This window comes from Indicator indicator, chromosome Z (genome assembly GCF_027791375.1).
Source record: "Indicator indicator isolate 239-I01 chromosome Z, UM_Iind_1.1, whole genome shotgun sequence".
Classification (NCBI taxonomy): domain Eukaryota; kingdom Metazoa; phylum Chordata; class Aves; order Piciformes; family Indicatoridae; genus Indicator; species Indicator indicator.
This window is the reverse complement of record NC_072053.1, coordinates 70,694,422-70,838,600: the sequence shown is the minus strand read 5'-3', so window position 1 is coordinate 70,838,600 and position 144,179 is coordinate 70,694,422. Positions and strand designations below refer to the sequence as shown.

General features: G+C 39.6%; 2 protein-coding genes across 2 annotated transcripts in view; both read left to right on the top strand.

The window, feature by feature from the left end:
* LOC128979805 (zinc finger protein 474) overlaps positions 1–520 on the top strand; it is a 13,884-nt gene extending 13,364 nt beyond the window's left edge. The window contains exon 3 of the mRNA XM_054398187.1: positions 369–520. Coding sequence (XP_054254162.1) covers positions 369–520 — 152 coding nt within the window. The remainder of the gene's footprint in view (positions 1–368) is intronic.
* Positions 521–73,016: 72,496 nt separating this feature from the next.
* On the top strand, positions 73,017–132,060 carry SNCAIP (synuclein alpha interacting protein). The gene is made up of 11 exons (XM_054397728.1): positions 73,017–73,073; positions 83,781–83,853; positions 96,963–97,825; positions 99,487–99,666; positions 103,349–103,462; positions 109,159–109,284; positions 113,210–113,379; positions 123,600–123,692; positions 126,154–127,216; positions 128,945–129,015; positions 131,947–132,060. The coding sequence occupies exons 1-11, from the start codon at positions 73,017–73,019 to the stop codon at positions 132,029–132,031; spliced, it is 2,895 nt and encodes a 964-aa protein (XP_054253703.1). The 3' UTR covers positions 132,032–132,060.
* The last annotated feature ends 12,119 nt before the right edge of the window (positions 132,061–144,179 follow it).

The following is a 144,179-nucleotide window of genomic DNA, read 5'->3' as shown; positions in this document are numbered from 1 at the left end:
TAAACAGAACTTGAAGTAAAGCCAAAAAGTTAAATTTGCTGATAATAGTATGCATGCAAAGATGTTAATAATTAGCAGAGAATGCACATCATAACACACAGCATGATGTTTTCTCTGTACTTTCATACAATACAAAATGATTCAGTTTGAAGTTAATTTAATTCAACGCTTGGGACAAAAAGCAGAGTCTTTTTTTATATTTTCTTTACTCTTTTGAATCTTGTCTTTCTTTTTCATTTGCAAAAGCAATATGGTTTGGTTAAACTGAAAGGCTCAGTCAACAGGTATTTCCTGAAAATATTTTCCATAAAGAGTTGAATGTGGGTCTCCAGAATGAAAGCTGATACTTTCTTTTTTTAATTTTCCAGCCAAAGGTTTCTATGATCTTGATACTTTAAATGAGGCTGCCTGGACCAGCGCCCAGAACCAGCTAGTTCCATGTGATATTTGTGGGCGTACTTTTCTTCCAGACAGACTGGTCGTCCACCAGCGGTCCTGTAAACCGAAACCTGCAAAGTGAAGTGGATGTAACACACATACATATGCACTCATGCATGCTCTCTCACACACACACGTGTTTGTGCACATGAATACACACAATTATGCTCCCATATGTTTCAGCCAAACATTGAGAGAATTAAAATCCAGCTGGAGAACCAAGGGCATCGAAACTGTAGTGTGTCATCAGATCATGTGATGCAAAAGCCACCAGAGTAAAGTCAGTAGTTGTTTCTGTAGTATAAGGTCAAATATGGTGATCTTTTAGCCAGCAATAGCAAAAATGCCTCATTTCTTCTGTTCAGATAGTGTCATCTTTGAACCATAATTAGAGGGGGATGGTATAAGGATATTTGAAAGTAATGTTAACAGTCATTCTCCTTCTCACGATCCTGTGCTTTGTTGAGTACAGGAAAACCCAAGTAAAGAATCCTCCCAGGTTAATTTCTGAATTACTGTGCTGATTTCATTTCCGTTGGTTTAATGTGGGACATTCATCAGCCCCACTCCTTTGAGAGCCTTTCAGATTTATCTATCTGTACGTTTGCAAGAAGTTTGGCCTTCTGCATACATTTTCTATTTTCCATGCTGTTGCATGAAGTGGGGGTAAATTTAGTAAGAGAAGAAGGCCCTTGCATTCTAGGCAAAGTTCTCAGAGATTAGAGAGGATAGAAGTGGCCGGACTTCTCTCTTAACAGGGATGTCAGCTCGGGTGGCTTGCTATAGGTCTGACATCAGATGCACTAACAACCCACTTTGCAGTAGGTTCGGTTGCATTTCAGCAGTCAGATGCACCAGTAACACAATTTGTTTACACTTGCAACATATATATATATATTCTTTACAATTGCTGGCAATAGGAGATTAGCTGCAGAAAGCACTGTACAGCTTTAAGAAGATGCAATTGAAATTACATAATTACCCAGGACAAAATACACTTGGTAGCCCCAAAATCACGGCTTACCAAAAGGGCACTCCTTCTGGGGAGAGCAAGGAAGACAAAGCCCATCAATGTGTCCCCAAGGCTTTGTTATCAAATTCTCATCCGCACCTTGGGTTCCAAAGGGGCTACTACTTATATTTCAGTTTTCTGTTGTGTAAAGTGCAGGGGTGGGACTGTAGCCATATCACTAAGTCAGCTATTCGAGTGCGTGAACATCACTTGATCGCCTTTCAGGCTTGATGTCTTCTGCCAGGAAAAAAACAACTTCTGCCAGTAAAAGTTGATGGAAGTGGGAATAGTTAACTGCTGTGATAAGCAAGACAAGAGAAATGCCAACATTCTTCAACCAACATTCCTGTTTTGATCCCATCATAAAACACGGACAGCTGAGCCTTCACCTAGTTGCAGTGTGGCTGTTTGTTTGCGCATCTGGTGCCGTACATGTACTCATGGGAAATTATGCTGATATTCATGCACCCAACCACTGTCTTTGAAGGGAATTGAACCTATGGCAAAACTGGGCTATTAATGTGTCTAGTGTCAGACCTATAGCAAGCCAGTCCAATTGGTGTCCCTATTAAGAGATAAATCCAGATACCTCTACCCCCACAATCTCTGAAGACTTCAGCTAGAAAACAAGAGGATTCATCTATTACTAAATTTACAGCCACTTCACGTAAAACATGGCATGGTTTGTTTGTTTGTTTTTTTTTCTTTCTTTTCTTCAGTGAAGGACAGTAAGAGATAAGCCATAGTTAGTAGTGGTCTTTCACTGCAGAGATGCCCAAGAGAGTATTCCACAGGGATCCATCTTGTGGTTGTGGTGAGTTGAAAATTGCCCCCAACATTAAATTGCTAGCCCAGCCCAGCTGGAAGCAAATGAAGTTATATTTACAAGCAAAACTACAATCTACAATAAAATGCAAGGAATATATACAAAATAGACAATATTTTTATATATTTACAGGTATTTACAATTTATAAACAGCACAAGAACCCCCCCTGGACAACCAGGAGAGCTCCTAATAGCTTCTCATTCTCTGTTCCCCTCCTTTATCCCCTGGACATAAAGGGAAAAGAGAAAGAGCAGAGAATGGTTTTGTTAGTACTTAGCCAAAATATCTATGAGACTGGGAAAGATGGTAGAATGTCAGGAGTTCCTATGTCTTCAAGGACATTTGGCTACATGTTCTGTGCTCAGTGAATACCTTCACCTGCTGTTTCAGAAACTGAAGCTTCAGGCAACATTTAGGAAGTTAGAGTTTCAGTGAAGAGTAACTCATTGAACCATTGTGCAAGCAAAGCCAGAGTGATTTATTTGAAAGTTTTATTTCCCCTCTATTCAAGAATTGTACTACTAGTGTAATGACCTACAGCTGAACTTGACTAATCAGAAAAACTAAATATTTCCTTTGAGTTTGTTGGTTTGGGGCTCTTTCTTGTGTGTCCTCGTCTATTTTTAGTGAGAGACTATTCACTGATTCTCCACTCAAATCTAAAACCATAGAGCACTCCAGTTTACACTGTACTTGACTGATGCAAGTAAAAGAGTAAAGGAATCTAGCTATGGAGTGGAAGCAGAGACTAGCTGTTTTTAGAAACCACCCCAAAAAGTGGTTCTTTTTCTTGGAGCATTTCTTGCTTAAGAATGATCCTGACCATGTGGTTTATCCTCAGTTCGATAAACTGATCACGCAAAAAATGTTGTCAGAAGAAGCACATCTTTGTCATGAACTTGGTGAAAGAAAATTCCCCCACTGTTTTTCTGTCAAGCCAAAACAAGCACGTTGTGTCAAATGACTGTAACAGCATACCACTCTGCCCTCTGTGCCAAACATAACCATAACAGAGTGTCAGTATGGGCAAGAAAGGTAGGTATTACACAAGAAAGCAGTGGGGAAGGTGTTTGAAGGTGCTGTTTTGAAAAATGATATTATGTTACATGGGAGAATCAGAGCCAAAACACATCAGTGAATAGGTTAAACACATGAGGGAAGTAATACTCACTTTAACAACGTACAGCAGAGAGCACTTTTTATTATTATTTTACCTACTCTGAAATGTTTTATTAAGTTTTCAGCTAGGTTATTCAAAAGATATGACAAAATCCAAGTTGTAAACCAGCAATATAGGCTCCCTGATATCACAAAAGAAACTGTACCTCATGCATTTTCACCTTCAGGCTTAAGACGTAGAGCTGGCTGTTACAAATTGTGTGACCAATTCGACTTTTCTCAGAGCATTCACACTTACAAATCAGATGAAGGGGATGTCCTCATGTGCACTGCAATGAACTAGAGGTGCTAGTAGCTTTTCCAAGCTATCAACTTCTACTATTTGTGGTGTAAGGGAAACAAGAAGTAATATCATTGTTCTGTTACTAGAGGAACTCTCCTGGCTCCAGCCCTTGAGCACAATTAATTCAGACTGAGTGAGGTATCAACATTCTTTGGTGAAAATAATTTCCAGAATAATCAATGGGAGGTTGTGGATGACCCTTCCCTCAAGGTGTTCAAGGCCAGGTTGAATGGGGCCTTGAGCAATCTGGTCCAGTGGGAGGTGTCCCTACCCATGGCAGGGGGGTTGTAATTAGATGATCTTTAAGGTCCCTTCCAACCTAAACCATTGTATAAATCTATGACACCTCAGTAGCTCTTTCATCTTCAGAAGGAAAACTGTGTTGTCTGAAGATATCTTCGGCAGTCAAATGTTCAGTTTCTACAGTGCAAAGCTACCTAAAGCCTGCAGCTCTGTCCCTGTTAGTGCCTCCAATGTAAGGAGAGTCAGTGGTAGTGCTGGACAGGTACCATTCCTGCTCTTCTTGGCTGGGAGAAGGCATGTGGGCTGAGGAAAGAAGAACAGGGCACTGGTTTGTGAATGCTAGAATGGCTTCTAGAAGCTGTTGGCAGGCAACATACACTGCAAGACTCTAGAGACTGTTGCAGAGTGCTGGCCTACTGATGAGCAGTTTGGTAATTGAAGGATTATGGATATCATGCAATGTCACCTTTGTGTGCCCTCATCCTCTTTTTGGACCCCTCTTCCTTTTGTCAGACACTAAGCTGCATCTACCCTCCTGGGTCTTCAAGATTCATTACTAAGTCACTTCAAGAGTGGAAATACATTTTAAAGAAACTAAGCAGCCATTGCAGAGTCACTGGAGCCTTTGCCATTAAAAATCTAGCCCTGCCTTTTGTTGGGATTCCGATGACTCAGAGTCCTGATGATAGATCTGCGAGAAATTTCACCCAAATTAGGAGCTGCCTCTGCTTCTAGGTGATTGCTGCTGAGCTCTGAATTTAACCTGGGATATATGAAATGGTGGGAGTTACCACTTACAGATGTGAGCCAGCATTGGGCTGGGAGGGCTGATGGTGAGACCAGAGCATGCAGGAACTCAGCAGGAGGTAACAGCCTTCAGAACGATCTCAGAGGTTGTAACATCTCCATCCCTCCACAGCATAGAGGGTACAATGATTTTCAAAATATGTAGAAATGGAAAAATCGCTGATAAGTGAGTGCATATTGTGTCATTCTAAACACTGACAATCTACGTATTACTCTGTCATTAGTTTTTCTTTCAAGCTCACCAGCCTGGTGTTAGTTTCTGCCAATGGTGATGGTGAGTTCCACCACAATATTTGTTCACTGGTACAAATACTGATAGTGCCTTCACGTTTTGTGCTCAGCAGGGTTAAAATGAGATCTTACATGAATTTTTCATATTGCTTGAGGTTTATAATTCTGACATTTTTGCAGAAGAGGAAAAGGAAATGAGAAATAGAGCTACTCTTCTTCCTTTGTTTCCATACTTTTGTTATTTGTAACTTAACCTTATCTCATCCACTTGGCACAATGCATTTAAAGAGCTGGAAAACATTTTTCAGTACTCCACAATCAGTTTGCCACAGAAGTACTGATAGCAGTTATTAAACCTATTCCTGCACAGAATATACAGAAAGTCAGAGCATGGATTGACCTGTGAAGCTGAATCACATAAAACAAGTGAGTATCCACTTTCAGACCATAAAGTCCCTGACTGATGGTTTATTTCATCCAGTTAAACCTACCAGTTCTAGTTAAAAAATCAGACATTTCAGAAAATCAAACCTGAAGACCATAATCAAACTAGATGAGTTTAACTGCAGACTTAAAAAACTAGACATTAACGAATGATCCCGTAAATGCAGATAAATATTATATGTAAAGTGATACAGTTTAGCAAGTTTATAATCATAGTCACACAATTGCAAGATTCAAAACATCCCATATCTTTAAGGGCAGTATCAAAAAAATGTTTAGCAAGACTCAACAAAGCAGTTTCCTGGACCCTTTTTCTTAGATTACACTTTATACAGATTTGTGCATTTTCTCTGCACAGCGTAGACCTGGAAAATATATACCACTGCATAGAAATTGTTTTCAGCACTTCCTCCTGACCACTGATAATTTGTATGCTTAAGCTTTAGTTCAGAATTTGTAAACATAAAAACTGATTTCTGTACTGACTGAAGCCAAGTCCTACGCTAGCACATGGGCACAGGATGGAGCCAGAAAAACTACGGATCATATGTTGACACATATATGCCTTAATCAAATTAGTTCCTGGCAGTTTTTATGAAGGCACACAATTATTCATGGCCTATATTTGTTTAACAACAGAATTTCATAATTGAGAATTAGGTTTGTTTTTATTACACAGTTCAGGGAGCTGGTCCATGCAGAAGGAATTCTAGGGAGGCTTTTATCTGAATTAGTATTTTCTTTGGGGCTCCTGTCTGCTGAGGTGGTTAGCTTTGCTTCATTGACAATGGAACAGGATTTCCTGATTCTGTATTTCTGAACTATGTCAACCAAAGTGGATTTAAATGAGTTTGCTGTGTTTGGAGATGGGCCACATGTCAGGTCATGCAAAGGCAGCGTTCAACAGGGCCATGAGGTCCATGAGGAAACAAAACCTACAGGCCTGGAAAACCATACAAGAAGTTGCCTGAAGGGACTGTCTACATATTTGTATGTAGCTCACTTGATCCTCAGTTAATATCGTAACTGATATACACAGAGTATATATAGAGAGAATATATAGAATAGATATTTGGCAGTTTAAGCCTTTGCAGATTGGGATAAGGAGGTCTTCAGACCAACACTGAGAGAGAGCTCTGGACACAAAACTTTTAAATATAGTCTCTAATGGAAGATAAGCTGCCAGTTTGGTCAGAAAGAGGAGACTTATTTCAAAACAAGTAAGTGCTATGCCTTCCTTGCTTTCTCTGGCACCTTAAGGGGAGAAACATTAACCCAGATTGGCCTGAAGGACTTGTAAATCTACATGGTTAGGAAACTAGCTCTTTCATATGTCATATGTCCAATTCAAAACAAGTTATGCTTACTACTCTCTATTTATACCAGGTTTAAAAGCTGGAAAAATGTAACAATAAGAGGCACTGCCTGATGCAGCTTGTGATAAAAACAGATTTCCAAGGCCCTTTCTCCAAGTCTACTCCCTCTTTGTACAAGCGCTGGGTTTGTTAGCGTCTGGGAGACAAACAGGAGCAAGATCAGAGCACAGACCATGGCACCAGACCTTGCTTAGTCATGCATTCATTGGGCAATGGGTAGTTTTATAAAACAGAAATCCATGGCCCCCATGCAGGCTGGACTCAAATGAGTACAAGAAATGTTGTAAAACACACACTTATAACCTTTTTTTTTGGGTTGTCCTCCTGCATTCTCTTCTCAACCATTCAGCATTTTTTGATGCATTTGGACAGGTGTTCTCCACATACTTCTCAGGGATGTTACACTTCTCAGCATATCACAATGAGGTTGCAAAATATGTGCAGCATGGAAGAAGCAGGATTTGGAAGCATGGATCATACTGCATCACCCATGTTACAAATTGGTAAGCTGGATACACTCAAATAATATACTATATTACACATGAAGGGCTTTTAATCCCTAATATGTATTTTTTACATTATATCACCGGGAAGATAAGATCTTAAAAGAACACAAAATTTGATAAACATAGTTGTGGCTGTGAGAGTAAGGAGGCTTAATCTGTTCAGTTTATTGAAGGGAAGACAGAGTGTTTGATCTGTTACACATTCCATACTCCAGTTTTGAATTTTTAAAACACAAACCAGGTTCAAGGGTGGAAGTGAGTACTTACAATCACACAATTCCAGTTCTGTGTACTTAACCTTGACATGCTTGTGATCCTACACGTTTTACAAACTCATTTCATGGTAGCATAAATACTCATGGATTAAATACCAAATTCCTCATTCGTGTGGCACTAAAAAGACCCAGCACACTTTCCAGAATATCTTATTTAGCAAAACTTATACTTCTGAAAACACAGAGGACACCTAAGCCATCTTAACTCAGTTCTTTTGAAACAGCCAATGGAAAGTATCTTCATGTCCTATAGTGTTTTCCACTGTAGGGTGTCTGTGTCACTGATCCAAATCATAGAATAGTTTGGATTGGAAGGGACTTTAAAGATCACCTAGTTTCATCCCCTTCTACCACGGGTGGGAAGACCAAGGTTGCTCAAGGCCGCATCCATCATTGCTTTGAATGCTTCTAGGATTGGAGCCTCCACAGCTTCTTTGGGCAACCTGTCCCAGCACCTCAACATCCTCATGGTGAAGAATTTCTTCTTAATGTCTAATCTAAATCTAGCTTCTTTCAGTTTTCAAGCCGTTGCCCCTTGTTATTACCCCTGAATGCTGGAAAGACTAGCCTCAGCCAGTTGGTAAAAATGTGACTATGGTACAAAGTGGTCTGGGCAGGCAATTCCTTTGTGAGGAAGAAAAGAAGCCTTTCTTCTTCACCTGTGAGTCAGAGGATATAGGTGTTTACATACCTCAAGTGATCCAGCTATGTTTAGACAGAGAACTGTGCAAATGCTGGAGTTAGCTGCTGGCTTGTGCAAAGGTTTGTCACATGTTAGGATCTACAGACTTGATAATGACTGACAAGTATAATGTTAAGCAGCATAGAATGAAGAATGAACAGAGCTCCTATCCATTAGAGTTCAAAGCAAGGCTTTATATTTTATGGATGTCTTGAGGTTTCTTATTAGAACTAAGAAAATAGGTTTTGAGTTTTATCAGTGTTGTGGTCGAGAGGATGAATATTTATTAATTACTCTCACAACAATAAATAGTAAAAAATATGCCAAATGGGTATTAATAAAAATAGTAACCTTTATTATTGAAATATGCCAAAACTTGTTAAAAGGATCATTGTACAGTTGGAAGATATATTTATAATGGAATTATGCAGTCTTAGGGCAAATATAAACTATTCTATGCAAATTAGGAGGCAACAACTTGGAAAGAGAAAGTCGCCAAGAGCAGATAGCGCTTGATTACAGCGGGGGGAGGCTCGGTAAGCAGCTTTAAACCCAAAGGGCAGTGAATTAGTTACTCACAGCTGGGTTTACGCATACAAGGATGCTGCTGCTGGTGCTGCTGTGTTCGCTTTGGGATGCTCTTGTAGAGATGCAGCACGGCAGATTGCTGGTAAGAAAGGTTTACTGCGTGGTCCCAGGCTGGTCTGGCTTCAGCGGATGGCAGGCAGTTAACGATGCTCTTTGCGACGGGCGCTTGCTTGGTCCCTGGGTAAACTGAGGCACAGCATGGTTCTAGTGGCAAGGGGAAGCAGGCTTGGCTTGTGGCTTCTAGGCTTGTGGCTTCTCCAGCTTGCATGTGTATAGCTTGTGGCTTTATCCCAGGCTCTGGACCGGGCACTCGAGGTAGGGCAGGGCAACTTGAGGTGACAAGGCTTGAAGCAAGGCAAGGCTTCAGCAGGCTTGAGCAAGGCAAGGCAAGGCAAGGGTGACTACCGAGTCACTTGTATATATACAAATTGCCAGAGATCGATTGGTCCAATGGGGCACTGAAGTTAATGTGTAGTTGTCCAATGGAAAAGGTGTTCTGCCAGGCTATAACCATAAAAGGCAGAAGCAAGGACCTTGTATCTGGAGGAACAGTGGTCAGCTTACGTGCTCTCACCCCAGATAAACATCTTGTTTACCAGACAGGCAGGAGTCCTGTCCCCTGTTCTTTTTCCTGCGTTATCTGAAGCTAATGTTTTACATAACACAGCCTTCATTCTGTTTTCTTGGCTTCTTGAGAGTTTCCTTATTCCAGTTTATGGTCTATATCAACCACCATTTTAATCCTTCAGTTGTTTTCATGTCCAAAACCTGATTACAATACCTCTCTTCACAAATGGTTGTTTTGCTGTTGACCTAGTTGACTCACTTATAGGACATCATTCATGTATTCTTTTCAAATTTAATTTTTATAATGCATTTGCATTCATTTGAGCAAAATACAATTTTGCTCCATGATGCAATTACAGGGATACAGCTAAACAGTCTAAAATGACCATATGAAATAGCTATTCCTTAGCATCCAAAAGCCGTGGTCCCAAGCCAGTAAAATGAAGCAGCCCTTACAGAATCATTTAGAGATGTTTTGCACTGACAAAATCAGCATGAAGGTAGTTAAACCTTTGCTGCCCTCATTAGTGAAAATTATCATGAAAACCTAGGTTTGCTGGCATTGGAAGTGGCAGTTTCCAACGCAATAAAGATGTTTGTCATGAACAAAACATGGAGCAGGAAAAGGATGGCAGTTTTTAAGAGCAGAGTTCCAGTACATACCCACTGCTTTTCCACACTGTGGTTTCCCAGATGTTTCTGATCAGTTCTGCTTAGGCCAATGAGGAGGTTTAGGACTTTCCAAGAAGAAAATGTGTAACTGGAGTTGATGAACAGCACGGCTATGCTATAGTCTGCAGCATTGCCTTCACATATTCAGTTAATGTCTACTTGGTGAAAGCAGTCTAATAATGACAGTCCAAATAGACTAATATATTTTTGTTTGCAGCCAGATTTTGCAGCATGTGTGATATTCCCTGCTATTGAGGTAAAGTGGTGAACAGCACCAGCCTGAATTTAAAAAATACCCCAGGTATTTCTACTCATGTTGCATTTCTCAGTGTGTGTCACCTTAAATGCAGGAACAATGGCAAGCTAGAATCTTTTGAAGAATGCAAAAAATATACCTGAAACCTTCCGCCCCCCCCCCCCAAATTTTATGTTTTCCTAGAAAAACACAAATATTTGCAAATACTCTAACCTGAGTGGAATCACAAATTCACAGAATGTTAGGGGTTGGAAGGGACCTCCAGAAATGTCCAAACCCCCTGACAAAAGCAGGATCACCTAGGGTAGTCTGCACAGGAATGAATCCAGGTGGGTTTTGAAAGTCTCCAGAGAAGGAGACTCCACAACCTCTCTGGGCAGCCTGTTCCAGTGCTCACTCACCCTCACGGTAAACAAGTTTCTCCTCATGTTGAGGTGAAACCTTCTGTGTTCAAGTTTGTATCCATTGTTCCTTGTCTTATTAGTGTGCATCGCTGAAAAGAGATTGACCCCATCCACTTGACACCCACCCCTCAGATATTTATACACATTGATCATGTCCCCTCTCAGGAACCAAGCAGTCACACAAATGAAAGCTGAACATTTTTAGGGTTGAATCTTTTGATAGTTTTAGGAAATCATTTGTACCTATTCAATAGCATAATGGTGAAGGAAGCAAATCAGTTCAGGACAAAAACAGAGGACGGAACCTTTTCTACCACTTTGGAGTTTGAGTTTCAAAAATATCTTTTCCCATTTTTTTCCTTTATCCAAATAATTTTCAGATTCAGAAGATTACTCAAATATGTTATCTTCTTAGATTTAATTTCACTTGCTTTCTAAAAGATATTTTGTGAAAGGAGGAAGGCTGGTATTATGGAAAGGGTAGCACTTTTAATAACAAAGTTGCAAATGCAGCAGTTTCCTACTCTACCCACTCCCATGATTTCTCTACATGTAAAAGGCAAAATGTACTAGAAAAACATTTCTTTGCTACAAATATGCCACATTGTCTACATCAAGCTGGCATCATCTTGTAGATGACCTGCATTGCATAAAGCGATACTAAACAAAATCTGCATCAATACATTTTATTACAGTTTGAAGCTGATATAGTGTCACAGTAGCACACACAGCACTCTATAATATTTGTATGACCACACAAATGACTAAAATATTCAGTACAGCAGAGGTGTCAATTATTCTAGAAGAAAAAGATTTGAGTACTGGTTACTCTGTCTTCATAGAGTAGCACTGCAGCAAGAACTCTATTCAGTACCTCAAATATATTTTGTCTTTTCTTGTAAACAAGTACTTTCATATTTGGTAAGCACTGCCAAATGGATTTACTTGCACTTTTGACAAAAAAAAACCCCAAACAAACAAACAAAGAAAACCCCACCAATTTGAAAAATTATTAAGTTTTGTGAAGAGGAGTTGATGTTTGGGGATTAGTCCAAGTATAAAATAGCAAGAAGTGGTCTGTTGGAGTCATTAACACTGATGATTTGGGGTTTTTGGTTCTGTGACTCCATCCATTTAAGTGATTGAGCACTCTATCTGCAAGAAGCATTTGGAAAACAAGGACAGTTGTGAAAGGCCTTGTTGATCTGCCTTGTTTGCCTGTGAAACGAGAAAGCCCAGCAGGTGGCAATCTAAGCACTTCTCGTAATTTGAAATCATTAAACACATGTCCAACGACATTACTATGATTTAGCCATTTATAGCTTTAACTTGCATGGAAAACAAGCCTCAAAATTGAAGGTAATTTTATTCACTAAATAATGCAAATTCCGTGTGTGAAAGTCTGTCATTCTTTCCATTTCTGGATCTTTTTTGGATCTTTGGGATTTACCAAGTACTATTAAATTCATCTCGGGTTGAACAGTTGCTAAGAACAAATTACATGCAAAAACACATCTCAGATATTTTTGTTATTTCTGTAAGTTAACACAGTGATCTTGGATCAGAGATTTCTCCTGAACTACTCTTCTAAGTGAGTTTTATGTATGAGTCATATGAAATAAATATCCTCATCTGGTTAAGGCTTCAAAAGCCTATCTTCAATTAATCAGCTTCCTTCAGAGGTTCAGTATGACTTCAAGGTCAAGTCTCTTGATACCTGATTGCCAGTTACTTTTGTACATGAATGTATAGTGTCTAGAGATGAGTGCAAATACTTGAGATTGAAGTAGAACATTTTTTTTAAACAGACTCAAACAGGGAGTTCATGGGGAAAAAAGGCATATGTGGGTTACAAAGGATACATTCAAAGAAGGCATAGTTTCTAGCTATAAACTGTCTTTGTAAAGTGACCTGAATATCTGTATATGCTTAGAGAAATATGTCAGGAAAGTGAGCTTAGTGGACAAAAGGTTTTCTTCCAGGCTTCTGGGTACTGGAGTAACTGGAGAGTCCCTTAGGGTGAAATTATGAGCCAAAAGTGCTGGAGAGCCTCTGGGAACTCTGCAAGGACTGCTGAGAGATCTGACAGTCTCTAATAACTGTAATATTTTGCACTCCCATTGCACCTTCCATTCAGAGCTCTCCAAGAACTTTAAAGCCAGTCATTAGTTAAGGCTTACAGTCTTTGCCAAGTGAGGCTCATTAACACCATTTTAAAGTTGGGGAATGGACTGCTGGAGTGCAATCCTACAAATCAGTCCTGTTTTCCTCTGTTCACCCTGACCTCCAATAAACTGACCTCAACTAAGCTGTGTGCTGGAACTTGGGGTTTGTCAGAAGCCTGATCTTTGTAACTTCAGCAATCAATCTAGAAATTAAAATTCATATTTAATATTACAAGACCAGTTCTGGATAGGTCAGATGCACATAGACGGATCATTCTGTGCAAAATCTTGGTAATTATATGTAAATTTCAGGAGAAACAAGTCTTTGCAAATGTGGTCCCAAACAGGAATTACAGAGAACAGCACTGTTTGCTTCTGCTCACAATGATACATTTGCTTGAGAAATTTGTTGAGTAACCTGCTTAATGACAGGTCCTTTATTTTTCACTTACTCTCATGTTACACCTGCTACTAACACTCATGTCATGCATCTCCAAGCATTCCTCTTGAGTCCCAGATCCCCCTACATCTGTAGAAGGAATCCTTCAATAATTTTCCAACCCACTATGTGCCAGGGAAGCCACAAGCTATCCTCATGCTATATGAGAGCAATTTAGGGGATGCTATAAATACCTACATCTGACACATTGCACAGTAATTAAAATTTGGCCCTTAGCTTTTTGGTACACCACTCATCTCTAATTATGGGGATTTTTTTTTTTTCTTTCCTGTTTTGCTCTTCCTTTTAAAAAAGGAGAACAGATAAAAAGAAATGAAAAATGTGCCATCTCAGGCCCAGGCCCAGTCTAGTCACACATGGGATCCAGAGAAGATCACTACCTGACTTCTGGCCAAGTTTTAGAATTATGAGGTCTTCCCAGAGGCAGTATCAAGAACCTGAGCAAGTCACTTCTGCAGCCTATGGCAAGAGCTGAGATCCTGTCAGTGAGAGAGAGGAAGACCGTTGTTTTTCTAAGCCAGACTGTCTGACAGCCTCTCATGGGAAAAGACCACAGTCTAACAAGCCAAATTCTTCTGCCAGAACTGCATCATGGTGCTACTTGTGATCTGTGACTCCTCTGGCCTTGGGGCCTGGCCTTCAGACACAGCCCCAAGTGGAAGAAAGCCCAAAACACTGTCCCACCATCACCATCTGCGTTTGATGAAAACAACTCAGAGGCAGGGCCACCCAGTAGGAGTTGAGCATAGGCACCTCCCCTTCCTCAGCTATCCAATATTACTTGGACCCTCATCTACCAGGCAGAATCCCCACTTTGGTGAGAATGCCGCTTGGAAAACATGGGTTTCAATATGGGGAAAGGGGAGGTAGGAGAAGAGCACATTTGAGGGTGCTGGGAGGAGCATGGGAACTGTCAACAGCTTCCAACACTTTCCCACATTACTCCTCCCTGCTGTGTACCACCCACAGGCTGCTCAGAGGAGCTTGCTGGCTTAGTGGCAGTTTCCCATGCCCAGAATTGCCACCACCACATTGCCATTTGGCTCTCCCAAGCCCCAGAGCAGTAATGACAATTTCCATTTTATGCAGGTCCCCCTAAAAGTCCTTACAAGGCATCCAGGGCCTGTCACAGACCTGGCACCAATCCCCCACACAGAGACTGCACGGTGAGCAGTTGCAAGGAATTGGATGAACCAGATTTGATGGAATTGGATGAGCCAGATTTGACTTACTGAGTTTTGAAATATATAGCGGGATCAAAAAGTCTATCATTTAGTTTTCTTGAGAGGGGGAAATCCAAAGTCACACTCATTGGAGTAGTGTCACAGGGCTCAAATTTCTCAGTGTTTGACCTGCATTTCTTTAAAAACCTGGGTGTCCATTGGAAAAAAAACAAAAAACAACAAATCAACAAACATACCAGTAATGCAGGCAAGGAGGTGAGCCTTTTGAATTCTAGCATGTATAGATTTTATCTTCTCACTACATTTTTTGAGTCTTTTCTGTTCCATCTCTTCTTTCCTCCCTCCTATTTTCATTTATTGTCTATCTATACGACCATGTCTATGTTAGTTGCAGAAGACATACTTTAACCCTTGCCAAATCTTGATGGGGACAGCTTCATTGTGTATGCTCTACCACAGTCAGATTTTTTTTTAATAAGAAACTGAGAATATTGTATTTGAAAAAGGAAAGATAATATATTTTAAAAAAATACTGAAGCCTGAACCTTGGTCTTGTTTGTGTCAGAGAATTATTTTTTATTTCTGTGTATGTAACTACGATCGGGCTTTGGCTGGAGCCACATATTCTGTCAAAGGCAGAAGACCACAGTCACCTGTGGGATAATGGTCAATTATAACCATCAGGCTACCTTTCCTGTGCAGGTGGTGCGATGTCATATCATGTGTTTATTCTCCCTTCCTATATGACTTACTAGATCTGCAAACTTTCCAGCCTGTATGAGCTGCACTGTGATGAGGAATAAATTAATGGCCAAAATCTGTGATGAGCCAGAGAGTTCAAGTCCAGACTGGACTGTTGTAAGAGCTGGGTCTGGGAAGGAAGCTTTGATTATCATCTTACAGCTCACCTAATTAATATGGAACAGAAATGGATTGGGGGAAAATGCTTGGCACCTGCAAAGATTTGCATGTCCTTAGCACCAATTTAGTTATGGCCCAGTGTGAGTATTCACAAGTTTAAAACGAAATTGGAGTATTCCCCACACATGCACTCAGGATTACAGAGAACAGCAGGAATAGCGTTTACAGTATCCTCCTGACCCTGACTTCACCTCATCCTTTTTCAGTACATAAACTACTGTAAATATCAGATCTGACATACTGCATTTTAATGCAAGTCAGTATAAATTGCATATGGTCCATTTAAAGAAATACCTTCTCTTTTAGCAACTGGATGGAATCAAAGATTATCATATTTCCACTGTAGGCACTTAATACTTGCCTCTATAAGTTCTCAGTTACTACTGGAAACAAATCACATCTTGTGCAATAATGCCAAAGAGAAGAAAACGTTTACATTGTTCTGAAGTATAGAGGTGGTTCATTTTTATCATGGCAATGCAATTTATACCTGCAGAAAACCCTGATATGAGCATTATTTTAAATGGTAGCGAGAGATATATTTAAAGTTTAAAAGGTGCTCAGACATACATTTAAAGTTAAAAGGCAGTCTTCTAGTCTCTGCCCCATTTCCTCACTGAAGACAGGAATGGAGGATACAGTTCTTCTGACATGTTAGAGGACAGGTAGCACCAATGCAGGTCTGTTTCAAAGCAGACTCTGCTTCAAAGAATATAGACTCAAGCCTTTGAAAAAGTTGAACACATACAATGAAAATCCCTGAACCTGGCTTTGGAGAAGGAAAGCATACTAGATACTAGATTAGCATCAGGCTAGTAGTAACTGCTAGATACTGGATTAGTGGTAATTCCCAACAGTCCCCCTGTATTCCCTTCTTCTCCAGCGTCTCAAGACGCCAGGAAGAGTAGATGCAGCTGTTTGAGACAGATGTGTGTTAACCAGCTTCACTTTTGTGACCTGTCACCAGTTTTCAGTGGAGAGAATGGTCAGCCTCTGTCTCTACGCTGTAGCCTCCTCTAGGAGGCTTACTTACATTTTTCTTACTCACAGGATGTCCAAAGAACTAATACCCTCCTCAATCTAATTCTTCAGTCTTGCCAGTATGTTGGTTTCAGTTGGGTGTTTCTCTCACCATATACATTAGCCAGGTTCTGTCTCCAAGTCAGACACTTTCCATATGATCTTGTGAAGAACCAGCACTGGATGGGAGCAGTCAGCTCAAATTTCTTACTTGGAGACAAAATAAATGGCTAGAAAATTCAAATTTTATTGCAACATCAATCAATCAATCAAACAAACAAAAAGCCCTAATAAATATTTTAAAATAAAATGTATCTCCTTCCTCCACAATAATGTTGACTATATGTGACCTAAAAAATATGTTTGAGAACAAAACCTACCCTCTAATGTGGAAATGAATACTTCTGACTCCATCATAAGAATTCCCAAAGGAAGAATATTTCCACAATTATAAAGGGCAATATCAGGGTTTTACAAGTTATAACCAGTTATATATTTTGCAACGGATCAACGGAAGAGATCAGAAATTAAGAATACTGAATTGCCAGCTAGCTTTTACCAAATACTTGCCTTTTATCTTTTCCCATATCACAAGCTCTGAATTCCAGTCTTGTATCTATGAATCATTCTAGAAATACTAGTGCTTAACAACATGCAAGTACTATGCATCAGTGATGCAGATCAGTGTAGTATATTGAAAACTCAATGAGAAATACTTTTGAATACACAAAATTATTATTTTATGTTCTTTACCTCATGCTTAAGAGATATTTTTTCTTTACAGTCATAAAAAAATTTGCTTAAATATATATATTTTTATTAATCAGTCTTTACTAACAGCTAATAAATATCCAAATAGAAAGTCATCCAACTTCCAGACTTAACAGGTATACCCCTGTAGTCAAGACAGTTGACAACAGTAGTGTGTCTTGGTGTGTTTGTGTAGGTGTGTCTGTCAGGCAAAGAAGGGGAAGAACCAGAAGTTACTTGAGAAATTAACTAAGGGGATGAAGTACATATACCAGGTTTTTGTTCTATTTTCTCCAAGGCTGTTTGTTGTACAGCTAGCTTACTACATTTTCATAAAGTACGAAATGTGCTCACAATTATGGGTGCAGCACAAATGTGTCCTTTAAAAGCTGATATACTGTACCAGGAAATGCCACAAAATCCAATTTTATCATAAACAAGCACTGGGTGAAACTGCCAAGTTGCAAGGTATCAGTAGCCAAAAGATTATAATTCCCTAGTGGATTAATTTTACAATACCAACTCTATTTTATTCTAGCTGTGTTGGAATATGAACTATATGCCATTTCTGGGAAGGGATCCTGTAGTTTGAAAACAAGGATGAAAACTCCATGGCAAACAAAGGACTGTTTGCAGCAACTGATTTTTGGTTGTTTTGAGTACTCCAGGAGGATCTGATATCAGCTCCTTGTGCCATGCAACTTTACATAAATGTAGTGTTTTAGCTTCCAAGTGAGATACTGCTACTTAGCCTTCCTTGTGTTGTTATTTCACTGTCTCAGGCATGTTAATGAGGGGATTGCAGAAGTTCAGTTTACAGTGTTGCTGCTGTTAGTCACAAAGCATAATAAACTGCTTTCTAGTGCCACTGAAGTGACCTTTTCCATTCCTTAGGGCCTTGAATTTTATCTTTGTATCTATTGTGCCTTTGTGTAAATCAGACTTTGTAACAAAAGAAAACAAAACCCCAGAAACCCTAAAGCAAAAATCCTGACTGTAGAGACCAACAAAACCCCTACCATTAATCTTGCTGCAGCCAAAATTTTCTGGGGCATTTACCTGACCTAGTTTTTGAGTTGTTTTGTACTGCATTAGTTGATTATTCTGTGAATATTAAAATAATATTGTGTGTTTCTAGAAGGGAAGTAGCCATCATCATTTTGTTCTGTGGCACAGAATTGCAAAACAATCTTGGCTTATTACACAAAAGAAACTAAGATGTATTCACAGTAAATGCTTAAGTGAAGCAACTCTTCAGATCTGTGAAACAATACTCATAATCTGGGTATTTTTGAACACTCAAGTTCTCTCTTTTCCCTGTACATCCAGATTTCTTGCATATCATTTCAGTCTTTTTTAAAAATTCCCTAATTATTTTACCTCTAAAATACAATTTTTTTAGCTTGATGTATGGTTTGATGTAAAATGTTTTTGCCTAAGTGAATGCTTTGTTCCTTTAAGGCACAATTTCAAATCCTTCCAGCATTAATTCTCCTCTTCTTTCCATATATCAGAATTTAATACCCTTTTCTCTGTTAGAAGATAATGACTTATATTCATTATTCTCTGGCATTTTATGTAAGAGATTTTTCAGTACCTTTGATCAATCTTCCTTTCTTCTCTTTATTGCCTAACATATTTCGTGTGCATTAGTTTTCTGTCCTTCATGGCAGAGGAATAAAACAACTTGTGATGCTGCACAGCTATAATCCCTAAAGTGCTTTGTAATAAAACACAAACAAAAGGGTCACTACTATCTGAACTAAATGTAAGATACTAGTCTGTATTCAAATCAGTTTATGGCACAGTAAGAAGCTTTAAAAAAGAGAACATCTTTTAAAGGCAAAAGAAGAAAAAGGATGCTGAAAGCTTGTATCATCATTCTCCCAATGCATCACTGCCCTGTGTGATTCATGTCAGCCTGTAAAACACAGCACAAATCTCGTCTTTTTTATTTGGCTTTCTTATATTCCTAATTTACCAGTGCATATAAGAATTGCATTCATTAATGTCTTGGAAAAGGATAAGACTTGTTTTCCTTTTATTCTCATACAGTATTTATGCTGTCTTGGAATGTTTATCCAAAACACAGTTGTTTTCAAAGGATAATGACACTTGGTCCTTCCTTCAGTGAAGGGGGCAAACCAAACAGGATGACTTTTCAAGGAAGCAGCATGAACAAAAATGAAAATATAAACATTCTGTGGAAAGTACCTGGCTTCTGCTTTGCTTTTGCTAAGGTAATTGTATGGCATATGGTATCAATAAACTGTTTATTTCAACCCAGAGGTTTGGGGTTGTTATGTTACTTTCCCTCCCATCTGTGTGTGGGATGGGGGTGGTGGGGCTGTGTTAACCCAGGACACACTGTTCAGTTATCCTGACTAAATATGCCTTTCTTCTGATCTAAATTTATGCCCAATCAGACCTCAGTTCTGAAGTGCTCTGTCTGTGTTCAGACAGCAATTCACTAGCATTAGCACAGCAGAAGTCGTAGCATCCTTTTTCTCCATGTGCAATATTGTGTGCCTACATTAGTCCGCATTTATGCTATATGAACAAAGAGTTTTGTAACTGTGACTAATGTTGGCATTTTGCAAACTTTCAATAATAATTATACAGAAAATAATTCACAAAAATAAATTGGTTGTCCCATACACATTTGGAAACCATTTCCAAGACTGCTAGAAAAGAATTTACATTATTGTCATGACCCTCATTTGAGCCACAAGGCATATGCAGTGAGTGGCGTATGCATCCTTGAGTGGCAGAGGCATTTGGTGTGAACAGAATCAGGCTTACTGTTTAGTTTAAGATGGCAAAATTGGACACTAAAACCTGTCATTCAGATTCTCTCTGATCTGATATAAAACAACGCTAAAGCTGCGGTATCTTATGACAGAAGCTCAACCTATAGTAGTTCAGAATGATAGTCAAGACTTGATACCACTGTAGACGGAAAGGGTCTAAAATAGATGAAGAAAAAAAAAAGGAGTTTTCTTGGGGAAAAAATCATACTAGCTGTTTAATATTTTAGGATGTGTTTTGTGGTTAAAAAAAAAAAAAAAAGCCCAACCAAACCAAACCAAAACCCACGTTTGTCAGAAGCAACGGATTTCCATTTTGGAGCACTTCTTAAAAATAACAGGAAAAGGTAAAACCGGCTGGGCTGGCTGTGAGCATCCTTTTTTTCACAGCAGCTCAATTATTAGAAAATGGACCAAGACATGGCAGCCCATGGGGTCTTGGCAGGAGGTTCACATCGTCTGCTTTTGAGGATGGAAACAAAAAATTCCCTTTAGTGTATTCCAGCCACCCTGCAATATAATATGTGGAAAGCTAAAAAAGACTTTTCGAACAGAGATATTTTAAAGTCTTCCGGTTAATATAGAGCATAAAACAGTTGTTGGAAGACAGAAGTTCTTCCTCCCAAGTGAATGTCAAAGGCATTCATCAATGAAATGTCCTCCTTTGGGAAGGAAGAGTTTCATACAATGTGAATGGTCACTCTTAAGAGGAGAGGAACTCTCTCATTTGGCTAACCCTTTCTGAGCTGGGCCCAAATTAAAATCTATTTGCTACCTGAATAGTGTCAAGCTGAGCTTGTCAATCATCTCAGGAGGAGCTACATCATATTTGAGGAAAAATGATGGTACCACTCATTCTGTGCCACACAGTTTAAATTGTGACATGGCAACTACAGACCAAATTTCCAAAATTTGGCCTATTAGCCAAATCAGCAGCCAGGCTGCCTGTGCTTTCAGGACACTAGAAACGCACAATGAACCTTGGAAATGGGGAGTGAACAAAGGATAGAAAGGTACTTTTTTTTGTTTTTCCTTCTGATTCTGCATGACTTCAAAGGTAACATGATTTTTCTTTTTCATTAATGTATTACTAAACATGCAGTGCACAGATATAGTAGATGTTTAAAATGTCAGAATCAATATTTTCCTTCCTTTTCTGCTTTCAGGGCTTCAGTAGTTCCCTAACATGAGAGCCAGAACAGCTTAGTGTTTCTTTCTTTCAACACAAAAGAAACTAATGAAGGTCTTGAGTAAGTGCTGACCGCCAGCCGGCAGAGCCCAAAGCTTATGCCCACAGGCAGGGGGTAGTCCAGCTGAGAGGCTAACTCAGACCAGGAATATATGGCAAAGGAGCAGCCAGGGTGTCAGACACAGCTGCACTGAGGATCCTGAGCCTTCATCAAGCTGGTGGGCAGAATAAGCACTTTCCACCCTTCCCTTCCCACCAGTAACAGCAGCATCTGGCAGAGAAACACAGAATAAGTCCTCCTTGTGGCCTCCCATATCTGGTTTTGAGAGGCAAGTGTGTTCAGGGCAAAGCAAAATCTCAGTGTATCAGCAGGAAGTTGTTCCTGTTGTTGCGTGCTTCTCATACCACACGTGTCCTCTTCTCCTGACCTCATCCCTTCTACTTTGATCTATCTCTATATTGGCCATGCAGTTGGATTTCTGGTCATGCTGTATCAGAGACAGTAAAAAACACGGCAGCTAATAATAATACAATAATGTAGTGAATAACCAAAAAGGAAGTAAAAACTGGTTCAGCTTCCCCTGATACAACCAAACACTGTACATATTCATATGCAATGACTGGCATTAAAAGTATGTCAGTCGGGGTGTAACTTTTTATAGTGTATATACTGAAATACCTGGGCAGACCACAGTGAATCAAAGATGTGGGTTTGCCTTTTTAGGTTTAAAAGAGACAATTAGGTTTAATCAATACATTTTTCCTTACTTTTGAACATAGCATCTGCATACCATGCATTCGCCTCATACAACTTCCAAAGTCCAAAAGGATAGGTCATATCTCTAGCAAGTAAAGCCTCTGCTATTGATGTAGTATCTTTCCTGCAGCTTCCTTGGGTCCTACACATTTGTAGTGCTTTTAGCAGTGAGTGCCTTTTATGAGACATTGCCTCTGATATTATTTTCAGACTCTCCGGACATGATATCATGAGAGCACTGTCAGTGTGGTGCTGTGATATAGTATGTTACAGAAATTTTCCATAATGTAGTTGAAACCGTCACAAAAAATAGCTTAGTATGGCTGATATGTGAGCACACACACTTGTGTGCTGGGGGAGTTGTTTAAAGTACTGAAATGCATCACTTCATAGTAAGAACTAAAGGACTTAGTCTGCATTTCTTTTTTTGTTGCCAATGGCAGCTACTTTTATCCAAAGAGATTAAAATATGCTTTTAAGTACTTGCAAACCCTGGAATGTGTGGTTTACAACAGCATTAAGAACTGACCTATAATTACAAATAGGCATGGCACTAGTAATTTATTTGGTAAGCTTCTGGAATGCTGACCATTTCATTCCTTCTTATGGATTGAATTTAAGTCATACAAAAGCAGGCAAAGCAGAAGTTCATTATTTTCTCCCATCTCCCTTTCCCCAGGAATTCAAACAAAGTGTGTTATATCTGGATGCAGTCTGGATCTGGAGAACGTGCCCTATGAAGAGAGGCAGAGAGACCTGGGGCTTTTTAGTAAGGAGAAGAGTGAGAGGAGATTTAATAAAAGTTTATAAATATCTGAGGGCTGGGTGTCAAGAGGGAGGGGACAGGATCTTCTCAGTTGCACCCTGTGATAGGACGAGGATATATATGGACATAAACTACATCACCTCAACATGAGGGAGAACTTCTTCACTATGGGGGTCATAGAGCACTGGAACAGGCTCCCCAGAGAGGTTGTGGAGTATCCTTCTCTAGAAACTTTCAAGACCCATCTGGATGCATTCCTATGTGACCTGTGCTAGATTCTATGGTCCTGCTCTGGCAGGGGGGTTGGACTCGATGACCTTCGGGGGTCCTTTCCAATCCCTAACATCCTGTGATCCTGTGATTTTCTTCCCTTCAGAATCTACGGTACCAAAGCATCCCTGGCTTGGTGTAATCCAAGCTAAGGCTCATCAAATTGATACTTTTACCATCAGATGTTGTCCACTTTTTATAACAGTGGTGTCTGCAGATAAAGGAAAAGGTCAACAGGGTGGTAAATTAAAACCAAACCAAACCAAAACCAACCAACCAACCAAACAAACAAAAAAACCAAACATAAATTGGGAAGAGCTTATAGACACCACCTTGATGTACAAGTCCTCTTGGTGAAAAATCTTACCACCTTTGCAAGCATCAGAAAAGCCCAGACATTGAATACTTTCCCTGTGCCACGTGAAAAGACTTAAAGAGACATTAGCAGGCAGAGAATGGAGGCCTTTGTCGTTACAGTTCATTTGATGTACTTTATCAGCTACTCATGTGAGACTGAATTATACCCATCGCATATGACCAGAGGACTAGCCCTCAAAATAAGGCTTAGAGTAAAACTAGAAATTCTGCATTATGTGAGTAAACTGGTAAGTGATTTTGTTGCTATTGTTGTGAGAGCTGCAAGCTGTCTCATATAAGATTTTAAAGTAACCATTTTTTCAGTAGTATATTGAACAATAAGAAGTGAAATTCACTTGGACTTCTTTTAAATTGAGGATCATGCAAAACCCATGAAGATTTGTTGCAACAAAAGCAACTTGTAATTTTTCATTGCTGTACAAACTATATCCTCATATTTAATCAAGCCGTGTAAAGAAAAGGAGTGAGAGGGGCTGGAAAATTGTGCTTTCTTCAAAGAACTTAGAAAATGTTACTTTCATTGCATTCTTTGACCTATTTACTTCAGCAATGACATGTTCAGAACTGGAATCCCTGAGATTAAGTATAATGGCAATGACAAAATTAAAATGACAAGGCAACCCTGTGTGAAGGAAGTATAATCTGAGAATTTAAGCTTCAAACCTTACATCAGAATTCTTAACATAAACCCTAAATAATGAAATATTATCTCAGGATTGCCATTTTGGAAAGAGCTGTGTACTAGCTCGATCTGTTGCTAATATGATTCTTTACCATTTTCTTCATCATGGTCCTCACAGTTCACGAAATGACAACTGAAAATCTGACTCCGAAATATTTTTTCCACTAAGTGTGAGAATTCTTCTTCGCCAAATATTACAACAAGAAAAATGGCAAAAAAATTGCATGATCTGTTTTAATTAGTATTTACTATAAGGTTAAAGTGTCATGTTGCGGTATGCTAAAAGTAGTAGCTGGAAAGGGAAAATGCTCATAATGCTTATTAGAAAGGAAGCTAGAAGTATCTCTTCTTATGCAGGTGCAAATCTCACTGTCTATGTCTCAAGCTATGTTATAGTTTAAATATTACATGATAAAGTTTTCTAGAGAATTCCAGAATATAGGAGGCTGGACAATCCTAGAGGGGTTGGGCAAGACACTATGAAAACCATGTTTATCCCATCCTATTTGCCTACAAATGCAATATATTTGGAGTTATACTGTGTCCTTGCTCTCCCCTGTTTTCCTGCTATCCTCCCTTCTGAACTATGCCTTTACTTCTCTCACATGCCCACCTTTGTTTGGGTTATCAGTAGCGTAGGTAAGGCAATGTGGCCTTCAGGATGTGGTGTACAAGGGGGGTCTGGGCTATTGTGTACAGGGGGGGTGAGTTATTGTCAAATTGCATATATTTGTATATAAATTTGTATATGTTTATTACCTTTTCTATTTAGCTTACTTTTGCAAATTACAATTTTATTTAATTTCCAAATTCTGAACAAGTGTGGTTATTTACCCTTTTAGGGCAAATTCCAAACTCTGTGTATTGTAAAACCACCTCAAGCTAGACAGTAGAGTATGTTCCAATCTGGAAGTGATTTTAGTAGTGGTAGTCAAGTCCTGTAACTACTTCAGGAGATAGTGGTTTTAGTGATTGTGGACTTTCTGTCTCTCTCAGATGAAAGTTAGAAAGATGTTTTTGATTCTAGTAACCACAACATCTGCAGGTATACAGTATATCTGCAGAAAAGGCAAAGGAAATGCATGATGTGTTCTTTCTGGTACTCTCTTACCTCTGATTTGTCCCATTTAAATGCTCTATCCTCCTCTGTGAATATAAAAGAACAGACTTCTTGTGTTGTGTAACTCAAACACCAGACTGAGACTGTCAAATGCTCACAGCTGTCTGTACAGACAATTCACAAGTAAGCTGTTGGCTGTAGCATCTTCTTCCAAATCATTTTACATTAGTTACTGCCTGAAGGATAGGCATATTCACATAGGGTTTTTAATGGGAAATTCACACCAACAAAAAAGAGATGAATTTGATGCTTATTTGTTATAAATAAATAATGGAGACTGTCCAGCAACAGCAGAGGAAAGACAAACTTCATCATCTTTTCTTCATGGATACAAACGAGGTAGCATCACAATCATTACATTTGGAGCTGTAAATGTGGAATTAACAGGAGACATTGAAGTTAAAAGAAAATATGTTGTCAAAGATTTCTAGAAGCAAAGAGCTTTAGCTTCTGAAATACAGAAGAGCCTTCCTTGTTCTAGCTACAGGCATGAAGAAAAGCCGAGTGATAGCAGCAGAGAATAAACCTCCATGGCCCAAGCTAGATTTATTCCACATTCCAAAGGGTACTACACCAGCATCAATGGGGATATTTTTATATCCTTATTGTTTAGCCCTGGTCTGAGTTCTTCTAAAATGTTTATTATTTGATAGCTTTTCCTTTATTTCACTGCCCATTTTGCCTGTGGCCTGCTTACTTTGGCTTGTTAGCCCTTTAGTCCTTTCTACCATCTTATGAACAGAGATCCCTTCTTCTCTAGTCCATAGTAACCAGTTTGTGACTGCATATTCCATTTGAATCAAATTTCATGGAGAATACAGTGAAAGATATAATGAGTGACTTTTTGGATAATGTTACTGAATAGTTAATACTTTCAGAAAAGGTGCTCACAAAGGACAGGTGAATTTTCCGTCGCTGTGTTTCTGTTTTGCAAATGTGTATCAGTGTACTGGGGGTTTACAGTAGACTAGAAATTATGTAAATCCTGATGTGCTTACAACACCTTGATATACTCAGGGATATCAGTGTTTCAGGAAGGGAGCAGAGGGAGGAGGCAGTCATGTTTCTTTTGCCACTTCTCATCACCTCCAATAACAGTACATGCAATGAGCCCAAACATTAGGGCCTTCAAATATTTAAACTTATCATAGAGCACAAGAATGTTAAGTTTCTTCTTATTATGTACAAGTAAAATTCACTGTTGCAAAAATAAAATACTGGCTTGACATCCTAGTTTGTTTTTGTTTTGTTTTTTTTTACTGCAAAATTCTCCTCTTTTTAAAAAACTGAATTTTACTTGGATGCTCAAATATGAGCTAACAGATGTAACTCCTGCCCTACTTTTCAGACTGTGCTAGTCTCCTTGAGTGAAAATCTTATATGATAAACTTTTCATGAATTGGACTTCCAGGATTATAACTGAGAAAAACACTGACTTATAAAGGTGCTCTTTCAAGCATAAGGAGAAAGGTTTATCCAGCTTGATCCCATTACAGACTCTGTTAGCATAGCTTATACTATTACCATGGCAGTGCTCTCTAATAATTCTGTAACCAAAAATCTGTCAGCATTTCTTCAACACTTCTCTCTTTGAACAATACCCATGTATTCTTCTATCTGTCTTGAACTTCATAAAGATACATGCTTTAAACAATTTTCTTCGGCTAAATAAGGCACATACATACTTCTAACTGTGTTTGTGCAAGACTGTAGGCTGTATTATGTATACTAAAAATGCACAATAACATCTAAAGGATGTGATCAACAAATACAGTGATTACGAACTTATCCTGGGTTTTAAGAATGACAGCTTGGTGCAATAAATATCTATTTCCATCAACTATCTGCATTTTTGTCTTAACACATAATGTTCCTCCCCCCCCAGCATATTTAAAAAAAAAGAAAGACATGAGATCCTAGGCTTATTTCACCCTGAAATAAAGCACGGCTTTTAAAACTGTCCTCCTTGAAGAACTGAGAGATCTGATATTCAGGATTCATTTGCAATCTAATCCCATTCCTATAAACCTGAATTTATGTTAAACAGTGAAAATAGTTTAATTTCAGAAGTATAAAATTACCTCAAATAAAAGATATCCTGTTTTAGCAGTTGTTTCACATCCTGAATCTCTCAAAAATATCTGAACTTTATGGGTCTGCCTCACACGATATGCAAAAGAGGAAGCACAGGTTAAGGAGAAAATCTATTAACTTCTGCAATGTGGAAACATGACATCTTTCAAGTAAAATCCTGACCCCTGCCTTTTTTTGTCTTTTCTTTTTTTTTTTTTTGGGGGTAGAGACAGGATTGTGCTCTGCTTGGGAGCTTGCAACACTTTGACAACCCACTTTGATCCTTGTACATCTTTAAAATAAAAGAGAACCACGCACAGAAAGGTTGCTTTAACTTAGTTGACCTACTTCTCTTCAGCCTGGATTCAGTGGTGAGCAATTTACTCGAAACAGCTGTATCAAAACACCAAAGCAAACAACAAGTAACAACATAAAATTAATAGTTGGGAGTCCTTGAGAGGTTGAATTGGTCCATACAATATTGAAGATGGTGCAATGCTACTATATGTTTCATCCACACACACCCCCCCCACAACAAAAAGACTTCCATTACATTGAAGCATCAAAATATTCAGAAACAATTAATTAACAATTAATCCCACTGTAACATGCTCCTCAAACACTCTGGGCATCCCTAGCATATTCAACTTAAGCCACTTTGCACTCAGAATGAAGTAGAGATTCAGCTCTAAGTGGCATGCATATTTTTTCATTATCTGCCATAGTGTTCTGATGCTGACCACGAGAAAAAAACACAGGACAGATACAGAGTGAAAGTACAGAAATGCAGGTTTTCACAACTGATATATCAAAATGTAATTTCCCCCTACCCCAGGGAAATTAGATTTGGCAAATACATTTTCATTTCATTTGGACCTGTACAATTATAGACATGATTTTTTTATTAGATGTGGTTATTTTATTTGTTTGCTTTTTCTTGACAACACTCTTGTTGAGAGTCTTTTCTTGTAGTTTATCTCTGGTTAGAGTTACATATGGAAGAATGACATGAACTGAAACAAAGAGAAGCAAATAGAGCAAACAGAACGGATGTGTTAAGGACATTGGATCTAAAAGAGCAGCTGCCTGAGAGAACATTTGGCAAGGGAAGAATAATGCCAGAGATACGCATCTCAGTGCTGGGTCAGGTTTACTTCATACTCAGATGCATGAAATGTTTTAGTATTTCCTTTAAGTCAATAAGGCATTGAAAAGCCATCTAGCAGTCCAGGGACCTGTACTATTTCACATTTTCTAAGGTCAGAAAGATATTTAATAATGAGCTGATAATGGCAATGGCATTGCATTTTCATGTAAAAAGATCAAAAGAATACATGGAATATCACAGAAGCACAGAACCTTGAGAGATCATCTAGTCCAGCCCCTCTGCCAGAGCAGGATCACCTATACCAGATCACACAGGAATGCATCCAGGCAGGTTTTGAGTATCTCCAGAGAAGGAGACTCCACAACCCCCCTGGGCAGCCTGTTCCAGTGTTCTGTCAACCTCACAGTGAAAAAAAAATTTCCTCACATTTCCATGGGACTTCCTATGCCTCAACTTCTTCCCATTGCCCCTTGTCCTGTCATTGAGCATCAATGAGAAGAGCCTGACTCCAATCCCTTGACACTTGCCATTTATGTATTTATAAACATGAATGAGGTCACCCCTTAGTCTCCTCTTCTCCAAGCTAAAGAGCCCCAGCTCCCTCAGTCTCTCCTTGTAAGGAAAATGTTCCACTCCCTTAATCATTTTTGTGGCTCTGCGCCGGACTCTCTCAAGTAGTTCCTTGTTCTTCTTAAACTGAGGGGCCCAGAACTGGACACAATATTCCAGATATGGCCTCACTAGGGCAGAGTAGAGGCGGGGGGAGAACCTCTCTCGGCCTACTAACCGCACCCCTTTTAATACACCCCAGATTGTCATTGGTCTTTTTGGTCACAAGAGCACATTGCTGGCTCCTGGTCATCCTTCCATCCACTAGGACCCCCAGGTCCTTTTCCTCTGTCTAATAAATGTCAGTTGGGCACCTATGTCAGCACCACTCTGTTCTCTCCAACAAAAGAACAATACAGTTTATAATTACTCCATATGGTCTGACATTCCTGAAGGTATTTCTCCTTCAGTTAAGAGTGCTCTGAGCTATTTTCTCTCTGGACCTGCTGACTATACTTCCAACATTTTTAGATTCTACAATTAAATTCTCATCCCCTCACATCAGACCCAGTATAATCCCTCTCCCAAACGTTTCCTGTTTTTCTCTACTCATTGTTTTTTCCTTTTCTGCTTTCAGAATTCTCTCCATTTTTATGTTCCAGACTATGTCTGGAAAAAAATTGTGAAGTCTTGACAGGTGCTCAGACAGCAAATTCCCCTGCATTCCCTAAGTGGGATGGCTCCAGAGGGAGAGATGGAGGGTTCTGGCACCAATGAATATCAGATCATAATTACTTCTGCTTAGTCTATTTTAACCTTGAAATTCACAAATATTTCTTAGCTGATTCACAGCTATCTCCATGATGTCCAACACCTAGGTTAGGTCTGGTTCTAAATTTGGCCTCTTCATGCTTCACTATTACTAGATATTCAAAAGTCAATGGCTGGCAAAAGTACCTTGCTTTTTGTGCCTGGCCAGGAGACAGCCTGTTTTGGCAGACGATGATTTTGCTAGGATGACCAATGAACTTGTGAGCCTCCAGGCTTCATTATTGGAGTGTATCATATTTGGCCTAGCATAATTTCCCACAGTGTGAAAGATGTGACAGCCTACCAATGTGCAAATTCTGGTAGTACAGATACAGCATCCGATCCAGTAGGTTTCTGGGTTAAACTCCAAATTCTTAATGTTGAATTCTCTGAGGCATTCAATCTGGACTTGGCAATCACATAAAGAGTTGTGGGAGAAGGAGGGCTGGATAGCTTGATCCTCATGTTGGTCCAGTGCCAGATCCTGAACAGTTTAAAGCGACCAAAAGGCATTTCTAAACTACACCAGCTGCTAGCAGCTCCAGAGGAACCATCTGCCAGGTTAGCACATCCCAGTGCAATCATGCCTTGATTATACAGCTTTCAGTTCTTGCACTGGGAGGACAAACTCTCTGTAAGAAGCTATATGTTAACATAAGGCTTCCATGGAAATTAGGAAATTCTGTTCTGGCAGCTGACAAATTTCAAGCCACTTTCTAATCTTCTTGTATGACAAAGAGACTAGAAGGAGAGAACATATAATTTCACATCTTCACTTTCCAAGCTCTCAACAGGCTAAATATTCTGGAGTTGTCCTCATTGTGCAGGCACACCAAAACAACATCAAATATCCAGAACAATGGAATTGTCACTAAAAGCAGAGGCTGGTGCTTCCATGTTGGCCCCTAAGAGGGGAACAAGCTGTCAAGAGAGATTAAAAAAATATCTGTTTTCTTCTGGATTAAAAAAAAAAAAAAAAAAAAAGAGGAACCTATTCCTTTGCCAGTACAAATAACAATAACATCTCAAGGGAAAAGACACAAAAGAAATAGGAGGGAAAAAAGGAAATGTGTGGAGAAAACAGAAAAATAACTCTAGTATAGTACACAATTCTAAGAGAACAAAAAGAAAACAGGAATACAGCATAAGATGTGTTATCATTGGCTACTGTTATGATCTTTATTGACATGTTGGAAGATAAAAAATGACAGATCAGAGCTGGAATCTCCACAGATGTAAATCAGCATCATTCTTTCTTGACCAAAAAAAGCTATGACAATTGAGAGCAGATGTTATGTGGCTATATTGTTTTTGAGAGGTTTGTCTTGTTTTGTTTTGTTTTATTTTTGTAAATCCTAGTGATGATCATGGGATGGGGGATGGATAGACAATGTGAGCTGTGAATCCCAAGAGACATGTCTGCTGCTTTGAGTTTTCAAAGTATTTTGAATTTATAATTAAATGCTATTTGAACAGCTAACAAAGTTTTCTTTGGCAGAAACCCTATTTGGTATCAGAACAACTAAATTATGACTTCAAATGCTAATTACCAAATTATGTTATTGCTGTTTCATGATTGCATGTTTGAATGTTGGGAGAGGGAAAATTTAAATTCTTTACCACTGACCATGTCAGGATAACTGCTGTTCTGAGTTCAGAGGGAGGGAGTTTAGACTTCAGTTCTGCTATTGCTTTGAAAATACACTTTCTTCTTTGTGGAGAACATGTTGTTTCTTAATTAGGCTTTGGTCTATTTTGCCCACAGTCCTTATCTGCTTGTTAAGGATACTTACAAAGAGTACCACAATCCAATATGCCTTTATAGTGGTGATTCTTTTACAAATTATTTATTGTGGGCAAATACGTTTTACTTAATAGCAATAGCAGAGTCGTAAGGGGGGGAAAAGGTGCATAAATTGTTTCTTCTTTAGCTCACAATACTTTAAATACCTATGTGCCAGACATTAGAGATGGCAAACAGATAGTTACAACAGTGAAAGAAAACAACAGTGAAATACAACATAGCAGAGCCAAAGGAAAATGCTGTTTGAAAGGGCATTTGCAGCAGTTTTCAACTGTCTCTGTACAAGTGTAAGAAGCACAGACTTCTCCTATATGGCCACCAAGCAATCAGGTTAAGTAGCTTGAAAAGTTACAAAACTATTTACTTCAGCCACTTGGAATGTATAATACTGTGTGACAATCTTTAATGTTAAATGTTAATGACCTGAAGGGTCAAACCCCAAGACATGCCCTACCCATGGGTTAAGCACCTATGAATGTGCAAACCTGGACACTTCTTGGGGTCCAGATGGCCCAGGCAAATATGTAGCACATGTAATTAACTTTGTAACACACCTGTGAACTGTGTGTGCCCATGGCCATGTTTGGATATGCCCCATATTATAGGTTCAGTTATCAGGTTTCTCTGTTATCAAAGGGCATTCATTGTTTTGGGACTGTATTTAAACCATTCAAGAAGGTAGGCAATTTGCCTTTTCTCACACAGAAAGCAACAAGAGCCAAATGCTGCCGGAGTTGCAGCTGAAGAGCCCATCCTAACTCTAACAACAAACTACACTTGGGCCTTGCACCTGGACCAAGGCAGAAAGCAGAAAAGCTCCAAGAGAACTGAATCCCAGAAGAGCTACAGCCCAGCAATGGAGCACGCAAGAGAGAGAGGCCCTCTTAGCCCTCTCTGAGGCATGGGAAAGCTCCAGACCATGAACTGGGTACGAGAGAAGAGAGGCACCCTAGCCCTCTCCGAGCCAAGAGCTGCTTGAATTATAGTCACAGCATCTGGGAAGATATCGCACAGAGAAGCTGCAGCTAATCTGCTACAGAATCCCCCTACAGAATCTGTGAGAAACCACAGATTGCAGCATCTTTATTTCCAATTTGAACTGCTGTATTGGAAATTCTTAATCTGTTCTTAAATCGTTAAACTGCCTTCCTATGTGAAATGTATGACTCACAACCAAATAACAGAACTTGTATATAAGTTATGGCAGTGTTTGAAGATACCACTGCCCAAAACATTAAATACGAATATAATTACAGTTAATTATGGCAAACGAAGGCATGACTCTCCTGTACTTTTATCTGTTTGAATTACTATTCCAGAGCTTATACATAGAAGTTCAGGCAGGGAGATTGTTTTAGTAAGTCTAAATAACATGGATTTGCTAAATAAAAATTAAATATTTTTTTTCTTAATGTGAACTCTAATATTCAGCAGCATCCTGACGACCACTGAGGAGGTAAAACACCTCAACAAAAAGGAGATGCCCTCTTCTGTGATGCTACAGGTGAACAGAACAAAGCAGCACCCTTTAGGTGGCTATAGATTCCTGTCAGCACTCATCCACATAATGCCAGTAATCAACTTCTATGCAGCTGCCACCTTGGTCTGCTATAATCCATTTCAATATACTGAAACTCTATTATTGTTTTTACCCATAGTGCCTTTGAACTTAACAGGAATATTTTGAGAGGTTGTTTAAGAAGGCATCACAATGACAGTGGTCTGTAGCTGTGGAGCACGGCCACTGTTAACACTTATTTTTCTGAGAAGTGAAGCAGACCACTTCATACTCTTATTTGTTGAGCTAACCCAAGAGATGAATCTTGTCTTTCAACTGCTTCACAGAGAATTAAAAGGGATAAAGCTTTGCTGTTTACTTCCAGGGACTGCTGGTTTGTTTTTTCTGATGGTTTTGGTTGTTTCAGTTTGTTGGTTGTTTGTTTGTGGTTGATTGGTTTTTGCTTTTTTTTTTTCCCCAGGGATAGTTCTAGCTGTCAGTGTGATACGTTTCTTTATATAAATAGATATAGAAAGATATGTGTGCATCTGTATGCATCTGTGTCCATCTGTGTACTGGTTTTAGGGCTATGCCTTTAAATTTTTCACAGATCTTGTGCAGAAAGTAGTGTTCATCTATGTGTAGGTTTTGTGTAGGTTTTGTGTGAGCTCCAACAGGACAAGAAAACAGAAAACAGCCACCTCTCTAGCTGCTTAGAAACTCCTCATCTTGCCTCTGTGATCCCCAGGTTGTCTTCTGTAACCAAGAGTTATAAAGAAGTCTTAATCTCATCAGGGAAGCACCAGGCCCCAATATAGGCATTGGTCAACATCCAAAGCTGAAGCTTTTCCACCCTAACTTTTAAACAATAAATAGTCCTCTTTCCTCATGTAGAGATTTATTATGGAGTAGTCTAGAAATCTTACTTTGTCTTCCTTTTAGACCTTTATTACACAGTCAGCTGGTTTCCAGAGATTTCTCCAGACTGGGTGGGTTTGGGGATTTTTGGGTGGTTTTTTGTTTGTTTGTTTTGTCTTGTTGTTGTTGTGATTCTTTTTAAAAATATCATTATTTTAACAATTTCTGAAAGATTATTTGAAATGCCTTGCTTTAATTTAATTTAGGAGATGGAGCTTTCTGCCAAGAAATTGACAGTAAGTATGGATTTAAAGTTTCTCAGAATAACGTTGTTTACAGAAGTATCTTCAAAACTGTTGAATTACTGTTGATGTATCAGTTATAGCTGTAATTTTTTTCAACAATTCAGAGTTGCTCTGATTAGAATTCACTTCTAGCTTTTACAGTAAGTTTATGGTGGTTTATGGTGGTACAGACTTTGCTTAATGCTCAAGCAAAACATAATATTTGGTCTTAATCTAATTTAACATGTTGCACAGTCAGGATTTCCTCTAATGACTCATTCATACCCCTACTGAATTGAAAAGGATATGTGTAAATTGATGTTGAACTTAAATTCCAAGACTTCTGAGTTCTTATCTTTAAATTGGCACCATATGATATCTTTATATTCTAATCATATTTAAAAAAAAAAAAAAGTCTTCCTTTTGCTCCTTGTTTTTCTTGTCTAATGAGGTCATATAAAAGAATACAGGTCACATATACAGGATAGGACAAAAGTGGACTGCAGCCTGTATGTATAAAATAGTAGCCAAGAGATCCCACAAGGAAGCAACAATGTTGTAAACTCATAAAGAAACCAGTGCCTTTCAACTACATTTTGGGATCTGCTTCTGGGCATGCTCTTGTCTTTTGATGAGTACAAGCACACTTGCCCCTTAGCAAGAGAACACTCCCTTAGCAAATGATTCACCTTTAGCACAGGCAGGAGAAGGAGTTACACCAGGGCAGTTATACAGCAAAGGAAGTCATCTTCTACTTCACAGTCCATCTTGCCCTGTGGCAACTTGTTGATGTGCGTATATTCAAAGGTGCCAAGATTAATATTCAGAATGAAAATCTTTGATATCAAATACTCACAAATCTAAAGTTGTGGACATGTATTATTGTCATACCTCAGGGAATTCAAACAAACCCTTTATAATCTGTTCAATAAGCTTTTAAAAGAAGGCTTGAAATATACTGGAAATACGTGGATGGTAAAAAAAATCGTGAGAATGGAAGGCTTCTTGTTTAAAACAGGCAAAGACAAAACTAAAACAAAACAACAGCAACAACAAAAAATCAGCTGAATGGGAAGCTGGATAATTTAACACTCATGCTAATAGTCTATTACAACAATATTGTTAGAAGTGCAGTGATCAGGATTAGATCACTTTCTGAAAAACATGCTCTAGTTCAACCAGGAATTACCGGGCTCTGTGCCAGAAGCTAGAGTACCTGATTATGGTAATCAGCCCCGACCTTTTGATCCAGTAAGGCCATGTACTAGTTTTCCAATCACACGTACTGTGTTTCAGTCTTCTGCACAGTTGTGCTGAATGTGTGAGCAGCGCCTTGGATGTCACATTGTGAAATTCTCTGTGTGATTCACACACCAGAATAGATAAATCAATAAACATTTAATAAAGCCTGAGACTACTCTACCCTTGTGCTAGTTGTCAAATAAACGGTCTGTTAAGTTTATCAAAAATACCTGCACAATGCCAGAAACAAAATTGTACACACTGAAAGATGTTTTCAAACTAATTATATAAGTTTTCTTTCCTCTTCTTATCTCTTATTATGGATGAGGATCTGATCTGCATTCTTTACAAGGCAACCCTCTCGCTTTCTGAAATCTATTGACAGCAGATTGCTCCACTGTGGGCTGATCATTCAGGTTCAGACATTACTAACACTGAAAAACAAAACAGAGAAAAACAAAAAACACAATTCATTTCTATTGCTCTCCCAGTTATGTGGTCTCATGGTTTCTTCAGTGGTAGCAATTTCATGGTGGTACAATTATTTGTCAGCATGTGCGGTATTGTCTGTCACGAGTGACACTGTAAACAGTGCCAGTGTTTCTATGAGCCTGTACAATGCTATTGTTCTCTCACTTTAAAAGAACTGTGCCTACACCTGTATCTGCTATATTGTTACATGCTTTTCAAAATGAACATGTTTTTCCAAACTAATACATTTGATATAGTGTAAGATCAACTGATGGTGAAGAAAACAGAATTAGATGCAAGTTAGATGTAAATTAGAAGTCCCACTTACATCCACTCAAAATCTAAAGGTGAAGAACAGCACATCTGTTTTGGTCTCATTCTTTTGAAATGAGTACATAGATTATGCTGCCCTATAAAAGTGGTAGCTACTCTTGATGGTCCTCAAAACTAAATGGGATTTCTTTTTTTTTCAAAGAGAACATCTAAGCATCCCGATGACTGCTTTGAATGACCCTGAGTCATCATAGGTCATCATATGACTGAATTCAAGCTTGCTGTATGCTATTTCAGGAGATAAACTTACTCTGTAATTACCAGATTTTGCTTTATGTGATACTGTTGGTGATGTTCCTTGTAGGAGATATCACACATCAGCAGCCCTAGGCCACCATTTGGAATTCCACAGGCTGCCTTCATATATATTTTCATAACCCTTTATTGTTACTGTTTAAGTTACCTGTACAGCAGAACACTGATTCCCAACCTTGCTGTTCTGAAAAAAATGGTGACATACTGTATCTTACTGGACTCATACCTTCCAGCCCCCTGCAACCTCCTTTCTGTTCCTGACCATCTTTTCCATCACAGGACTGCTGCACATTTTTCAGGAACAAGTATAGAGGCACCAGAGTTGATCCTGCTAGAAAACTCCTGCAGGACATACCTCCATGGGTATTGGGCCTAAACTAAAATGTGGTCATGTCTTGGTCATGAGCAGTATTATCAAGCACCACACCTCTCAGTCTGTCATCAGATCATTTATTGGAGTTTCAAAAGTAAGAGAGGGTCTTTTTTCATTTTCATTTACATCAATGTTTGTGATCACTGGTGGATGATGTGATTGATGCTGTCTGCCATAGGCCTTTGATGAGGGACCATGAAATTTAATTTTGCAAATGCTGCAAGCCCACAGAAGATCTGTCTTTTCCCGTGTGCATCCAACCATATTCTTTGAGCTTTATCAATCAGGAATACTGAGGTTCAACAAACCATTGAATGATCCTGGGAAAATGTACCAGAAAATCAAGGAACAATGTATTTTTGAACCTCTTTACTCCACTGAGAATAGGATTACCAATGGAAAGTTGTTTCTATTTTAGCAAAATTTCGTATCTGCATGCATGTTAAGAAGAAAGATAGGGTTATGAGAAGTTATTTTGGACAAAAAAATAATGATGGTGCCATGTAACTGGCAGTGAAAAATAATCCTGAAATTCTTACAAGAACTGGAGTTGTATATCATAATTTGGACTTTGTACAGCCATATAGCCTAATCAGCACTTCTTATTCAAACAGTATTTTCAGCAGTGAGTTCAGAAGTAGATATACAAACAGGGCTCTCAGCTGTAACTGAGATACTTTCATATAAAATACATGCAAAGACACTTGGCAAGTTTTTATCTTAGAATCTGCATTTGCATATGGGTAATATTTATAGCCTCTAGATTAAACCAAGATTTTGTCGGTTTTGTTTTTTATCAATGCTGTTCTTCAAACAGGCCATACTCCTACACGACATAGTGTTCTGGAGCTGACCTGCATTCCTTTCAAACCATTTAATCACACACAGCTGACCAACATTCCTGTACAAAACCACCTAATCAAATGCATTACAATACCCCAAATGATTACTTAATCCCCATATATGTACAAGTGTGAAACATGCAGTGTTCAAACATGCCCTGTCATAAAAGCCAATGATACAAAACCAAAAGACGTTTCCAAAGTAAACCTTCCCCCCATCATACTCAATCAGCAGAGGCATTTTTTAAGGTGGCCAAGGTAGTATTGCATCATAGTCAGCCTTGCACACGAAGATTAGAATTCATTGTCATTCATATTCAAGTTTATTTTCTGTACATCTTAAAAAATGCAAATTAAGAATAAAATACCTCAGCTTCTGGGCAAGTATGTCAAATGAGCAAAATACTTGAAAATGCATGATGCTACAGCATCTAAACAGCCAAGGAAAGTATCATTGAGGACTGTATTTCCTTTCATCTCCAAGTATTGGACTTCAGATGAAAAGCTTCTCAAAACTGTTGCTATCTGATGACTATCTCAGAATCATAGAATTGTCAAGGTTGGAAGGGACCTCAAAGATAATCCAGTTCCGACCCCCCTGCCATGGGCAGGGACACTTTCCACTAGATCAGGTTGCCCAGAGCCCCATGCAGCCTGGCCTTAAAAACTTCCAGGAACGGGGCTTCTACCACCTACCTGAGCAACTTGTTCCAGTGTCTCACCATCCTCATGGTGAAGAATTTTTTCCTAACAGCCAATTTGAATCTATCTCTTTCTATTTTTTTCCCATTCCCCCTAGTCCTATCACTACCTGATATCTTAAAAAGTCCCTCACCTGCTTTCTTGTAGGCCCCCTTCAGATACTGGAAGGCCACAATAAGGTCTCCTCAGAGCCTTCTCTTCTTCAGACTGAACAACCCCAACTCTTTCAGTCTGTCTTCATAGGAGAGGTGCTCCAGCCCTCTGATCATGCTCGTGGCCCTTCTCTAGACACACACCAGCACATCCGTATCTTTCCTGTAACAGAGGCTCCAGAACTGGACACAGTTCTCCAAGTGCGGTCTCATCAGAGTGGAATAGAGGGAGAAAATCACCTCTCTTGACCTGGTGGCTATGCTTCTCTTGCTGCAGCCCAGGATGTGATTTGCTTTCTGGGCTGCAAGTGCATATCGGTGGCTCATGTTGAGCTTCTTATCCACCAGCACCAAGTCCTTTTCTTCATGGCTGCTCTCAAGCCAGTCACTGCCGAGCCTATATTGGTGCTTGGGATTCCCCCGAACCAGATGCAGGACCTTGCATTTGGTCTTGTCAAACTTCATGAGGTTGGCTTGTGCCCACCTCTCCAGCCTGTCAAGGCCCGTCTGGATGGCATCCCTTCCCTCCAGCATGTCTGCTGCACCACACAGCTTGGTGTCATCAGCAAATTTATTTGTTTAAATGTCCGGTAGCCACACTGCGATTAACACTTTCCCTAGAAATCCCTGTCAGAAGGGCAGAGACCCACTGAGCTGGACACTGATTTTTTTCCCTGTTTCTAGAGCAGTACTTGTCCAGAGCAGTGCTACAGCTGGCTGATACAGGCACGCTAACAACACTGCTGACTCTGCTCTGTTCTCCAAAATGCCGAAGTAGCATAAATTCACTTTTAAATTACCGACATGCATCTTTTGCGCTTTTGCAGTGTTTGCTCATTAGAGGAAATTAAACATACCAAGTTCTCTGTTTGAAACGTGACAGCACACAAATGCGGGGCGGTGGGGAAAAGACTGAGAGGGGTATAAAAGGGATTCATTTAGGAGACAGGACGCTTGGACTTGATGATCTCAGTGATCTTTTCCAACCCTGAATGTTTCTATGAAAAGAGTTTCTCCCCAAGGCAGGTAAGACCCGCTCATTGACGAGATGCTGTCGGAGATGTCGCAGGGCGGGAGCGGCCACCCCTCGCCGGCCAGAGCCCTGCCAACCCGGCTATCGCTGGGGGGTGGCCATGCCGTTGCCGTCGTCGTCCGCCGCCCCCTCCCAGCCGGCAACGGCAGCCCTGAGCACCTCCGCGTACGGACCTCTCCGCCCCCCAGCCCCAACCGCCGCCGGTCACGTGGCAGCGCCCCCCGCGCCCCAAGACCGCGGAGGCATTGTGACGCAGCACGCATCCTCCCCTCCTCCTCCTTCTCCTCTGCCACTGCCGCCGCCGCGGCGGGGAGAGCGCAGGCAACGCGCCGCCAGAGCCGCCCCCCTCCTCCCGGTGGAAGGGCAAGGGCAGAAGGCGGGGCAGCGGGAGCCGGGCCACTGCCGGAGCTCTGCCTGTACCGGTGGGGAGTGGCGTGGAGGCGGGGGGGGGCGGCAGTTGAGAGGCGGCACCTGGGTGCTTTCCTTCTCCCCCTGTCCCTCCCGCCCCCCGTCTCCATCACCCGGCGGCTGCCGTGAAACCGAGCGGAGGGGTGAGGTGAGGCGGGAGTGGGGGCTTTGTTGCCGCCGACAACGCTGTCCATTGGGGCGGTGGGAGGTGTGGGGCACGGAGCCGGGCCCGAGGTACCTCTGCAGGGGACCATGGCGGGTACGGTTAGCGCTGGAGGAGCCCAGGCCGTCCCCGGAGGGTGTGGGGGGCGCGGAGGTGGGGTGCCCGTGCGGTGGGAGAGGCGGACAGGGGGCGGGAGCGGGGCTCGGGGGTGGCGAGCCTCGGCCCCTGCCAGCCTGCGTCAGGGAAGTGCTTTCCGCATGAAATCAGGGCTGAAGGCGGTAGGGTTTATTTGGGCTGAGCACATCCGTCATGTCAGTTCTGCGAAGTGCCTCACCGGACCCCTTGCAGCGCGGTGAAACCCGCTGATAGCCGAGGGCGACGCAAATCTGCTCCGCTCGGAGCCGTGCGTCCCTGGCGGGAACGCAGCCCTCAGCACCCGCCTGTCTCACCGCGCATCCCGAGAACTGGAAGTAAATCAAGTAGGAGTTGCATGTTTGTAATTGTGGAGAAGCAATGTCTGGTAGAAAAACTGTGCCTTGGCTTGAACTTGGGTCAGTCCGAGATCGTGTTTTTGCAACACCAGCGATCAGACCTTATTCATACCCGTATCAGTGTTTTCATGCGAGAAAATGGAATTTTTATTGAGAACTCGGGGATCATGTCCTGATAGTGCTGGATACAAACCAACTCCTGAACACCCTCAGTCTTCATTGTCAGCGTTATCACCTCGTGGCACTTTGGTTGGCTTAAAGCCACAGTTCTTAGATGTTAATCAGGCACTTCTTAAAGGACGTTCCCTCCCCAAAACTCACCAACAAACTACTAGCGGCCATGGTTCCATAGGAAATCTTGGAAGCATAGCCTTGTTGTGCACCTCAGTGATCCAGCCACAAAGGTAACTGAAAAAGTTTTAAGCTATTCAGAAATAAATCACTTGATTGTTGGATGCTTTTGTGATATTTAAGTGGCTGAAGGAAGGGATACAGTCGTAGCGTGGGAAAATCAAAATTACTTTGTATCTTGTACATATCACTGATCCTGCATCCCAGAATTATGTTGAATGACATGCATGTAGTTAAGCCTTGTGCAGCGTCCTGTAGCAGACTTTCAGTGTCCTACCCATACTGAATTTAGTAGGTGTACTTACTGCACATACTCCCAACAAGCAATAAATAATACTACCCGTTGCTTTACTACCACCCATAAACATGAGTTTTCTCACCCTCTGTAACTAGCTCATGGGCTAACTGGTGAACATGATAAGCTACTTCATTCTGCTAAGCCTGCAAATATGCCTGGTCTCATACAGGAGCCGTATTTTGATGATTTTGCACCCAAGCTGGAAACCTGATTTTGAGAGCAGGCTTGAAAGGTTGTTCCAGAAGGAGTTCAAACACATTGAGAATTTAACCTGTTTGGTGGTCACAAAGAAACTTGTGTCATCACTATAGTGACAATTCCAAAATGGTATAGTAACTTTTCTATTAGGTGTTCCTTCAATTAACACAGAAGCATAATGCCCATGCCTAGTGTGAAATGCTTCCTTTGTAAAGTGTGGTATATTTCATTTTCTGCATGTTTTGATGTGTCAAAGACTGACTTAGACAAACTGACTGTTCCACTTCTCTCGGTCTCTAATGGTATCTTAAACCATCAGTTCAGTCATTTTTCAGATCTTTGTGATTTGTGGTCTGTGTCATTGGCTCAGTGTGCTGCACAATACAAGTGTGCTTTGTGGCTCGTTGAAAAATGGGTAAAATAGATTATCAGGGGAAGGGGCCAACAAAAAGTTCCAAATCTCAGGAGCCTGCAAGAGACCAGCCTGTTAAAAAACTCCTTGTTTGAGCAAGTGGTCCAGCGTGGGCTACTCAAAATACGTTAAGTGGCATTTTGGCATAAAGAGATGGGCAGTCTTTCAAATAAGAAAGTCCAACAGAAGATAGCAAGTCGTATTAGATAGAAACTGCCTCTCCTAATGTGTGTGGGGGTTTTTGGTTGTTTTTTTTTTTTCTCCTCTAATGACAGAAATGTGGTAAGTATGACATGATGTCTTTGGGGCGAGAGTTTGAGTTTACAGAAGCAGCATGTAAAAGGCAGACTGGTTGGACAAGGTGGTTGAGTAGTACCTTTGGAGATGCAGTCTCTCCCCTGAGTACTGTGAATAAGTGATAGGTCACTTTGCATTCTCTAGAGGTAGAAGTCTTTTTCCAACACATACCTGAGGTGGGACACCACCTGCACTGATACAACTCTCCTAGCACAGTCCTATTCCAGAATGTCTCAGTCCCTGGTTGTCTCTACACCCACAGCAGCTCCATCCTGCTTGGACACTTTCCTCATTGGAACTGGGAAGGGGAAAGCGTAACAGCTCCGCTGTGAGTGCTTTAGTTTGTGACCTCTGAAATGGAAACATGGATAGTGCTGCCTCCACACTGTGGTGAGATGCCAGCCAGAGAGGGGAACAAGCAGCCAGAGGCAGCCTGGTGCAGGGGACCCACCTGTCACAGATAGCTGTGCAAGTCATACTGCCAGTCATACAGGGCTGCTGGCACTTGTTGTTGTAGCATTGAATGGAAGTATATATGCATGGACTAGTGATGCTATACCTTACAAGCACAAAGACCAGTAGGTTCCAGGAGCCTTTGTGGGGTGTAGTGTGTAATCCTTCACTTGGTTTTGTAAACATTTCAGCTGGTTGGGTGGGATGTGCAGCAGTCTGTCTGATTAGCTGCATGAAGCTCCAGAAGCAACCCATGAGTTGCAAGCATGATTATATGAGCAAGAAGGAAAAGAGAAGGGAACAACTATTTTTTTAATTTTGGTTTTATTAGAGTAAACCTACATCTCTTTCAAGTTACAGATGCCATAAGGAGAGTACTCTCATCGTTCCTTATACACCCCTGTTAATGCTAGGTAAAATAAAGTTCATGTTTTTCAGGTGAAAGTCTTTGTATATTGCTCTGAAAATACAGTGGTTTTTTACAGTCATAATGCATATATTCATTGTCAAGATGAAAAATACATTTAAAAAAATTTGAGAAGTACTGGAGTTTGGAAGGGCAAGTAGCTGTTCAACTATTATCAGAAAAGGATCGTAACTAAACTAGAGGAAGTAATGCTTAGGTAATTGGCAAGTTGACTTGCAGGAGCATTGTGTCTGTGGTCTCTTACTGGCAGATGTCTGTTTCTCAAAGGAGGCAGAGAAGTACAGGTTTAGGTGGAGCAGGTGCATAGTAAACATAAGGGATTATCTCTTTAAATGCAAATGTGGTTGAAGGATAGATTTATGTGCACAATGGAGCCATTGGAAACAAGAAAATAGAACATATGTGTCAGATACCTTATTGATTTAAGCTCCCAAGAGAGTTTCTAACAGGGAAAAAGATAATTATTGTGGTAGAAATACCACTGTCTGCTTACTCATATAAGGTGGAACTATAATTTCACCTTTGTCTTAGAAGTTAAAAGTGATCAGAAATCTGAAGATCTTAGAAGTATCAAAGAGGAATACAATTCAGCTGTCATAGTTTGACAGAGCAGTGCTTCATTAGGTGTATTTTCTTGTATAGTAAAGAGAATTTACAAAAGCTTATTTTCAATATGTGCTTAGGTTGCACTCTAGTAAACAAAGAATTATCGAGTAACACTTGAAAATGTATTTTTTCTGGTTAAAGCTGGCATTAGGTTGGTAAGGTTTGCTGTAAGCATTTCCTTTTCAGTTCCACTTCCCCCCCAGTTCTTGTTTACTGTCAAACTGCTGGCATTATTTTTCTTTGTTTATACTGAAGAAAAAGGCATTGTCTCACTTGTCTTGTAAACTCGGTACAGTGTATTACGTGACCTCTCCTTGTGCATAAATCTTCCGCCCTTTACCCCCATCTGTTTCATTGTTACTATATCAATCTGGAACTTGAAAATTAAATTCTAATCAGGAACTTAACACTTCCCTTCAACTCCACCATTTTAACAAGCTTGTTTACATCTGTGAGTGAAGATCAGGCTGTGCTGCATAGCTTTCTCACATGTGCATGGCAAGGGTATGTACATGGTTATGATTTGAAGCTATATAACTCTGATGGTTATTCATCCATGTAGGATTTGCAGAATCTGGCCATACTGACTGGCATTTTTTCTTAAGGAATAGGAAATAACCTTTAACTGTCCAGACTAACAATATATAACTTTTGGCATGTTTATATGTGCATGTACACATCTCATGTTCCTTTTTACTAAAATACAACTGTAAATATTATGCCTTTTGTATGTTGTGCTGTCAGTTCCAGTTGAGTCACAGTAGTGAATTCATGAAGAGCCCAAAAATTGCTTTTGAATTGGCTCAAGATTTTAAATATTGAAGTTGTCAGCATGGTGAAAGATTTATTTGAATATTTGTAAATGCTGTGTTCAAGATGTTTTTTAATAACCAAAAAAGCCTCAAATGAAATAAAGCAAAATAAAACTGGGAAACATAGTGAACACAGAAGCACAAGAATGCTAGCAAGGTAAATGTATCATGTTACGTTCCCTGAGCCCTTCTATTGTGCTCAGTCTACGTATATTCATTTCTCCTATTTTACATTCAAGATGTTTAAGGTATGTTTCTCAGTTATGTTGACATACTATAGTTTTGCAAATTCATGTGTTGATTATTGGATAAAGCACAATATTTGTGCTTGTTGCTAGGACAGAAACTTATCTTGAGTTACAGAATGGAATCACCAGGAAATTTAACTATACTTAGATCATTAATTATTTGCTTTTCATTAACCTAAACCAGATTTTAAATTAGAGATAAAGGATTTTATGCTGGCTCAGTATAAGCACCTTTGAATAAGCACTGTAATCTTGAACTCCGCCTGTACTTTTCACTTTATATCTGCAGAATCGTTTCCTGGACCTCTTGACTAACACTGTTCATATTTCAGTTAACGGGCATCCATGTCGTAGATGTGAATGGAATGAGGTCGTGTACCCATGGAACAAGCAATGGTTTAGAAGGAAGATTCAGCTTTTCTCTGTCCTTGGAATATGAGAAATTCTGCGTCTTGATATGATACATAATTAAAACAATTTCATAGCTTAATTTTCAGGAGGCTGAGTTTGTTTGTATTCCTCTATATACATCTTTGTGTTATTTATTTGTGATAGTTTTAGGCTGTGCCTTTAACATTTTTCACAGATCTTGAGCAGAAAGTAGTAAAAATGTAAAAAAATCACTATTGGGTGTAAAAAGGAAAATAATTATTATTCTAAACAATTCCATTGGAGGGATACTTTCAATAAAATTTGGTTCCCAAACTCATTTTTTCCTCTCTTGCTTCTTTGCTGGGGACATACTAACTGGGTTTGCTGGCCTTGGCACTGCATCACTTTTTATTTTGGCTAAGTCCAATATATCTCTGCTTTTCTCTTGTCCCTTGTGTACAGCGGCAGGCAGGGAGAGAGAAGCTGTTACATTTTCCCTGGTCTTTGGCCAGGGGGCTCCTGTGCTGTTAGTTAATTGTAAATACCTGTAAATGCTGTATATTTGTACATACTCATTGCATTTCTTTGTAGATTGTAGTTTGGCTTGTAAATACAGCTTTCATTTGCTTCCAAACTGAGCTGGTCTGGCAAAGTTAATGTTGGGGGGGAATTTCACAAGTCTAATAATGATAACAGTAGTTACTGTTACGATTGAACAGGCCAGATCCTCAAAAATACACTGTCAAAACAACTATTTGTAAGTTAAAAAAACAAATTTGTGATAGACTGTTACAGAGCACATGGTGCAGTTTCCAAAATTAATGGCTGGAGGTTTTGGATTTAGTTTAGTATGTTGCTGTTAATGATTGTGATAGTGTACCATCTATCTTTGATAAATGGTGATGATACTGCTTTTTAGTGATAAGTTGATTTTAGATTCAGGAATCATCTATGTACAATACAACATTTCTTGGAACACAGGTTTGCAAACACCAGTACCTGAGAGGTTGATATAAAGTCATTACTTGCTGTTCAGCTTTATGAATCTGCTACTGGTATAAATTACACAAATTTAGCAATTACCTCAGCTGCTTGGTAGCACTTTCAAAAGCATTGATGTCAGTCTAATGGGTAGGTTTTTCACACCATGCTTGGCAACTTTAGTTGTCTTTCTCAGAGCAGTTAAACTCTCACCCACCTCATTAGAGTTGTCCGTGAGGATCATAGATGAAGCACATTGAAAAAGAAGGTAATGAAAATACTGTTTCTGCTTGTTACTGTGCTGCTCCCTATGTGAAGGAGTTGACCACTGCCTCTCTACACTTCTTAGTAAAGTGCTTCATGATTCAGATCTGAGATTAAATAGCTGGAAAACACTTCCTGATTACCTGAGGTTTAGCTGTGACTTGAGTGCTGAGATGGGCAGGTCTGGAAACTAAATGGAGCACGACTGCACACTTTCCACAGAGTCAGGCAGCAGCATAAGATTTTTGTCCCTGCACTCAGCAATTTCTGTATTTCTCTAGCTCACTTCTTCCCATGGTAAACTAGCCTGTGTGTAATCCCTGCTGCTGTGATCCAATTCCTACCAGAACTTCAACTGTCTGAGTCAACACCAGCTTGTTTCTCTTTATACTGTCCTCATAAGGCAGCTAAGCGTGTTGAAGAATTGCATTCCTTCTTAACTTGTCTTCTGGTTGTGATTTAGCAAAATGCACACAAAATCTCCCTGGAGTGAATCACTTGTTACACAGTCAGTTTAAAAGCATGCATAAATCCCTTTGGTCACTTGCTGGATAAATGATAGTAAGCCATCCTTGAGAGGAGGTAATGTCGGTAGCACTTTGTAGCTTGTAGAGGCTGTAGCATTGCAGCTGTGTAGTAAATCACTGTTTGAAGGATGGAGGTCCTGAATTTGAATTAACTTTGTCCCCTCCTGCGTTGCTGCAGTAGTGGATGGTGGCATTGTTAGAGTTTGATGTTCTTCTGAAATAACTAGCTTTGAATCTGTGGATACTAATGTACCTGCTTAGATTTGGGCTTCATTATCCAGTGTTAGTACTTTATGAAGAGCAATGAGTGCCATTTACATGGAACATGCTTGCTTCCGGCTGCCTGTAGAGTGTAACAGTGTCTCTTTGTTAGACAGTAAAGGTGAGTTAATATACCTGAAGGATGAGGTTAATCTGGTTTGACTCTCTGAATCCCCACAGGAAAGGCCAACCAGCACACCTTACGGTGTGCTCCAGGAGTACAAGGGAAGCATGTTGTGTAGGGAATACAATTTAACAAAATGGACTCTGTCTCTGGCATGTGTTCCCTATCAGGTCCCGTATGCTTTACAGTATGTTCCCAGGCTTTGCTTTATACAAGTGCAGGTTTTAGATTAACGTATCTACAGTAGCACTATTTCTGGATGTGTCTCCACTGCAGTTAAGTAGTGTGACTACAGGACATGCAGACAGAATTGTACAAGCTTTGATCTATATGTGATGTGGAGATATGGCAGCCTGGACTAAAGAGGGAGCTATGTTAAGCCACACTGAATTATTTTTTCATGTGTCTTTACTGCTATTTTAAACTGTGCAATCTAGATAAGTTCTGCTGTGGATCCTCCTACACACGCTGACGTAAATTCATGACTTCATGCCCACTGCTTCCCTACGATGTTGTCAGCGAATGCATCTGGGTGTGTGAATCTTATTCTTTGTACTAAGACTGGGTCTGGATGATCATTTCATTATTTAATTCCCCTCTATAAGGAATTATAAAATGTGTAACAGAGTGTAGGAGAGGATTCTGGCAATTTTCCCCTCCAGAAATTAATTGGATTAGTCCAAGCTTGATTGTTAAAGTCAGCCTTAAAGAACCTCCAGATCCAGGCCACACATTTTTGCAAGTGTTAAAATCCAGAGGATTGACCAGGTTCATGGAGCAGTGTTTAAAAGTTAACATTTAAAAATATTTATGAAAGCATTGAATATAGATTACTGTTATGTGAAAAACTACTGTGAAATTGTATGGAAAATATCAGAAATGATAGTGAAGTACAACAGCAGTTATTAAAAGGAATTGAATGTAGTTTTAAGAGAAGTAATATGTATGGGTTTTGAATATTTCAAGGAAGAGCCCTGCTCTGATAAGAGTTTCTTGGTTTGGGTTTTTAGTTTTGGTGTCAGTGTTTGGGTTTTTCATTTTCTTTCAGTTTGTGTTGTTGGCTTGTTTGTTTTCCAGTTCTTTTTGTGTGTTTTGATTTTTGTCTATTTTGTTGGTTTGTTTGTTTGAAATAGATACTGGAGATATTAAAAAGTCACCTGGATGCAGTCCTGGGCAACGGGTTCTAGTTTGGGCATTGGACCATCGAACTTTGTGAAGAAAAATTAGACAGTCTTAAAACCATCGCACCTCCAGAGGTCTCTACAGAGATAGAAAAGGCATCATTATAGTTAATACCGACCATGCAATACTGACTACCCTATGTCTCTGCCTCTGTGATGGTGGCCTTGTATGATGCTGAATGTGAAACTCAAGTTGTTATACAGCAGGTAATCACAAAAGCTGTATGATTTTTCATTTAGGTTGCCTACAATGAGCCCTTAGGTGGCTGATACATAGAAAAAGGGATCTGCAGTGAGAGCTGTCTCTGGCTTCTAGCAGTTGTCGGTATGGACAGATACGTGGTTACTTCCATGTGCTGTTTCTGATTGTGACCTTTCTGCTGTGTTATTCTGTGGCTTTCCATTAGACCCTTTGTCTCTGTTTCCAGTTTCTGGGTGGGGATAATTATGCTTGCACATCTTGTAATGGACATTGTAAATGAATTATTGAATGTTCCTAAAACACTTGAACAATACTGCTGAGCATCCTTGGAAAAGCAGTAAAGATATAAAGGTCTTCCATTTGCTGTAGGGCTTAGGCTAAGATAAGTAAGGTTTAGACTAGCTAAATACTAGTAGAAATGGAAATAGCCACCACATATTTCCAAGTAGCTTTAGTTGTACCCTGCATGAGGTAGAAATTACTTTGTAAAACATAAAAGTGTGATCTATCAGTTAGACTTTGTATCAAAATCAGTCCTAGCAAGTGAATGGTCCCTTGTATAATTTTTGTAACACTGTGATTTTTCTGATGTGCTGAGGTTTATTTCATAAGGGACCTTAAAGATCATCTAGTTCCAAGCCCCCTGCCATGATCATGCCATGCCATATTCATACCCCTGTGCCATGTTTTGATGGGGATTACATTAACAAGACAGGAATTATAAAAATACAGTTATCATTATTTTCCCGAAAACTCTGCTCCAAAACTATGTACAAAAATAGTTAAATTTTACTTACAGGTTCTATTCAGTCATGAATTCTACAACGATGCTTATGGGCAACTTTAGTACAATTTAGAGAATTCAGAAAACATAAAAGGCTAAGCCACAAGATAGCTTTACCCCACTTATAAAGTCAGAGGCAAGCCAGGACCCTAGGGAATCAGTTTTTACTCAAATGGACAGAGTAGGAATTTGGAGATGGTCCCTGGGTCTCTCCTTTGTGGCAGCCTCCAGAACTGCAAGTTTATAATCCAATTTGTAGGTCATGCAGCATAATTCCAAAGGAAAAAGTGACCTGTGAAAGTTAAAGTGTCCTTAGACACAGCTCCCACAAGGCAAATCTCGTGGAGCAGTGCTGTCTGAGCAGTGCAAGAGAAGCTGCACTGCTGGTGTGTTTTCAGCGAATAGCCGCAGTTTATGGCAGAGGGTCGCTCCAGCATGGGCAGGGAGTGGGACCCCAGGGTAGACAGGTATGGGGTGATGCCAGATCCGGGTGATACTGTATAATGTCGCTGCAAATCTAGTGAGTCCCAGCACGAATCCCAGGAAACTGAGTCCAGAGTGAGTCCGAGACTGCTTTATGGTCACTCTATTTAAGATTTCACTAGACAATATGTCCACTGCCAATACATACTGGGTATGAAGAACCCAGCCAATCGCAGTTCCAGATCCAGGCGTGGGTGAATACGCATGCGAACACACACGAGAGACTACAGCTGCTGGCAGGAAGAAAGGTGCCTTTTTTACCTTTCCCAGCTCAAGCCCCCAGGGGGAGGGGAAGGCAATTTCACACCTTGTCTTCCCCTATTCAAGCCTCCACAGATGGAGGTGGGGGAAGAAGGGGTTTGGAGCACCCTGCAACAAATTTCTCAAAGCCCTAGTCAACCTGGCCTTGAAGACTTCCAGGGAGGAGGCATCCACAACTTTTCAGGTCATCCTAGTGCCTCACCACTCAGTGAATAATTTCTTATATCTAATTTAAATATACCTTCTTTAAAATCATTACCCCTTGTCCTATCATTACACTCCTTGATAAAGAGCCCCTCTTTGTCTTTCTTTTTAAGTACTGGGAGGCTGCTATAAGGTCTCTCGAGAGCTTTCTGCACTCCAGGCTGAATCACCCTCTCTCAGCTTGTCCTCACAGGGGAGGTACTCCAGCCCCCTGATTGTCCTCATGGCTAGTCCATGTCTTTCTTATGTGGAGCACCCCAGAGCTGAATTCAGTACTCCAGGTGAAGTCTCACAAGAGCAGAGTAGAGGGTTGTGAGTGCACATTGCTGGCTCATACTCGAATTTTCATCCAGCAGCACTCCCAAGTACTTCTCATAGCTGTTCTCAATCCACTCATTATCTGTGTTTGGAATTGCCCTTACCCATGTTCAGAACCTTGCATTTGGCCTTGTTGAACTTCATGAGGTTTGCATAGGCCCACCTCTGAGGTCTGTCAAGATCCCTCTGGATGGCATTCTTTCTCTCCAGCCTCGTGCGGTTGGCAAACTTGATGAGGGTGCACTCAATGCCACTGTCTGTGTTTCTGACAAAGCTGTTGAACAGCACCAGCCTGAATAGTGGCTCCTGAGGAATGGCATTCATCACTGATCTCCACTTCAGCACGGAGCTGTGGACTGCTTGTTCCTTATCCAATGAGTCATCCATCCTTCAAATCCATGTCTTCCCATTTTAGAGACAAGGATGCCATACAGGACAGTGTCAAATGCTTTTCATAGTCCAGGTAGATTCCTTTAATGTAGTTTCATAAATGTAATCTGGTTTTTATAAAGTGTTTAAGGAATCTCTGACAGAAGACACTGAAAAATTACTGCTTAAAATACCACTACTACTGTAGCTGGCCTTTCTGCCATCATCTCATCCTGCACTTTTGTTAGAGCTCTAATATCTGTACAATTGAGAGCTAATATTGGGTCATATATGCTGCCCATATTATTTCAAACAAGTGGTATTGGATAGCTAGTAGGACAGCAGTGTGTAGCTGCAGAAGTGCAGTTGCAGGGTATTTCTGACTTCTGAAATGGAAAAGTAATGACACTTTCTGAAGACAACGTTCAGAATTCACAAACATAGATCTCTCTCAAGAATGACTGAACTGTTCTTTGCTGAATTTTACAGTTCCCACTAAACTTTAACTGAAATAAAACAGTCTTGTTTCACAGTGATTAAATATACAGTAGTTGACACTGTTTGAGTTCTAAGAATTTTTGCGAACAACGTCATAGGCTATGTCTTGGGAATTTGATAGGAAAAATTGTCAGTTCTTTGTCCTTTTAATTTTTTTAAAATAAAGATATTCAAATAGTGGTCAAGTGGCATTATGAGAAGAGTTAATATTTACAGTAAAATTAAGTGCTTTTTAATAGTTATTTGGGGTTGTTTTGTTTTAAAAGTAAATACCTATAATCACAGAATCACAGTACCACCTGGCCTGGAGGAGGGCCATGAAGATGATCAGGGGGCTGTCTTCTCCTCTGAAGACAGGCTGGGAGAGCTGGAGAAGAGCAGGTTCCAGAAAGGTCTTACAGCAGCATTTCAGTATCTGAAGGGGACTTAAGGGAAGCCTGGGGAGGGACTGTTTAGAAGTGTTTGTAGTGACAGGACAAGGGGCAGTGGTTTTAAACTAGACCAGGGTAGAGTTAGGTTAGACATTAAGAGGAAGTTCTTTACAATGAGGGTGGTGAAATACTGGAACACCCAGAGAGGTGGTGGAGGCCCTATCCACTCAAGGTCAAACTTGATAGAGCCCTAAGCAACCTTATCTAGTTAAAGATGTCCCTGCTCAATGCCGGAGGGTTGGACAAGATGACCTTCAAGGGTCACTTCCAACCTGATGTATTCTGTGGTTCTATGATTCTGTGTTCTATGTGACGTGCCCTGCCTAAGACTGACTCATGTAACAAATGGTAGGATGATGCTGGTTATCTCCTGGTGCCCTAGATCATGCCTGTTAGTAAAACCCACTTTGCATCAATGGGAAGATTCACTTTGAAGTTTGGAGTATTATGGTTTGTTAGAGTTTAGCGGTTTAATGTCCTAGTGAATTTCAGTGTGCATTTGCCCTCAGTCTTCTCTTTTCCAGACTGGAAGGACCCAGTTCTTTCAGTCCTTCCTCATGAGGGAGATGACCATCTTCAGTATGGTTTTTATGGAGGATGGTAAAGATTTTTGGGAAGGCTGGTATCTGAAGATGAATGTGGACTGAAAGGGCCTCTGTAAAATCTGGTAATAGTGGATAAGGAGAGCTTTGGTGGGAAGTTTTGGAATGCGGTAGTAGCTTACAGATCCTTTCTGGCACCTGCAGAGGAAATGATTTACTACCTCTGTTAACAGATACTCTGCTTGGTAAATCCAGAGAATGCTTTTCTGTCAGCTGCTACAAAGGAAATGCTGTGCTGACACATTTTACATAAAAATGTTTGGATTTTGAAGAACTAAAGGTGTTACTTCAACAGCTGGATGATTAAGTGGATTGATTTCAGGCATTGGAATGGATGTCCAGGGAGGTGGTGGTGTCACCATCCTTGGAGGTATTTAAAAGATGTGTGGATGTGGTGTTGAGTGATTTGGTTTAGTGGTACTAGCTTAGCAGTAGTCATGAGATTCTGAGCTCTAGGTGAACGGTTGGACTTGATCTCAAAGTTCTCTTCCAAAGTCAACAGTTCAATGGTTCTATGATTCTGTTATATATAAAAGTTAAAAAAAAAGAGGGGGAAAGGAAGGATGCACATGGAGGACAGACAAGGAAAATGGTTTGGCCCTTGTTGCAGAAAAAAGAAGCCTACATGTGAGCAGGGAAGTATGTAGATTTCACACAAATGGTGGATGCATTTGACATACTATGACCCTTCCAGGGAATGTTACTTACATAGGAGTTTTGCCTTGAATTTATAACTAAAGCTTACATGAAGCAAAAGGTCATCATGGGACTAAATGCAGGATATTTTGGCAGGCAACTGTAAATGAGACAAGTTCTAAGTTTCTTACTTCACATACAGCACTTGGATGTTACAAACTTAAGAGAGCACCGTTTGGCATTAGTTCTTTCCCAGGATATGTCTTAAAGTATTTGAACAGATCACTATTGGACAAGAAGGTGTTGAAATTGTAGCAGATGATTATTAGATTTGGGTTGAGGAATTTGAATGAGAAAATGAAAGATGCAGGGAGGTGTTTGAACAGAACCTTTTTTTTATCCTAAAGATAACAGTAAAAAGCCCCAAACCCCAACATGACCAAACAGATGCTTTCAAGTGTTCAAAATATATTGAGCAAAGCTATCTCAGGTTACTGGGTTTATTGAAGCAACAGTTACAAACGACATGTGTTCTCCAATGAAGAAAGCAGCTTAGGAAGATTTATAGGGTTAATATACTGATTAAATTAATTCCACATTTTTCTACAATCAGTGCCACTGTAGAAGATGAGGTGAATGAGGCTGTTGCATTAAGGAGGCAACCAGAGTCAGAATTTGAACACTGTTACAAAACTGCGGTGCCAGATACCATGATTTAAATGAACTGGCTGTAGTGAAAGCAAAAACTTAATGATCACTGCTTCAGTGGTGCTTACCCCAGTGCTGCTGCTGTTCATTCAATGGAAAAAAGGAGAGACCTCAGTTTTTGATTTTAAATGAGAGTGCAATGAGTCACAGCTGCTTTATTAAAGACGTTGACACAGAATTCCCCACCTCCTCCCAAACCAACACATGGGCTGGAAAGGCTGAGCTCTGCTATGCTTGATTTCATCCTAACATTAAGTGCTGGAGCCTACGTTAGCAGTGGTAGTTGCCATAAACTCTTTGCTGTTCTGTCTTTGTGGCCAAGTATCTGGTTCCTTGTGGATGCTGTTACTGGGGTGTATTATTCTTGGATTTTAACACAAGAACTAGGCTACCAAAAGAAGGCATCTTTTTTATATCTGTAGTTCATGAACTTGCAGCAGCCCTCCAGATGTTGAATATTCTTTGGCTTTGCCAAAAGACTGCAGAGGTCATGAACACTTTTCAAATTGTACCTGGAATAAACTGTGGTTAAAGCAAAATGTCACGCATATTTGTATGTATCACTTTCTTCTCAAGCTGGTTGGGAATCATATGTAACCATTAATTTCCCGAATGTTATGTTTAGTTCTCATAAAAATGTGTGCCTCTGAAGTCTTGCTGAAGTAAACACAAGGACAGTGCGTACGCTTACACACTCTTCCTCATGCAGTGTTTCTTTACTTTGATAAAGTTTTACGTTACTGTGGAGTGGTTTTAGGTGACACATGGGCTTTATATTTTCAGCAACTGTTCAGGATGTAATGGTGAAATTTTTATTTTACTTTGTGTTTTCCATACGGAATGTGTCTTGCCTAATGACTTATGGTACATTATGAGACTTGGCAGGGAATGTGGAAATGGAAAAGAAGACGTCGTTAGTATTGAAATAGTTAATTCCTCCTTATTTGACCATTTTACCGAATAGCTGCACAAGGCCGTGCTCCTTCTTTGCCTACATTAGAAGTATTCTGATTGTGTCAAGTAATTTAGGAGTCCTGTTGGCTGATGTCCCAATTGTCACTTGGTAGGTGCCTCTTGAATTAATGAAAAGGAATAAGCACTGACTTTAGAGTGCACTGCATTTCAGTCCCCAGTATTCTTTGAAATAATGAAGTGAACTACAAATAATCTTGACATGAAATAGCACAACATTTTATGTCTCTCTTTCAATGTTCCAAGCAACCATGACTTGATCCATGTAAGTCTTTGGTTCAAGTCTCACATCTAAAGTTTAATGGAGGATTTACAGAAATGTTGAACAGCTCTAGTACTTGTACATGATTGATGCAGTGTTCTATATATATTTTACAGTTCTGCATTGTAAATTATTTGGTGTTTTAGTATTAAAAACAGATGACAACCTATAGCTTTAGGATTATGCATGCATAAAAGATGGATATATAGCCATACATACTCTTTGTGTTTGTGATTGTTGAATCTCTAGATTATATTAAAATGTATTATTCATTTCTGCCAACAATCAAGAGTCACTGGAAAATAATGGGAGCAATCATTTGAAAAATGCACATTTGCAATTTGCTTGTATTCATCTCAAAGTTCAGACTGCAGATGTGTAGCCATTCATTTTACTGTTCTCACTGATGCATGTAAGCCTCTTAAGGATTCACATTTATGAACTTCCTGCATTGCCATTGGTATTTAAAGTAGAATGGATAGGTAACATGAAATAAAACTTATTTCCACCATAGAATTTACTGATACAAAGGTATTATAGAAAAAAAAAATCAACACTCAATCTGATTTTCTTAGTCTTAAATTCAATTTACACTGGACTTTTCCTAGTAATTGCAAATATTGTATGTGTGTTTTCTCCATGGAGTAGAAGTAACTTGTTTTCCTAAAATTTTACAGGAATTAGAGAAAAAAAATATTAGTATCTTTTATACTTGCTTTCTTAAACAATCTTTTCTGGTCAGATATCACATTTCTGAAATGACTGAAGAACAAAATTGTTAATTCCTGATATTTCTGCTCAATCATAATTTGCCATGGAAAGTTATATCATACACAATCTCCTGATCTGTATGAGAATGTATTATTTTAACCTGGGTTTGATCTTAGCATTAAATTACCAATACTCAAAACAAATGTATTTGAAGATTTCTTTGGGTAGCTCTGCTTAAGAAAATATTTTTAAAGCACAGAGGAGGTACAATGAACTGGTTACTTAGCTGTGCAATCTAAACTTGAGCCTTTGTACGTTCAATGCTTCAAAACAGATCAAAAGCAGATTTCCCACTGTTGTGCATGTTCTATTACTGATTGTTCCAGATGTGCTTCTGGTCTGATTTAATCTTAGTCATAACCTGATAGGATATGTAATTTTTATTTTATTTTTTTCCCTTTGGTTCAGTTATTTTTGTTTTGCTTTAGTCCATTTATTGATATTAAATCCTTTTATGTTCTGTGACCATCTCAATAAGCAAATGAAGAACTTCTTAACAGAGCTACTTTTTACACATTGCTCAGATCTTGCAATTTTAGTGGTGATTTTGATTATGGGTATAATGCAGCATGATTTATCATAAATTCAGTCTTGCTAGAACCTTCATAAGAAAATACTGTGGTATCAATCCATTGCTGTCGTTTTGGACATTGAAACAGTTTGGAATGCAAATTAGGAAAGGCTTTTTTATATTTTTTAAAAAAAATAAAAAACATGCTAAGATTGATTGTTTTGATGGAGGAGAAAATGAAAAGTGAAAGCAATCTTTTAACTACAGATACAGTGTAATATAATGTTCCCTAAATATACTTTAGATGTCCAACTGCAAAGTGAAATACGCGGGTTTCACCAGGACCAACAGATATAAAAATTCTTTACCTGTAAATGGAGTGGTTTAAACCAATCAGATGCTTGAAAAACTACAGCAGATACAAAATCTTTTAAAAATATTTGCAGATTACGATTTTTCTAAGCATGAGCCTCCAGGATGGCAACGTAATAAATAACCTGCTTTGAGGGCAATTGCTTCTGTAAAACTGAGAAAGTGAAAAGTTACCAATACTGTGCTTATATCACCATAATTCTGGAGAGTGGAGGAAATAATCCTTTTCCTTGCTTTGAAAACTCACTTTTCTATACATTAAAAGAAGAGGTAATAATATTTTGGTTTATGCATCCCTCCCTCACACCCTGGCTGAGAGAGGTGGGGATTTGAAGCCATCCCAGTTGATGTCAGAACTGTCACATCATTCACTGATGAAAGTGAGACTAGACTTAAAAGGAGTTTTTCAGATTTCTGAACTGGAAAATGCACATATGTCATGGCTTCTAGGGGCTAAAGTACCTTCCCATGAGTTCAATTTTAGAGACTGGCCAATTCAGCAGTTCGGTTTTCAGGTGTGTAGGTGAAACTTAGTTATACTAGCAGCAAATCCTGTCCAGTTCTTCAGTGTAAATCTGAATTTTGGGTTCTGTAGTATATTAGACAGAGCATGATACTCTTATCAAATTGCTTAGCTTCTGTGTATACACAAGTACACAACAGTGTATTTTCTATCCTAGTGAGATTGCCAGGAAAGATCTGATTGAGATCCACTTACCTTATCATGTAAGTAACTACTTATAAGGCCCTGCTACATTTTTAGAAAATGTGTACATGCCTAACTAATTTGCAGGCAAACAGTTGAGTCATTTTGGAGGGAAGAATGTAGCTTTGCAAGTATTTTGGTGATGGTTTCTTCTAATCTATCAGGGGAGAGATTGTCTTTATCACTTTGGGTTCTACAGGTGTGCATAATCTACTGTTGAAGCTCTCCCATAAGTCATTTAGTTTCTTTGTGGACCCTCCAGCACTTCTTAGGTCTCTGCATAAGTTTCTGCAAATCTATAAAGAAATCTGTGTCAGTGTGAGCTGAAATTCACACCCCCCCCCGCCCCCCCTCCCCCGACTATAACCAGGCTAGCTCAGTCTGGAAGCAAATTAAAGCTGTATTTACAAAGCAGAATCTACAATCTATGATGAAATGCAATGAATATGTACATATATACAAAATTTACAACATTAACAAATATATACAATCAACAGAAAAGCACAACCAATCTCCCTTTGCTTCCCCCCAAAGGGGACCTTTCCCAAAGGGGCCTCTCTCTCTCCCAGGAGCTTCCCCCCCAGACCCCCCTGGACAGAGAAGCAGAGTTAGTTAAAGCAGAGAAGTTGTTAACTTAGCTGCCAAGGTCAGTACGTGTTATCTTCAGCCAGAAGAGAAGAAGAAACAGCAGCCAGACAGCCCAGCAACTGTCCCCACTGCAGAATGCAGAGTGTGCAGAGTGCCCACTTTGTTTTGAGTAATAGTTCTTAAACATTTCTATCTATCCAATGGAAGTGTTTAGAACAATCAGTATTTTGCTTTCTTATACCCAATAGTGACTTATTTACACTCTTTCACTTTCTCTGTTTGAACTTTGCAAAGAAAAATTAAAAAGACAGTTTCAAACCATCACAAAATCCAGCAAAACTGAGTTGCTGATCTGAACTTGTGACTATGTTGGATCTTCAAGTATTTGAACAGCCACAGTGGGTGAAATTCTGGTCAGAATTTGAGAATTCAGCTATGAGAGCTGGAAACTGTTGGATCCATGATTTCAGGCAGATTCAGAATTCAGTTACCTCTACTATTCTGCCTTCTCTAACTCCATGTAGTTTTTAAGGAAGTTGTAAAATAATTAGTTGTAAAATTTATATAGCTGAATAACTGCCTGCTTGGTGCAGTATTTGTTTTACTATGATACTGTAACTATTCACAAAAAAGAACAGGCAGATGACATAAGGGACATACATATTTTATGTGAGCCTGAAGGACTTTGTGAACAGAGGACTCTGATAGATGCAGATAATGCAGTCTTTTCTTTGTCCAGCCAGAATTCCTCTGGAATTGTCAGGCATAATCTTTCATCTTCTAAGAGCATTCATGAGAGTTACAACTGAGTTTTGAGTAGCAAGAATATATTTGCTGGAAGATAGCTAAGCTAGATAACAAGCTGCCCAAGGTCCTACTTGTCAGTAGCAGCTAAGTGCTGAACTGACATTGCAATGGAGAGTTCCTTTTCAGACTACATGCCTGAAAATATGATAAAGATCAGTGAATCATCTGTATAATTGAAACACCATATGAGCGTCCTGGAGGACATAAGGTTCTCCTCTTTGACGGTATTCCACAATGCAAATTCTGGGATAGGCAATGCTTTCTTTTGTGTAGTAGGATATATGAACCAGGAAATCCTTGTTCCTCACTACTCACCAGATATAATGTCCCTTGACCTTACGACAAGTGAATGGGAAAGATTTGAGCTGACTTAAAAGGAGTACTCTCTTAACAGTTTCAACTAGTGCTGATTTGTTCTGAACAGTATTAAAATGGTTTTCTCTTCCTAGAACTGGGATAGATCCTACCTGGAGTGTTGTTGCTTGTTTCAGTATGTGTGTGTGGGGAAAAGTGGCATTAAAAATATTCCTTTGTTGGAAAAATGGAATAACAGTCTTACAACACTGCCTATCCAACTGCATTTATTCTCAGTAAAGTGATTACACTTGTACCTTGGTCACATGCCGGGGCTGATGTCGTGCTTTATAAGTGCATAAAATTATGTTAACACAACTATGAATTATAGTACTACTATCCACAAGAACAAGCTTTCCTGTGATGATATAGTTTACTTAAAAACTAAACATTATAACATTGATGCTGAATTACTTGGGCAGATTTTAAAACAAATTTAGCCAGTCAGTGTTTCTGTTTACTTGTGAGTTGCAGATAACAAAATATTTGCTTGTAAAGCTAAGCTGCTGTTTGCCAAGTGTTCTCAGGTTGTTCTTATTTTTAATGTAACACATGTATTCTAAGTTTTGAAATTTATTCCTTCACACTCTCATAGAACTAGGAGTAGAAATGGTGGTTGTTATAATTTTTAGTTAAAAAAAACCAGAGATTTTGGTGTTTGGCCATACATTCTTTCAGTAAACCTTGTCAACAGATTGTACTAACTGTAACAGCTGTTTCTGGTGGGCCCAATAGTCATTACTAGAGAAGAGTTCAAGAGTGCAGTACAAGCTATCTCAGTGGAGGTGGAGGTGTTGGAGGAACTAGAAGTGAAGATAATAGCTCAGTGGTGAGGGATCAGGCTTTCTCTTTATGTGATAAGCAACTCAGGCATAGAGTTTCTCTATCTGAACTTACGGTCTCTTTCAGTGGTCATCCTAAGTGATTGCATAATTCCACTTGTGAAGGCTAGCAACTCAGAATCAGAGTTATATTAGTTAGTAGTTACCAGAGATGAGAACCATCTGGGTTTGGCACGCTTTCCTGTTGCCTTGAACAGAAATGTACTCGGTATGGAGCAAAACCAAAGCTATTTCTTGGTTACAAATCAGTCAGTACATAAATGTATCTCCATTCGGGTTTATTACCAGGCCCTATCTAATCATCTTTAGCTATTAAAACTCCCAGTTCTTACTGACTGGCTTGTTGCAAGGTCCGATAGCTTTATGAATCACTCGTGCAGGGGAGGTGTGAGTAGAATATTTTAAAATAAAATACTTTTTTTTTTTGTTTCAATAGGCTTATCCTTAATATTTTTGTTTTCCCATTACCTGTGAAACTTTGAGGTCATTGCCCCAATTTTTCATCCGTTTGAGCCTGCTTTTTGAGTCATTTAGCTTCTTCATCTTCTTGAACAAGAGGCACTAGACTTGTTTCTCTCAGCTGCAAACACTTCCTGTTATTCAGCTCAAATTTTTCCTACTGTTGTCACCCATGTCCATGTATTCTGGTGTTTTTCCAGACAACAAGGCTGTTTTTTGGCTCCTTCATTTCCTTTCCATGTGTCCTTAATTAACAGTGACACCCGCAGAAGTAGCTAAAGTCCTTTAAGCAGAGCACTTAAAATCTTAGGCTTTAACAGAATCACATGTAATGGAGAAGGGGAGTCTGAATAGTTGTCTGGAGAGTAGAGTCCTGGATGGAAAGTAATGGAAGTGCAATTGAGAAGTTTTTCTGGTTTTTTTTTTGGTGTTTTTTGTCTTGGTTTGGTTGTGGGGTTTTTGGTGGGGTTTTTTCTTAGTTTTTGTTTGTGTTTTTTGTTTTGTTGTTGCTGGGTTGTTTTTTGTTTTTGTTTTTGTTTTTTAGTAATTTATAGTGTGGAGTCAAACCCAAGGGATACATTTAAACTTTAATGGCAGGACATCTGTGGTCTGGTTTCCAACTGTAGTAGCAAGTCATTGTGGCCAACTGACATCCAAAAAGTTAAAAATACTATGGCAGTATTTTTGCATGTGGTAAAGGAAAGCACACTGGTTTAAACCCTAATGTTACCATCTGTGATACTTCAACATGGTGGATATTTGTTACAAATTTCTGTATATTCATTAAATGTCTGAATTTTTTCTTTCTCCTGCATTTTCTGCAACTTTTTACCACTACAAAGTGTAAGTGGGAGTAAAATGCTGGTAAATGAGAACGAAGGAGTTCTAAATCCAATTCTAACAAATGTAGTAAATTACACAGGGCAGAAGTGCAACCACTTCCTTTCCTTATCTTGTGCTGCCTTTTAAACACATAATTTAAACTTTCACAATTCAGAAAGATCAATATTTCTGCAGTGAGCAGAAGACAATGAGACATGCCTTTTCATCTGTCTAGTAAACAGTTCTGGAAAAAATAGCAGTTGAGAGGGAAGATGATGCATGCTTTCAGAGACAACATACACAGCAGTCCTGGCAGAGCTCTGATTGCTACTGGTTCTTGGTTTAGTAAAAATAGATAATTATAGTAGGTAATGCTAAATCACAGAGCTCTTCAGGAAGACTAATTGCTACATGTCTGATTTGGAATATGAAAAAACTATAATTAGAATAAGAAGTTCAAGGTATTTCTAGCAGTTTTCTCTGGTTGCTTTCAAAGTGTTTCCATGTTTAGTGTGATCTCTAACTGAATTGCCTTGTTTGATGCAAGGGGATGAAAACTCTAAAAAGAAGTACTGAAGAAAAAATAGCTGAGGAAATAATGCTGTCCTTTTTAAGCTGCGTGAAGAGCCACCTGCATTTTTCAAGTGGTGAAGATTCTTAAAATTTTTATCAATGCTAGTGATAACATCCAGAAATTTGTAACTTTTTAATATCCCTAATGGCTTATAGATATTTAGCTGAATTACAATTAGTAAGGGAACTGTGTTGATCTGTTTGTGTTCTTCTTGACATACCAGTCAATAGTAATAAAAAAAAAGGTGAGATCAATTTCAAAACCTCTTAGCAACCACATAAAAAATAACAACTGTATTGATTTTTCTAATAATTGCCCTGGAAGAATGGTAGGAGCTTAATGGTATGAATGTAATGAAATGCAGTTATGAATAGAGGATGTGTTGGCTATACTTCATTAGATGCCTACAGTAAGATGCTGTTAGTGGGTGGTCTACATGTGAACTTCATGGCTGCTTTCATGGTTTGATGAAAGTGTAGAAACTACAGAAATAAGACAGTAAAAATATAACACAAAATACCTGTAGCAAAAGGCAGACACTTGAAAGTAATGTCCTCTGAATTAATCCTGTTGTACATATGTTCTAGATTTTATAGAAAAGACTTTGTGAGAAGTATTTTTAGAGCCTGCTGGGATATAGTCAGGATTATGGCAATTTCCCATAAGAACATGTGTTTACCAGCTCCAACTTCCTTTTGAAACACTGTAAAGAATTACTTTCATAAACAGTCTGGGTTGTTTTTTGTTGTTGTGCTGTGGGTTTTTTTTCTTTTCTTTTTTCTGTTTGAACAGGCAGAACAAACAGGATATCTTGGTCATAATGAGCAGCATAATGAAAAGTGCATCCCACTTGCAGTTTATATCATGATTATGGAAACAATTATTTTGATAAGTACTTCTGTGCACCCTAAAATGTCTTTAAACAGTATTATCTCTTTGTTCTCTTCCCTGTTAAATACTTAAAATGTATAAGAAGGACACTGGAATGAAAAAGCACAGAAACCTTTCCAACCTGTGAACATGCCTATAAAATGCAAAATTATTCTCTGTCTGTGCCTTGTGTTTAGTTCTCCATGTTGGATATCCAATATTATTAGTATTGTCATACCTGGTGTTTGAAATGTAAACTTCCTTTTGTGTAGTTTCACCCAAATTTGTAAGCTGGCAAATAGGAAATAAATGCTTGGAGAAAGAGATTGTTGTTAACATAATGGCCACCAATACTATCCCACAGACCACTTGAGACATCAGCTTGGAAGAATCCCATGAGCTTACAGCCCAGGAGAGAAGATAGGTCTGAAAGCCTATATTGATATAGAAGGATCACCTCTAAGATCAAAAAAAGTCCATCCCAATAAGTAGAAAATCAAGGAGAGGTGGCAGGAGTCAGTCCTATGAAAGGCTGCAGGAATCCCAGGCAATGAGATGAGAAGGAGGGTCTGGAGCAAGGAAGGAGGAGTAGGATAAGGTGAAGGACAAGATTAGAGAGTACTTAAACTTGATGTACATAAGTCCATGGGGCCTCAATGTGAGTGCTGAGTGAGATGGCTGATGCCCCTGTGTGACCACTCTTGTCTTTGAAAGGTCATGATGACTGAAGACTGGAGGAGACCAAATATCCCTCCTATCTTCAAGAAGAGCAAGATGGAGAACCTAGGTTAAAGCACATTGATCAGCCTCACCTCAGTCTCTTCTAAGGTGATGGAGACAATCTTCCTGCAAAGGACTTCCAAACACATGAAGAAGAAGAAAGTAATCTAGAGTAGACAGCATGAATTTATGAAATAGAAACAATGGATAAGCAACCTGACAGGGGATGTTGTTCACTTTTGTACTGTCTCCCATAATAATCCTTATAGACAAGTTGACAAAGGTTGAGTGAAGTAAGTGGACAGGGAGATGGATTCAAAATTGAGTGGCTGGGCCTGGAGGATTGTGATCAGCAACACAAAGTCTAGTTGGTTGCAAGTCACTAGTGGTATACTCCAGTGGTCTGTACTGGTGCCAGTACTGCTTGAAATCGTAATGATAGCAGTTAAACAGACCTGGAAAATGGGACGTGCAGTTGCACTAAGTTTGCAGATAATACAAAACTGGAAGGGATTGTTCTGCCATTCAGGACCTAAACAGGCTGATGGACTGGGTAGGGGGGAATTACTTGAAGCTGAACAAAGGAAAATGCAAAGTCCTGCTTCTGTGGAGAAATAACTGTACTCATCAGTACATGCTGGGGGCCACCTATCTGGAAATTAGTTCTGTGGAGAAGGACGTGGGGGTCCTTGTGGATGCCAGGCTGCCCATAAGCCAGAAATGTGCCCCTGTGGAAAAGGCAGCCAACAGCCTTCTGGTTTAGTGTTGCCAGCAAGTCAAGAGATACGGTCCATCTTCTCTATTCATCCCTGATGAAGCCACACCTGGAGTATGGGGTTCAGTTCTAGACTCCACAGTATAAGGCAAATATAGACTTACTGGAACAAGTGCAGCACAGAGACAGAAAATGATTATGGGACAGGAGCTTCTTCTGTAAGAAGAGAGGCTGAGAGAGATGGAACTGTTGAGCTTGGAGCTGAGAGAGGTGGAACTGTTGAGCCCGGAGAAAAAAACTGTCAGGAGAATCTTACTTGGATGTAAATACCTGATTGGACTGAATGAAGGAGAGGAACTGAGGCTCTTCTCTCATGATGCCCACTGACAAGACGAGAGGCAACAGACACAAAGTGAAACATGGGAATTCCCTGTGAACGCAAGAAAACACTTCTTTTACTGTGAGGCTGGTCAAGCACTGGCACAGGTTACCCACAGATCTGTGGAGTCTTCATCCTTGGAGGTACTCGGAATCCAACTGGACACATTCTTATGCTTAACCTGCTCAAGCTGACCCTACATGAGCAGAGAGGAGAGACTAAATGATCTCAGTTGGACCCTTCCAACCTAAACTGTACTGTGCTTTAACCTTAACAACTGTTCTATTTTGGATGATAATGTTGATCTATGTGTGAATTACTTCTGGGGATTTAGAAAGCTAATAATGTATTTGCTCATTTTTTTTTAGCTTTTGAGAAAATATTTTTTTCTTTTCTGGATTTTTTTACTATTTGATATACAATCATTTTAAAATTCCTTGTTAACATCTCTGTTTGTAAGGTCACTGTAAGTGTCCATTTTTTGGAGGTGCATCCCGCAAGTCAAACAGACATTCCTTGTCTTCAGATGGGTGATGTCTTAGTCCTACAGATACCAATGTCAAAGCTCACATCTGCTTTCCTGGAGCTCAGCTGTCATTCTTGAAGTAACACTTCCTCTTCACAGTAAGTTTTGTGGATCACCGTTCAGTGTGCTAAAAATGCCTCAATAGAGGAATTGTGTCTTAATAAGCATACTTTACCTTAATTCTGTGCATTCTGACATACATACTACAGACCACGTGGTGTCAGTCATTATAATTCTTAAAAATACTTGATGTTAATATGCCTCAAGTTGTGATGAATTTTCCCTGCAATTCATGAGGGTAGAAGAGTGAGTAGTGAAACCACACACTACTATCTACATCTACATTACTTCTTTGAAATCAGAGAGTAGTCTGGATTGGAAGGGACCTTTAAAGGTCATGTAATCCAACTTCTCTGCAATGAGCAGGAACATCATTAACTAGATCAAGTAGGTCAGTGCCCCATCCATCCTGACCTTGAATGTTTCCATAGATGGGGTGTCTGCCACCTCTTTGGGCAGCGTGTTCCAGTATTTTGTCACCATCATTATAAAAAAATTCCTTATATCTAGTCTAAATCTACCCTCTTTTAGTTTGATACCTTTACCCCTTGTCCTTTTGCTACAGACCCTGCTAAAAAAAGACGGTTCCCGACTTTTTCATAGGTCCCCTTTAAGTACTGAAGGACATTGCCAGAGAATTCTTCAGGCTAAACAACTCTCTCAGACTTCCCTCTTAGCAGAGGTTTTCCAGCACTAAGATAATTTTTGTGGCCCTCCTCTGAACCGCTATAACATGTCCATGTCTTTCCTGTGCTGGAGATTCCAGAGCTGGATGTAGTTCACCAGGTGAGGGCTCAGAGCCCACTGCAGCAGCAGAATCACTTCCCTTCATCTGCTGGTCACGCTTCTTTTGATGCCACCCAAAATATGCTTGACCTTCTGGGCTGCAAGCTCACATTGCCAATTAATCTCCCTTAAAATTCTATGTGATTGATTTATATCCAGGCAGTATAGATGAACATGTGATCTTGAGTTCTAGGTGGATGACTCGGAGAAGTTTGATTATATTTGGCCAGATGTAAAGACATTTGTTCTTATCTAAAACCAGTGCTGAATATGCACTGATTTTGTAAAAAACAGTATCTGTCCCTCTCCAGGGATGTGGCCACTGTTTCCAAATGTCTAGAGTGCAGGGGTTTTCTGAAGCTGATTTTTAAAAATAGCATCTTTTCTTCTTGGAAAAGTGTTGTGCTTTGCTGCATTCTTTCTTCTGGTCCTATCAGTCTAGTTTCTGCACTGATGGTATTTGCATGGTGATTAAAAGCAGTGCTTTTATTCTGACTTACTTTAAAAGCGTCATGCCGTTATGAATTGCTGCTGTGAACTTTTAAACTCAGGAAAAATTCTGAATAAATATGATAAGGGTAAGGTAATCCTGGCTTCGGAATTCATTCCTTTTCTTGGAATAAATCAGATCATTTTTCAACTTCACTGTTGGCTTTCTTTCTCTCCCCCGCCCCCCCCCCCCCCCCCCCCATTGTTATTTAAAATTATTTATGTTACAATCTCCCCTTGCTCCTGTTGAGCTGTTGAGCCTTCCCTTTGTTTATTTTTTAAAATTTGACTGGACAGATAATTTCCTTTGGATGACACCTTTTTCTTGGCTTACATAGAAAGAAAAAAACAAACTAGTACAGGGAAGGTGCTCAGTCAGTAATAGACAATCCAGGCACTGAGCATGCCAGGTAATAGAAAAAAACGTTACTTCATGTGATTAAAAGAGCCAAAACAGCTTGGGAGCCCTAAAAGCTGACGAAAATTGGTTCCACAATTGCATTTCAGGCCACATTATGATACCACAAACCTTTATATGACTTGGAAGTGTCAGCATAGTCTATCTCTGTCAGGTTCTCACTTTATTTGAATGCTTGAAGCTAAAGTGCTATACTTGAAAAGCAAATGAAACTCCATTTGAGCTGCAGTGTTGCTCTTTTTTGTTCTCAAAGTCACGTGCTTGGATATTTATTGATTATAGCCAAATAATTTTGCCTGTAGAGATGATGAAAAGAATGTAAATATGAATGAGTAACTGGGATCTTCTAAGAGTTCATGTATGTGTAGTATTAAAGTGTTGGTCATAGCTGGATGACCATTGCATATCCTTTCCAATGGGAATCTCTTCTGTTCTAAAAAGATTAAAGTAAGCTTTCTATGTTATTGATGCTTTATCCTTGTATTCTGCATTTATCAACTGCAGGGGCACCATCTGTTCTTCTGAGGAGTTCCTTCAAAACTTCAAATATAGCCTCTTCCAGAGTCCACTGCAATGTATTTGCATTATGTATGTTATTTAATTGGATTACTCTTGTACCATGGAGCTCTGTTAATAGACAAAGACACAGCCTATGCAAAAAGCCAGACAAATGCAGAGTGACTACACAATACCTGTCTTAAAGAACATGTAGTCTTTAAGATGAGGCAACACACAGCTAGGCACCAACCAGGGAGCATAAGAAACAGTAAGAGGTGTGGTAGCTGGGGACAGTGGTGGCAGTAGCCCAGACTAGCTTTACTAGTACCAAATACCCAAATTCTCTTGCCTTCATTCAGTAGTCCAGCTCTCATATCCTGTAATTATGGCAGTGTTCCTGAATACACTATGATGTTTTTTTAATGCTGTGTAGTAAATAGGGTTACAAGGTAAACAAAATTTTAGGTAGAACTTTGCTGTTACAGTAGAATATGAGGGTGAAGGAGATGAGTTAAAAGTTACAGTGGTGATAGATGATGTGCCTGCCTTCCTGAACTGTAGATTGTAATCATGTGCTGGTCTTTTAATTGCATGCTAAACAGATGTAATATAATGTAACACTATGCTATTCTGTTTATATGAAAATGAAGCAACTTTGGGTTGTGCTCTCAGTATTTCTTAATGTTAGATAATAAAATTCAGGCAGCAGATTTGAAGCATTACCTGAAACGTACTGTGTGCTGAAATTAAAGATGTAGTCTTTCTGCCCATGATTCTTGTTCATCTTGAGCTAATACAGCTTCTGCTTAGGAAAGGCCAATATGTTTATTTTGTTATCATAGGCCTATAATTTTAAAATGTAACCTTATCCCCTAGTTGAAAAGCAACTGTCATTTAAAGCCTAACTTTTTAAAATTAACGGTTTTTAAGGAAACAGAATTTTGCCAACCGCTGTAGAAGTATTTACATCTGACGATTTGCTTTATATTTGATTGAAAGTTTAAATAAATCCCCAAATATTTTGGTATAACAGTTCTGAGATGTAGAAAATAAAATCTCATGTGGCATTTCTTAGTGTTACAGCTGAAGTAGATATTTAATTGACAGCACATCTTTTAATTGTTATTTGTTTTTGTTAAATTAAAATTATTCATTCTCATTAGTTGTTTAGCTTTGGCTCAATAAAGGAGATTTCCCTGGTGCTCCCTCTTGTATTTAGTCTTTCACATAGAGCAATGAGACTGATTTTTTCACTAAGGTACCAGATCAGATTGCTTTGGAAGCCACTGAATTTGCTGCAACCTTGTTACCCCAGTCAGTTGTGCTCTTAGTCCACAGTTTGCGTTTTGCAGACAGAACAAGAAATTGGGCCTAATGCTTGCTTACTTTCTGCCTGCCATTCCAATCTCTTCATTCACTCAGTTAATTGAGAGACAGCAAATGCTCATCTCTTTGGCCTTCTTTTCACTTGATGTGCATTAGAATGGATTTTGTGGTGGCCATTGGCATCACAATGTAAAATGAGCAGCAGGCTGATCATGACTGACTTTTAAAGCATTCCTGCTGTTCCCACACTGGGTCTTCCTTACCCTCGAAGGGCATACCAGTCCCTAGGGATTGGTGTTGGTGTAATTGGTTTTTGAGACTGGTGAGACATCCAAGGTTTGATCTACTTAAAAAAGAAATCTGTGAACAATGTAAGCATTTCACCTGTAGCCTAATGCATGCTATCAGCATAGAGCTGAGTTTTAGTGTTTGCAGAAATTGATGGATTTGTTCTCGCCATCTAATACTTCACTGGTTTTTATTTTTGTTTTAAATTATATATGGTGATGTATTGGATTCAGCCATTGCAAAGGTCTCAAAATAGTCACAACTCTTGAATACTGTGCGTTAGGTTTACATTATACCTGGTATAGTTCTAATATGTTAAATTGCATCAAAAAGAGTGCACCTCTCCAATGGGACTCCAAATATAGTCATGGGAAAGACTTGGTCATAGTATTTGTTCTGAATTGCTGTCCAGTTTTACCTTACCAAGGAACAAACCAAAAATCTTATAATGCAGTGATTGCATGAGACTTTTGCCCTATCTTTACATGTAAAGGAACACTCTCTTCAGAAAGCTAGAGAAAATGAGTTTGTTTGGTTACCAACTTCTTCTTCAGCCTTTGTATGTTTCATTGTCTTTGTGTTCTGAAGAGACATTAGACAAAGTAATGTTGCAAGACTGTTAAATGGTATGACAAGTTTTGTGCACCTGTAGGTGTAGTGTAGTCCTTTCATCAGCCATGGATAGATGTAGGATTTTTTTGCCTCATTGGCTTCTTTCAGTTTAGATTTACAAATAAATTGGAAAAGTTGGGATCTTTTTGTTCTGAAATCTTGAGATACATGGTAATCGGGATTATGAGCTCTATGCTTAAATTTATGGAGTGTTTTTAATCTCAATAAATCAATTTTAATTGCAAAACAAAAACTTCAGGTAACTTCTTGATGCTGGCTTATTATGTGGCATGATTAGAGTGGCTTTATTTATCTCTTCCATTGATTTCTAGGCATATTGGATGGGAATTACAATCCTGTAATTTGTGTAGGACAGTACATATAGATTTGGCATTTATCTTGCTTCTAAAACTGACTTAATAATTTGTTTTGTGTGGTATCAGTAATAGTAGTGGTAAACAGACAACTAGTCTGGACCCCTGTGGAGGCACGCTGTGATGGTACTCTGACTGGCTCTCAGATGCCCATCTAGCTACTCTCTCATTCGTCCTCCTTTAAAATAAGATTAAAAAATTCATGGGTTGAGATCACTTGGTAGCTCACCAATTACCATCATAGGCAAAGCAGAATCAGCTTGGGCAAAATTAATTTACTGCCAATTAAAAATAGAGTAGGACAGTGAGAAACAAACACAGAAACTAAAACAACTTCCACCTGCCCCTCCGTTCCCAGGTTCAGCTTCACTCTGTTGTTCCTGATTCCTCTACATCCTCCTCTCTGAGCATAGCAGGGGCATTGGTGATGGGAGTTTCTATCCATTCATCACACATTGTCTCTGCCACTCCTCGTGCTGTTCTTGTGCTCCAGCTTAGGTCACGCACATGGTTGCAAGTCCTGCCAGCAAACCAGCTCCAGTGTGGGCTCGTCTTTCAACAGATCCATGGGCTCCTCCCAGGATCCTGCTCTGTTACTGATTCTCCACGGCCTCCTTTGGGTACATCCAACTGCTTCAGTGTGGGGTACTTTATGGGCTGCTGGGGAATCTCTGCTCCAGTGCCTGGAGTACCTCCTCTCCCTTCTTCGTTGATGTTGGTGTCTACAGGGCAGTTTTTCCTCAAAATTTCTCAGTCCTCTCTCCCAGCTACTATTGTGCACCAGGTTTCTCTTCCCCTTCTTAAATATGTTATCACAGAAGTGCTGCCACCATTGCTCTTGGGCTCGGCCTTGGCCAGCATTGGTTCCATTTTGGAGCCTGTTGGCATTGTCTGTCTTGGACACGGGAAGCTTCTAGCAGCTTCTCACAGAAGCCACACTGGTATCTCTTCTTCTATCAAAAGCTTGCCACACAAACCTGATACAGTGACACTGCACTTTTCCACAAGTAAGCTGTAATATCACTCAAATGCCATACATTAAAGCATAAACCTTAAAAAATATACTGAAATTATTTTTTTCTGTTAAGAAAGCAGAATTTAATGTGGAAAAGATTCTGTAGGTTTGATCATGTCACACCTTTGCACGAATACTGACTCCTTTTAATGAAAAGATTTTTTTTAAAGCTAGGATTTCAGTGGTTCCCTGTCAGTATGTTTATTAACATTTGGGAATCGTGCAAAATGAAAAGCTTCTGATTGGTTTCACATTATAGCTACTTATGTTTCCTGATATCAAGTTGCACTGAGGGTTTTGTGCTATTTTTATCTACCTGTAGCCATCTCTTTTCCTTCTCTTTCACTCAAGTCTAACAGCTACAGGGAGAGGCAATAACAGGTAGCTGAGGTTGTTCTTACATGCTGTCTTCCTCCCCAGTTTCTCTTTCCCAGTTCCTTCCTTCCTTCTCATATTGCAAGAAAGAGAAGTGCTCTAGTACCTTAAAGAAAATTGTGTTATTTTTTTTCTCATTTAAAGAGAAAATGTTGTTCAATAGTCACCTCATTTTCAGTAACTTGCTGAGAAGTAAAAATTTACTTTTGTAGTTCTTTCAGCTCAAAACTGCAGATTTTCTTCTTGGTTCTTCAAGAAACTTTCCAAAAACAGGTGTCTTAGGACCAGCCTTGTGCTTGAGTATTATGAAGGAGATTAATGACTGAAGCTTTGTTTGCCAATATGTATAACACCTGCAGAAAAGCATTTTCTTCAAGCCCCATATACTAGGACATTCTTAACTGCATAGGAATGTCTCTGCTTTTATTTAGACCTTTGCAGCTGAGTTCATTATTCGTAAACATTTTTCTTGGCAGTTGTCATATGAATAAACTAGGCTTATAATAATATTTTTTCCACAGGCATTTCCTTTTTTAAAAAATGTGTAAATGCTAGAAGGATTTAATTTGCTTCCATTATAATACTTAACACTTACATAGTGCCTCACGTTATTTAAAAAAGTCATTACACTTCTTCAGCTTCTGTTGAAATAGCTTCCTTTTTCTATGTTGCTACTGTGGTATTTCTGTGTAATGATAATGCACAACTTTATTCTAGTTACGATTAAAAAAGTAGCAAGAGTTTTATTGTCTCTCATCTTCTGATTGTTTAAGCTCCAGATTATTCAGAATTGCATACTGGCTTTCCCAGACATATTTCTTCTTTTTGAGGAGAATTTTCTTTTTCTCCTTGCTAAGAGGAAATGGTTAAGGCTCCTGATAATGAGTGCATATTGGTGTCATTCTGATTTTGCCATGGTTATTGTTTTAGGGGAACGAACTTGCAGGTTGGGGAGAGAGAAATCTTTCATCTGTAAAGCACTGACTGCATTGATTGTTAGTAGGCCCATTGAACTGGAGATAAGATATGATAAGTTTTTGGTTGCTGTGCACAGCACAATTGATTTCTGCCTTTTTGAACAGAAAAAAAATCTATAGTAACAAAAGTTTCTAAGTACAAGACAGTAATATAATACTATGCTTAAGAGAATCATTAATTCAGCTAGGGCTGCAGCCTCATGGAGATGCTCAACAACTGAAATCTTTACAGCTTTACTGAACTTCTAGAAGGACTGAGTGATACTGAATCAAGTATTTTTTACTTCCAGTTGAAGTACCACCTAGCTATTCTCCCTAAAAACTGAAATGGCTTCTTCATGATATGCAGAGATGGCGAATCATATTTAGCTTTTAGATTAAGTTATTAAAGACTTTACAAGTTAAACGTAATATAGCAACTGTATTATACTATTTCTGTATGGTTTTGACTCTTTAGCAGCAAACCATTTGTCTTTTATTAATTAGGTCTTTACTACTGTGCTGACTCACCCAAAATGTCCATAGAAGAATAATGGAAGCCCCTGAATACCTTGATTTGGATGAAATTGATTTTAGTGATGATATATCGGTAAGTACAAGTCCTTTCTTTTTTGTTCAGGTTGAGACAATATTGGATACCTCAATCCTGATACGATAAACAACACTACTGGTATAAATCACACTCCTTTTTATGTCATAGACAGGAATGTTTAAACAGGTTGAATCCAGAATAAAATAAGATGTTTTGTAAGGGAACTCTCAAATCAGCTTGAAAGAAAAACTTTATTCTTTTCCTTCAGCTAGTAAAAATGACTTACAGATCAAATTAGTAAATGAGTTTTATCCTGGGTTGCTCACCTACTCTATTGTGTTGAACAAGTTGTATGTAATGCTAGCCTTAGACACCAAAATGATACGCTGCCTTTTTTTTTTTAATTTAACTTCTTTGAGTTGTTAAAAAATTCCTGTCTTTCTTGTCTCTGAATTTCTCCTTTTTCATGTAAGTTGTGACTCCCTTTCCACCAGTAGCCATCTCCAAATACAGCATATTTTATCAATAGGTGTGATGTAGCTACCTGTGACAGGGTAGAGTGCAGATGGGATTCGCAGAGAGCATTGATCCTTAGTTTCTTAACTAAAACGACTCTGCCTGTGATTGGAAGCAAAAGTACTGTTCATCTATGGTGTTAGTGGTTCTTACAGGAAGCATTGATAGAGTATATTCTATTACTCATCATATTCCTTTTGGTATAGCACAGCTTTTTGTATAATATTGCTAATAAGTTTAATGTCTGATTAACAATGAACCTGAATCTATAAATTATATCCACTATAAGAAAACTTGTTAATTCAGTTTTCAGATCAAAGAAAATGTGCCACCATCTCCTTCCGTGTTTTTCATAACTTTGTGTTTTATTTCTTTTGTTTTACAAAGGGTTTGGTTTTCATTTAGTGTTTGGGACTTGATTCATTTTAAAACATTCCAGATGCTTTATTTGCAGACAGATTCCTTTTGGTGAGTTTTTTTTTTTTTTAACCTATTGTAACATTGAATTTTTATTAAAGATCAATTTGGCAGATGGCCAAAATATTACAAGACAATGAGCCAATCTTGAGCAAATACCTTATTCTGGGTGGCTTCGTTTTTATTACTGTTTTATGCTAGATCATGTCTTGGTGTCTGTTTCTATACTCAGCTTTGTAAAGCTGTAAAACGTAATAGACCTAACCTCTCCATGTCTCTCCCATTGTGGCTGTTGCTGCATAGTAGTGTTTCAGGTTACTCACTTTTCCACTGAACAGCTCATGCTGCTGGTTTTAATGGGCTGTGCTTTCCTTGGTTGCTGAACCTTGAATAAAAAAACAGCACAAATTATAGAGGTAGCAGTTGTACTCCCTGCTTTAGCACATAAGAGTACAAAGAATTTGTTGCCAGAATCCAGATTAACAATAGAATTCATGGTCATTCTGGTGCTCTGCTCATATCTCACCATATGCAATTTAGAGATACCTGACCTTCACATTTTATCATTAGCCTGCTGTGGAAAGAGCAGCTGCACAGCATCAGTGTTAGCAATTTATATCGCTCTTGTTAGCCTGCTGATTCTAATCCAGTGCAGAAAAGTACTGACTAAAAATAATGGCAGCAAGAAGGCTGTTAAAATGAGGCACTTATAAATGTACCAGTGTAGAAAGCCACTGTTTAGACTCTTGTAGACTATTTCATCCAAAAGGACCAAAATGCAATAGAGACAAAAAAAAGACAGGATTCCTTCCTTCCGAATTCCTTCCTTCCGAATTCCTTCCTTCCGAGTTCCTTCCTTCTGAGTTTCCTTCCTTCTGTCCAAGTTCCATCTGAGTTCCTTCCTTCCAAGTTCCTTACTTCTTTCCCTCCTTTGTTTTCTAACTGGCTGGTAGTTCCCAAGGTTCCCTTTTTTCACCCTTGTTAAAAAAGTATGTGAAATTAATTTTTCTGCAGTCACTGGACACTTGACCTGACTGCCATGACTTTTCACATGTGATTGGGAATGGCTTAGTAACTACATCTGCCAGTTCCCTCTGGGCCGTTGAATGTAAATACAATGCTTATTTTGCAAACTAAGACAGTACTGTTGCAGATCCAGCTGTTACAGTACATTTGAGTGTAGTTTAGAGAGCAATATAGGTTTATGGAACTCTTGTTTGCATTAAACAAAAATAATATTCTGTCTGCACTGACATGAAGCAACCAGGCTGAATATTATAACTGATTTCTTTACAAATAGCTACTCACAGGAAGGAATAATAAAGTCATGACCTTTAAGTTGTATCAAATGATAGATCCACCATTAAAAGTGTGTCTATTTCTCCTTTTTCCAGTTAGTATTCTTGATTTTGGCCACAAATTTATTTCTGTTTTTAAATTGTATGCTATTGTCATGGTTACCTGGAGGTTTTCTAGTCTTTTAAAGAAAACCTGTGATTTCTGTTATGCTGGCAAATTTTGCAAATTGAACCTATTTTATTTTAGGTTTACAAAAGTAATAGCAAATTACCTAGTCATAACCAGAGCTGCTGATGATAGGTATTTCAAGTATGTTGAGCTGACTGTATAGATCATTGCTGTGATCATTGAAATAGCTCTGTATGAGAAAAAAAAAGCCTGGCTGGCTCAGTAGTGCTAATGTAAGACTGGGCCTAGTCTGAAAATTTGTGGAATAAAAATGCAGCAAGTGAATTCAAACATAATTAAGCAGCTATTGAATTGTAAGATATTTCAAAACAGCTTGAAAAACTTCTTCATGTCATAGAATCATAGAATGGTTCAGGACTGAAGGGACTACCAGAGGTCATCTAGTCCGACCTCCCTGTAGTCAACAAGGACATCTTCAATGTGGTGGGTTGAAAATTCCCCCCCCAACATTAAAAACTACCACACTCATAGAATCATAGAATCATCCAAGGTGGAAGAGACCTCCAAGATCATCCAGTCCAACCGATCACCGAGCCCTTAAGCAGTCAACTAGACCATAGCACTAAGTGCCTCATCCCGTCTCCTCTTGAACGTCTCCAGCGATGGCGACTCCACCACCTCCCTGGGCAGCCCATTCCAATGGGCAATCACCCTCTCTGTGAAGAACTTCCTCCTAATATCCAGCCTATACGTCCCCGGGCACAACTTGAGACTGTGTCCTCTTGTTCTGCTGCTGGTTGCCTGGGAGAAGAGACCAACCCCCACCTGCCTACAACCTCCCTTCAGGTAGTTGTAGACAGCAATGAGGTCACCCCTGAGCCTCCTCTTCTCCAGGCTAAACACCCCCAGCTCCCTCAGCCTCTCCTCACAGGGTTTGTGTTCCAAGCCCCTCACCAGCTTTGTTGCCCTTCTCTGGACATGTTCCAGTACCTCAACATCTCTCTTGAACTGAGGAGCCCAGAACTGGACACAGGACTCAAGGTGTGGCCTGGCCAGGGCTGAGTACAGGGGAAGAATAACCTCCCTTGTCCTGCTGGCTACACTATTCCTGATCCAGGCCAGGATGCCATTGGCCTTCTGCTGCATTGGCACACTGCTGGCTCATGTGCAGCCTACAATCGACCAGCACCCCCAGGTCCCTTTCTGCCTGGCTGCTCTCCAGCCAGTCTGTCCCTGTAGTGCTGCTTGGGGTTGTTGTGGCCGAAGTGTAGAACCCTGCACATAGCCTTGTTAAACGTCATCCCATTGGCCTCTACCCATTCATCCAGCCTGTCCAGGTCCCTCTGCAGGGCCCTTCTACCCTCCAACAGATCAACACCTGCTCCTAACTTGGTGTCATCTGCAAACTTACTGATGATGGACTCAATTCCTTCATCCACATCATCAACAAAGATATGGAACAGGATGGGGCCCAGCACTGATCCCTGGGGGACACCACCAGTGACTGGCCACCAACTGGATGTGGCACCATTCACCACCACTCTCTGGGCACGGCCCTCCAGCCAGTTCTTGACCCATTTCAGAGTGAATCTGTCCAAACCACGAGCTGCCAGCTTTGCCAGGAGCTTCTTGTGTCAGACAGTGTCAAAGGCTTTGCTGAAATCCAGGTAGACTACATCCACAGCCTTCCCTGCATTCACCAGACAGGTAACCTGATCATAAAAGCAGATCAGGTTGGTCAGGCAGGACCTGCCCTCCTGAATCCCCTGACCATCATGTAGGGTCTGTGATTGTACTCAGGATGACCTGTTCCATCACCTTGCCTGTAATTTCCTGGTTCCTTCTTCAGGCCCTTTCTGTGGATGGACATCACATTGGCCAGCCTCCAGTCATCAGGGACCTCACCTGTGAGCCAGGACTGCTGATAAATGATGGAGAGTGGCTTGGCCAGCTCATCTGCCAGCTCTCTCAGCAGCCTAGGATGGATCCCATCAGGTTCCATGGATTTGTTTGGATCCAAGTGGCTCAGCAGGTCCCTTACCACTTCCTCCTGGATTACAGGGGGACTATACTGGTCCCCGACTCCATCTGCCAGTTCAGGAGGCCAGTTGTCCTGCAGACAGCCTGTCCCACTATTGAAGACTGAGGCAAAGAAGGTGTTAAGTACCTCTGCCTTATCCTCATCTTCTGTTACTATATTCCCCTCCACATCCAACAGGGAGTGGAGGTTGTCCTTGCCTCTTCTTTTACCATTAATATATTTATAGAAATATTTTTTATTCTCCTTTATGGCCGTGGCCAGTCTAAGTTCTAAATGGGCTTTTGCCTCTCTAATTTTTTTCCTACAAGACTTAGCAATGTCCTTAAACTCATCCTGGGATACCTCCCCTTTTTTCCAAAGGTGATACACCCTGTTTTTTTCCCTTCATTCCTTTAGAAGCTCCTTGCCCATCCAGTCTGGTTGTCTCCCTCGTCGGCTCCTCTTCTGGCACATGGGCACAGCCTGTTCCTGTGCCTTCAGGAGTTCTTTCTTGAAGTAGGCTCAGCCTTCCTGAACCCCTTTGTTTTTAAGGGCTGTTTCCCAAGGAACTTTCTGAGCTAGTTCCTTGCATAAGCCAAAGTCTGCCCTTCGGAAGTCCAGGTGGAGGTTTTGGTGCTGCCCCTCCTGGTTTCACCATATATTGAAAACTCAATTATTTCATGGTCACTGGACCCTAGACAGCCTCCCACCACCACATCTCCCACCAGCCCTTCTCTATTTGTAAACAGCAAGTCGAGCAGGGCTGAACCCCTGGTAGGCTCATGTAACAGCTGGGGTAAGAAGCTATCCTCCATACACTCCAGAAACCTTCTAGACTGCCTCTTCTCTGCAGTGTTCAATTCCCAGCAGATGTCTGGCAGGTTAAAGTCACCCACAAAAACAAGGGGAAGTGATCTCAACTACACCAGGCTGCCCAGGGCCTCGTCAAGCCTTACCTTGAATATCTCCAGGAAAGGGGCCTCAATGACCTCCCTGGGCAACCTGTTCCAGTGTTCCACCACCCTCATAGTGAAGAACTTCTTCCTGATGTCCAACCTAAATCTGCCCTTCTCCAGTTTGAAGCCATTTCCTCTTGTCCTGTCACTGCATCCTGTCCTTCCTTCCTGTAGGCCCCCTTCAGGTACTGGAAGGCTGCTGTTAGTTCTCCGTGAAGCCTTCTCTTCTCCAGGCTGAACAACCCCAGCTCCCTCAGCCTATTCTCATAGCAGAGGTGCTCCAACCCCCTGATCATTCTTGTGGCCCTCTTTTGGACCCTCTCCATCAAGTCCATGCCCTTCCTATATTTTGAGGGCTCCAGACCTGGACATAGTACTCCAGGGGAGGTCTCACCGGAGCAGAGTAAAGTGTCAGAATCATCTCTCTGGATCTGCTGGCAACACATCTTTTGATGCAGCCCAGGATGTGATTGGCCAGATGTTAACTGCATCTTGTCTCTGTTTACTGTTGATACTGTTCTTCCATCTTGAAAAGTTCTTAAAGAGTTTACTGAATTTCACTATTTCAGGTAGAAACCCAAACGTCAAAGAGCAATCAAAAATGCTATTACAAGCATTATTCTGGAAATAAGGCTTTAGTTTTGCTACCAGAATTTCACACTTCGATTATATACCAAAGATGACAGTAAACACTGGCTAACAAAGCAACCTGATGTGCTTGGCTTTCACCTTGTCACTTATTCCCTTGGGCACAGCCTTCAATTCTAGTTGAACAGGTTACTCTTACGGTGAATTGAGAGAAATGATGTATGTAAAACTATTTAAAATTGTTGACTGAAAGTAGGAAATAATTATTTTAAATGCCATTGAATAAGCATTAAGTCTAAAAGTCTGTTCCAGGGGAGAGTTACAATCTCGATCTCTTTTGCTGTCCCTCTGTGATACTGCTAGTAACCTTGAAATGTTTTGGTTGACTAAAAGTTAACATTGCTGATGGTGGAGCTAGAGTATGAGAGAACATGGTGCTAGAGGGAATTGCTGGCAGTTGATTTTGCTTATGGTTGGGAAAGGTCTACTTTAAAAAGTAATTTTAGTTTCTTCCTGGACCAAAACCCAGTTCTTCACATGTTGACCACAGAATACAGATGGCAGAATGTGAATGTCTCTTTGAGACAGAGGTAAGTGGGAGGAAATCTGTGAATAAAATCAAATCAATATGATTTAAATGCATAATGAAATTTATAATGTTTGATAGATTTTTGGTTGTGGGAGGTGGTAACTGAATACATTTTAATGCAATGTTGAAACAGAAAGAAAATCTGTTCTTCCAAGAAAAAAGGCAGTAAGAAAAATGGCTTTATGTTTTTGAGGTTGCCTGACAAAACACATAGCAATGGAATAAAAAAGACCTCGTTCTAACTGAATTACAAACTGTGTAATAGTTTAAACTGCACCAGCTGGTCCTATGAAGCTACCATATTCCTTGGAGACATGTTCTTTGGATTCTCTTAAGAATCTTTACTAGACCAGTTCAAAATTGCCTTCTGAGTCTTTGTGCTGAAATAGCAAGATGTATAGCTTAACAGCTCAATCTTTATTAAACAATAGCTAGAGTGAGGCACAGCACATGGCGTTTGTGCATGTGTGTGTTTAACTTGTATTAATTCATATTTAGTAGTGTTTTTTCTCCCTGTCTCTGTTCTGCTTGTTGTTGCTTTAGGCTGTCATACACTGGAGCAGTCATAGCCTTATAGACACCCCCTTGATTCATGGGAATTGGAGTCACTGTGTAGTTCTGCTACAGACTTTAATTCAGTGTTGATCTTGGGAATATTTATGAGAGATTCTTATAGTACATCCCTCAATCAGGAATAAATAAAGGGTGGGAGGTTTCTGAGGCTTAATGAAGTAACTGCAATCAGTGGAGCAGTGGTAGTTGAAGAACAAACAAAGCAAAGTGCAATGCTGGACCTGGTATTAACAAACAAAGAAGGACTAGTTGTAGGTGTTATGGCTGGGGGTAATCTTGGTTGCAGTGACCATGACATATTAGAGTTTAATATCAACAGACAAAGAAGCAGGGTGATAAGTGAAATTTCAACCCTGGACGTTAAGAGGGCCAACTTTCTCGTCTTGAAGACTCTACTTAGAAATATTGAGTGGGCTATGGCTCTGGGAAGAAGGGGGCCCAAGAGAGCTGCTTAATATTCAAACATTACCTCCTCCAAGCTCAAGAAAAATGTATTCCCTTGAAAAAAAAATCAAGTAAGGCAGGCAGAAGACCTGCATAGATAAGTAAGGATTTCCTAGTAAAACTCAAAAAGAAAAAGGAGGTTTACAGTATGTTGAATAAAGATCTAGTCAATTGAGAGGATAATAGAGATATAACCAGAGAATGTATAGATGCAACAAGGAAGGCCAAGGCCCTCTTGGAACTGAGTCTTGCCAGAGGGGTGAAAGAGAACAAGAAGAGTTTTTTCAAATGCATCAATGATAAAAGGAAGAGCAGGCAAAAGGTAGGCCCAGTGCTGAATGAGATGGGAGATATGGTAACTGATGATGCAGTGATGGCAGAGTTGCTGAATGCCTTCTTTGCCTCAGTCTTTACTCCTAAGACCAGCCCTCAGGAACCTCAGTCTCTAGAAGCAAGGGAGCAGAAATGGAGAGATGTGGACATTCCACTGGCCAGTCAGGACTGAGTTAGAGATCTCTTATACCAGCTGAAGCCACGCAAACCCATGGGCCCTGATGGGATGCATCCACAAGTACTGAGAGAGATGGCTGATACTGTTGCTGAACCTCTCTCCATCATCTTTGAAAAGTCATGGAGAACAGGAGAGGTGCCTGATGACTGGAAGAAAGCAAAGGCCACTCCAGTCTTCAAAAAAAGTAAGAAGGAGGACCCAAGCAACTACAGACCAGTCAGCCTCACCTCCATCCCTGAAAAGATGATGGAGCAGCTCAGTCTGAAAGGCATCTGTAATCACAGGGAAGACAAGAAGGTTATCAGGAGTAGCTACTATGGATATACCAAGGGGAGATCCTGCCTGACTACTCTGATAGCCTTCTATGAAACCATGACCAAATGGGTAGATGAGGGAAGAGCAGTGGATATCATATACCTTGACTTCAGTAAAGCTTTTGATACTGTCTCCCATAACATCATAATAGAAGAGCTCAGGAAATGTGACATAGATGGTGGGTCTGTGAGGGGGACTGAAAACTGGCTCCACAACACAGTTCAGAGAGTTGTCATCAGTGGCACAGAGTCAACTTGGAGGCCTGTGGCCAGTGGTGTTCCCCAGGGATCAGTACTGGGTCCAGTTTTGTTCAGTATCTTTATCAAGCTCGCTGATGATATAAAACTGGGGGGATTGGTTGACACCCTGTCAGGCTGTGCAGCCATCCAATGAGATCTGGACAGGCTGGAGAGCTGGGTGCAGGCAAACCTCCTAAAATTCGTTAAAGACAAATGCAGGGTCCTTCATCTGGGGAGGAACACCAACATACACCAGTACAGGTTAGGGGCTGCCCTGCTGGAAAGCAGCTCCACAGAGAAAGACCTCAGAGTCCTAGTGGACAGCAAGTTCTCCATGGGACAATAATATGCCCCTTTGGCTAAGAGAGCCAGTGGTATCCTGGGGTGCATCAAGAAAAATGTGTCCAGCAGGTCTTCTCCCCCTCTACTCTGCCCTGGTGAGACCACACCTGTTCTGGGCTCCCCAGTTCAAGAAAGACAGAGACCTGCTGGAGAGAATCCAACGGAGAGCCACAAGGATAATTAGGGGACTTGAGCACCTCCCCTGTGAAGAGAGACTGAGAGCCCTGGGGCTGTTTAGTCTTGAGAAGCCTGAGAGGGGATAAATGTGTGTAAATATCATAAATGTGTGTAAATATCTGAGGGGTGGGTGTCAAGTGGAGGGGGCCAGGCTCTTTTCGGTGGTGTACAGTAATGAAACAAGAAACAACAGGTTCAAGATTGAATATAGAAGATTTCACCTCAACATGAGGAAAAAATTCTTTACAGTGAGGGATATGGAGCACTGGAACAGGCTGCCCAGAGAGGTTGTGGAGTCTCCTTCTGTGGAGACTTTCCAAACCCACATGGCTGCATTCCTGTGCGGACTACCTTAAGTGATCCTGCATTGGTAGGGAGGTTGGGCTCAATGATCTTTTGAGGTTCCTTCCGACCTCTAATGTACTGTGATACTGTGAACAGTTTTAAACTTTAGCAGACAAGAAAACTGATTTTGTAACTGGTCACGTGAAGTTGACTTTAGATTATTTAGAAGTAGAATGCCAGCTGTGGATTAGAAGCACAGCAAACTGAATGATGAACTCTGAGAGAGAAAAACAGGACAACTTATGGTTGATTTTTTTTGTGTGTGTGTGGAAAGCTCATAGGTTTCTATGTTGTTGTTTAGCTTCATTGGTCAATAGCACACCAGCTAAAAATATCTGTTTCTTTGAAAACATACCATGTTTATATATTCTTTATAAATTTACAGTTGTGCTAATCCTAAATGCTTCTTTTCTGGTTTAGTTTCCAAAATTACTGGGTTGGGGGTTTTTTTGCTATATGAGCAAAGCCATTGATCTTTCACAGACGTAATGATTTTCATTTGTTTAAGTGAAGATTTCTGTAACATTTAAACATTTGATTAAAGAAAGCTTGCTATTAAGCAACTTAATTTCTGTATGTCAGAATGTGTAATTTTACAACACTGTATTGTGTATCTTACCAAGACTATTCCATAAGCTCACAAGAAAAATATTTCTGCTTAGTAACATACCAAAGTAATCCCTGTTTTATTTTCATTTTTAATGCTGAATTCACAGAGTAACATGCTGATTAATACTGGCTATATCCTGTCATGTCAAAGTAATAATGGGAGTTTGCTTTAATGAAGCCTAGGTGAGAGAAATGACCCTGTTGTCTGAGGTGTGTATGTACATGGAGATCTGAATGCTGCAGATACTGGTTAATGATATTGGTTTGTGAAAGCTGGAATTCTATTTTTTAACCATCTTTCAGTAGAATCACCATAACAGATGCCCAGGTGAGCAAAGTGAGACTGCTGACAGTTACTGTGAAACCTACATCTGTTCTCACTTTTCATATGCCTTGCATCCTGTAGAAAGGATGGATACATAAAATGTGTTTGTGACTTGTATAATGGTGAGCTTCAGGAAGGAGAGATCTGAGGTGGGGAGACCCTTTGCTTTAGCTTGGAAGTCTGTTTGATATCCCTCAACGTGGGACAAAAAAGCAGTTACCATCTGTTTTTCTCCTACAGCCTGAGAAGACCATCGCACCACTGGAAGTACCCTTGCATTGGTAGATTTAGGCAGTGCCCATGACATCAAGGCCTCTTGAAAGTCTTATCTTTTATCTTTTTTAATTAATTGTTTTTCCTTTTTTTACAGTATTCTGTAACTTCTCTCAAGACCATCCCAGAATTATGTAGAAGGTGTGATTCACAAAATGACGACAGATCAGGTACGATGCCTACTTCTGTCCACCCATCATTTTGTAGGCTGCTTTTTATCATTTACAACTTGGCAACAATAGCTTCTTGGCAGTGTTCTGTTGTTTTGTTTTCTCTCATTTTTGTACAGCTTTCTGGAAACATGTTTTTTTTTCCTTTTTATTTTTTTTTTTTTAAACAGATGTTTGTTCATTAGAAGGAAAAAGAGTTCCAAAAAAGGATTTGGCTGTATACAGATAAATGTAGGGCTTCATCTCAGCAGCTCCAAACCACAGTATACGCAACAATTTACTTGAAAACCTAAGAAACCATTGGTGACAAGACGTAATAATGTAGGCGCCAATGAAAAAATGTTGGATGCATTTACTACTCATAGGGCCATGACCAGTTTGAGGGATGATGTTTTGCCAGAGTCTGCAACTATATCAAGGATGCGACATGATAGAATCTACTCTAAGGCATACTGTAATAGTTAAGATTAAAGCCGAGTTTTTTAGTTTAATGGTGTAAACTAAATGAAGAATCATGGCACACAGATGAGAACCAGCTGGAGACCTTCCCCCTGCCCCCTTGACAAAAAGTGCATTCAGCATTGTTTTTCACTCTGTAAATCAGATTAATACGCTTTTGTTTTTCTCTCCCTGATGGAACAAAATCAGTTGGTAAGAGGAGCGTTTTTTGTTGAGCTGTGAAAAGTTTATAGTGCTTTCTGATGTTTTAATTGAACTTTTGTAAACATAGTTTCATCAGACACTTTTGTAACAGAAGCAGGAGACAGAAAACATGAACAGAGAGGGCTACAAAGGTTATTAGGGTACTGAAGCATCTCTGTTATGAGGAAATGCTGAAAGACCTGGGGCTCTTTAGCCCAGAGAAGCCCCTCTTTAGAGCGGATCTTATCAGTGCTTATAATTATCTAAAGGGTGAGTGTCAAAAGGATGAGTCCAGACTCTTTTCAGTGGTGCCTAGTGACAGGACAAGGGGCAGCAGGTTATAAACTGAACACAGGAAGCTCAATGTGAACATGAGGAAAAGCTTTTATTACTTTGAGGCTGCTCAGAGAGGTTGTAGTCTTCTTTGAAGATGCTCAAAATGTGCCTGGACACGCTCCTGTGTGATCTACTCTAGATGACCATGCTTTAACAGAGGGGTTGGGCTACATGATCTTCAGAGGTCCCTTGCAGCCCCAGCCGTTCCATGGCTCTGTGATTCGGTGACCTGGAATTTGTGGGATGACAGGGGACTTTTAGAGCTATGAGGTAATTTGGCAACTTTTCTTTCTACATTTCTGAAGACTGTAAATAAACTAAAACGTTCTGAGAGCTACTTCTACTGGAGTCATTAAAAGACAGGTTGTTACAGCAGTATGTAACTGCCTTCACAGGACACAGCAGGGACTGTGTGCAGGGTACAACCTGCTGCAAGCAGAGACGAAGAAGCAGAAAGGGAGAGGACCACTGATTCACTCTCCTCAATTTACTCTCTCATTCTATCCCACTTATCCTTTCTCATCCTTCTCTCAATATTCCCCCTATCCTTCCTCATTACGCCCTTCCATTCTTGTCCTGCCTCTCCCTCATTCTTTTTCTTCTCTCTTCCTGACAGCTTCTTGCTCCTTTGCCCCCACTTCCTCATGCCCTTCTCCCTCCCTTCTTCCCCTTTTGCCCCTTCTTCTTCCCCCTTCTTCCTACTCTGTTCCTTCTTACCTGCCTTTACCCCTGTTCTCCCCATTCTGACCCCATTTTTCCCCACCATTCTTTCCTCCATTCTTCACTCATTCCTCCTCCTTCCCTCTCTCTCCCACTTCTTCCCCTTCTACTCCTCATTCTTCCCTTCCATTCTCCTTTACCAATCATCCTTTCTTTCCCTTGAGTCTTCCCATCAGTCATCCCTCCAAATCTTTCCCAATATTCTTGTCACCGTTCTTCTAGAACTTTCTTCCTCCCATTCTCACCAGCCTTCTCTTCACCCTATACTGCTTCACATTGTCCCTCCACTTCATTCCCCACCCAATACCCCTTTCATGTCTTCCACATTCCCCTTCCCTCTGTTTTTTCCCCTACTACTGTTTCCTTCTCTCTACCTGTTAGTATCAGCAGCTGGTAATGTGCCAGCAAGACATTATCTTGTCATAAAAAGAGTTAAAGTCACTCATTCACTCAGCTGCTCTAAAAGCAAAGTGGGTCTGAGCAAGAGCAGCCCTTGACACTCATTGCACTAAGTGGTCTGTTCGTGAGGAAGGCTGAGCCATGATGGCAGCATCACTGTTTTTTTCCACGTTCACTTAGTAGTCTTACAGTTACATGCAATTGTGCCAGGTTACACCCGGCCCAGGAGGGGTGGGCTGAAAAGAACCTAGCCCCAGGTGGACAAAGAGACCTGACCCAGCTGGGCAGAGAGGCTTGGTCCCCGCTCCCAGGGGGAAGGGTCTCTGGGTCAAAGTCTATTCCATTCCCACTTCCTGTCCACAAAGCCTACTAAGGGGGAGCCATTTCCTGTCTCTGTCTTCTCCTGCCCTCACCTGCCCAACAGACCTCTTGCTTCTCTTGTTATTGCTCTAACCACATGGTGAGGCCTGTTCCATGCTGCTCCAGACTCCTAAGGACTGCATCTAAAGAGAATCCATATTGCATCCAGAGAAGCCATATTGCAGCCAGAGAACCCTTTGCCAGCTGTGCCTGGTTTTGTATATATTTTTATTAACCCTTTTTCCTTTACCTTTGTAACTTTCCTTTTACTCAGATGCCTTTTTTATTTTGTTAAACTTACCTTTTTACTTCCAAATCAATTCAAGACTGCTTCTTTTGCAATTTTACCTCTCTTTTGTCCTTCCTAATTTGTTTTCCCCTACTGAGCAAAAAGGGAGAGGGGAGGCAATCTAAGTCTGTTCCATTTGAGCTTTTGGACTCCAGGAAAGCTTAAACCACAACAGCAAACCAATAGCAAGGATGAAGCACTGGTTACGAGTTCTTCCTTAGGACCATGGGATATTGACAACTTCATGTATAGCTCTGTTGTTTCATGGTCTTCCCTGCAGTTGGACGTTTTCCAGTGATTATTTTAATTACATCTGCACTCATTTATTGCATTGAAATAGAGTCCACAGAAGCAAGTACAGGCATTGCTGGAAGAGAGTACCAGCTGGGGAGTCTACCAGTGGAAGTTAATTCACAGCTTTATTTAAAAGTCTTGAATTAACATTAGGAATCAAAATTAGGAAAAGTTTTCTGGACATTAGGAAAAAAATTTTCACTGAATAACTGGTTTGTCAGACATTGGAACAGGCTGCCCAGAGAAGTGGTTGAATCATCATCCCTGGATGTGTTTAAAAGCCCTGTAGATGTGGTGCTTAGTGTTAGACTTGGTAGAGTTAATAGTTGGACTCAATAATCTTGAAGGTCTTTTCCAACCTAAATGACTCTGTGATTCTATGAAAAATAAAGGTCTTTAGTGCTGATAATAGTATTGTCAGACCAGGAACAGTAAAATCTATTTTATCTCTCCACTTACCTCTTAAAGGTTTTGGTGAATTTGAAATAGTACTAAAATCTATTTTATTTTTACTTTGCATAATGACTGTGTAAATATATACTGCTGAACAGGAAATTATCATTTTGCGTCTCTGTAAAGACTTCAGTATCTGAGGTATCTTGAAATATCAACAGAGCTGCATCAGTCAACATTGTGTAAGGCCCCATATGTCGATATTTTCATAGCTGCTTTTGATGCAGTCTCTTGCCTTCCTCACATTGTAGACCATTAAAAAAAAAGATTGTGATGTGCTATTTTTGATGAAGATAAATAATATCATAAATTTTTTGTGTGCATGACATTTGTACTTTTTTCTAACTGTATTCTGTTGGCAGTTTAAGTAGTTATGTGCAGGAAAGTTCAGAGGTTTTACAAAGAGATGATCCAGCTTTCTACCTTATACTGACTCTTGCTTAGTTAGAGGTCACATTTCTTGAAAACATAAGAATGTGGAAGTAGAACTGTTCAAGAAGGTTGGGGTTTTTTTGTTTTGTTTTTTCGTTTTTGTTAAAGAACTAAAAGTTAAGCATATGTTAGCCACAGGATTAGGTATGTCAGGATCTTAATAATATAAAAAATAATTCTCTTATCTGTTTTGTCTCAGAAAAATATTTAATTCACTAAGACGGTTGAGGCAAAATTGTACAGAAAGTAAGATTCAACTTTTTGCTTAAGAATATGTATAAATATGCAGAGAAACATTTTGCCAAGAAGATTGTTAGAACAGATTTAAAACGTAATTATTCTTTGTGGAATCGCATTTTTAATTTTATGGCTGATAGTATCAAAGTCTTCCTGTTCATTGTTTGCAGATGAGATTAGTAAATAGCCCTTTAAGTGCCATTTTCTTTCCCCATTTCATGTAAACATTGAATAATGTGTTTGTAATATATGAAAGTGTTTGGATACATTGTTTTCAAATTATTCTAAACGCTTTTAATCCTAGGCAAACATGCCCATGTTTACCAGTTGGTATGCTTTTGCAAGCATTTCTCATAGACCTTTCAACAGATTTTAGCCTGTTGGAGTTTTTTAACTATTTCTGTCTGATTGCAGCTTTTACTCAAATTACTTGCCCTTTTAGACAGGACAAGATTAAAAAGTGAGAAGGAACTTCCCTATGTGTAATTTTTCCTCCCTTAATCCCCGCTGTCACCTGCCTTTTATTGGACAGCCCTGGACAATGATCTGTAATGATAGAGAGGTCCTGTGGTTCCTTCCTCACCCTTTTGAAAGATGCATGTGGAAGTCATGTAATCAGTACACTCTCAGTCATAAGTCCTCTGTCAGGACTCCCTTCCTGGGGTTTAGGGAATTCTGATTTGGGAAAATTCCAAGGCATCTTTGGAGCCCAATTAAAGGTGCCACTACCCCCAGACTACAAGGTAAAAGGTATATGAAATTGAAGACAAGATGTAGGGCAGGCCATAGTGTATCCACATAAGAATGTGATTAAACATAATCGTTTTCTCTACCATCATGCTTTGAGAGAATTATGTTTGTGGCTAGCATAATAACCACTAAAATGGTCATTGTTCGTCTTCAAAGAAGGAAAACTAAAGAGTAGTTTTTGGATCTAGCTAAGTCATTTTTGTGAAATGAAGTGTTAGCCCATTGATTTCTACCATTGTCTAATGTAGAATGATGACTGAAACAGAAAATGGTCCTTTGTTTTTTTGTTATGAGGCATGAGATCTAAGGTCACTTGAGGAAACAGTTCAAGACATCTGTGTTTAACATGCTTCACTGAGCCATATTGTCGCTGAAGTATATTGTGTCATGATTTTTGATTGCCAGTATGTATATTTCAAATCAGGACAGTATCCTAATCTAAATCTTCAGTCATGGGTTGATAAATGCAAGTTAGTGCTTGATTGCCAGCAGTTACTTTTCTGCACTGCTTTATTCCTTCCTGGAGTAACTGCAATTCACAAAAATTTTCAGAAGATTGCTTTCCTGTTTTAGAAAAAGTAATAAATCAGTGAATATAAAAATGCACACAATTTTTGTCTCAAGCTTTTGGTATTTCTTTTAGCTATAAGAGAAGTTAAAGTGAAATTCAGTTTGGAGGTGGTGTTGTATGACATTAATTTCACAATTTGTTATGCTGCAAGTAAGTCCCAGGTAAACAGATCTGAAACAATGCAATATGATTAGATATTTCCGTGGTAGAATACTGAAGAACTATCTCAGAAAAAAACAATAATTGGTATATACAATGACACTTATGATAACTATATATAAGCACTTTTTCTACTTAATTTTCATATCCTCCCTCTTGCTGTTTTACATGTTTTGTGCCAGGAGGAACTATTCTGGTTTCTCAGTAGAACTTTACTTGCTCCCTACCTTTGTAGATAGTCCAGACAAGGGAAAATCCAGGTTATTAGTTTTATTTTCTGCTTCTATATTCTCTGACTTAGAAATCACAGTGTTTGTAGTGTTCTTCTTTAAGCCAAGATAAGAAACATTCATTAATGAAGGGTCATATTAGTTCTGAATTGCCTGGAAAAGATGCATTGTTGTTTAAAAGGATGAATTGTTATTTACCCCGCTTACCTTTTTTTCCTTTGGTCTTTAGAGTTGCTTGAAATTACACTTGAATGGGAACAAATCATCTCTGTTCTTTACCAGTCACAGAGGGTTGTTCTTTAATTCAGGTTCTCATGCTTATGGTAAAGAACCTTAAAATGTACTCTTGGAAGTTATTAATATATTAAAACTGTAAAACAGTGCCACCTGCAGTTAAAATTGTTGAATATTTTTTTAGTGATATTAATAAAACAGTGAATAGATATTCAGAATATATGTAAGGGATATCCTTTCCTCCATCTCTTAGAGCTAAATTCTCACTGCCAACATGGGAGATAAATTCGTGTTAACAATTAGGTGTTCTCCAAAAGCTGGCCTAGTGCAGACAAAACCTTAGTGTTTGCATACAATGTGGGAATCACAGTGCTCTAAGTGGATCTACAGTGAGTACAAGTCTTAACTGACTGAAGAGGCTATGTGGAAGTTGTATCCCAAGTAAGAAACTCAGGCATTTTCAGTCATAGGACAGTGGAACTCCAAATCTGAAACTTTGTGTACCTTTACTCTGGCCCCCAGATGATTATATAGTATGTGAGCAATATGGTGAAATAGTGTATTAAAAAAAAAAAATTAATAGATATTAGGCCATTCTCAATGCTAATCCTGGGCTTCCTTAGGAGGATGACAGAAAGTGAAGTAAACTCCACAGTAAGTGAATTTTAGGAGGATGAGTTTCTGATAAAGGAAAATCATTTGAATGTGTTCATCCTTTGGTAGCAGTGAAGTCAGCTAAAAAGGTTTGCTTTCATTTATAGAATCAAAGAATCCTAGAATGATTTGGGTTGGAAGGGATCTTCAAAGATATCTAATTCAATGCCCCTTTCATGGGCAGGGATATCTTTCATTAGATCAGATTGCTCAAAGCCCCATTCAGTTTCACATTTGAACACTTCCAGGGATGAGGCATCCACAGCTTCTCTGGGCAACCTGTTCCACTGTCTCACTACTCTCATCAAAAGGATGCTAGACTTGGCACTTGTTGAACTTCATGAAGATTCCATGGGCCTAGTCCTCAAGCCTGGTAAAGGTCCCCCTGGATAGTATCCTTTCCCTCAAGTGAACTAAATGCACCATACAGGTTGGTGGCCTCTGCAGATTTGCTGAGCATGCATTCAGTCCCACTATGTCATTAATATTGAGCAGCACTAGTCCCAGTACAAACCCCTGAAGAACACCACTTGTTACTAATCTCCATTTGGACACTGAGCTGTAGACTGCAACTCTTTGGATTGGCCATCCAGCTCATTCCACTTGCATCAAATAGTCCATCCATCAAAACTACAATCTCCAAATTTGGGGCAAGAGTGTTTTGGGGGACTATTGGCAAAGACCTTACAGAAGTGGAGAGAGATGACATCATTAGCTCTTCCCTTGTCCATTGATGCAGTCATTCTTTCACAGAAGGTCACCAAAAGTCAGGCATGATTTACCCTTGGAAAGCCTTGTTGGTTGTCTCTACTCACTTCTCTATCATCCATATATCATCACATAGCATCCAGGAAAATCTGTTCCATGATCTTTCCAGGCACAGTGGAGAGGGTGACTGATCTGTAGTTCCCAACATCCTCCCCTTTACCCATTTTAGAGGGTAAATAATTGAAGTCTAAATGATAAAGAAGCTTCTTGTGTTGCCAGCAAGGGTAGTCAGTATTGTATACTGAGAGTTTCCAAGTACATGCCGACCAGTTCTTCAGGTAAAAGTCCTCGGTGTCTTCTCTTGTTCTGCGCTTTTGTTTCCAGTGTTGCTACTACCTGCAGGCAGGTGCTGTCCTCCCAGAGTGGTTGCATCTTCATGGTAGCAAACTTAAGTAAGAAGACACCTCTTAAGGCCATATTCTCTACTCTCAGTGTAGTTCTGGTTACTCCTCAAGGACCTTTCTCCCACTGAACTGCAACCAAGTTACTTTGATGAAGTGTTACTAAAGAAGTGACCTTAATGCTCTCACATCTTTGTCAGCAAGAAATAACCATAATTCAACTTCAGAGGTTCACAGACCATTGAAAGATATATTAGGCATGATAAAATCATCAGACAGTCTTAACACAGTCTTACCATGCTCAGCTTCAGGGCCCAAGCAGCCTGTTCTCCATTGTTCACAGTTTTGCCATGTTTTCATACAGAAAATTTCAAGTTAGCACTGTCTAACTGAAGATCAGGTCATTAAACTGAAGCATCAATGGCATTGTTAACTGATGACTCTTGGGACAGTGGTTTAATGCAGCTGACTATAAGATAATGCTCTCCACCCCAAGCAGTAACAGAGATAGCAAGCTAAAAAAGTTCAAGGATTTATTTGGCAGATGTAACATAATAATGGTGTCATGGGTTGGCACCTATGAAAGAAACTAGTTGAAGTTTTCTTTAATTGCTATTAAACCAGTATGAAGCTGTCAAGTGACCTAGGAAAGCAACATTGACTCTCTTACCATCTGATCTGCAAATGACTCAAATCTTTACATCTATTTGTCTACTTGCCTGCACTGCTGCCTGTTGTATGTCCCAGTGTTACGAATAAGGGGGGATAAGGTGAAAGATTTATAATAATATGTATACATTTATTTATAAATTTGCTTCACCTCCCTCGTAACGTGATAAAAGTTTGATAGTTTGGTTGGGGGTTGTCTTCACAATAGGAATGGTTACAGATTGTTTAAGAATAGTATTTGGAAAAGATTGATCCAAAAGTAGCAGTAATACCCCACTTACAAAAAGAAAGAACTTCCTAGGGACTTAGGAGTATGTCAGATACTCACAATAGTATATGCTGATTGTGGGAATTCCTCTTTTCACACCTCTTTATCGGAAAATCCTCCTGAACTGCTACAGCTGCTTAGTCCATGTGTGTGATGAGGGAAAAACCAAGAGAAAGAGCTCACTTGCTCCACAACTTACTCATTTATATACAACTAAGTCTAATTTTTGTCACATGTATCCAGGAGAGCATTTCCAAAGCCCAGACAATAGAAGTGTCAGAACAGATAAAGATCTGTCCTCTGCACAGACATGCCCCAGCACACGGTCTGTGTCTTACTGTGCCTGGCAGGGCCACATGGCTTGGGAGAAGAGCTCAAATGAGTCTACTGACCCAAAGCCCAGGGCTGGGGGAGGTATCTCTCCCTGTCTCCCCATCCCAACTTCATAGGGAAGGGAAGGGATTTGGATGTACTGCTACATCCATCTTTCAACAGCAGCATTTGTAACTAGAGAACGCTGGTCAAATCATAAACCAAAATGAGTTTGTGGTAATGCTGACAGACGTCCACTGTTGGGAGTTTGACCATTTCTTCAGTCATTCAGTGCTCTTTTCATGTGAGTCTTGGGTTCTTGAAGATGTGGCATTGCACCATCTACAAGTACCACCTTACAGTAAGTTCAATTTGTTTTCTGATGGTACTGATGTGTGATATGCAGCCTTTTACCACCATCTATTACTATACCAATATGCCAAGGAGACAGGCTCTTGCATGCACATGAGCAGAGAATTTCAGTAGTAGTTTCATTATTGACTGGAAATATACCCAGGACAATTTAAGGATGTTCAGTCGTTTGGCATTAGATTGTATGACAGAAACTGCTGGTCATAAGAATAAAGTTTCATCTGTACATGAGATAGTCTTGATGGTGGGACAAAACTCATATAGTTACCCTGTAGTTCTACAGATGGTTGCACACCAAATAAAACTCCTCTCACCTCCGCCTGCCCTAGATATGTTGAAAAATGGTATGCAGTCAGCAGATGCTTCTAACTGAAAACATGTTGTAAAGATCTTTTTTAGAAAGTTCAAGGTGACTCCTAACCCAAAATCTTAAGTGATGAAATTGCAAGAGAAATTACATCCCAATTATATGATTTTATGATTATTATTAGTCCCCAGTAGTTCTAGGATAGCTTTAAATAGACAAATAAATATATAAATAAAATTATGTATAAGCCTACAGGGCTCTTTATTCATATTTTACAATAGTTTCCTCCTCAAGAAGAGCGCAGAGCACAAAGTATGATCAAGAAATTTAATTTGATCCTTGGTTTTCATCAAATACTACTTTCTTTCATGCCAAGGAAATGTTTTGGCACTGTAGTTCTTTCAGGCAGCATGACACTACTGATGTGAATGAAGTTTCCCCAGTTTTGATGTTCCTCTCTCTTCTTACTTCAGCAATACAACAATGGTGTCATCTAGTTCTCTCATTGAATAAAAGTTAAAAAAACGTTTTTGCAACATAGTAGGAAGAAAAATAATTGTCACCTTTTTGCGCTTAGGATGCTCTGGTGCACGGAATTATTGGTCAGACTCGGCATCAAGCTAGCTGCTCCACATTCTAGTCCCCTGCCTTAAACTCAAACCATCCTTTCTGTTTATAAAAGAACCAAACAGTATTTATTTGACCCAGACTTTTAATGACCTCTGCCTGAGTTCATAAGTATGGAGAGATGAGCAAAAGGCTTTTCCCCTGGAGCAGCTGTTAAAGATTATTCACATAACTCCTGCTGTGCTGGTGTTTGGAGTACATAGGCAGCACTTGATTTTGCTTTTACAGGGAAAAAGCATCGGAAAACAGAACAGTTGAGATTCAAGCCCTGCCCTGGTCCACTCTGACCTATGATTCCAGCGTTCTGTGGGAGGAAACCATGCTTATAACTGCCTAAGCACTGATACAGCTTTTGCAGCACCCAAATAGAAAATAGCACAGAGAAGGATTGTGTCTACCATTCTGACTTATTTTCTTCCCTACTGCTATGCAATTAAACACTATATCTTAATCCTTTATTGAATGCAGTGTAAATTAATCATCCCCATTAAGTGAAGCAATAAGTTTGTAAGTCATTAATAATTTGCTACCTGTTCTCATTGTTCCAGTTCATTTTCAGGAAAAACTGTTTGTAGAAAGATGTTGGGAAGAAAAACAATTAAAAGACTGAAGTACCTTACTGTGTTGTAAATGTAGTGAAAGAAAAGAGAAATACTTGACTTTACAATGATCTGAGACAAATTTGTAACAAAGGTCATTGCTTCTTCACAGTGTCACGTTTTACAGTTTTGTCATTGGTGGTTTATGTAAATGTGTGTTATTAAGGTTAGAAATTCGGGAAAGCTGGGCACAAAATAAATGTAAACCTGGATAAAGTGATGACAAACAAAATATTGATGCCTTTTCCTCTGTCTAGACCCCTGTGTTGAAAGCAGTGTTTTCATAAAACTGAGACAGAATTCATTTCCATACTGAGTGCTTAATAGTTCCTGTTGGAACAAAACAGCTGGGAAACATATGGTATCCATTTCCCTGTATCACTTGGAAAAAATTTCACATGTAAATAAAACCAACATAAAAGTGTAGGCCTTTGAACCTAAGATCTTATACAATACATAAATAAGTCAGTACAGTGCATTCTTTGTATTGGCCCACTAAGTTGCATGCCTTCTCATTATTATTATTTTTATTTCTTCTTCTGAAATGTATTCTTAAAGAGTTTCCAAAAGTATTAAGGTAATTTTCAGACATCCATAACTACTAAGCCACACTAGTCTTTCACTTCAGACATTAATGTTGCGCTGAAAGTGTGTATATCTGTTTCCTTAGGAAAGTGTTCATGGCAAATTGTGTGTTTTGACCACAAATTAGATCCCACTGATATGCAGTTAGCACGTGTTATAAATCTGCTTTGTTTAAACAGTATTCATGACTTTCAGTATGCATTAACTCTTAGTGCACTTTGAAAGGGGCATAGAAACTGCCTAAAGGTTTTAATGTTTTTAGTGATGTCCCTTAACTGAAAATAGCAAAATAAGGAAAACCCTCTTTGCCAGAGTTCCACAGATTATGGAGATCATAAATATCACCAGCTGGGACTGTGTGAAATAGAGTACAAGTTCAGTAGGATTAAGAGTTCAGGTAACTTGAGCTCCCTTTCTTCTCTGCAAGTCAGATTCATTGGTCAAACTCCATATCCTGCAGTGCACTGAAATAATGGTCTGTTAGACCCAGTGCTATATGTGTGCCTGTTCATGTGTGCGTATACAGAATACATATATAAGGGGTGGAAAGTTTGACAGAAAAGTCCATCATAGGAGAAGTGGAAAAGGAAGCATCATGCTTGAGTAAGCTGGCTTAATTTTCAAATCAGAATGACAAAATTGTTAAGGTTGGCAGGGACCACTTAAGATCATCTAGCCCAATAGCCTTGCTTAAGCAGGGTCAGCTGGAGTTGGTTAAGCACAGGACTGTGTCCAATTGGATTCTGAGTACCTCTAAGGATGGGGACTCTACAGATCTCCAGGTAACCTGTGCCAACGTTTGACTAGCCTCACAGTAAAAAAGTGTTTTCTTAGGTTCATGTGGAATTTCATACATTTCACTTTGTGTTTGTTGCCTCTTGTCCTGTCAGTGGGCATTATGGAGAAGAGCCTTGCTCCCTCTTCTTCCTTCTGTCCCATCAGGTATATATACATGAGTAAGATTCTCCTGACACTTTTCTTTTCCAGGCTCTCAGTGTCAACAGTCCCAGTCACTGTTCATATGAATTTCCAGTTCCTGTATGAAAAATACATCCCCCATAGACAACAGGCCTTAGAAATTAAACTGTTGTTAAAGTAAATCCACTAAAAAGTTTTGACTAACCTTGTTGCAGACTTCCCAGAAAATCTTCCTACACTTATGATGCATCTCTGTGTAATAAAAGCAGCAGAGTGCGAACTATCAGATTTGGACAGGACCACTGTAAATGTCACCAGGCTCTTCTTACTGATGTCCTTTATTTTATTAAAACTACTTTATTGATTACAATATATGTCTTGTTTGAAGAAAGTTTCTTTTCTGGACTGTCAAATTCCTCAACTGTTCTGATACAGATGTCGTTAAGTCTGCTTAGATATGAATGTGGCATGTTATCAGGGAACTGTTGTTTCCAGTTTGGCCAGGTATATTTTTAAAGCATGCTCTATGATATCACACGTCTGGTAGTAATCACTTGTAATTCAAATTCCTTTATTTCTTTAGTCTCCAACAGCAGCTGGAACTGTGGAGTCTCAGCTCTTATTGGAAATGCACAGAAACCAACAGGAATTGCAGATGCCTGCAATAAATTCAGACCAGTGAAGAGGGTTTCTCCATTAAAGCACCAGCCAGAAAGCTGCGAGAACAATGAAAGTGATGACCAGAAGAACGAGAAGGGAGAATGCCAGAAAGGCAGTGATTCTCACTCTGCACCTCCAAGTGATGACCAGAGTCCAGGAGAAGGAGAGAGCCTTAAAAGCAAAAACATTGACCCTGCTGTTCTGCTTGGAGAGATTGAGCATTATGATCTGGATATGGATGAAATTTTGGATGTGCCTTACATTAAATCAAGCCAGCAAGTTGTTCCCTTTCAAAAGGTAGCTCCTGAGAAAAAAATTCTGGGTGTCTGTTCAACAGTGAACGGCCTTAGTGGCAAGACCTGCTCTGTGGGGAATGCAGAAAGCTCGCCTGCCAGTGGGACACAGTTCTGTGTGCTGTCGCCTGTGAAAGGCTCTCAGCTGAGAAAAACACAACCCATTGTCCTTGATCAGCACAAGCATGTAACAGAAGAATTAGAGCTTTCCCAGACTTTAATAAGGTGTAGTTCAGCCCATGAATCTGAAGCCCAGGGCAAAGGCTTCCTCAGTAGGACATTTGTTGATCCTCATCTTCACAAAACTGAGAAGACTATGCCAAATTGCCATCTGAGGACTTTCCACCTGCAGACGGCAGTGGCAGAAAGCAAGCAGCTAGAGGAACTGAATATGAACTGGAGCAGTGCAGGGCCCCTAGAAGAGAAGAATGAAGAGGTGAAAAAAATGAAGAGCATTTTAAACATTGTAAAAGAAGGCCAAATATCCTTATTGGTAAGTATAATATTTTTCATAAAATACATAGAATAAGGGGGATCTGTGATGTGGTTTATTAAACCAGCAAAGCTGATGAAGCATGCTTTGAATTGCTGCCCATTTTGTCTTGTATGCTCCTCAGAAACTGAGCATATGGGCTTCCAAGTGGAAAGTTTAATCTTTAAGTGAAATAGCAAAACCAAGATACTAGTTTTATGTAAATGTGGCCAAGATTGCTAGTTTATGCAATACACTGAAATAATTTTAAAAGGCATGTATTTTAACTATCGAGATCACTTAAATACTGAGTTTAAATCTTGATTGAGTTTTGCTTTTCACAACATTTGTATGTCTCTTTGTTCAGTTATTGTGCGTTTACTGCAGTTGTTATTTAGAGACTAATGATGGGAACAGAGAGGCTTCTGTTGTATTCTGATTATTATTCAGGAGTGTTTATGCTGTCTTCTTGCAGCAGCATTCTCAGGCATGAGCTTTCTCTAAAGCCTGGTTGACCTCTGACCCACATGAAGTTTTTTAGTAAATTCTAGCACTGTGATCAGGCATTATCAGGGACGGTTTCCAAAGTAACTAGATGCAAGTTAACACAATGATGCAGAGCCATGTGATCTCTCATCAGAATAGCTGATGGAGGCACAGTGTATGTATAATAACTGGGTTTTTTTTACATTTTTCTTTAGCTTGTCTGTTTACCAGTCTAGCTCAAGCACAAAGGCACAGTATTAACATAGCAGCAAGAACAAAGGTGGATATTTAAAGACTAGACAGAGGAAGAAAAAAAATACTAGATTGCTCAATAAGAAACAAAAGTAAAGTAAATTAATTCTGAAATAGGAATTGGGATGGAAAGAAGAGGTCATTATAGGTAAATAGATGGAAAGAAAATGCATGTTTTTCCCAAACATGTTGAAAACTCTGAATGAAGTAGAGTCATCAACTGGCAGTCTGGCAAGTCTGCACAACTCTAGGAACTTGTCATTAATACTCCTTAACACTGCCTTCCTTCTTCTTCTTCTTCTGGAGTTTCTACAGTCCAGTTGTTTTGTCTCAGAATTATATTTGGGCAGAAATAATGTATTAGGTCATGGCTGTCTAGTGTTTTGAGTAAATACTCCAACATTTTTTTTCATGGAAACGTGCTATCAAATAAGTCATCTGTCATGTGTTTTAACTACATTTTAGATTGTGCTTGACACAAGCTGCCACTTTCATGATGAACAGAATCAATCAGGAACTTTTTCAGGAACTTTTTCAGGAATCATGGTTGTTTTCTGTTCTAGTTACTCATCAATATAGTGAAAGAGAGGAAAAAAATGTAAAAAGGGAGAGAAACCCCAGAAATTATGAAAATACGACTCATTTTGCAACTACTCCATCGATCAAACTACTAGAAGAACTTAAAACTCTTCAACATCTTGTACAGTTGTATGACAATTGCATGAAGGAGAAAAATTACAGGGTGAATCAAGCCAGTGAGCAACTCACCTCTATGTTTTTGCTAATAGTAGCCGGATTCTGTGTAGTGAAATGAAAATCTCCTGGTTCGGAGTTTAAAAAAAAACATGCCTGTGGGGAAACATCTTTGTGTTGATGTCTTGGGCTATGAGGCTTAATGTTCTTTCAATCCTTATCTGTAACTAACATAATGCTTTTTTTAACAGCCACATTTAGCAGCAGACAATCTGGATAAGATCCATGATGAATGTGACAACAATCTGTTGCATGTAGCAGCATCAAAGGGACATGCAGAATGCCTGCAGCATCTCACTTCTTTGATGGGTGAAGACTGTTTGAATGAACGAAACATTGAGCAGCTAACTCCAGCTGGATTAGCAATAAAGGTAGGTTGATCTCTGTCTCTACTGTAATGTGACATAAAGGTCATTTATTTTCTTTCTGTGATGGTAATAAGTAATACATCCAGCAGGCTGTTATTTTTCAAGCATTTTGTTAAGCAAGAACAAAAAGAACTATTGGCTGCTACCACATGTGCAAACAAGAATGCATTACTATGCAGGACACAATATCTGCTGTGTAACACCGATATTTTGTACATTGTTGTCAGTGCACATGCATTAATTTTTAATCAATTGACTAAAAAAAGTAATTACATTTTGAGTAACCTTCATTTTACTCAGACTCATATGTTTATTTAGAGATGTTTCTTGGTTTTTCACAAGTACAGATACAATGTTGCTAGACAAGTGGATAACATGTTTACAAAGCATAAAAACACCTCTGACCACATCTGGGGGTGAAACTTCTTAGTTGTCTAAAACAATCAATCATATAGAATTTAAAACATACATGTTACAGAACTATCTGTTAGAAACAGTGAAAATTAATATCAAAGCTTTCAGAAAAACCTGCTATGTAGGAAAATGTGAAAATTAATTATTCTGCTGCACCGAAATAAAGTGTAGTTGTGTATAGGAAGGCTGATAATTTAATCATACGGATTCTGTTTCTTCAATAAGTGAGACTGAATAGCAAATGCCATTCCTTTTGGCCACTAAGTACCTTAAAAAGAAACAAGGGGTGAAATACAATGCAACAGCTTCTGTTTCTTCTGGGGGTTTGTTGTTATTTACTTCTTAGGAAAACTTTAGAAACTGGCAGTGGACCAGTGGATTTCAGCCTGCAGGACTGCACGTGTGAGGCATAATTTCAATGGCCTAGAGCCCTGGTGCATATTACGGGGTTGAGGGTTTTGATTTCTTCGGGACAAGCCATACGAATATAAAATTAAACTGATATCTGGTTGTACCAATGAAATGCTGTTACAAAAATAAAATACTTAGCTTCAGTACTATGGCCCATGTCCAAACTGAAAAGTTACAGTCTGCCAATTTAAAGTCTTACAATTTTAGTTGGTAATTGTTTTCTTGGATATATTTTTTTTTTGATGGTTTGGGAGTTTTTTATTGGTTTGGGTTTGGGTTTTGCCTTTGGTTTTTGGTTTTGTTTGGTTTTTTGATTTGTTGTTGTTGTTCCTGGTTCGTTAGTTGGTTTCTGTTTGTTTGGGGTTTTTTGTTTGTTTGTTTTTTAACCTAGCTGTATAACAATTTTATAAGCTCAGAAAAATCTTTCATCTTTTTCTCCAGAAAGGTTGACTTTTTAAATGATTGGTTTGTTTAGTTTCTATTATGTATAAGCATGCTCTGACATTCACAGAAAAGTCTGTAAATGTAATGTGGTTCTTCAAGTAAGCAAAGATGCTGAGGCCCATGTAGGAAAAAAAACCCCGATGCTCAGACCCAAGGAGAAAAGAAGGCTCCTAGGAGACCTTATAGCAGCTTTCCAGTACCTGAAAGGGGGCCTACAAGAAAACAAGGACTTGGAGTAATAGGATGAGGGGGAGTGGATTTAAGTTTGAGGAGGGTAGATTTAGACTAGGTGTTAGGAAGATACAGTTTGGGTGGTTGGACACTGGAACAGGTTGCCCAGCGAGGTGGTGTATGCCCTGTCCCAGGTTGGATGAGGCCTTGAGCAGTCTGGTGTAGTGGAAGATTTCCCTGGCCATGACAGGGAGGTTGGAACTAGATGATCTTCAAGGTTCCTTCCAACCTAAACCATTCGATGAATCTGTATATTTCTGAGGAGAACCTGCATGGCTGGACTTGTCCTGAGCAATTGGTCTAGTGGAAGATTTTCCTGCCCGTGGCAGGGGGTTTGGAACTAGATGATCTTTAAGATCCCTTCCAACATGAATGATTCTATGAATATATGTATTTCTGCAGACAACCTTCATGGCTGGACTTGTCCTGAATCACTGACAAGTTACGTCAAAACCTTAAAGTAATCTGGCATAACTAAGATGTGTAGCTCATGATACTTACTCCCAAAGGGGTTTTGCACACTGATAGAATGGACTTTATTCTTCTTGCTCTTACTTTATACCATCGTAACTCCCAGAGTGTTATACCATGCGGGACATGTCCCCATGTTCCACAAGAACGGTGACTACCAGAATGGAAGAAAACTTGGGAACATAAACTTCGATGGAAGTGAGTTTTAACAATTTAGTGATGATACGTAACATTCCCCAGTAAGGAATGAAAGAATTAAAACTAATTATTTTGATTCAAGACCTCTTTCTGACCTCAAGCTTTGAGTGAAAGTGAAAACGGAGCAGAATATTATGGCACTACCATATTGTACTAATTGTAGAGAAACCCTTTGCACATTAGCAAAATTATCTTATTTAGCTGGTTCTTAATTTTAATAATTCTTTGCCTGAATTTTAAGAACACAAAAATGTTTTTCTCAGCTATGACACAAAGCAAAACAAACCAAGAAATTAATTAGTCAGGCTTACTAATATTTGAAGCTAAATATGATGAGGAAAATTTTTCTAGTGTAATAAAAAGAATATAGGTAGTTTCGTTGTTTTACTTCATTATTGAAATTGAGAGAAATAGAAGGTAAGTAATATAAGATGATGTGCATTTTTGTGTTTATATACAAACATGATGTATGGAAGGAATAAGACAAGTACTAAGCTCATTTTATTACAATTTTTCTTTCTCCCATATAATTTTTAATGGGTTAATATTTATTACATTCTTTCTTCTTGTTTTCATAAAAATAAAACTGAAACTTGAATATTTCTTTCATTCTTATGATTTTTTTTCCATTTTATGCACACAAACAGCTTTTCATGTTGTGTATGTTGGCCTCTGTGAGGCTTTGACTGAATAATGTTTCAGCTATAAAGAATATAATAGCCTTTATGAATGTAAGAGTTGAAAAAATTATGTAAGAGCAGGCCAGAATGTAGGTCATGCTGAAGTGCATTTACCAAAGTATCATTGCTGAAAAGCAGCTGCAGCAAAAAATTATGGTAAAAGCTCTTGCCTATACACTGGGCAGTAAGGATGCTCTGAAGAAAATGTTCCTCTGTTCCATAGCATCTACATCCCCCCTCACAGTAACCTACAGATTACTAGGAGTGCTCACAGCAACTTGGGAGTCTTGAGATTAGACTGTAAAAGGTGTTCAGGGCAAGAACCATATCCTTGTTTGTGTTTATATGGTATCTATTGCAGACAGGTCCTAATCCATGAGGATTAGATATTCACCTACTATATGCATAATAACAATTTAGGAAGCATGCATTTATTTACTGATCAGTTAAGACCTGAATTTGTATGAAAATTGTTTGCTCTACTCCAGCAAATGATTTCATTTAGTCTTTGAGCCTTTCTGGACAAGTGATGGAAATGAAACTATGGGTTTTGCCCTGAACAATCTGAGGGCAGGGACCAGATTGAGTTCATGAAACTATTTGACTGCCATTTTCACATTGCTGCTTTAACTATAATCAGTGGTCAAACTATAATTTATGCAAGGCAGCAAGGTAAAAAAGCGTGTTACGTAGCACGTAGCAGATAAAGAGCATGCTTTCAAACAAATTGGAATTTCATAACATGTTAATAATTTCAATAATCTTTTTTCTGTTTAGGAAACATGTTTAGAACTGAAACAGATGGAATTTAGTTTATTTTTTTGTTATGTGTTTAGAATGGCCAGCTGGAGTGTGTTCGATGGATGGTGAGTGAAACAGAAGCTATTGCAGAATTGAGTTGCTCAAAAGATCACCCCAGCCTAATTCACTATGCAGGATGCTATGGCCAGGTATGACTTTAATTTACCTACTTCAAATGGATTACTTAGATGCTCATATAAGAATCTTAATTTAAAGCATGTTGTAATTTGGTGGGATTTATTTACAGCTGTTTTTAATTATTTCAAGCACACTTAATCTGTGTGGGTATTTTATTTTTTTCCCTCTTAGGTCTTGGTTTTTTGGTTGTTTTGTTTTTAATCTTTAATTAATGGCTAGGAGAAGAGTAGCTAGCATATTACCTATCAACTTCAAGAACATCTGGGGAGATTAGCTGTCATGATCCCTAGGGTACTCCTAGAACACATCAGAAAATCATCAAATATTTTGTGATAGTTCATATTCTTTTTCCAGGAGAGACTCATCCAAAAAAAAAAAAATTGCAAAATGTGACAATTTAGGAATTCAGTATATTGGCAGTGAAATGAAATGTGGTGAAACGTGAACATCATCTGTCTAGCTCTAGCCAGTTTTATTGAGAATTGTATATAAAAATATGTTGTAAAGCAATCCTGTTCTGCACTTAACTTACGTATAAATCTAATGATGAGAAACCACAGAAGTACAGCATTTCTGTGCTTTGCTAATGTCTGGGGAAACATAGACCACTTAATGGCATCACATTCTCTTCCCACAAAGTCTGTTTTTCCTAAGAAGACCTTGCAATAACCCCTCTTCAAAGGACCTTTTCCAGGATGCAAGGAATAGTGATCAGTTACTTTTCTCTAATCTCTTTGGCAGACGGGCACTTTATCACACAGTTTCTTCAACGGACATTAAAGCTAAGTACAGAAAACCTACTATTTTTGTGGTCTCTTACTTGTTAAGAGAGAACAAACAAAATGTAGCTATTAAGAAAATTACCTTTATTACCTTTCTTTCCTGTGCAAGTCTGGTTGTGGCATTCGGTGCCATACAATTATTGTGGCATATTTATGCTGTTAACTGATCCTGTCCAAGCATGAATTTATCTGTCCGAGCATGAATTTACAGGACGAGGAAGGAAAGAATGGGGCCAGGTTTGAAAAGCTATGGAGCTGGAAGTCTACCCTTTTTCCTGCTGCTTCAAAAGGCATACAGACACTTTATAGTTTTCATATTATACCTTTGCCTTTTCTCTGCTCTTGTACTATGGAGATGTTACTGGTACAAAGTAGGACTGTACTGGACATGCTGATTTATTATGTCCTGTTTTCCATAGTGAGTTTGGCCTGTAAATCTAACACTGAATGTAAGAAGGCTGGGAGCCAGATCAGAACTGGATTCAGGAAATGCGTGTTTGCTACTGGGAAGAAGAAGCATTGAAGGGAAAGTTTCATGTGAACTTACATTCATATCTTCAGTTAATTAGCCTTGTTTTGTTGTCATCTTTAAAGATATTTATACAAACTAAATCTAGTGTAGCTTTGGGTTTTTTTCAGTGAGCTATTCTGTCTAATGCCAGGAACAGTTCTGGCATGTTTTATCTAGATTATTTTCAAAGCAGGACAGAAGCTCTACCAGTTAAGAAACACCAGCTACAATCAGCCACCCATGAAATTTAAAAAGGTGATACATAAATTGCTGCCCAATTTTCTTAGTTAGCTGAATGACAAAGTTTAGATGTAGTGTCCATTATCCTTTTTTTCACATAATCCATAAACATCTTGAAAACATGAGGGAATGCTGGAGCTGAAAGAATGCCAGACTATTTTACCCAATTGTGTTTAGAAGAAAAAACTGAGAAATTTAAATGTGTAGTTGGCGCTATTGTCAAAGCTCTAATTTATTTTACCATTACTTCGATGAGAGCTAATCTGTGTAAACACTACTCTTGGCAGAATTACAAGAGTAATATTTTTACAAAGAAGACCTGTTACAAAGTTATTTTCTAAAAGCGGCAGTCCATCCATTGTTTCTCCAGGCATTAGATGTACATCACATTTTTCCTCAATAAATATCATTTAGAGTGGGCAGTAAAACAGGGTTCATAGAAAAGCTCTTATGTTAAAGGTCATCAAGCCATACTCATAACCTGACTCCAAAGACATCTCAACAGTATTACGTTTTTTCAGTGCGAGAGGGACCATATAAGCTCATCTAATGGAAGAGGAGAAGATCTTAAAGTTAACCTGTAGCCTGGTCAGCTTACCTCCTAGCAAGGGCATCATGCAAGATGTAACCATGACTGTTGACAGGTTTCCCCATGCAAGGAATAAATCATGGGTACATGGCAGATTGTGTACCATCTGTGCCTGACACCATCACCTTGTGGCAGGAAGGAAATGATGGTGCAGGCCTAGGTTTACATAGTAGGTCCTGACTAGGAGCTTCACAGGGCTGTAATTTCTTTCCTGCCCATATGCTGTGGTAGCATGTGGTTGCACAGTAAGAGTCAGAGGGGAACTCCAAAGGTAAATTGCATCTGAACTCCAGAGTCTAAGGAGACTTTGAAGAGCCAGAAGTACAGTTTGACTGAGGACCTAGAAGGTGTCCTGTGCACCACTTGGCAGAGATGTACTGCTGGAAGAGTGAAGTGGGAATGAGTGTGTGACATTCAGATACACAAGTACCTACCACCACACCTTTTTTGGTGCCTCAGGATGTTTGCCTTCCTGTCTGATGTAATTTTTTGCAAGGATAATCTGTTTGCATTCACTCCTAGTTCCATCTGTGAAGGGATATCAGGAAGAACAGTTTATTTAATTAATACTGAATGATGGGGCTAGTTTTAGCTGTAGAATCGTTACTCCTCACCATGTAATCCTGCCATTTGTAGTCCATTTAATGATATAAATGGTCTTCATTAGTTATTCTTTCTGCTCCGAGAACCAGTTAATAGAGCCAAAGCCTGTAGTCTGTCCCAAGACAGAAATTACATGTTGTGACATTTTCCCAGAATCTTTTTTTAGGGAGGTTGGAATTATTGTAGAACTAGAATATGCTAGAAGGAAGTTGACCGCTGCTACAACCTGAGACTAGTGTAGGTCTTAAAATTATCAGACATACTGAATAATTCAGTATTTATCCATTCCTATTACATAACAAATATGTGAATATTTTCCATTATCCTTCATTTTATCCAAGTAAATTGAGTTTATAGTCAAAAATTCATTCCTAAGAACACTTTTCCTGTAAATATATAATGTGATTGTGACTAAAGTACTATATGATATATTTTGATATATGAAGTTTTCATTTTCTCTAGATGTAAGTGAAGAAAATAGTTGTGTTTTTTCTATCAAGGATACATTTATTAAGAAACACAGTCATTTGAGAGAAACGTAATCTGTTTGAGTAAGCATCTAATTTTGTGCCTGCAATCACTTAATGCACAGAGAGTCCTAAATACGGATGATTACATTAGCCATCCTGGCATTTGATTTTCATGTTGATAAGACAGATGACTATGAAGCATCATTTGCTCCGTGCTGATTATGATCATAAAATTACAGAACATGCCTAGCATTCTGGTCCCTGTTGTGTTCCAGAGAAATGTATCATTTCAAAGCTGTAGTTGTCTTCCAATTCTGCAGAGGAGTTTTGCTAAAATATTTTTCTTCTAATTATTAAAACATAAGGGCAATTCATAGGAGTGGTGTAATCTTTCTTCACTGCTGGCCAACACCACAGGCATCTTGAGAAATTGCTCAAAAGTATTTTAAAAGGGATATGTGTTCTGAAGTAATCCCTCCATGCTGGCTGTCAGCTGTATTGGGCATTCAGCCAGTGAGAAGTGAAAATACCTATCCCTTCACTCTGTAATAAAAACAAAACTGCTGTTAAAGTGGAAATATGAAGAAGATAAGTTCCAGACAGACTGGCCCTCTGAAGTAGTAAGCACAGAACCAGGTGCTTGAATGAGCATAATTGTTTGAAGGAGACCTAAGAATCTGAGGATGCATCTCCTTTTCCTTGACAGTAAAACTTCTGTGGTACTTTTGTACAAGTTAAAGAGGTTTATACCCAAGGTTCATAGCTGGGATTTCATTTCCCTATTTTTTTATTCTTTCTCTTTTCTACCTGATTACTGTTCAGAGTAATAGACATGCTTTCAGTATATTTTATTTAGCTATGCTTCACTCTTATAGTGAATTTATCTAACTGAGGGTAATTACGTCCTTACATATCACTGAAGATGATGAAATGCTGCAAGTTAAGTATGTGCACTGGTGTTTGCCTCAGCCACACCGGAATCCAGAAAGCCCTCTTGGACTAGATCTCCTAGCCGGTATAACACATGATACGTGTCAATGGAAGATAATAAATGCATTTAAATGAAAAAGCTTTAAGCTGGAAAGTAATTTATTCTTTTCACCTATTCAGATGCAAAAACTGGGACAACAGCTGTAGTCAGCTATCCTTTAATAAACCTCACTTTTTCTCCTGGATTTGGCTAGGATAGGGTTACTCTTGTTTTTGTTTTGTTTTGTCTTACAAGAAGCTGGGAGAGGCCACGGCCTAGCCAGGCAGCTGAACTAGCTTGTAGGGTATTCAATACAATATTGACATCATGGCTGCTATATGAGGGGAGGGCCTGGCCAAGGCAAGGGTGCTTGGGCACTCTGAGTAGGTGGCTGTGGCATGCTGTGGTGGGGCAGGATCAAGTGGATAGGCTGAGCCAGGACTGTCAGTACTGCATTTTGTATCACTTGCTTATATATACTGTTTCATAATACAATTGTTCTTCTTGATCATTTTTATCTCTTTGTGTTCTTCTGTTGAACCCTCCTTATCTCAGTTCAAGGAGTTTTGCCTTATTTTCCCAGTTTTCCTTCCCATCCCACTGTAGGGTGGTGGGAGGGTTGAGGATGGGGTGGGACAGTTGTGTAAGCAGCTGTGTGGGGCTTCACTTCCATCAGGGCCTGAACCACAACACATTTTTATGTAATTTGTAGATTTATTATAGATTTTCAATATGTATCACATTCAGCAGGGCACGTGGAAATTTAATCTGGAGAGGCATGGAAGGTTCCTACAGAGAGCAAGATTCTTCCAAACAAACCTTCTGGGGAAAAGAAGTAAAATAGTCTTAATGCACTTACATAAAGTCTCTGTTTTTAGAAAAGAATACCCATATAAATATATACTACAGCTGCATATATACACAGAAAGCAACGTTATAAAGAACTAATTTTTGTCGTCCACATCTCCCCACCCTTCCCACCATGCATGGATATACAAATGGTCAGTTATTGAGAGTTCAGATTAGAAAGATTCCCTGGTTTTAGTTGCATTGCTTTTGCTGTTGCACAGCAGCCCAGAGCTGTGGCATGATAATAGATTTTAAGAATTTAACTGCTCAGCTTTGTAATCTGCACACACTCCTGTTTTAATTTTCCAAAGAGGCTTGTGAAGTTCCACCAAATTTCACAAGCTGATACTCAGATTAACACCCAGACTGTTCTGCTTCATGTCTTCTCTCAAAAATACAGGCATGCATGTTTTTCAATGTAGAATTTCTCAGGATGTGTTACAGTGCTCATACTTTTCCTGTTATGTCTTTTTCATAAAACAAAAAAAAGTATTTCAGCTTATTTCCTTGAAAAACAAATAACAAATCAGAGACATACTTAGGATACACTAAGTCTTACAAAATTAAGAAAGACTGAAAACAAGGAATTATTGGACAGTATTAGTGACAGAAGACAGAACCAGTGTGTCTCTAGTACATTTAACTTTTCATTATTTCATATCTTTTGTGACATCTCTTTATCCCTCCCACTAGGAGAAGATCCTTCTGTGGCTTCTTCAGTTTATGCAAGAACAAGGGATTTCACTGGATGAAGTTGACCAGGATGGAAATACTGCTGTTCACATAGCTGCTCAACATGGCTATCTAGGATGCATACAGGTAGAGTGATAACTATATCAGAAACCTCTTTATATCAAACTTGGATTTTAACAACCATTAAAATGATTGTAGGAGATCTTAAAAATGGGAATAGTTACTGATACATTAAAATATGCCAGAAGGAAGAAATTTAAACCATTAGGACTCAGACTGAAATAGCAAAAAGTTCTTGGCTTTCGGATTCTATTCTCAATGATGCTATTGTTATCATAAAGTAACTGTTGGATTACAGGAAGAAAGGATTATTATGTTTATGTATGGGATTTCTTTATACGTAAGCAGCTGATTTGTATGTTTTTATGTTACAAAAGGTGAATCAGTGTAGTTATGCATACTTTTCTTATGGTTCTGTTATCTTCCTTCTGTTTCTTTCTTCATTGAGTAGTTACACTTCTCTGAAGCAGGGCAAGTCTAACATAATTTTCTTCTCTTCTGAAGAATTTCCACCTTAAGTAAGCCATCCTTTCTGAACTTGCAATTTTTGAATGTATCTGTTCCTAAGAATGTGGTGTGGTAGTGATTTCTAAATAAATCTCACTGAAACAGTGAGATTTGGCCACTGAAAGCGATGGAACTACAGCACTTCTGGGAGCCAGATCAGAATAAACCAGTTTGGTTACCTCTGTATAGTAACAGTACTCAGTGCAGAGATACCAATGAAGTTGTAGAGTTAAATTGGATGGCTAGGCAAAGTGTCTCAAATTTGTGTTGAATTGCAAATGTACCCTCTGTCCATCCAAGTTACTAGGACTGTCACAAGAGTACATTTCAGTATTTGTTGGTGTTGTCACTTTGAGTAAAAGCTCTTTGGAGAGGAAATTATTATTATTCCAGGTGACTGCAATAAGGTGAGGTGATAATATGAGGCTGTATTTGAGAAAAAATACAGTCTTTGGAGAGAAATCAACAAATAAATAAATAACTACATGGCAGAAAGACAAGAAGTAGAAATCAAAGTGATCAAATGAAGTTGCGTAGGAAAATGTGTCTAAGAATAAGCAATAAATCTCAGAGTCTGAGGACTCAGATATATATTAGTAAACATGTCAATCCTGTTTCTGCATATGAACTGATAGCACCTTTAAGACACTGCAAATGCAGAAGACAGTGTAATAGTTCAACCCTAAAAGAAATAATAGATAGTTAATGCTCATTATCTGATCTCTTCAGAAAGCTAAATATATTCCTGTACCTTGTCATGTTGAATCTGCAGATGCATAGCTGCTTATTATTATTATAGCAGTCTATTTATATATCTGGATACAGAGAAGACATAGCCCCATAAAAGCTAGTTTGAGAGTCTCATACAATGAAAACAAAGTAAAACAGATGACAGCTGGGTTGGATAAATAGGCTTGAAAAGAACCCAGTCAAATAGACATGGAGGATATGACCATCTCTGCATTTTCTCATTGATGGGACATAGCTTTCTTCTAAAGATGTTAGGAATGGACCCTGTACAAACTGTTATGAGACTAAAATAAACAAATCATCACATCTGTGCTAAATCTAGTTGGTTTATTATTGCATTATAGACAATTGTTATGATCAGTTTCAAAAAAAGTGGATAAAAGAGATGTTTATGATTTACTGGTGGGGAGCAGCGTTATGGTGGAGTGTGTGCATAGGATTGCTGACTCAACAGTGCTTCCTCAAGGTGCACAAAGCATTTAAAGAAGAAATGACAGTAGGTGATTTTGAACAGTGGTGACCTCTGCAGGCTGTTTCTTTGCATAAAAATAAACCAATAAAAGAATAGCCCTGCATTCCACATGAACTTAATGAATACCTTCAAATTCCCAGGATTGTTTTGTTTTAGATAAATATACAAATCAACAAGTGTTCTATGTTGAAGTGAAGCCATGAGAAGTGAGTAATGAAAATATCTAATAACAACAAAAATATACAATGTTAGTAATGTCTCTTCATTAACATCTCACAATTGTATGTGTAGTTGATGTTTTGTTGGGCTGTGATAAAAAAATATAAACCCTCTGCCCAGTGAGTTATAGTCTAATTTAAAACAATGTCTGGTGAGTGATCTGGTGTAAAGAGGTGATAAAGGATGCAGGAAGATTATAAGGCAGCACAGAAGATGGAGGGTCACAGGCTGTCAGTGATTCCCTGGCCCTCATTCAACAGTGTTTATGAACAGGTGACACTCCTACCATGTTCCAAGCTATAGGATTACTTTCAACAGGTTCATAATCCTCCATTTATTTTATTTATTGGCAAATTAAACCAAATTTATTGGCATAAGATGCAGTGGAAGACTGTTCATAATTTTCCATTCTGTATAGATTTAGCAGACCAGACAGACCATGATTCCTCTTTTCTCTCAGCAGATGCAGAGGTCTGTGTGTCTGCTGTTCTGAGTCAATAAGGCCACTCCAGTACCATGCAGGCTTACCAGCTCTGCTTGGATAAATCAATCAAGAGCTCAGCCATGTGGTTCCTTTTCTGCCTGTATATACGTAATATGAATGATGCTAAAGTGTTGGGATGCATTATGATTTTGTTCACTATTTGTTCTGAAGTGATATGAGTAATGTGTGTAAGAACATTGCTGAGAACTTTTAGGTCCTATTCCAGGATCTCCAGTAAAGCAAATAGTACCTAGCAGTAATTACCACAAACAGTTCAGAAGGATTGAAGGTTTGGTCTCCATTCCTGTGTCAGTTATTTGATGTCTCGAGGTCAGCCTGAGAGAACTATTGTCTTTAGAACACTCCTAAGTCCCAGAGATAACTCAAATGTCACACTAATAACCTGGACATCTCCAGTAACAAGCTAATATTCTCCACTGGTACTGTAAATAACAGTATGCATCACTATATAAGCCATTATTTTTTCTTAAAGACTAACACATAAGTAACACATATTTGAGTATCTCTCTTTTTTAAAAAATAGGGGGTAACTAAGCAAGTGCAAAGCACTCAGACTTTTTGCAGCATTAAAAAGCCCCACAACTAAAACACTATTTTTTTTTTAAAAGCTTGAAAAATTCATTCTACAGATTCCTTTCTGCAAAACTACAAAGAAATATGTGCTTGTCTGACCTAAAGGAATTGTTGGAAAGTGTCTACCATACTTTTCATATCCAAACATCACTTGGCTAAAGAATCAGGACATTGGGACTGCTTCATTTAGTGTTTTAAACTCAGGGATTTTGCTGTGGTAGGAAATTAAGAGCTAAACCACAAAAGTAGTCAGCAAATACTGTGGCAAAGACATTCCTAAAATGAGTTTCCAAGGATGTGTTGCAATGCCTTACAGTGTGGAGGTCCCAAGAACAGCTGATACAAGCCCTGGTAAGCTGTTACGGCCCGTTAGCACCCTCTATAAACTGGTTAGCTACGTGTTCACACTTCCCTGGATTCTGATGTTCTCTTGCACAGATGTCCTTTGTATTGCAGTTGCCCTGGTCTTCTTTCTTAGTTCTTCCAGATGCAAAGTTAACACAATGTTCAGTAATCCACAGGTGCATCTGAAAGGGTTTATTACCATGGCTCAGGAGAGACTCAGTATATATCTAAGTCCTCTCTTGGTTTCATGGTCCCACTCAGTGTATGAATGCTACAGGTCACGCTATGCTATACAACCAAATGAAGAGAAAACAAATTACTTGAGCAGAACTGCAAGGAAAGAGGAGAGGAAGGAAGAGTGCCATCTTTTTATAGTTCTGAAACAGCCCACTCTTCTGTGTTAATCTTGCACCTGACTGATAGATTTTAATGCTGTGTGTGTTGAGGTCAGGCTGCATAGAGACTTATCAGTGACTGATTTTAAAAAAATTTTGGCTTAGACCAAGATTTTCAAGCATTTTATTCAGGAGTGTTTTGCATTCAGCCCTTCTTGTGATTGAGCAGAAGTCACAGCAGAGACTTACACTTAAAAATGTCAATGTTTCCTTTTGTTTTTACAGACATTGGTTGAATATGGAGCAAATGTCACCATGCAAAACCATGTGGGAGAGAAACCCTCACAAAGTGCTGAGCGACATGGGCACACCATGTGTTCCCGCTATTTAGTCGTTGTGGAGACATGTATGTCATTGGCCTCTCAGGTTGTCAAGCTAACTAAGCAGCTGAAGGAGTAAGTGTTTTATTGTTAGCAGAGGAATCCTTAAAACAGTACCCTACTTCCTCCACACTTTATTAGCAATATCAGTTTTCCACTTTTATATATGTGGCATAAATGGTTGGTCAGTGAGGTGGATTGAAAAGTGGCTCAACAACAGAGTTCAGAGGGTCACCATCAGTGGCACAGAGTCAACTTGAAGGCCTGTGGCCAGGGGTGTTCCCCAGGGATCAGTACTGGGTCCAGTTTTGTTCAGTATCTTTGTCAACGACCTGGATGAGGGCATTGAAAGCACCCTCAGCAAGTTCGCTGATGATACAAAACTGGGGGGGTGGCTGACACCCCTTCAGGCTGTGCTGCCATCCAACATGACCTGGACAGACTGAAGAGCTGGGTGCAGGCAAACCTCATGAAGTTTAATGAGGAAAAGTGCAAGGTCCTACATCTGGGGAGGAATAACAACACGCACCAGTACAGGTTTGGGGCTGCCCTGCTGGAAAGCAGCTCCACAGAGAAAGACCTTGGAGTGCTGGTGGACAGCAAGTTCTCCATGGAACAACAATGTGCTCTTGTGGCCAAGAGAGCCAATGGGATCCTGGGATGTATCAAGAAAAGTGTGTCCAGCAGGTCTAGGGAAGTTCTTCTGCCTCTCTACTCTGCCCTGATGGGACCTTACCTGGAATACTGTGTCCAGTTTTGGGCTCCCCAGTTCAAGATATTCTGCTGGAGAGAATCCAACGGAGAGCCATGAGGATGATCTCTCTATGAAGAGAGACTGAGAATACCTGAGGCTATTTAATCTGGAGAAGAGAAGACTGAGAGGGGATCTCATCAATGTCTATAAATTCTGAGGGATGGGTGTCAAGTGGAGGGGGCCAGGCTCTTTTTGGTGGTTCACAGTAATAAAAGAAGAAACAAGAGGTTCAAACTTGAACATAGAAGATTTCACCTCAACATGAGGAAAAGATTCTTTACAGTGAGGGATACAGAGCACTGGAACAGGCTGCCCAGAGAGGTTGTGGAGTCTCCTTCTCTGGAGACTTTCCAAACCCACCTGGATGCATTCCTGTGCAGACTACCCTAAGTGATCCTGGCAGGGGGGTTGGACCTGATGATGTCTTGAGGTCCCTTCCAACCTCTGATATACTGTGATACTGTGATATATGATATTTTCCAGTCGTATTTCTACCTTACTTCTACCTTATTTCTCCATCCTTTCTTACTTTCAAGAATTTGCACCTTCACCTTTAACAGCTCAATTTTTCAACTGTTCTCTGTGTGGCAGTATGCTGTGAACACAGATGAAGGAAGTGGAAGTGGAAAAGGCTATGCTATGAAGTGATCAGGTCCCTTTTCCCTTTGCATATCTCAGGATCACATCATTGCTGAACAGATTCTGTTTGCATAGCATGCTTTTATATACAGTTACAAACTGCTGGGTGTTGGTGTTGGGTGGAATACCAGAAATAGTAGTTGGAGAAGGTTTTTGGACTTGAAGGTCACCAAAGCCCACAGTCACTACTCAAGAAGTATCTTATGATCTGTTTTTAATTCATGGGAGCTGCTTTTAATATTTTAGTATGCTTTTTAATCCACATCCTGTGAAGAGCCTGTTATTTTGAATCATGAATGTATGCAATTGCTTGCTTTTATTGTAGGTGTAGTTACTGTGACTTTGCATGTCAACAGCCTCGTAAGAATTTGAAACCATCAGAACTGAGCTAAAGTTGTTCCCACTTAGATACATGATCAAGAACTTGTCAGCTACCATAAGCCATAAAAATGGCTTCTGATAATCCCATGTTTGGAGGAGACCAACATGTGGATAATTATACTGGACATAAATTACAAGACTGTTAGCAAGGAAGTTCCAAGGCGCAGCCTCCATGAGAAGAGGTGAGGGGCTGCCTTTTGCTGGACACAACTTGGTCCTCATGATTTCCACTGCAGGACACAGCTAAGACCATCAACCAATCTGGTGGTACCTTTGTGTAAACATATTTGATAAAGGGCAAAAAATGCCAGAGGCGAAGAGTGACAGAGAGAACAGCAAAGTCAGAGGAGCAGGAGGTGTACCTTGGTGGAGCAGGCACTCCCCTAAAGGAACTGTAGCCCATGGAGTATGCATGCTAGAACAGGTACAAAGGACTGCAGCCAATGGATCAGGCCACACCAGAGCCAGTGCTTCCCCAAATGAACTGCAGCCTGTGAATGACCCATATTAAAGCACAGGAGTATGGTTGAATATGATCAAGAAAGAAGGAGCAGAGAGAAACTGCTACACATGAACTTGTTGCTTCACTAAAACAACTGAGTGTAGCCTGCAGCAATGAAAGGAGACGAGAGAGGTGCCTGGAGCAAAGCCTGAGGCTGGGGGAGAAGAAGGGCTTGGAGTGCAGATGAACGTAGGAGAGAAGCTGAGCCTAGGTGTTTTGAGTGTCTGTCCTTTCTTTCCCAATACCTGAATCAACAATTTATACTAATTGGCAATTAATTAAGTTCCCCAAGCTGAGTCCCTTTTGCCAATGACAGTAACTGGTAAGTGACCTCCCCTGTCTTCCTTTTGACCCCTGAGCACTTTTGTGCTCTGTTCTTCCTATTTTCTGTCCCTCCAACCCCAAGGGATAGGGACAGTGAGAGTTTAAATGCTTGGCTGCCAGCTGTGGCCAACCCATTACAATGATACAATTTTTTAGTTTGAAACTGGATGTCTTGAAAATAAGGATAAAAATAAGCTTTATTGTTAGTTCACCCCTTGGGGAAAAAAACGGGTATCTGTTTTGTACTGGTTGTACAGCAAAGAAAAAATGTGTGTTAGCAATCCCCTCTGTCATTAAAGAATTCCTTCATGCATTAGAAGTATTCTTACTTTTAATTTTGTAGCTCTACATTCTGTATTATCTGCATCATCTCTTTATGATATCTTCACTTTTCTTTTACATTTATGCTCTCATAAATAGAAACAATTAACTAAGGATTATTGTAAGTCTCACAGTTTTTGTAATTATGCAGTCTGACACTTTTCACTGGATTTTTCAAAGTACCAGCTCTTTTGTAGTTGGTTTATTTATGGAGAATCACTAATAAACAAATCAACTGATATAAAATAAATTAAAAAACCAAAACACCCAGAACACAGGGTAATTCCTGAGTAGTCTGCATTGGCATCTGACCGATGTCAGTTGTATTCTCCCTGTAACAATGCAGCCAAAAACTCCTGCACAAACCAGGAAGCAGAAGTGGCAGCAACAAATTCTTCATGTTTCAGTTCTCTTCAGTGCTCACCCAGTGCTTGATAACGTTACCTCTCATATGGAGACGAAAGGCTTGTTATGTCAGTCACCAGGCTGTTTGCCCTCATAGAAATAATCTGGTTCTGATTTTCCTGACAAAAGCAGTAACACTTTCCCAAGCCTCCCCACTGCTATCTCACAGACTGCACACATAGAAAGTCATTTAAATGATTCTTATCTGGCTCAGGATGGATTCCTTTGCTTGTCTCAGCTGGAGTTAAATCTGCTTCCCTTCAGCTGCTTACCTCTTCAGATGTAGCTCTGCTAAGTAGAGCAGCAGCCTTTTTCTCCCTCTTCTACAAAGAGATGTGAGTCTATTGTACCACCCTGATGCAGTTTACTGAGGCAGTGAAATATTTTATCTTCTGCTTGGAAGAACGGCTTCTGCGTGGCGGTTTGGACTGCAAGCCTTAGGCTGTGAGTGGCTCTGATAGAAGCAATGGACCATGTTCAGAGGCCTATCCTCAGGAGTCAAAAGGAATGATGGAGGATGATGTTTGCCCTGGTTTGCAGCCCCATCCTGCATAAATTTCCAAGGATAGTATGAAGTACAAGTCTGGGACAGGTTTTCCTCTAGCATAGCAGGAGATTTAGTTGGCAAAGGCATCTATGAAGATCTTGAAGGAATCAGATGGAAACAAATGGAAGTCCAAGTCACTTCAAACTGCTGTTACATAGAAATAGCTCCAACCTGGGCATTTGAGCTGGCTTTCCTGTATTTTTTCCACCTACTTCTGCTGTTGTTAATGGTCATTGTTCTAGAAATGGAGGAATTATGTTCGTATAATGATGGATTACTTGAATGGTCAGTGTAAAGACAGAAGGTCCTTATGTGCTTTCCAGCCTTCCTTCAGCTGCTGTAAACATGACCTGATCATACAATCTTGTTTTATTCTGGATTACTTACTATCCAGAGATAAGAGCTTCTCTTTGAAAACAGTTATCCTCAGCCACAGGAAGACTGAAATGATTGGTACTGTGTAAGAACAGCAGCACAGAAACTACCTTAGACGAGCACCTAGCAAGACCTATCTTCAAAGGTCATAAACTGTCTTTCCTTCTCTTTTTATGAACTCATTGAGTCATCAAGACAACACAGAGCAGTTCTAGAGAGAAGTTACCCTAATCCGTCACACTTTTTCGAGCCAGTCCTGAAAAGAAGGCACAAACCCAAAACAATAACATCACATTTTGCCGGAGTCTTCACATCTTTTCAGCTCTTTGATAAAAAGCAGCTCAGATGACAAATACATAGGAGTGTAACAGAACCTTCTAAGTTAGGTCTGAGTCTCCATTCAGAGAGTAAAGCCTTTTATTTGGAAGAAAGAAAGAGAAAGAAAGAAAGAAAGAAAGAAAGAAAGAAAGAAAGAAAGAAAGAAAGAAAGAAAGAAAGAAAGAAAGAAAGAAAGAAAGAAAGAAAGAAAGAAAGAAAGAAAGAAAGAAAGAAAGAAAGAAAGAAAGAAAGAAAGAAAGAAAGAAAGAGAGAAAGAAAGAGAGAAAGAAAGAAAAAGAGAAATAAAGAAAAAGAAAGAGAAAGAGAAATAAAGAAAAAGAAAGAGAAAGAAAGAGAAAGAAAAAAAAAGAGAGAAACAAAGAGAAAGAGAAAGAAAGAGAAAGAAAAAGAAAGAAAGAGAAAGAGAAGAAAAAGAAAGAAAGAGAAAGGAAGAAAGAGAAAGAAAGAAGAAAGAAAGAAAAAGAGAAAGAAAGAAAGAAAGGAAGAGAAAGAGAAAGAGAAAGGAAGAAAGAGAAAGAAAGAAAGAGAAAGAGAAAGAAAGAAAAAGAAAGAGAAAGAAAGAAAGAGAAAGAGAAAGAAAGAAAGAGAAAGAGAAAGAAAGAAAGGAAGGAAGAGAAAGAAAGAAAAACAGAAAGAAAGAAAGAAAGAAAAAGAGAAAGAGAAAGAGAAAGAGAAAGAAAAAAAGAAAGAAAGAGAAAGAAAAAGAGAAAGAAAGAAAGAAAGAGAAAGAAAGAAAGAGAAAGAAAGAGAAAGAGCGAGAAAGAGAAAGAAAAAGAGAAAGAAAGAAAGAGAAAGTAAGAAAGAAAGAAAGAGAAAGAAAGAAAGGAAGGAAGAGAAAGAGAAAGAAAGAAAGAGAAAGAAAGAAAAAGAGAAAGAAAGAAAGAGAAAGAAAGAGAGAAAGAGAAAGAGAAAGAAAGAAAAGAGAAAAGGAAGAAAGAAAGAAATGTGCTAACTATAAATGTTCCATCAGATCTTCACAAGAGGATTAATTGATATATTTGCAGTCCCTTACAGCCTGGTATTCTGTGATTCTATGATGATTCTGTGATTTTCTCCAAAAGAGAGAAGGAACCAAACAATTCTTTTTGTAGATAAAAAGTGTCCCACAAAAAAAATGCTATTACTGGCTTTAAAATAAAAGCTTTGATTTGATTCTCTTGTTAATTGCAGAAGTTTGGTCAATCCAGTAGGACTTCCTGAACTGATCAAAATGCTTAGAGCAGTGTCTTGCAGAGTCTATGCAAAATATTTGCTTTCATTTTACTTCCTGAGGTCTCCATTAGCCTTACAGTCTTACTTATTCTCTCACTGATTTCATCTTAAAAAAAAGAAACTTAGTTGTCCGTGTAGAAAATTCCTACCTTTATGGTTTTCAGCACTGACAATATTAACAGTAATGACTTGTATTGATTGGACCTCCATCCCCAGAAAGGTAATGGAGCAACTTATCCTTGGAGCTGTCCTTAGGCATATCAAGGACAAGAGGGTCATTAGGAGCAGTCACCATGTTTTCACCCAGGGGAAGTCATGTCTGACCAACCAGATAGCCATTTATGAGAATGTAACCAGGTGGATGGATGAAGGTAGAGCAGTGGATATGGTTTATCTTGATTTCAGTAAAGCATTTCATGCTATCTCCCACAGCATCCTTGCAGCTAAACTGAGGCAGTGTGGTCTGGATGATCAGGTAGTGAGGTGGACTGAGAACTGGTTGAAGGAAAGAAGTCAGAGAGTTGTGGACAATGGGACAGAGTCTAATTGGAGCCCTGTATCTAGTGGAGTCCATCAGGGGTCAGTACTGGGACCCGTACTATATATTCATCAGTGACCTGGATGAGAGCACAGAGAGCACTGTCAGCAGGTCTGGTGATGACACCAAACTGGGTGGAGTGGCTGACGCACCAGAAGGTTGTGCTGCCATTCAGCAAGACTTGGACAGGCTGGAGAGGGAGAAACTCAATGAAATTCAACAAGGGCAAGTGTAGAGTCTTGTGTCTGGGAAAGAACAACCCCATGGACCAGTGTAGGTTGGGCAGTGACTTGCTGGAGAACAGCAAAAGGGGAAAGGACCTGGGGGGTCCTAGTGGATGGAAAGTTGACCATGAGCCAGCAATGTGCTCTTGTGGCCAAGAAGGCCAATGCCATTCTGGGGTGTATTAGTAGGGGTGTGGTCAGTAGGTCGAGAGAGGTTCTCCTCCCTCTCTACCCTGCCCTGGTGAGGCCACACCTGGAATATTGTGTCCAGTTCTGGGCCCCTCAGTTCAAGGAGGACAGGGATCTCCTTGAAAGAGTCCAGTGCAGAGCCACAAAAATGATTAAGGGAGTGGAACATCTCCCTTACAAGGAGAGACTGAGGGAGCTGGGGCTTTAGCTTAGAGAAGAGGAGACTAAGGGGTGACTTCATTAATATTTGTAAATATGTATAAGGCTGAGTGCCAAGAGGATGGAGCCAGGCTCTTCTTACTGATGCCCAATGACAGGACAAGGTGCATTGGATGGAAGTTGAGGCACAGGAAGTTCCATTAAAACGTGAGGAAAAAAGTTTTTCACTGTGAGGGTGATAGAATACTGCCCAGGGGGGTTGTGGAGTCTCCTCTGGACATACTTAAAACCCACCTGGATGCATTCCTGTGTGATCTGGTATAGGTGATCCTGCTCTGGCAGAGGGTTTGGACTCAATGATCTTTGGGGGTCCCTTCCTGCCCCTAAGATTCTGTGATTGTGTGACTTCCCTGACCTGAAAAGACAAGTCAGAACTACTGACATAAAATTAATACTTCCCTAGACTTCTTATACAATGGTGCTTGATGGCAGACCATTCTATATGCATTCTCAAAGCATTGCAGTGTCCTGCCTTTGTGGATCTGGATGTGCAAAGCAATTAATGAATGAGGTTCTTTTTGATCATTTTGATACACTTTGAAGCCAACATCTCTGGCAAGCTAGAGATCAAAGCAAACCATGACTCAAAAGAGGAGGATGAAAATAAAGTGGTTTAATATCCTCTCTTACTACCACTTTTCTGTGTTTTGTAAATGAGATCTGTGATTTTCCTGAAACTGCACAGGAATATCTGTAAAAATACCTGAATAAAAAAATTCTTGTAGTGGTATGGTAAGGGTGTGTGTAAATTGTTGGTCAGGTGGGGTTTTTCTGATTTATTTTGTTTTGTGTTATTGTGCTGTTTTGCCTTTTTTTTTGCCTTCTTATTTTGATGGCAGTAAATGTTACATAGACTTACAGTGAGAAACCCAGGATAAACCTTATAATGTTAATCCCATTTATATTGAATTTTCTGCTTTGTGGAATGGTCATTCTTGTTTTATTTGAAACAAAACAGGGAAGTAAGACAACATACTGCGACAGATACTTCAATACTACCCAGTCCCTCAACCTGTTCCCTATTCAGTTACTGATCTCCTTGATTTCATTAGGAGATAGCTGTAGTCCAGAGTTGTATAAGCATATACAGGCGGGCCCTTTCATATTACTTACTGCAAATATTGTCAAAACTAAGACACTCAGAATTTGTGCATTAAACATCATAAAGTAAATAGATCCTTTTACATCTGAAGCTACACTGGTTTTGTCTCATAAAACTGTCTGGTTTAAATACTTTGCAATATTGCTGTTCCAAGAAATTGTGATCCCTGGTTTTCAATGTCATGTTAGATATGTATGCGTATAGTGTGTGTCTTAAGGGGTCGTGCTGGCAGGATGTGTGGGTTTCTATGAGCTATTTACTAACCAGCTAAACTGTGAAAATGGAGGAAACTTTAGTTCTTTTATAATAAGAAAATGTTTAAAAGGAATCAGCACATTAAGTTAGCAGAAGAGGTATCAGAGATTTCCATGAGAGCTAAAAGTGTAAGAAGCTGTTAGCTACATTTTTCAGAGATGTTTATAAATAGAAGTAGAATGAAGCATAAAGGGCAAATAAAATGGATAAATTGCATCATAATCTAATCTCAAATGAAATTTTCTCTGTCTCTTAGAAGAGAGTATCTGGGGAGTTGCAGTATAAGCCAATGGTGACAGATGGTAAGAGTAATTTTAAAATAGTCTAAGGAAGTGTGTAGGCAAGAGAAAGAGAGATGGAAAAATAAGTAAATAAAGAATCTACAAAAAGGTTGTATTGTAAAATATGATGTCAAGGCAGTATGTCAAGTTCCCACCTTTATTTTTGTAACACTCTTCAGATCCATTCTGATTTAAAAGTAAAACTTTGTTTTCTGCCAGCACTGCAAGTTTAAAAAGTCATCTGGATTATTTCTGGCTTTGACACTGACAGTTATAAAGACTGCATTTGGAACTCAGCTGAATCTTCTGCTGGTGGCATGTGAGCTAGGAAAGAGTCCAGCTCACTGGTGGGGAACTGTATTAGTTCTGCAGATCCAACAAGAATAAAAACACTGAAAACATGATTACTTCTACAGCAACAGAAGCAGAGCCTGGGAGAAGCAGATAAAAAGACATTTTCACATGGTCATTTGATCAGGACTAGGGAATAAAACTTAAATGTACCAACTGTATTCCAAGTGAACCATAGCATATGTACAGTAACAAAAAGCTGTAAGTCTCTCTTATTTTCTAGTAGTTTCCCTATAGTGCTGTCTGTGCAATGTCTAGGGGCATTGGAACTTAACAGTTTATTAAACAAGATTGAATGTTATCTGTGGAGGTTGACAAAGTAAAGGAAGGTTTTGATATTAGAATGGAAGGACTGCATTGGGTGGGTGCAGGGAGATGGAGAAGAACTATTTGTGGTAGATTGATTATTCCTTCATTCTTGTAGAACTACTTGAAGGTTTGCAGGTTCAAATGAATCCTTCCTAAGGAAATAGGTATGTGGCAGAACAACAGAGATGGTGATTACAGTTCTTTGTTAAATGGACTTTCTAGCATAGATGCCACCCTCATATTGCTAGCAATTTATATGTACTATTAGAATTTTTTAAACATTAGTCTCTGAAGTTATTTACAATGCAGTGTAAATCACAACACTACTCTGAAAGTGATAAACTGCAGTACGTACAGCACTCCTGAGAGTCTAAGGAGGGTGCAGAGAACAGCTAGGACCTTTGGTAATGCTGGGCAGCAAGCAAATGTGTTTTATCCTACTCCCCTGAATACACAGAAGTCATACTTCGCTTGATCCTTAGACTAATGTCGATGGGGCCAGCCTTTCCTAGAGGCCAGAGATGCTTCTCTGAGTTAATTTGCAAGTAGAAAAGGCGAGAACAGTTGCCTGAACTATTACTTAGCTGACTAAAAGCCATCCACCGAATATAGGCAGTGACTTTTTAATCTGTCCCTTTACTCTTCCTTTACATAAACAGTAAGAACCAAGTGACCCTAAGTTTGCTCAGCTGTATCTTTGTTTCTGGACTGTTATTTTTTGAGAGTCGCTCAGTTCCAATGGACTGCTGCTTGTGATCCCACACTTGCCCCATGTGTGAAGTGTAAGAAACAGCACCTGAGAAGTGAGTGTTTCTCAGGTAGTCTTGTACAGTGATCACTTAATGTCCACAGAGATTCAGAGACAGGTGCAAACTCTGATTATGTTATTATTTATAATGTCTCTTCTCATATACTATGTAAAGTATAGGTGAAGAGAACTTTTTAAAATACAAATATCAGTTATACTTTAGCTTATTAATGCTGGTAATTTTACAGTGCAAGGTAAACAGTCTTATATTTCCTTACAGGCAGACACTGGAACGTGTGACGTTACAGAACCAGCTCCAGCAACTTTTGGAAGTGCAGCGATCAGAGGGCAAGTCACTGCCCACACCCCCAAGGTAAGGTGACTGGAATTGTGCTGCAGTCTGGATTTGCAGTTTCAGGGTACATCAGCTATCAAGAGAAGATGTGACCTGTCCAGATCATAGACATGTTCTGTAAAGTAAAAGTGTTTTGTTACTGCGTGAGCTTGGACCTGAGAATTTGACAGTGTGTAATGTTGTGTAAATATTGGAGGTTTTCACTGATATTAACAGTCTGTATTTCCCAACAGAGTGAAAATCAGATTTACAGTGGAATAGAATATATTTTGTGTTAGATGAATATCAGAGGGTTGTAGAAACCCCTAGGATAATTGTAAAATTTGACCTTGTGGTGGTGCACCATACTTCACTGCTATCAGTAATTCAGAAAGCCGGTAACAAACAAAACCTGCTTTCAGATTAATAAGATTCCTTATGTTCATTAATTGTTTTGCCTGCAGTAGCTTGTATAAAAACAAAAAATTCCTGAAATTTTATATATTGTTTATTATCCTGTCAGAAGGCCCAGAAATAGACACAAGCTGAATAACTTTAAAGTAAAAGCAGAGGACTGAATCTGGAGTCTGCTAATGTATCTCTCTGGCTTTTGCCATAGATTTCTAAAGTGATGCATGGAAGTCAAGCCAGCACACAACCTCTCTCTGATAGGAATCTGAAGATGATTTGAAATGAATTAAGTAACTCCATGCAAATAGGACTCATTTTATCATTCAGTTCCCTCTTTGGAAGACATATACAGCTCTTCTCCTTGTTTCAGGGTTGTTAGGAAGCCACATATACTTTAAAGCATAAAGCCAACATAAAAGCTTCTACACACACTGGTGGTCAGAGGTTTGGATCATCAAGTATAAACTCATAGGATCAGTGACTGCTTTTTTTCCATCCTCACAGAATCTCAAGCTCTTTTCTGGGCAAATGTTTCATGTCCCTGAATTTAATGTCTCAGTGTTTCAGACAAGTGCAGATAGTTACCAAAGTCAGGAACAAAGACATTGAGATTGGAGAAGTATTTGTAAAGGAATTTCAGCTAGAAGAGGACTGTAAAGGCCACAAACTCCTGATGAAGCAGAAAACTACACTGGAAAGAGTTGCTTTGTCCTTTTTTCAGAAAATCATGATCTTTGTCTTCCCTGTCTGCCAGCTCAACAGGGACAACTGGACCAAATCCTGTCCTCCAGCTCATTTGGTTTCTGTAATTTTTGGTGACTGGTCTTTCCAAGTGGTCTCACTTCTGAGCACTGTGACTGTATTACTTTCAGTATCAGATAAGATCACATGAGAGCAGATCTCTCATCATTCATTATTCCTGTGAAAGGTTTCAACATCTTTTTAGTTAAAGTAAGCAAGTCTGAAAATGATACTATATTTAAAATTTTATTTCATAGTTGGCTACTACCTTTCATTCCAGCTAGAACTCACTTGTGCATAGTATCACCATCCAAGGATCCAGGTGCAGATGTAAGAAAACCTATCCTTTTTACTATGAAACTCTACTGTAGGTACATACTTACTCTTCAGTGTCTGTTTCAGATTGCCAGACAAGAGAAAGTGCAAATTAAATTGAAAATGAGATGGCCAGTAAACCCTGTGAATTTCGTGCACTGTGAGAAACGATGGGCTTGTCAGAGTAGAAGTTGCAAAAAAAAAAAGAAATTACATTTATGAATTCACTGCTTCACACTAACCTAAATTTTGTCACTGTGCCCTTGCTTAGAAGAAAAGTGTTTTAAAATAAGAATGTGGAATATTATGAGCTCTGGCATATGTCCCAGGGAAAGAAATGGTCTCTATAATTTACATTCTTTGCAAATCAGACTTATCTGAGATTGTCATTTCCTCACTATTATATAACATTTACAGTTCTAAATTTAATTTATTATTCTAATAGTATTGAAATAAATTCTTGTCACCATTCTCATGCTTTTCAGTATTTCATATCTGAAAGTGTTTTGAGTGCAGGTGGCCCTGTTTTTTTATCAAGTCTTATATGACTATTATTAATACCAGATGATGTTTAGATTTATTAAATGATTGCTATGCAGAAACCTGGTACTTTAGCAGTATTTAGAATAAGCTACTTTTGTATTATGATGTGATTTGGATAGCAGACATTTAGACTTGCGGAGGCTGCCTTTTAAAATATGTAGAAGTGCACAAGTAGGAAACAGTAGTTTCTTCAAAATTTTTCTTAGAAAGTCATCTTTGGTGTTGAAATAATCATTCTAAGTTTTGATTTTAAGAAGTCTTCTTTGTAACAGAAAGTGAGAAGATGCAAATCCTACTTAGGAGTGGAAGCAGGGTTATATCCTCCTTTCTGCTAATCTTAACTGTGGCGTCATAGTAATGAACTCCATATGAGTAGTGATGAAGAGGATAAGTAACAATAAGCTGAGACAGACACATACACTGGAAAGACAGTTTCACATTTTATATCTGCATTAATTTGGCTGTGGTATTCCATCTTTTTTTCTTTAAGCTTGCCATCATCTCCAGCTTCTGGCAAACCCCAGTGGAAACCATCTGAAGCAGAAGAATTGTCTCCACCGAAAAATAAATTGAACACCCAGGATGGGATTCAGATTCTTGGCAACCTGGGAGCCTCTAGTCGTACTCGAGCCAAGATAAAAGATGAGGACTCTGATAAAATCTTGCGCCAGTTGTTGGGGAAGGAAATCTCTGAAAATGTCTGTATGCAGGAAAAGCTGACTTTGGAATTTCAGGATGCTCATGCATCTTCGAAGAACGTGAAGAAGATTTTGCCAGAGAAGAGGGAGCTGAAATTAGCCAGACTGAGGCAACTAATGCAGAGGTCGCTCAGTGAATCTGACACAGATGCAGCTAATTCTGAGGACCACAAAAACACCCCTGTGAAAAGAACTGACAAACCAAGGCCTCAGCCCATAGTAGAGAGTGTTGAGAGCACAGAGAGCTTGCATCTGATGATTAAGAAACACACCTCTGCAGCAGGACGCCGCTTCCCATTTGGTATCAGGGTCTCTAAGTCTGTGGATGGCCACAGTCCTTCCCCTACTTCAGAGAGCAGTGATCCAGATAACGAAGTCCCATATCAGTCTGGTACAGTACCTCAGAGCCAATTTTGTGGAGACAACTCTCCCTCCAGCATGGACAGTGCCACTGCTCAAAAGGTTGCCACCAGTCCTAAGAGTGCTCTTAAGTCTCCATCTTCAAAACGCAGAACCTCACAAAATTTGAAGCTCCGAGTAACTTTTGAGGAGCCTGTGGTGCAAGTGGAGTTAACAGAGTCAGAACTAAATGAGGAAAAGGAAAAAGACCGGGGCAAAGGACTTGTGCGGGCTCCACCCAGCTCTGGAGAGCCAGTGGGGGACCAGCTGAAAAGGCCTTTTGGAACCTTTCGGTCCATAATGGAAACACTAAGTGGCAACCAAAACAACAACAACAACTGTCAAACAGCAAACCTGATCAAAACCTCATCGACACTGCCTTTTACCTCATTAGGAAGGAAGACAGCAGACAGCAAAGGAAATCCAGCAGCTCTCACAAAAGGAAGAAACAAGCCAGTGAGTGTACTAAAAGAAGGGCTTTTTTTCTCTTGTCTAATTCAGTAATGAATAAGTTTGACAGCTTCTTCATCCTGCCTGTCTGTAACAAAAGGATCCACACAAATACTTAACTGTATTTGACCTGTGGAAAGCCCATCCACTTTGGAAGGCTTTTCCAAGGAGTGGCAGGTATTGCTTGTGTACAGTTAGGATGATTAGTACACATGGTTCACACGTTCAGTGTTCAAAGCTTTTCACAGAGACATGATTCGCCTGCAGATGATGTTTGATGTTGCTCTGAGTGACATCATACAATAAGAGTGTAACATTTGAATCTGGGATTTCTGAGGAGTAAATAATGGAAAGGCTACCCAGCCAAAATTAATGAGGCCAACAGGATAAAAATAAGTGATAGAACATAAAGAGGAAAAATAGCTGAACTGGTCCTTCCAGCTTCTGTGGGAGCTATAGACAACAGTGAGGTGCTGAAACTGCCAATACCCAGTCTTGTCCACCCTTTCCTTACAGCAGAGTATTCTCATCACAGAAGGTATGGTTTGTCTGTAGGAAAATGAACTGAATTTATATCATCCTTTCTCTGTGGTCAACAGAGTGCCCCTTTTGGGATCCCAACGAAAAAAATAGTGTCTCCAGTTAGGAGACTGGCTTTTCTGTCAAAAGAAAGAAAGAAGAGAATACTCTGAATAAATTTATCTTCTAAGGGAAAGGAAGAGATACTGAATGAAAAGACAGAGGTAGGAAATACTGTAAGTGAAGCGTGCTTGTGGAGCAGAGGGGAGAAGTGCAACCATCTGGAGATAAAATAAAGAGTTGAATAAAAGGGAATGGTAGATGATTTAATCCTCTGTGAAAAAAGACAGGGTAGGAGGGAAGGGATGGATGGAAAGACATGAGGTGAAAGAATAATTTCAGCTTGAAAAAAAGAACATAAAGCAGGCCAAGAGGCAGAGGAGGAATAGTGAATTATATACTGTAAAGAGTATGACCAGGTAATGGGAGAAAAGCACTGGAAAATCTTAGGCACAGAGGAGGCAAAATGAATATGGAAAGGAACAGTGGAAAGAGAGAACTGGTAAGCAGTTAGCTATCCATATTAGGGAGTACTGCTAGAACAGTAATGTTATACAGCAGAATGTCAAATGCAATGAAAATGTCAAAGGAAACCTAAGAGAGACCAAATAGCTAAATTGAAGTGGGACTGCATTTATTAGGGTTTACTCAGAATCACAGTATGAACTACTGATTTAAGCCTCTAAAGATCTTACACCGTGTAGCCAAACAGCTGATTTAACACAGAAGTATTTTCATAACACAATAGCCATTTTTTTCATCAGGATTATTCAGATTTTATAGTGACAGTGAAAAGACACTCTGTCTTCAAAGATGGTCTAATAGATTGCAAGGTCATGAGGAGTTTTCATAGTTCCCTGAGGAATTTGAAGATCTGGATGAAATAATTCTAACAGTATAGACACACTATAAAACACATTTTGTCTGTGAAAAAGCCATGTTTGCATGTTGTTTTTTCCAGTATCATCACTGGGGAAGAAATACTTTTCACACCAGCCCCAAAGACCACAGCACACATCTCAAAGATCTACTAGCTCAAAAAGAAATCTGTTACAATACTATTGTGGATATTTGACTGCATGTCTTGGTAGACTTCCATGTTGTGCATGTAAGCTCAGTGCATGTTTTAACTGATATGATGTTGTACTTCCTTAGGGTCCTTACTTCAGCTACACCAGTCTTTCCTCTAGCACGCTGAATGAAGAACTTCTATGTAATTATGCTTGGTATGTGCTTATGCATGGTGTCACATCCCTGTTGCTTTGTTTCTTTCAAACTGCATGTGTTTGCTAACTTTATTCATAAATAAAATACTCGACTGACACATGAGAAGGGAAACAGATGAACATCTAAATTCCTAGAAAAGTAGAAATGTATGATGGATTTCTGCTGATGTCACAATTGAACTGGCTGCAGGCCTTCAGTTCCAAGCAAGTATAGAAAGTATTCATACTTGTAAAGCCACTGGGGAGTATAGCACACTTTGGCTGAGAGTTCAGCCTCTGTTGAATGAAAGTCAAGTACCAGATGAGAATGGAAATTAAATTTCCTCTCTCAAGGAGAGCAAAAATGGAGAACATGAGGCAGAGTGCTGTACTTTAAGTTTGTAGTGCTCTCCTATTTTCACACATTTTTCAGATTAACTATGTTCAGCCTCCTTAATTTAGACGTATTCCATCAGGACCACTCAGGCAGATAGAGGCAAATCCCTCAAGGTTCATAAAAACACGTTGGAAAATTTGACAAAATTTGTGTATTTTATAAGCTAATGCTTTCTAAAAATTGACTGTCGTTTTTATTCAAGTTTTAACACTCACAAATTCTTGTGGGTTTTGTTTGTTTGGTTGTTTTTTTGTTAAACTGAGATTTAAAATCTTTAATTAGGCCTGGAAATTGTGGCTGTCCACACCAAAATTATGTATTTTAGTACCAGATACTTCTGGTAAAATTATAAAACAGTCGTTTTGCAGTTTGGGATCCTACATTTCTTCCAAGTTACACTTTTGTAAAGGTCTAATTAATTCTTTGAGTTCACTTGTTTTCTAATGCCAAGACCTTCCCATACTTAAAAATTCAATTTCCATAATAGAAATGGGAGTCTTGTTTTGAAGTCACTGGCACAGTGTGTGTGAAGCCAGAAACAGAACTGTGAAGTTTCCAAGAAGTATTGCCCTTTCCTGAAAACAAAGAAGAAAGTCCAGTGCAGGATACTGACTCCTGCACAGCAGCAGTTTGAAGGAGCATCAGTGGGCAGCCTCCAGTCAAAATATCCAGCTGCCTGTCCAGACTTTGATTGATCTTTTACCCTTTTGTTAGAGCCATCTCCTGGACGTAGCCAGTTGTTGCAATTTGCTATTGCCTTGTCTGAATGCTCCTGTGTGAAAAAACCTCAATAGCATGACATTTCCCCAGAACCAGTGACAGACAAGGCATGTCTGGCTGCCACTGCAGAGCTGCAGAGTCACCTGCTGGGAGGTTAAAGGCATCCTTTACAAATTTGATACACCCTGTTTCACGCTGGAGTGAATTTAAGGTGTGTGGGATAGGTTGGAATGTTTTTGTCCTCTTGAAAAGATTGGGTGGTTTCTTGCATTTTACAACTCCAAGCAAATGCCTGTAGATTTTTTCCATCTTACATGTGTGCCAATGAGTGGTTCTTTCCTACAACTTAAATCATCTGAGATCTGCAGTACATTAAAGTATGCACTAACTCACCATATCAATACCAATCCTATAGCTGCTGTAGCTACAGCTAGCAACCGCAAAAATTGCTTCATGTGTCAGGGGCAATCAGCAGAATCTACCATCAGGTTGTAAACTAGGCATGCTTCTAAAATAGTAAGTGGATCTAAGCTAAAAGATACCCTACTGCCAGACCTAGTGCTGGATATATTTTCAAATACATACTGTAGAAAAAGGATGTTTATCTGTATGTCCAATAAAATAGCCACGATTCCAACTAGTCCAGTATAAAATCACTATGGAAGTAATTTAGGCCTTGTTTACAGTTGTTCTGCTGTGAATTGTTATGATCGTGCATAAGGGGATGTTTGGTATTTCTGTGGTGATTGTAGACTGGAATAAAGCTATTCCTGCTTACAACAGTCAAACTCACAAGTAAACTCACAAGAGTTTAAGGCAAATTTTTGATACACATACTCTTGCCCCTTGATGTTGTTTTTTCATTTCCCACTAGTATCTGTCCTTTGCAGCCACAATCCAGCAGCTAGTCATCACTGCATTGTAGAAGTTTTACTATTCAGCAGTAATAATTAAAAATGAGCCTCTCAGCCTGTTTGGAAGTTGCTTGGGGCTGGATGCTTAATTAAAAATCATTCATCTGGGAGTTTAATTGAAGAGAGGGGGAACATACTGGAAATTCAGAATAAGGACATCTTAAGAGAAGTGAAGAAACAATGTTTTCAAGTACTTAGAATTTAAGTTTTCCACTTTAACTGGCAAGCTAGCATTTCAGTGATACACAATAGATTTTAAATTTTTTTTTCATTTCAGTTTACATAGTGTGGAAGTGGAAACACACTTTATAGAAATGATCCTTGACAGCGTATGTAATCAAATCTTACTGAACTGAGATTTTACTTAAATTGCAATGTTAAATGTGATATAGGCTCCATGTCAGAAAGAGAATTACTGCTTGCCATTTTTCCTATGGCCTTTGCCACTATCTTTTACTTAAGCAAACATACAAAGCAGGTCTAATTAATTAGTCTTTTAAAAGTGTTTTTCTCTGATGATTCTTAATGAGGAGTAGAGATTCCCTTACAAGCAGAGTCAGAAAAAAAAGTAGGATCTGTCTAATGTTTGTTGTCTTTGGGTCTTTTTATCTGGTTCTTTTTCCTAGAGGAATTTTTTGACATTCTGTCAATTGTTAACATTATGACAGTGTACTAATTGGCTTGCAGTTTTGATTTTAGAATAAGAGCTACAGGAAATTCAGTAAGAATCCACAGTATTAAAACGTATTTTGCATAGTATTAAAAAGTGTTTGTGCAGTGTGTATTTAGAGAAATAAGCACAGAAAGACGAATTCAGAATTCAGTACTTGCAAATGGAATAAAACAGGGTAAACAAACACAAGGCAAATCCCTGTATGTTGCTTGCATTACCATGAGTAACTTTCTTTTTTTTCTCTCCAGGCTTGATGACATCAATAGGACAAGCCAGAAATCCAACAGTCAAAAGAGTAATGATGAGCCAGAGCTGCAGGAATTCTTCCTCTAAACCACATCTCTTGATGTCTCACTTTGAAATACCTGAAATACTTCTTTTTGAAACACTAATATGAGATATAACCTTCACCAGCAAAACAACAGCTGTTAGGATGCCTTAATTTGTATCAGTTAGACCGTACACAAAACTTTTTTATGATATATGTGCATATGTAACTTGTTTGTAAGTTGTGCTGTGTAAAGGCATGGGTGAGCAAGAGTAACAATTTGAAAATTGTTATGACACAGGCAACCTCCAAAATGTTTGTTGGGCCACAGAACACGTTTTGTACTTTGTGTCTTGCATGGGTATATTGTCATATATCTTTATTTCCCTTTGTCAATGGCATATACTGTCAAAGTTTCAGCCAGGACTCTGCCTGCTCAGCTCCTCAGTGAGACCAAGGCAAAAGCATTGATTTTTTTTTTCTTTTGGGGTATGTTTTGTCTGTTATTATTTCTATTTTTTGTAAAAAGGAAATAAAGACTGTGTTAATAATACACACTGAGTGCATATACTTCTTATATTTTACTTCTTCACCTTTTAAGTATTTCATTGGTCTTTTGACCAGTGTTTATTTGATAACGAGACAATGTCCTGTACTAGGACTTTGATAGCATCAGGTGAGTCAAGAACTGCTTTAATGGTTAGTGGTTCCTTTTACAGCTTTAAAATGTGTAGAAATAAAAAGAAAGCATAAATGCAGTTTTAAATTACCATTTATTGTTACTTGCCAAACTCTGGCAATGTGCTCAGTTCTGTTCAAATTATCAAATAATCTACTAAGACCCAGTCCATATACTTTCAAAACTGTCATGATCTTTTTATTAAGTGTTCTTTGAACCTTTCCAAGAAAATGCAATCTCTCACTGAATTCACTTTGTTTTGGGTAAATTCTGAGCATGTTTTGTAAATGTGTCATGCAGCACAACATGCAAAAGCAGATTACTAAGCAATCTTTACTTGACACATTTATTTACGTGTGTATGTATATATTTGCTTTCTTTTGATCATATTGATCAATCTTCCATTTGAAGACTACTACAGTTTGATGAGAAAGATCCAAATACACAAGGATTTATTTTGCTGACTGTTCTGATAGAACACAGGGAAGTTATAGGAAGTTTGCATAAGAATTTTTTTTATCATGAAGACAATTACACAATCATCAAGTGGTTTGGGTTGGAAGGGACCCACAAAGATTGTCTTTTTCAACCCTTCCTGCAATGAGCAGGGACAGCTGCAACTAGATCAGATCTTGAATGTCTCCAGGGATGGGACCTCAACCACATCCACGGGCAACCTGTTCCAGTGTTTTACCACTCATTGTTTAAGAACTTGCTCCTAATGTCCATCCTAAACTCTGCTCCAATCTGAAGCCTTTGCCCCTCCTCCTATCTCTTTAAAGATCATGTTGCTCCAACTTTCCTGCAGTGGGCAGGGATATAAAAAATACTGAGACTATGTAAATTCCTGCAATTGCAGAACTAGTAAGTTAATACTGTGGACACTCAAGAGGATTTTTATTAAATGCAAGGATTTTTATTAAGTACAAGGAACTAGAAGGTAAAGGGGCCCACGACAGCTGGCTAACATTCAAGGACCACTTCATCCAAGCTCAGGATCAGAGCATACCAACAGGTAGGAAATTGAGAAGGGGAGCCAGGAAACCCACACGGTTAAGTGGAGAACTGGTAGACAAGAGGAGAGTCTACAGAGCATGAAAGGAGGAGCTGGCCACTTGAGAATAAGACTATTGTCAGAAGATGTAGGGAGACAGCTGGGAAAGCTAAGGCCCCCTTGGAATTAAACCTTGCAAGGGAAGTCAAGGACAACAGAAAAGGCTTCTTCAAATACATTGCAGAAAAAAAATGATGGAGGCTGTGTAGGCTCACTGCTGAATGAGGTGGGTGCACTGGCGACAGGATACTAAGAAGGTACTGACTGCCGCCTTTGGCTCTGTGTATACTGCTGGCAACTGTCCTCAGGAGCCTCAGATCCATGAGGCCCCTGAGCACATCAGGATAAAGGAGGAGTATCGCTTGGTTGATGAGGACTGGATTAGGGAACAGTTAAGTAATCTGGACATCCATAAATCCATGGGTCCTAATGGGATGCACCTGCAGGGTCTGAGGGAGCTGGTGGAACACATTGCTAGGCCACTGCATCATTGCTAAGTCATGGGGAACAGGAGAGGTGCCTGGGGCCTGGATGAAGGAAAATGTCACTCTGATCTTCAAAAAGGGCAAGAAGGAGAACCCAGGTAACTATAGACCAGTCAGCCTAGCCTCCATTCCTGGGAAGGTGATGGAACAACTCATCCTTGGCACTGTTTCAAGGTAGTGTCCTGGTAGGGCCGTGACATGGCCCAGTACAAATCCAGACAGGCCTTAAAGATGTCTAGACAGGGTCCCTTTCTCTCCCCTTCTTTCTGCAGGGAAACAGGGCAACACGGGAAAAAGAACAAAGAGGACAGGACTCCTGCCTGTCTGGTAAACAAGATGTTTATCTGGGGTGAGAGCACGTAAGCTGACCACTGCTCCCCCAGATACAAGGTCCTTGCTTCTGCCTTTTATGGCTATAGCCTGGCAGAATGCCTTTCCATTGGGCAGCTACAGGTTAGCTTCAGTGCCCCATTGGACCAATCGATCTCTGGCAATTTGTGTATATACAAGTGACTTGGCAGTCACCCTTGCATTGCCTTGCCTTGCTCAAGCCTGCTGAAGCCTTGCCTTGCTGCAAGCCTTGCTGCCTCAAGTTGCCCTGCCCTACGTCGAGTGCCTGGTCCAGAGCCTGGGATAAAGCCACGAGCCATACACATGCAAGTCAGAGAAACCATAAGCCTAGAAGCTGAATCAAAGTCATCTAGCCTGCTTCCCCTTGCCACCAGAATCGTGCCACGCCTCAGTTTACCCAGAAACCAAACAAGCGCCCGTTGCAAAGAGTGTCATTAACTGCCCTCCGTCTGCTGAAGCCAGATCAGTGTGCGACCACGCGGTGAACCTTTCCTGCCAGCAATCTGCCGTGCTGCGCCTTACAAGAGCACCCCAAAGCTAACACAGATTAAGGAAGTGGAATGTCTCCCTTATGTGGAAAAGCTGAAGGAGCTGGGTCTCTAGCTTGGAAAGGAGGAGACTGAGAGGTGGCCTCATTAATATTTATAAATAAGTGAGGGGTGAGTGTAAGGAGGATAGAGCCAGGCTCTTCTCAGAGATGCCCAATGATAGGACAAGGGGCAATGGGTGCAAGCTGGAGCATAGAAGGTTCCATGTGAATGTGAAGAAAAACCTTTTCACTGCAAGGGTGACAAACCACACAAAGAAGTGTCCAGAGAAGTTGTGGAGTCTCTTTCTCTGGAGACATTAACAATCTTCCTGAATGCATTCCTATGTGACCTACTCTAGGTGATCCTGTGTTGGCAGGGAGGCTGGACTAGATTATTTTTCAAGGTCCCTTCCAACCCCTAATGTTCTGTGATTCTGTGATTTGCTTTCTATGCAATTTCTCTTGCCTGATTTTTTGCTATATTCATCCTGACCAGTGGGTTTCCTTTCTGATCAGGGAGAAAAGAGAGATTTCCTGAATATGGTTCATCCTATCTATTATAGATATCTCATTTACAGGAGTACCAGTGCCATTCTACTTACTGGAGGGGAAGATGAAGCAGTAGAGCTCTTGGAATAGTTACTTAGTATTTGGATACCTTTAATTAAGTGATATAAATGTCTTAATTTGGGGTCACTCTTCAGGGTGATGTCACATTTGGCCTGGAACAAAATGACATAATGCCCCAGACAGAGTGCTTCTAGACTTCCCATAATCACAATGTACTACTGGATAAAATGGAGCCAGTCGAGAGATCAGAAAGAAAACAACCCAACAAATATAAATAATAAAAGCATGCACTTACCAAAATAAAATTCTGAGTTTCTTTCCACGGTTCTTATCTGTCACTTGGCAACACTTTGATTTTTGAACTAAAGTAATAACCCTAGCACTCTAGCTGACCTGAGCTATGTTGTTTAAAGAAACAACCAAACCTCCAAAAATATCAGCCAGGAACCTCTAACTGGGCCTCCTGTCGTTTGTGTGTATATGAAAAATCTGAATGCAAAGTGAGAAGAAACACATGTACTGCAATTGCCAGAGTGCTGAAAGAGAGCATAAGAAGGAGAGATCCTCTGGTAGATGGGCTTAAAACAAATTGACAATTTCCATTTTTGAGAATGTGAAGAGTGTTAACTGTGGTCATATGAATGACAGAAGCAGCAATCCTGCTGAGTAATCTTGACTGACTGAAGATTTGTGAGGTCTGCCAAAGCTATCTGTAGTATCTCTCTGAAACAAGGGATAAAACTGAACTTCTGTGAAAGAAGTTGAAACAGACCAACTGTTGTCAAATCCTAGAAGAAAGAAATTGCCTGTTCTGGAGATTGAGAATTTAAGTCACCTGCCTTTCACAGGGTAGCAATTTCTACAGTGTATACTCTCATACAGTGCCTAGTGAATCAAATTATGCAGATTTTGTACAGCAACTGAGATTACTAAATGAGATTTGGGTAGCATGGGAGAAGATATTCAAGGTCTGTGGTTAAAGATACTCACCAGGTAATTGATGTTGTGTCACAGTCCCCCCATCCCACATAACTTTGTAACTGAGTACAGCTGAGGAGGGCTGGGTGTTTCAAGTAAGAGCTACATGGTTCCTGAGTACATTGGGGCAGAAAGCAGTTTCAGGGCTAGATAATGCAAAGGAAAGGCCAATTTGATGTGTCTGGAGAGTTTTATTTCTGGAGAAGGTGAACTGATGTTGTATAAACTGCTGATTTTATTATTTCTAATTTCTGAGCTCTTCCCTGCCTAGGGCCCCAAAGCCTGCACGTGGTGCACTGATGTCATGCCTATTAAAGAAATGCTGATTCTGTGATCTTCAGCTGGCTGAAGTGTGTGTGCTGCATATTTGTATCCTTAGTAGCTATAGAATCCAGGTGCAATAGTTCCTTCTGTTTGGTTTATAATTCTCCATGCAGATCCCTCCTGGCACGAGTCTAAGTCAGACTTCTGTTAGAAAATCATAATCATTTCCCAGAGGCAGAAAAACTCATCAGGCATTTTCCAGAAAACACTTTCAGAAAATATCAGTTAGCCAAAGCTTTTAGCAGGAGCACAAACCCCTCTTGATTACAACCCTTGGCACAAAAGTGTACTCCCCTGTCCACTCAGAAATTTTGATCAGAAGAAGGTAGCGAACTAATTGGCTAGTGAAGTAATGTGCATCCAGAAAACTCAGGAACACCACAGATGCAAAGAAACTCTTTCCATGTTCTGTCACTCAGCCCCAAAGACGTCACAATAAGACACCTCTGTATTTCTCCTGTAGTGCTGTACCAAAGGTAATAAACAGAACATTGGAGAGCAGTACTGAATTCTCGATCTCATGTAGTCTCTGGTGCTCCTCTTTTGAAGAATGAAAATAATTTTCTAAGAGCCTTGTCTTCTGTGGGTACCTGATTCATTTGCATGCTTCCAGTGTTAGAGATGTTGTATCAAAAATGCAAGTATGGTACTTTTATTTCATCACCAGAATGATGGGCTATGCTTTGTCCTGCATTAGCCGAGCAGCATTTTAGTAGTATTTTATTTGTTTGCCTTTCAGTGTCCATATTAGAGGGCAAATACACTTGTTTGCCAGGTTACTAATGAATAAATTAACTATAGTCAGCAGAGTTGTTAGATGAAAGAGATGAAGGAGACAAGTTAGACAAACAGTTTAGATGGCATTACACTGCACATGTTATTCAGAAATCTCTTCACGACATCAAGATCAATAGCAGAAAATGTGATTGACAGCATAACAGTAAAAAAAATACTCCAGCATCCACTTACTTATATCAAAATGGTAACTGTCTCAGAAATATGTTCTGTGAGAACTGATGCGTTGCATGTTTCATCACCATCATTTAGAGCAATGTCAGAATACAGCTGTACAACACAGTTAAAAGTAAAAATGTCACCAAATCATGCACTTTGTATGGATTAGTGAATGGACTTCACAGTGAGACTTCTGTCTGCATGTAGACTACAATTCAGCTCCTAGTACCCTTAAAATATTTCTTAGCCTTTTAAAAAACTACTTGATGAAAATTTAACAGAAAGGTCAGAGAAAAAATGTAGTCCCTGCATTTGTAGCATCAAACTGCAAGATTTAGTTGTCTTATTGAATGGTTTCTTATTGACAAAATTTCTCAAATTTTACTGCATTTCTCATTGTAAGTTCAGAAATGTCTTTCTAACTGTACATCAACCATACCCCAGTGTAGCCTGTTACATAATTAGCTTTTGTATAACATTGTTGCTCTGTTTAAAAATGCATTTTGAGGTTGCAAGGAAGAACACAATTGCGCATGAGAAGTATTGCGCATACCCTGTAATCAAATTGTCTGTCAAACACAGAACTATGTTCAGTAAAAATGGCCCAAGTGAAAAAGCCTAAGCACTGAATAACCTGCAGTTCATCCTCTGCACAAAATCACCTTCTTGCATACAGCAGGCATTCTGCCTCTTCTTAATATGCTGCACAGCCTCTTGCAGACTAAGAAAGGGTACTACCTACACAGCATCCCTGTGATCCTCCTTGCACATATTTAATCACTCATCACCAGTTCTCTAGATACTCCAGATTTTTTACATGGACTGCTTTTGTCTAACTGCTTTTTGTGTATGGACAGCTATAAATACTAGCTCAAGCCATCCATTTCCTGAAGAAAACATGACTCTTTGTCTTTCACATCTGCACAGCCACTTCCTTTACTGCTCTTAACTGCTAGGTGTTTTGCCGATGTGCTTACTGGCAAGCAGTGTACGGAAGGAAGGAAAATAACTATTTTGGATATATTTGTGAAGCTGATAAGAAATTCTGAGGCTGCTAGAATGCAGAGCTCACTTTTATGTATCTCTTTTGTCAGTCAGCAGTCCTGCTCCAAATAAAAAAAATTAAAATCATGTGGTTCTGGAAATGATGAGGCCTGAAATGACTTTATCCTCCTTCCTGTTTAGTCATGAACATAAATCTACAGGTAGATGGTTGACAGATATTTTTACAACCTTGAAAAACTGAAGAATAGAGTTTTCTCAATTCAAAAAGCTGTGGCACACCAATGACAGCAAACCACCAGAAATGCTATGGGGTAAGCAACTGAACTTGGATGACCTTCTGAAATCCCTTTCAGGCTGTTCTCTTTTAATGGGCCTGTGATTTAGTTGTGGGAGAAGCAGCTTAAGAGAGAAAACTCTTGGGGTCTTTACAGCTTGTGGCTTTTATAGCATTGACAAGAAAACCAACAATCCTACCAGATATTTGTGATATGGCATTTATTATCTGATAGTACTGATTAAATAATATCCACATAGATGTTTGCTAGGCAATCAAATAGGTAACATAACTTTAGTTTTCACTGAAAATGTCTACCTTAATTGTGGCCTTCTGAAGTATGTGTCTGGTCCATTAAGGAACCAGATAAAATCCTTTTGCTTAGTGCAAGGCCGCTCTTCACTAGGGACCAGTTTGCTGAGCTGTAAGAAAAGGCTCTTTTACAAGATCCTGAAAAGGAATATTCTGCAGGGGCAACTAAAGGTACCCATTTTGTTGAAGAGAAGCTGCCAGTACTCAAGCAAGCTGGTAGAGAAAGAAGTGTAGGATGAGAGTGTGGCCAACCTGGTAGTGACCTCAGTCCTGTACTTAGCCCTCAGTTCCCATGTTCCTCAGACATGGATTCTGTCTTATCTCCCTGATGAAGATACACATTAAAAAGCATTCTACATATATGAACCACATAAATATCACAGTGATAATATGTTGAGTTTTCAGCATGAAAAGGGTGTATTGGCAAAGTGCTCTCAAATGCCAGACTTGTTGCTATCAGGTTCTGGGGGCACTCCCACCTCTCATTTAGCAATAGCCTCTGTTGTTTCCACTGCCCTAACAACTGTGAAGTGGCAGCAGTGCTGATGGGCTGCATGGCTGCCTGCTTTACCAGTACTGGGAACAAGGCCTGTGCAGAAAGTAAAAAGCCAACAAACTAAAATCCCCCAAAATATCAATCAAACAAACAAAACCCCAAACCAAATCAAAAAACAACAGGCTGTTGGTAAGCCGTTTCTTGTTGTTCAGGGAGAAGTGCTTGTAAGATGCCAATGGGTAAATCTGTTTCCAGGTACAGCTAGCTGTCTCTCTTGGGTACCTTGTTCTGCAGAGCACTCACTTGCTGCACTGCTCACTGCTTACTACTGATGTCAAGGGCTGATTCACTGATGTTGTTCACGAAGGTGTCACTTGGCTACACACAATAAGATACTGGTAACATCTGTATTGCTCCAGGTCCTTTATTTACCTGGGCAGTACCAGGTAAATTAGTCAACCAAGGTCTTTTGCTTCCTGGAGTTATGATGCCTGACAGTTCTCCTAGAGGAGACAATAAGCTTTTTCATTGAATATTTAGATGCCAAATCAGTGGCCGAGGCAGCTGTGTCTGTATGAATTACTTTATGGGACACTTTATAATGCGATTACCCTTTAGAACACCCCTTACAGATGATTTTACAGTTCACAGTTGTACCTTGACTTCATAAAATCTTAACAGGAGAAAGAAATACTTTTTGAAATCTATAGACTAAAATTTCTGCATGCCCTGGGAATGCATTTGCAAGAAATAATTTTAAATGCTTTGCTTAAAAAAAAAAATAAGTACAAGCAGTGCTGCATGCAAAGTGCTGACTGTTCTCACCTAGAAATCACTTGAATATCTCACGGGCTTGAAAGTGTCTGCCTGATGTGTTCCCAGGCACCTTCCCCTAAGCTGTTTTTCTGGATCTATTTTCTCTCTGTAGTATGAAGTAGTTAGAAAATGGTCAGCCATACTCACAGGCATAGCTAATTCTGTGATGGAAAATTGACATCCAGTGACATTCAGCTCCCGCACTGGAGATAATTTTTGCCAGTTTCAGTAGAATTGGGCTGTGCCTTCACAAACCTGACTGTGCTGAAGGTAAGTGCTCTAAAGAGTACTTTGAAACATTAAAAGACACTGTACAAAAAATACTTGTAAAAAAATTCCAACATAGGTATCCAAGCTGAAAGCTTTTGGTGTCTTCATATGAACAAGGTAAGCAAATGCTCTGAGTCCACACTAAAAGAAACAGGGAGAAAATCCTTTCTAGGCTGAAGTAACAACAATAATATTAAAAAAAACCCCAGGCATTGATTCTCCTTTAGTATTTATTATACTCTTACAGCTAATATAAAATGTGCATGTTGTTCATTAGGCAGTGTTAAATAGACAAAAGATCCATCAGGATCAAATGCTAGTGTATGTTCCAAATTTTTTTGAGGTTTTATTTATAAAAGTCCATTACTGAAAACATAGTGGCACATACTTTTTTTAAATTTTCTTGTTTCCTTAGGTAAAGAAATGTGACACAAGATAAACAGCAGACATCTTTAGGCAACTGTTATTCTATCCACCTTTTCCATATTTTTTTCCATCTTTTTTCAATAGAAAAAGAGGATATATTTGTACTTCAATATAAAATTTTAATACCAGATTCTGGTTGTGCTTAACAGGTCTGTTATGAACAGACTTTAAAACATGAAGCAGGCCATATGCAGCAGAGGCTAAGGGGAAGAGAGTTTGGTGTTGATTAAAACCAGAGAGGTTAAGACACTTGGAGATCTGCATTCCAGTTTCAGAGAAATACTTGTCAGTCAAGAGGCTACTTCATGGTTCTCCTGAAACTGCAGCTTTTGAAGTTGTTGGAAGTCACCATCTCTTGGACTGTTAAGTCAGATATTGGAACAGAGCAAATTTATTCTCAAATAGAGTACAGGGGTCTAGAAACAGGAGAAATCCATTTCTAACAGAGAATAGTTATATATATGTGTGTGTATGTGTATGTATGTGTGTGTGAAGAATTTAAGATGTCACAGAGGTATAAGATATAGTTTGGCAGCTACCAGTTGAACAGATTTTGTGCTCCTCATACATTTATATGTAGTTAAAGCACGTCAGTCAAATGCTGCATGTTCAGTGTAACGGCAACTTCAAAGCAGCGAAAGTATGCTGTGCAAGGCAACAGGGAACTCTTTAAGAAACATTTCACATAAAAGCCTTTTTAGGAGGCAAAATTTCCTAATGATATGTTTAGAACTCGATTCAGCATAAGTTTGGAAAGATAGAATCACAGAATTGTTTTGTTTGGCAAAGGGCCTCTAGGATTGTTGAGTTCTACCATAGACCTAACACCACAAGGGACATTAAACCACATCCCAAAGTGGCATATCCACATGTTCACAGTATTACAGATCATTAGAGGTTGGAAGGGACCTCCAGAGATCATTGGGTTCAACCCCCTTGCCAAAGCAGGATCACTCAGGGTAGTCCGCACAGGAGTGCATCCAGGTGGGTTTTGAATGTGTCCAGAGAAAAAGACTCCACAAATTCTCTGGGCAGCCTGTTCCAGTGCTCTGTCATCCTCACTGTAAAGAAGTTTTTCCTCATGCCGAGGTGAAATCTTCTATGTTCGAGTTTGTACCCATTGTTTCTTATTATTGCGCATCACTGAAAAGAGGTTGGCCCCCTCCACTTGACACCCACTCCTCAGGTATTTGTAGACATTTATGAGATTCCCTCTCAGGCTTCTCAAGGCTAAACAGCCCCAGGGCTCTCAGTCTCTCTTCACAGGGGAGGTGCTCAAGTCCCCTGATCATCCTCATGGCTCTCCACTGGATTCTCTCCAGCAGGTCTGTGTCTCTCTTGAACTGGGGAGCCCAAAACTGGACACAATATCCCAGGTGTTGTCCCATCAGGGCAGTGTAGAGGGGGAGAAGAACCTCCCTAGACCTGCTGGACACACTTTTCTTGATGCACCCCAGGATACCATTTGCTCTCTTGGCCAAAAGGTCACATTGTTGTCCCATGGAGAACTTGCTGTCCACTAGGACTCTGAGGTCTTTCTCTGTGGAGCTGCTTTCCAGCAGGGCAGCCCCTAACCTGTACTGGTGTATGTTGGTGTTCCTCCCCAGATGAAGGACCCTGCACTTGTCTTTAATGAATTTTAGGAGGTTTGCCTGCACCCAGCTCTCCAGCCTGTCCAGATCTCATTGAATGGCAGCACAGCCTGACAGGGTGTCAACCAATCCCCCCAGTTTTATATCATCAGCGAACTTGCTGAGGGTACTCTCAATGCCCTCATCCAGGTCATTTATAAAGATATTGAATAAAACTGGACCCCATACCGATCTCTGGGGAACACCCCTGGCCCAGGCCTCCAAGTCAACTCTGTGCCACTAATAATAACCCTCTGAAGTCTGTTGTGGAGAAAGTTTTCAATCCACTTCACACACTAACCATCTATGTCACATTTCCAGAGCTTTTCTATGAGGATGTTATGGGGAACAGTATCAAAAGCTTTACTGAAGTCAAGGTATATGACATCCACTGCTTTTCCCTCATCTACCCATTTGGTTGTGGTTTCATAGAAGGCTTTCAGATTAGTCAGGCAGGATCTCCCCTTGGTAAATCCATGTTGACCACTCCTGATAACCTTCTTGTCTTCCCTGTGGTTAGAGATGCCCTTCAGATTGATCTGCTCCAACATCTTTTCAGGGATGGAGGTGAAGCTTACTGGTGTGGTTAACTGGTTCCTCCTTCTTGCCTTTTTGAAGTCTGGAGTGACATTGGCTTTCTCCCAGTTGTCAGGCACCTCTCCTGTTCTCAACTTTTCAAAAATGATGGAGAGAGGTTCAGCAACAGTTTCCTGAACACCTACAGGGATGGTGACTTCACCACCTCCTGGGCAACATATTCCAATTCTTGGCCACTCTTTCAGTAAAGAAATTTTGCCTACTATCCAGTCTGGCACAATTTCCTCTCATTCTATCATTTGGTACTAGACAAGAGACTGACCCACAACTCACTACAACCTCCTTTCAGGTAGTTGTAGAGAGCAAACTTTTTAGAAGTCAAGTTTATACTTCGAACTTTGAAATTATTTTTGAAACACTTTAGCTGCAAAATCAAAGTCAATAACAGCATCAGCCAATTAACAACTATACTATTGGTTTCTGTATTCCATGCTTTTTTTGTGCTTTGGATTTTAGAGTGTA

Bases quoted from the DNA above. Each gene is read 5' to 3' on its own strand.
- SNCAIP (XM_054397728.1), top strand. From the start codon at position 73,017: ATGGAAGCCCCTGAATACCTTGATTTGGATGAAATTGATTTTAGTGAT. The intron at 83,854-96,962 runs GTACGATGCCTA...TTATTTCTTTAG, and splicing joins ACAAAATGACGACAGATCAG to TCTCCAACAGCAGCTGGAAC. The intron at 129,016-131,946 runs GTATGTGCTTAT...TTTTCTCTCCAG, and splicing joins CTTCTATGTAATTATGCTTG to GCTTGATGACATCAATAGGA.